At 37.2% G+C, this 109,199-nt stretch overlaps 1 protein-coding gene across 2 annotated transcripts; it reads right to left on the bottom strand.

Moving 5' to 3' along the window:
* Positions 1 to 5,214: 5,214 nt before the first annotated feature.
* LOC114052418 (zinc finger protein 474-like) lies at positions 5,215 to 76,728 on the bottom strand. 2 transcript variants are annotated; one of them, XM_027875010.1, is made up of 5 exons: positions 76,646 to 76,728; positions 42,445 to 42,570; positions 34,362 to 35,547; positions 8,138 to 8,318; positions 5,215 to 5,381 (listed from the first exon to the last, which is right to left on the bottom strand). In XM_027875010.1, the coding sequence occupies exons 3-5, from the start codon at positions 35,355 to 35,357 to the stop codon at positions 5,230 to 5,232; spliced, it is 1,329 nt and encodes a 442-aa protein (XP_027730811.1). In that variant the 5' UTR covers positions 35,358 to 35,547; positions 42,445 to 42,570; positions 76,646 to 76,728; the 3' UTR covers positions 5,215 to 5,229. The 2 variants fall into 2 exon arrangements, with proteins under 2 accessions (XP_027730811.1, XP_027730812.1); XM_027875011.1 differs by lacking the exon at positions 42,445 to 42,570 and having other exon boundaries at positions 76,646 to 76,726.
* Positions 76,729 to 109,199: the final 32,471 nt, after the last annotated feature.

The following is a 109,199-nucleotide window of genomic DNA, read 5'->3' as shown; positions in this document are numbered from 1 at the left end:
CCTTCCTTCCTTCCTTCCTTCCTTCCTTCCTTCCTTCCTTCCTTCCTTCCTTCCTTCCTTCCTTCCTTCCTTTCTTCCTTCCTTCCAGTGCTGGTTCTTCCTGGAACTTCCATTTTAAGGAAAATGTCCAGACCAAGTCTTCATTCCTTTCCAGATTCCACTTCCAACTCTCTAGACTTTCTCTACCATGCCCCATTGTAAGTACTTTTTCCTCTCTCTCTACCCCATGACCATCTTTTCAGTTCCCCCTTTTTCTTTAAAAAAAAAAAGATGTTTTCTTCTCCCATTATAATGTAAATTCCTTGAGGGCAAGAACTCTTTCTTTCTGCTTGTATTTCCTCAGCATGGTGCCTGGCAAATTATAAGAGCTTAAAAGTTTATAAACTTGTTAACTTGAATTTCAATGAGATTTTAAAATGGGAGCTTAACATGGGTACATTCTAGGGTACGCATCCTTGTACATAAAATAACAGAATCTGGAAGGTCAGAGCTGATTTTACAGATGATCCTGAGGCCCAAAGAATGCCCTGCCCAAGATCCTAGCAGAGGATTTTGAATTGAAAGGGATCTTAAATGACTTAATAAAATTAGTTGTAGAGGTAGGACTAGAACTCAGGTCTCCTGACACTAGTCTGAAGTTTTTCTTGGTGATATAGCTTCATTTCCCTCTCATGACCTCCCCAGATAGCTCCTTTCCTTGAGTAATTGTCAACAATTAAAACATCATGTGGTAGGATGAGAACTGAATTGGGTGGAAAGTGACCTGTTTCTAGTTCCATCTCTGCTATTACTTACTATTTGACATTGGGCAGGTATTATCACTTCTCTGGGCCTCAATATCCTCATCTGTAAAATGAATTGGTTCTCTCTCCTAGCTCTAAAATGCTACAAATCTGTAAGCATACCAGTGGATTTTGTTTTTTCCAAATGCAGGAAAACATTTTTCAATTCTCTCCACAGTAGTAACAGGGAATGTACTGTGCCAGCAGAAACAGGTAAAGCCATTTATGTGGTCTGGGCAATGAGTCATTATGATAAGGGAAAGTGAATAGTTGCCTAGGGAAAGCATACACCCTTAAGTACAGGTGAAAGAATAAGTTAAGATCCTCTCCCTTCCCTTGCCTCCTGTCTGGCCAAAGCAGGGAAAAATAAAGCAGGGTGAATAAAAGGGCACGAAATGGTTCCACACCAGAATGAGTGAAGCTTAGCGACCCGCAAGGTCTGATTTCATTCCCAGAGCCCCTAGGGCTCTTTCTTCCTTCTTCTGTCTCAAAAAGCTAGGAGTGTGCTAGGAGTAGCCAGATCAACAGCTTCTCTCAGGAGGAGAGGGTCTCAGGCCTGAGATATTCCTGACATTATATTCCTGAGATAGGAGCAGCCTCCTACCCTCCAATCTCCCACCCCTACCCTGTCACTTCTAAAAGCTCGGAGGCTTTGTATTTGCACTGCCTTCTATATCCTTCGTTCCTATTCAGCTCCCTCCAGCCCATAGCCAACTCATATCCATTTGCAAGTCTGAGGTTCCTGTGGTTGCTACTAAGTTGCCAGATGAGCTCACATGACCTATTTCTAACAGAAATGCATGTAAAATCAGAGGGTGAATTGTCTCTTCCTAAGCAGAAAGAAATCTCTCTCTCCTTTAACACTAAGAACCTTATACAGTACTGACTACATTCAGTCCCCATCATTCCCTGTCTGTGAGGGACACTCTGTCCTGCCTTGATAGTGACTTTAATGACAACTCAAGTTAATATTATCAGAGAAATTCTGGAATATGTCCCAACTCAACAACTATATACACTAGGGAGGGAAAGTAAAGTTTGCTCAGCAGAAGTTAATAGGGATAACAGAGTCATGGCATTTTTAGCTGTGTAAAATACTATTGAGAGGTAGCAGGGCACAATGGCTAGAGTGTGGGGGGGGAGGTAGGAGGATCTGGGTTCAAGTACCACCTCTGACACATATTAACCACAAGATCATGGATAAATACTTTAACCTCTCAGTGCCCCAGGTGACTCTACAGCTGTTTCCACAACAAGAATCCCCTGAAACAGATGAAATCACAGGCCTGGACTAACAAGGACAATAATGATAATATGCTCAGTGCCAATAACAGCTTAGCTCATTCCCAAAATTCCAAGTACTTTAACCTCTGTTTTGTATCATCTACAGGAAGTAATCTTCAGAACAGTTACTTTGCTTCTCTCAATTTGATTTGAATTCCTAACTCCTAGAGGTACAATCCACTATATAAGAAATTCTTTTATTCAGATGAGACTCCTCTCCTCTCTCCTTCCCTCCCTCCTTTCCTCTGTCTCTGTCTGTCTCTCTCCCTTCCTCCTTCTCTCTCTCTCTTTCTCTCTCTCTCTCCCCCCCTTCCTCCCTCCCTCCCTCATCTTTTGTCTCCGTCTCTCTCTCTTTCGTCACCCCTTTCTCTGCCTTCTCCCTTTTCTTTTTTCTCTCCTTCTTTCTCTTCTCCTCTCTCATTCTCTCTCTCCTCCTTTCCCTTCCCCTCTTCAATTAATTGGGGGAGGCGCAGGCAAACTGTTTCCTCTTAGTGAAATGCTGTTGTATTGTTTTGATACCCTGCCAACAATTGTACATTGATGTCATTAAAATTGGTTGCTTGATTCCAGATTTCAATACATAATATATTTTGAGACTCCCTCCCTTAAAACCACTGGCAAGGCAGAAATTTCAGGATGGGCTGTGCCATAGTGCGCATTAATTCAGCCAGGCTGAGGGTTCTCCTTCTGGAAAGATTCACATAAAACTCACCCCTTTCAGCTGTTTCAAGGACTCTCACACTTTAGAATCAAGAATTGTGTTTGAATATATGTTGGGAGTAAAATGCCTTAGATTCTTTCCATTATACCAAGTGCAATAAAAGGACTGAGCCAGAGCAGATGTTTTGGCTTCTTTGCCCTAGTAGGATGCAGCATAAACCTTTGAAATACCAACAAATAGTCTAGTCCTATTTACATTCACTTCATTCTAAGTGTATCTTTGAAAATGGCCAGCAACACATATACAGTCAATTCTGTAGAAGTATTACTGAGGTATAAGGGATCTTCAACATCGTCTAATCCTTTTCCCTCATTTTACAAATGAGGAAACTAAGATCTAGAGAGGTGAAGTGACTTGCCCAAGATCACAGCTAATTAGTGGCAGGTTCAGGGACCACACACTCACAGAGCTAGAAGAGAACTTAGAAGCTATCTAGGCTAACATCTTCATTTTATGGATGAGGAAACTGAGGCCCAGAATTAAGTGATATGCCCAAGGTCACAAAATTATTAAATGGCAGAGTCAGGATTTGAAGGTTAGAATCCCTATTTGATATAATTACTAAATATCATATATAGACTTTTAACATTTGTCATAGGTTTTAACTATTCTATTTGTCAAATTCTACTGATGCTGTGCTTTAGGCACACAAGTGATTAACATAAATCAAAGCTACTTACTACTCCTCCCTCTTCCCCTAAAATACAAATGAAGATGTTATTTACAACCAATTTTGTGACCTTACAAAGACATCATGTTAAGTTAGGTCCCAGACTGCCAATAGAGTTCCATAATGCCAAAAAAAAAAGGGTAAGAACCCAGAGCTAAGGGATATGGCCTGGACCTGTGATTTTCATGCTATAGGGAACTCTCAGGTTCAGGAACTCCCTCTATCAATGCAGGTTAGTAGGGTCTCTGCAACATACAGACTTACAGAGTTGCCTAGAATACTGAGAGATTGAGTTGTTCAGAGTCAGATACCTCTGCCTAGGTGTCAGAGGCAAGTACTAAACCCCATTTCTCCCTGTCCAGATCTCTAACCATTCTTTCTGTAAGGGATGTCTCTTGCTAGGGTATAGTAAGAAATAAAAAATAGCTCCTTTGTCCTGCTTCTTGTTAGTGAATCTAGCTAGAATGTTTGGCCTCATTCTCCTGGCTTGCTTCATCATAGAAGGAAGAAATGTGGATGAAATTGGCAGAACAGCTCAAGTTGTCTCTATTCTGGAATTGTATATACTATGGAAGATCACAAATGTAGGGTCTGCTGGACATCAGTTGATCTAGTGTGGCCCTGGAAGGGAGACATACAATGAACAAAGGCACAGAGTAATAAGCCTGATGCTGGAGAGAAGTGGAGCTGCCTAGGGGAGCAGGGTTTTCTATGCTAGGCTCCTGGCAGGACCTGGACCCTTCCCAAGTTAACTCTGCCTCTATGTGCCTGTGTATGTATATGTATGTGAGTGTGCTCACACATGACTCCAGGAGTTATGATAGTTTCACAATTTGCAGTCTGTGTAAGAACCATGGGAGGGGAGGCCCTTCCTGGAAGGGCCATTGGAGCTCAATAATGAAATACCTATGAACCTTAATGAGGGAGTTGGGAGCTCTGACCAGGTTGATTTCTGTTAGAAGGAAGGGGGTAATCTCCACCCTTTTCTGACACAACAGTGTTGGATGATCTCTTAAACCTTGAGGGAGGTACTTATTCTATGATTTCTTTGTGACTTTCCTTGGTGGAAGAGGCCATAAGTGTTCTCCCCAGCTGACTATTGGACAGGGGCTGAGTGAAAACTGGACACAATATTTCAAATTCACAACCCCATCTGAATACCTCTTCTGTTCAATTAACATTTGTTTTTTGGACCCAGAAAGGGGAAAGTAGCAGAATAATTCAGGAGAACAGAGAGGTTAGGAAGGGAAGGGGATCCAAGTTTCACTGGGACTGAGAAATAGCCTCTAGGAGCACTGGAACCCTACCACTGCCCACATAGCTCTTTTCAGCTACATAATGACTTTCACTCATGAGGTAAAGTCTTGTTCGTGAAAAAGTCAATGAAGGAAATGACAGGTATCGATTCCCATGTTTCCTGTGGAAGCTAAAGTCAGTATTATGCTGAATAACAACACCTTTGTAATGTTAAATGACAAAGTGGGGAAATATATCCCCAAACATGCCTGTGCCAAGAATTATCACTGAAGTCTACACAATCAATTAAGAGCAAAAAAGAGAGTATTCATGGTAGCTTGGTTAAAAACATTAATGAATGGGGACCATGCCTTGATGGACTTCAGCCATGCCTCTGTATCTACCACTCCCAATTCCCTCTTATTTTATCAGCCTCTGAACCTGTTATCCCACTTTATCTCCCATTTACCTCCCCTTCCCACCATGATTTTCAAATGGGATTAAATTCTGTAACACTTTGGTTGTGAGAGAAGGCTTTACTTGGCTGTTTTAGGTTTACAGGACCGCTGGTGGACGACTAGTCTGTCTGGCAGGAAGGTACGCCCACAGTTATCACATGGAACCAACTGGTTCTGGGCACTTGTCCAGGCAGCTTCATTTATAGCATCTAGATCATAGTAGCCTTTGGCTGAAAAGTCAAAAAGGGGCAGGGGAGAAAAAAAGATCAGTTTTCATTCTGGAGAATCATATTCAACTCTTTATGGAAAATATTTTCAGGAAATACCTGTTCACTGAGCCTTTTTAACCAAATCATATTGCTTTTGCAAAATGTCCCAAGGGCTAAATAAAGCTAACTATGGACCAGGGCACTTACCCAGATGCCTTAAAGAAAGGGGAAAAGCCTGTGGTAAGTGTTCTTGGTTTTAATTATTAACATCTCTCTTTTTTTTAAACATAATCATCATGCAAATATTACTTTTTGTACTGCTTTCAGGAGATACTTAATAAATTCTTATGAGCTTACCAAAGGAGAGGAGCATAAGTCTTCAGATTACTCTCCTGTCATATTACTTCAGAGCATTTTGAGGAAACCAGCATTTCCAGCTAAGAGTGAGTTTCAAGCTGGTTTTCATCCTAAAACCTTAGCTCTTTTTATCTTGAAAGTAATGTGGAAGCATTCCAAGCAGAATAGCTAAGCTACTAAACAGAAGATTTCCTTAAATGTACATCCACACATAGTATTTAGATCATATAACCTTCATTGATGGAACATAAAAAAAATACACATAGCTTATTTTAGAGAAACAATGTGAGATTCCGTGTCAGCAAAAGGACCTTAAAAAGAAGAGCTTAAATGCAATATGACTGACTACCTTGTAACTGTAAGCAAATGGACCACTTTTAAATAAATTTTTAATGTGGAATTTTATATACATTATATATGTTAGATAGCTTCTGTCTCAGATATAGCATATATCTCTTCATTAAGGCTTCAGATTATTTAAAAATGATTCATATCTAATAGTTCATGTGAACACAGAAAACTTTAGATCTCATAATATCTTTGTTCCCAATAAGCAGGTAACTTTCAGCACAACAGTTTTTTCTCTCATGGCTCAGGCAACTGCCTTGTTCTGTGAAGAAAATGAATGTGTTTTTTGAGTACCTTGAAAAGCCACTTTTAAAAAATGGGATTAACTTTCTCTTTACCCAGATCAGTTTTAATCCAAACACAAAACATCCTGTAAGCAGTATAATCATTTTTGTTCAGTGATACTATATGGAAGCATCACTGAAAAGGGTTTACATAATTTTGGAGAAGGCTTTGCATAGACCTAACAGATTGGGACCATGTGTCTGGTTGCGGCTGGGTGAGCGGACTATGTCACCTTTGAGACTGAAGTCTTAAGTGGTGGGAATTCATAGCATGAAGGTTCTTTGATTAAGAAAAAGGGATGTCAGCAATGATAGAAATGGGGCAGCACAAATCGAGAGGGAAACTTAAGAGAAATGCAGTCACAATGATCTTCCTGTCTAACCAGCATGCAAATGATTTCACAGTGATCCATCCTAGGTTTTAGAGTAAATTATTTCCATCCCAACTCCCAGAAACATGAAAGTTTTGCTCATGCAGAGAAGGGGATGTAGAGTGGTGAGCAGAGAGGAAGAAACAAATTTAGGAAAAGAAGACTGCTAAATGTGATGGTGGTTAGCAGTCTAAATAGGCTCCATGTGTACACAAATGCTGTCATCTTTTGTTCTTTTTACCTCCTTTTATGCTCACACCTGGGCAGCTAAGTGGTGCAATGGTTAGACCTCTGGGCTCAGAATCAGGAAGTCTCATCTTGAGTTCCAATTTGGCCTCAGACACTTATTAGATGTGTGGCCCTGGACAAGTAACTTAACCCTGTTTGCCTAAGTTTCCTTATCTGTAAAATGAGCTGGAGAAGGAAATGGCAAACCACTCTATCTTTGCCAAGAAAATCCCAAATAGTGTCATAAAGAGTCGAACAAGACTTAAAAGACTCAGCAAAAGCAACATAATACACATGTACACACATACATATACACACTCACACACATATGTATTGCACATATATATACACACATGTATACATATTTGTGAGTGTATGTATATGTGTTTGTCTTCAAGGAAGAGACTATGTATAATTTTTGCCTGGAAATGTCTACAATTCTATCATGAGAGTCAATACTTGGCACCACAGGGGACTACGAAACTCTCTGCACCATTCCTGGAAGGAGTTTGAAGAATTAGTCCAGCCCCTGCATCAAACTAAGAACCAGACAGTGTGATCTCGTTAGAGAAGTGCCGTGAGACAATTTCTGTGCTTGTGCTAGGGGAATGTGTTCTTAACCACGTTAGATAAACATGAGGGTCTCTGTGAGCACTAAGGTATATCCCCATTCTTGAAGACGTTGCCTTATGGTAACATAATAAAAATAATACCTCCTCTTTGTATAATACTTCAAGGTTTATAAAGTACTTTTCTCATAATAATTGTATAGGGGGCATAGTATAAGTTTTATTTTCTCCATTTTTCGATGAGGAAATAGGTTTAGAGGGGTTGCACAGCTAGGTCTGAGCTGGAGATATTTTACATTTCAGATGCCACTTTTAAAAGCTATATAAAATGATCCTTAAGTAAGGTCATGTAAAACAGGTGATATATATATATCCCATTCCTCTCTCCTCAAGTTTAGCCTTGAGCAGAAAATGTCTGTTCTTTTTGAAGGCAAGTTTTTTTGAAATTGCACTTTGACAAGTTTTTTCCCTTTAACAGTGTCCAAGATTAAAAATGTTGATTTTAGAATTATGAACAAATAAGAAAAAAGTATGAATAAAGAGTATTCTCACATTTTAGGAAAGATGGAAAGAACTCTTTTGTCTATATAACTCCACCCTTGTCTTCCCCAGTAGCTTACCTCCAATGGTTCTGACTTCTGTTTTTTTCGGTTCTGGTCTCCGTAACTCTTTAGGCAACAAATTGTTTTCATTATGCCATTTTTTCAGACACTGTGGCTCATGGATACTGATGGACTTAGTTCCAAATTCACGACCACAAATGTAACAAATAATTGTTGGTGGTTGTCTTTTCACTGGGGGCTGCAAGAATAGAAAACTTGTTATGATGCAATTCAGGTTTTGAAATACATTTACCAGGTGTAATTTAGTTTGTGTAGCACCTTTCTTTAAGTTACACTACATTAAATTCTGTGGTCCATTTGGATTTCTCACAGAAGACATTCAGACTGTGAGATTTCAATTTATTGTAAGGTTAAGGACAAAAAGCATTGCTCCAAAAGGGTTTAGAGGGTGTTTTCTTTCATGTCAATGACCAATTTAGTTTGAAGTACCCTGGTTTTGATTTGCTTGAAAAACTGAATAGTTGTGACGACATTCAATCAATTGCACTTGAGCAAAGATTTGTGAAATTCAGGACACAAATTCCACAGTGTGAGAGGGCATGATTGTGATTGCACAATTTAAAAAAATAATATTTCATTTTTTCCTAATTACATGTAAAAACAATTTTTGACATTCAATTTTTTTTTAAAAAAATTGAGTTCCAAATTTTCTCTTTATCTTTCTCACCTCCCCCCACCCTAAGATGGTAAGTAATTTGATATAGGTAATAAATAAATTAAATAAATACAAATATACACTAAACATAGCTAGTAACACATTTTAAAAACTAAGTCAATATATTGCCTGCAAGAATCTTTACATACAGATTAGTGACTCCCATTTCAATTTGAGATTGATACTACTGCTGTACAAGGTTTGGATCCATAGTTAACTAGCAGTTTGTAACCTCTGCTCACCTAAGCAGAATCACTACAGGCTTTTGACTTCTTGGCATGCCCCATGTCAAGACAGTCCAAGTCAAATGGAGAGTAAAGTTAATAGTCACATAATGCAGGCAAAAAATTATTTGAGGGAAAAAGTCCCTACTTAATTAAGCTGATACATAGGCCAAATTGGAAAACTGATCCACTCTCCACTTTCCTTTCCTTCTGCAATCACATTATAGATCTTCCAAAAGATGAATTTGAAGAACTTTTTTAAAAATCCAGTGATAAAAAACGTGAAAACAAGAGGGGCAAAAGAAAAAGAATTGTAAACTAAAGTGATTAGAAGCCAAAGTGAGAGAACACTAAAAGTCTTTCTTCTTAAAAAAAATTTTGTAACAATAATTTTACAATTTTTACATGTCAATTTGTTTGCAAGATTATTGAGATACAGATAGATCAGTTAGACATAAAGAAGCAACTTTCCTTTTGGAGAACAATTATTTTTATTAAATTTCTTTATCAAAAAGAATGAGCCAAATGCAAGGAAAGAATAGTGTGTTCATGAATAATGACATTCATGCCATATTGTCAAAGATTTCTTTGTTAGGAAAAGTTAAAAAGAGTATAAGCAGACACAGAGCCCAGGAAGTTTATACAGAAAAATAAAAGCGGATGTGAAAGAAAATACCATAAAAGGCTAATGTGATCTATGTTATATTTTCCAAGGCTAGATCCATGCATTATATTAGGTGAACTGCAGCTGAACTTGGAACCTGTTTCATATTTTTGAGTTCTGAACATCCTAACTCCTAAGTCATGCTCTAGGGAACTATATGCAATTCAGTCCCAACTGCTGTAGAGAACATAACCCATCCAGTCTGGACTAAGATAAGAACACATTGTATTTCTCATCAATTTCATGACTGTCAGTCAGAAGCTCAGTCATTTTCAACTTGGGGCTATTGTGACTTTGCCAGCTGCCAAGGTTTTAGTCCCCAGCCTCTCCCTCCAGTACTTTCAAAAACACATGGGCATGTGTGAACAGGGAACACAGCAAAAGTGGGAGGGATTGTAACTCTAGCCAGAAGCCACATCAAGCCTTTTTCTCCTAGTGTGCAGTCTCTTGATTCTTTGGGATATGTCATTACAGACAGGGCCAAGGGAAATGAAAGTTTGGGGTGTGGGGGAAGTTGATAAGAGCAGGGAAATTAGATCTTTACTGTGCTTTGCTCATAGCTTGCCAAGGCATAGAAAGTGCAATCCAAAGAAGGCAGAGGGAAAGTCTCTAAAATTTAACTAATGTAAAGTTACTGCAGAACAAAGGATTATATTGAAAGTGTCAAAATTTCATATTATATTTAAGAAGTTCTATGAAGCTTTCATGACAGGGGTGAGAATGCCTAAAAATATCATTATTCCAGAATCTGCATAAGCTTGATTTCCTAGGTCACAGGTGTGAATCAAACCAACAGATGAAATATGATACCCTTACACACAGAAACCTATTATTTCTGCTCACAGGTTTTTTCTTTTGTTCTGTCAACTACTGGGCATGTTCTGGTTAGCCAGAATAAGAAAAGAGGGACCTGAAAACTCTAGGGAGAGCATATACATATAAACACACACATATGTACATATATACTCACATATATACATATATGTGTATATGTATGTACATATATACTTCTATAAACTTGGGCCCACTTGTTCTTCATATGTTTTTAATTCTTTCAGTAGCCGCTGCTGCTAATTACCATTTATATTATTTAAACAACGTTTTTCTTATTAATTGTCCTGCTTTATACTGCTAAGAAATGCTAGAATTCATTCTCTTAGGTAAGATTTGTGCAATATAAAATAAAGGAGATATTCAGCAATTTTCTGGTGAATATAGTGGATGGTAAACCTAGTTTGTCCTGAATTACCCAATTTGGCTGTCTATGCTACCCCAAAAACCCCACTAATTGTCAACTCCCTACAATGTTTTGGATTGTATAAACTCAATCACAATGCAGTAATACTAATAATGACTAATATTTATATAGCTTGTTAAATTTTGCAAAACACTGGAACATATCATTTGAGCTACAAAACAACATTGGAAAACAGGTGCCTTTATTATCTTAATTTGTATACAGATGAGGCAACTAAAGTTGAAAAAACATTAAATGACCTGTTAACAGTCACATAGCTAATATCTCAGGTCTAGCACTCTATCCACTTTACCACATTGTCTACTAGTAATTACTATGGAAACAGGCCATTACCTAAATACTAAACATAGTTCAATGGTGGGGCCCTAGGAAATACCACTCCTATTCTACCAACAAGCCTCAGGACTTGCTTTGATGACATTTCTTAAGTATGTTTTGTGCCACCACTTCCTCTTGGCTTCCTGGGTTCCCTACCACCCAAGAGATGGTACAGTCACTTCTATTCACTCCAAGTCATTGTTCCCTGAAAATAGTATGTAACCCTTCTATAGGAGTCTTTAGTTTTACCACATACTACAAAGAATTATATGCTTGCTGGTGGGAGATGTATTTAACAAATTAAAGGGAAAATTTTAGAACATAATAAGAGCTTATAAAACTCATGCCTCTAAGAGAATCAGGGAAACATAATCTGCATCACATTTTTGTCTCAAGTGTGTGTTTGTACTTGTGCACATCACTTCTGAGCCTAGCTATTAAATGGTGAGCCAGGATTGTGAATAATCAAGTCCCATAATGGAATTGGCCTTACCAGCACTGAAAAATGCTTGTCCCAAACATAATTTCCTTGGGTGGGACACATGTAGGGAATAGATGACAGCAGTATACTCAAGCAGCTGCTGCATGAGGAGTAAGTGAGGCAACCACAACAAGGAGGGAATGGGAAAAGCACATCTTCAGACAATGAACTACAGCTGTGGCCTATTGCAAAGGAGCAAAGGGAGACCAAACAGTCTTGGATATAGCTCTCAGTCATGCTGTGATGTCAGGGTCGCTTCAGGATGATTTTGAGGCTAGGAAGAGATTAACAAAGAGTAAGAGAATGGTAAATAGTATCTGTAGCCAAGGACCCAAGAAAACTCCTTCATGTGTAGATATTCAGTGAATCATGGATCAGCCATCTCAGACACACCCACACAACCAAGTAGCAGTCACTCTTAGTAAACAGTTTAACTTTCAAAACTTCCAAATATGAAAGATGCCAATGTCATTTGCACACGTGTTATACATTAGCCATTCATGGTCAGTCCTATGCATAGGTAAAGTAGGCCTCTCATCTATTGTGATTTGAAGGTTATTACAAAGATCTGTCTGCCCTGAAATACCATACTAGTCTGATTATCGTTTGTACTTCCTGCTCTACTCCTCTACATCTCCACCAGCCCCCGCCAAAGCTCAGTCATTCCTGAGTATGGCTTATAATTGGTTTTGTTTCTGTATATTTTTATATATTTGCATATTCTATATATTTGTATATTCTGTATATTTTGTATTCTACATATTTTATTTCTGTATATATATATATATATCCACATATCCATATTGCATATATGAATATGGTTTTAAAAATTTTTTGTAATCCCCCATGCCTGCCTCAGCTTGGACTACTAGCCTCCTTGGCTTCCTTTAAGTTCCAACTAAAATCCAAACTTCTGTAAAAGTCTTCTCTAATCCCTCAATTCCAGAACATTCCCTGATATTAATTATTTACTGTTTATCCTGTATATAACTTGTTTTGTACATATTTCTTTGCGTGTTATCTCTCCCATTGAATTGTATGCTCCTACAAGGCAGGGACCATCTTTTGCCTTTTTTTATATCCCCATTGCTTTGCATAGTCTCTGGCTTATAAGAGGTACTTAATAAATGTTTATTGATGGATTAATTTAAGCCAGGGGTGGGTAATCTGTGGCCTCGAGGCCACATGTGGCTCTCAAGGTCCTCAAGTGGGGCCCTTTGACTGAATCCAAAGCAAATCTGTTATGTGAAGTTTGGATTTAGTCAAAGGACCACATCTTTAGGGTTTTTTTTTAAATTTATTTTTAGTTTTCAACATTTACTTCCACAAGATTTTGAGTTCCAAGTTTTCTCCCCATCTCATCTCTCCCCCCACCCTGAGATGGCATGTACTCAGTATACCCCTTCCCCTAATCTGCCCTCCTTTCAATCTCTACCCCCCCTTCTCTTATACCCTTCCCCTTCTATTTTCCTGTAAGGCAGGGTAGATTTCTATACCCCATTTCCTGTATTTCTTATTTCCCAGTTGCATGTGAAAACAATTTTTTTTAACATGTGTTTTTAAAACTTTGGGTTTCAAATTCTCTCCCTTCCTCCCTCCCCACACACCCTCATTGAAAAGGCAAGCAACTTGATACAGGTTATACATGTGTAGTCATGCAAAACACTTTCATAGTAGTCATGTTGTGAAAAACTAACTATATTTCCTTTCATCCTATCCCACTCCCATTTATTCTATTCTCTCTTTTGACCCTGTCCCTCCTTAGAAGTGTTTGCTTACCCCCTCCCCCAATCTGCTCTCCTCTCTCTCAAATCCCTGCTCTTTTGTCCCCTTCCCCCCCTATTTTCCTGTAGAGTAAGATAGATTTCCATACCCAATTGAGTGTGTATGTTATTCCCTCCTTAAGTCAAATACTATGAGAATAAGAGTCACTCATTCCCTCTCACCTTCCCCCATTTCCCCTCCACTGTAAAAGTCTTTTCTTGTCTGTTTTATGTGAGATAATTTACTCCCTTCTACCTCTCCCTTTCTCCTTCTCCCAGTATAATCCTCTCTCACCCCTTAATTTTATTCTCCAGATATCACCCCTTCATCTTCAATTCACCCTGTGCCCTCTATCTTTCTATCTATATAGATACATACATACATATAATTTTTACCCTCCAACTACCCTAATACTGACAAAGGTCTCATGAGTTACAGATATCATCTTTCCATGCAGGAATGTAAACAGTTCAACTTTAATAAGTCTCCTATGATTTCTCTTTCCTGTTTACCTCTTCATGTTTCACTTGAGTCTTTTATTTGAAAATCAAATTTTCTATTCAGCTCTAGTCTTTTCATCAAGAATGCTTAAAAGTCCTGTATTTCATTTCTCCCTCTGAAGTATTACACTTAGTTTTATTGGGTAGGCATTCTTGGTTGCAATCCTAGCTTCTTTGCCTTCTGGAATATCATATCTTAAGCCCTTTACTCCTTAGATGTAGAAGCTGCTAAATATTTTGTGATCTTGACAGTGGCTTCATGGTATTTGAATGGTTTCCTTCCAGTTGTTTGCAATATTTTCTCCTTGACCTTGAAGCTCTGGAATTTGGCTATAATATTCCTTAGAGTTTTCATTCTGGGATATCTTTCAGGAGGTGATCAGTGGATTATTTCAATGTCTATTTTACCTTCTTGTTCTAAAATATCAGCAGTTTTCCTTGATAATTTCTTGAAATATGATGTATAGCCTCCCTCTTTTTTTAATCATGGCTTTCAGGTAGTCCAATAATTCTTAAATTCTCTCTTCTGGATCTATTTTCCAGATCAATTGTTTTCCAGCAAGATATTTCATATTCTATTCTATTTTTTCATTCTGTTGACTTTGTTTTTATTGTTTCTTGATGTCTCTTGATGTCTCTCTTAGATTCCACTTGCCTGAATATAATTTTTAAGGAATTGTTTTTAGTGAATTTTTGTACCTTTTTTTCTTCATTAGGCTAATTCTTCTTTTTAAGGAATTCTTTTCTTCAGTTGATTTTTATGCCTTTTTTTTTTTTTTACTATTTGGCCAATTCTATTTTTAAGGTATTATTTTCTTCCATGCCTCCTTTTTTGTGCCTCTTTTACCAAGTTATTAACTCTCTTTTTATAATTTTCTTGCATCATTTCTCATTTCTTTTTCCAACTTTTCCTCTACCTCTTTTACTTGGTTTTAAAAATTCTTTTTGACCTTTTCCTGGAATTCTTGTTGGACTTGTGTTTGATTCACATTTTTCTTTGAGGCTTTGCTTAAAGGTGTTTTGACATAATTATCTTTTTTTTGAGTTTTTGTCTTGATCTTTTTTGTTACCATAGTAGCTTTTTATAGTTAGGTTTTTCTGCTGTTGTTTACTCATTTTTCCAGCCTATTTTACTTTTTATTTCATGTTAAAGTTGGGCTCTTCTCCTGCTGTGCAGGGGGCACTGACCCAAGCTTCAGGTTTTTCATGTTGCTGTTTTCAGAACTGGTTCTGTGGATCTGTAAGATTTCAGTACTTTTAATGTGTATAATCCAAGGAAAGGTGTGGTCACTTTTCTCCTGGTCTGTGCTCTGGTCTTTAGCCAGGAAGGGACCTTATTCCTCTGCAGCTACAAGTACTAGTGCCCCTCTTAGCTCTGGAACTGTGACTAGGTCCCCTGTTTCCCTTTAGTCACAAGTGCTATCACTCCTTTTGACCCTGGAACTGTGACTCAGACCCCAACTCTCCTGTGGCTGCAAGCACTAGTGTTCCTTTCTACTTTGGAACTGAGATCAGTTCCCTCCCTTGTGAGGGACCATAAGCATTCTTCTCTGCCCTGGAACTATGGCTAGGGTCCTGTAGCTACAAACATTAGTGCTTCTCTTCATCCTAGAACTACTATCTAGAATTGTATATAGGCAATTCTGTGAGGGTCCTACACCCAGTGCTAACAAAAGGTCTCTGTAATTTGTTCTGACCACTTGCTTGACACCTTGCTGTCTCTGGGCCAAGAGCTCCAGAAGTTGCTGTTGCTGTTGCTTCTAAAACCTGCTGCTGGTGTTGCCATGGTATAAACTGCCCTCCAGGCCAACCACCGCTCTGGTATTACAAACTTGTCTTGACAACCTCCTAAGTTGTCATAGACTGGAAAAAAATGTCTTATTCTGATCTTCTGTTGGCTCTGCCACTCCAGAATTCAGCTTGAGGTGTTATTTTAAAGTTGTTTGAGGGGAATATTGGGAGAGTTCAGATGAGGTGCTGCCTATATTCTACCATCTTGGCTCTGCCCTGCTTCATTTTTTAAAGCTTCTTCAGTGGACCATTGAATAGGATTGTCATATATCTGTTTGGCTTACATGAGACTGATATTCCTTGACCAGGGAAAGGGGAAATGAAGATGGATGGAGAATTCAAACTAAGTTTGTGGAATTGAGAAGTTAAAGGGGAATAGAGAGAGAGGACCTGCTGCCAATGGAGAGGTGAGCTATGGCTGGAGGTGAAATCTTTGGAATCCTCTAGAACCTAGGGCCATTCCCTCATCTCCTCTAGTGCTTCAAAATGCCTAAATGGCATAACTCCCAGGTATCTAGTGCATCCATCTACTATTCACATATTTCCCCCAAAGGTGAGGGAATGGACCCGGAGTCTAAGTGTGCATATGAGTCACCATCGGTGTCATGATTTTTAAAATATCAGAGAATAATAATGTGCTGCATATGGATCAGACCATGACAAAATTATGACGTAGGTTATGTTTGTCTCTAGTGCCCTGTTATTCACCTTTTCAAGGTCTTCAAGTTTCCTCAGGTGCCCTGGGCCTTTTATTCCACTGGGCTTGACTTGACAAGAGACTAGACTCCTTTGCTCCTAAGCAGTCTTACTATTTGGACCTCCTCTTCTCAGTCCCATCATCTACTTGTCTGTGTCCCATTTTGAGGTCAGTGGACTAATCTGATAAACTAACATCAAAACTGATAATATGCAACATGGTATGGTGCATAGAGATCTGACCTTAGAGTCAAGAAGACTTTAGTACTTTCAAGTCTCTACCTCTAACACATACTGATTGTATGACGTATTGCAATCCTTTTTACTTTTTTATACCCTGGCAGCTCTCTCCCATTATAATTTACAGAGAAGTCGCTGATCTGCTTTGGTGAAAGTTCTACTCTGGGAGCTTCCTATTTCAATAAAATCATGGGTGAACTAAAAAAAAAATCACATTTAGAAGAGGCAGAATAGTATTGTGAAGAAAGCACTAGGCCTGGAGTCAGGAAAAATGAATTCCAGCTCTGATACTTAATAGCTATATATTTAATAATTTAAGTGAGTGACCTCACCCACCCTTCTTTTTCAGATTCCTCACTTGTATGATGATGATAGTAATAATAATATTTAGAGTATATTTCCTCACAGGGTCCTTATGAGAATTAAATGAGACAATGCTTGTAAAATTGCCATATAAAGGTCAGCTATTATTAGTCCACTAGGAGTATTTGAATTTTAATAAGAATTCTAGTAGTAAAAACATATTCATTTATTCATTCATTTAACAAATATTTATTAAACACTTAATATGAAATAATATTTGTAAAATGCTTACCACATATAAATGTTTATTCCCTTCCCTTCCCTTTGCACTGTTAGGTTCAGTTGACAATAAAAAAATATGACATAGTCCCTTAAAGAACTTACACGTATGGATATAGTGGTCAGCTCTCTGTGCTCTCCAGTCTCTTGCCTGTCCTTATAAGCAGAGGGGTTGAAAAAAATACCCTATATCTTTCTCTTTGGTTTTCAGGGGACAGTCTTTCTCCTCTAATCCACTTCCTTCACTCTCTCTCCTCCCCTCTCTAGAGACTGAAGAGGAACTGCCTAGCCTTAAGGCCTACCAGGCAGCCAGACCAGGAGCCAGTCCAGGCTCATAGTCTCAGAACCTAGAAATTCCTAGGTTCTGTTCTGCTTCTGCCTTTGAGAGTTCTCTATAAAAGTTATAGGATAAAGGAGCTTATAAAACATGCACTCAGGTGCTCTCTTTGACCAACAAACCAAGAGTAGTCTTAGCTTACATAATTTAGGGAGATAACCTTTTGGAAAAAAATTAATGCTACATTTTTACTCTATCAAGTAAAATACTATTTTATAATGAACAAAGGTAAATATGACAAGATAATGTATTTTTTACACCTTTCCTTCAATTTTGTGACTATGACTATGTAGTCTCCTATTTTTCTTAAAAAAGCATTTTCAAAAGTCTTTTTTATCTTTTACTCAGATATCCTTTATGTGTATAGAGCATTCCTGTGAATATTTTATAGAGATGTGGGCATGTGGGTTTTAGCCAATGTCATCTTGACCACATCTCTTCAGTAACAATACCATCTATGCGTTTTTCAAATTGTTTAATATTTTCCACTCTCACTTATCTAGAAAACCAATCTCTCAATCCTTTTAAGATTATATTACTTCCAGCATGAATTTCTTCTTTGTGTACTTGATTTCTTCCTCACAATTTAGTCTACTTAAGTGCCATTTGCATTGCCTCAATGGCAGATCAGGGACCAAAGACAAATGTGGTAGTTCCACCATTTTAATTGATGAAAATTGTGCCTATAAAAACGCTTGTATATTTATTCCATTTTTTTAAAAAAAATCTATGTGTTATCCCCTTTTGTTTCACTCATAAACATGATTGGTAGTGATAATGTGTGTGTTGCATCAAGTTTTCTGCAGAATTGTTTTCTTTGCTGTTTTGTGTGTTAATAGTGCTTGTAACTTTCAAACAATCCTATCTTTAACATTTTGCAGATAAGTTCTAAGCCATTGTTACTCTTGGTTTCTGTGTCTCTCCCTTTGCTTTGTCTCTCCCAACTCCTCAACTGAGAACCTTGCGTCATATTTTACTGAAAAAAAATTGAGGCCATTCACGGAGAGCTCTTTCTTCTCTTCTCTTTCTCATCTCCTATCACTCAGATGCCTTTGGCCATTATCTTCTCCTTCACCCCTGTCTCACATGAAGAAATAGCCCTTCTCCTTGCCAAGGTAAATGCCTTTACCTTCATAAGTGATCCCATTCCATCCCATCCATCTCCCTCAAGAGATTGGCACTTCTATCATCCCTGATCTCTCACTCACTTCCAACTTCTCCCTGTCTACTGGCTGCTTCTTTGTGTGCTACAGACATGCCCATGTCTCCCTATCCTCCAAAAATCCTCACTTGATCCATCCATCCTCTATATCTTTCTTGCCTTTTGTAGGTAAACTGATTGAGAAGACTGTCTGCAATATGTGACTCCATTTCCTCTCCTCTTCCTCTCTTTTGAAACTCTATAATCTGGCTTCTGAACTAATCATTTAACCAAAACCATTCTCTTTAAAGTAACCACTTATCTCTTAATTGACAAATCCAATTGCTTTTTCTCAATCCTCATCCTTTTTGACTTGTCTCTAGCCTTTGACACTACTGATTACCCTCTTCTTGATACTCTCTTCTTTCTAGTTTTTTGGGACACTGTTATCTTGATCTACCTATCTGACTGAATCTTCATTCAGGTCATTCCTGTTAGCCATTGAGTGTACCACAGGGGTCAGTACTGGGTCTCTTCCTTTCTCCCTCTTTACTACTTCACTTAGTGATTCCATCAGTTCCCATAGATTCAATTATGTCTATACTGATGATTCTCAAATTTACTTCTCCAGACCTACTCTCTACACTGACCTCAGTCTCATATCTCCAACCACTTACTGGCATTTTGAACTAGATGCCTTGCAGACAACTTAAGCTCAACATGTCCAAAGCATGTCCAAAATTATCTTTCCCCAAAACCCTCCCTCCTTCCAAACTACCCTATTACTGTCAGGGTATGACCATCCTCCCAGTCTTCTAGGCTTGCAACCTAGGTGTTATCCTCTACTTTTTGCTATATCTCACCCCCTATATCCAATCTATTGCCAAGGCCTGTCAATTTCACCTTTGAAACATATCTCAAATGCACCCTCTGCTTTCTTTTGATAATATCACCACCTAGTACATATCTTCATATTCTTATCCCTGGATTATTGGAATGGCATGCTGGTTGGTCCACCTGCCACACTCCAGTCCTTCTCCCCACTCTAGTTCTTCCACCATTCAGCCAACAAAGTGATTTTCCTAAAGTGCAAGTTTGACCATGTCATTCTTCCTACTCAATAAATTCCAATGGCTCCCTATCCTCTCCAGGATCAAATAAGAAATTCTCTTTTTGATGTTCAAAGCCTTTTATAGCCTACTTTTCTCCCCACTCTTTTCCAGTCTTCTTCCCTTTTACATCCCCTCCCTCTACCATGTACTTTTCAATCTGATAATAGCTTTCTTGCTGTTCTACAAACAAGATAGATCTTTCAGCTCCAGACATTTTTACTGGCTTGCCCCCATGCTTGGAATGCTTTCTCTTCTCATTTATGCCTCTTGCCTTCTCTGGTTTCCTTAAAATCTCATCTTGTATAGGAAGATTTTCCCAATCCCTTTTAATTCTAGTGCCTTCCCTCAGTTTATTATTTCCTATTTATCTTGTATTTAGATTGTTTGTACATAGTTGTTTGTATGTTGTCTCCCTTATTAGATTTTGAGCTCCTTGAGATCAGGGACTATCTTTTGTGTTTAGTGTTTAGCAGATAGTAGACTTAACAAATGCTTATTGACTGACTACTTATCAACCAAATGGATCATCATGGCATAAAGATGGCTTTGGATTTTTGAAGGCTATGCCAGAAGGATGCAAGCTCTGGTAGTTCTACTATAATGGAAGGTTTCTATAATATACTCCAATCAAGAGATTTTATATTACATGTAGTCTGAGAAACACCCTAGTTAATTTAAAGGCTTGTCTACATTGGCCACTACGTAATCAATTCCTTGGCCATGGCAATCAGTGAAACAAAAAAAAATACAAAATGGCTTCAACTTTGCATAGTCTCTTTCTGTTTCAGTAGTGGTGATAGAAAGGGGAGGGGTGGCAAAGAGTATTAGGAATTATTGTTTTTAGATTGTCTATAAACATTAATTGAACTGCTGGTACTCTTAAGTGTGAGATCTTTATGTGAGTGGCCAGGGATCTCTTACAAAGACAAAATTCACTTTCACAATTGTAGGTTGTGTGACACTCTTTGTAGCTTATCACATAGTAGATACTTAATAAATGCTTGTTGATTGAGCAATTAATAAAGTGTGCTTTTAGATTTAGATAGGACATACAATCTATCTCCAAATATTTAAAGGATTCTCAAACATTAGAGAAATTAGGCTGTGGTTCTAGGTACCAAACTAGGACTTGAGAATGGAACCACCAACATTATCACTACCCTTGTTTACAACTCATTTTAAGGTTTATAAAGTGTTCTACCTAAGAGGTAGGAAGGTAAAACAAGTGTTATTATCTTGTTACAGGTCATTAGCACTTAGGCAGGTAGAGGGTAAGTGACTTGTCTAAGGATACAATGCTGGTAAATGTGTAAGAGTTTGAACTAGGAAGTAAACAATTCAGGACTCAAATTTGGGCCCCCTGAATCCAGATCCAATGCCTTTTCCACTGCTCAGTTCTACAGGTAGCCTGAAAGTTTCAAGGAATCAGGTCTGTGCTCACTATGTGGGAAAACTTCCTCACCTTAGATTTCCCAAAAAGAACTGTAATGAACAGCTTTGTGAGGTGGTGGGTTCTTTATTGCTGGAAATGGAATGATTACTTGTTAAGAAGATGGTAGAAAGGACACCTTCACTGGACAGGAGTTGAGATAGATAAGTTAATAAGATCCCTTCCATCTCTCAAGTTATATAATTTTAAATCTGGGGTAATATGAAAGTCTGAATTCCAGATCAATGAACCCTCAAAAGCATAGGATGTATAGATAGGTGGTAAAGAAAGAATAAAATCATAGATGTAGACCTGGAAGGCACCTCAGAGACCATCTAATGTAATCCTTTTATTTTATGCATGAGGAAACTGAGGCACAGTACAATTAAATGATTTGGCCAAAATCACAGAGATAGTAAACATCAGAGGTGGCATTTTAACCTAGACCTCTGACTCCAGATCCAATGCCCTGGAGATGATGCTCTTCATTTTGGTTATTGTATTACAGACTTAAAGCTATAAGGACTTTAATAATAATCTAGCCCAGCCTTCTTATTTTATAGTTGAAGCCCAGTGAAGTTAAATGACTTCTCCAAGGACACAGATGTAGAAAATGGTAGAGCTAAGATTTGAACCTTAGTCTTCTGACTGTAAATCCAAAGCTTTTCTCTCTACATGTTACACCAAGGCTGGCCTTATGACTTTTCAAAATAGGCAGATATTTACCTGATGGAACTTCAGAAATATCCTTGCCTTTAAATATCTCACTTTAATGTTGTTTGGTTTTTCCAAATTCCAGCATTAGCCAACTATTGTTGGTTAAACTTTACCATCTCCAGGAATCATTACAACCTGGATGGCACCATAACTAGGAATTGGTGTACATGGAACACTTCAGTTGGGGAATTGGAATAGCGTAGAGGATAGCCAACCTATGTCCAGTGTAGTCACACTGGAAAAGAAGGCAGTGTGTCCCCCCCAAGAAAATCCTACTTATATCTATAATCTTTGAATTCCTACCAGGAAGAAGGAGGAGGGAAGTCTCTGTCAGACAGGACAAGATGGTAAGGAAAAGAGGGCCCCAAAAAGGTTGCCATAGAGGTTGTATCCTATGGTGAATGTAGTTGTGTCACGTAATGTGGACCAGTAAAGGGTCACAAGGCATAGAGATAATAGGTCAAGAGGACCACTCTGGGGAGTGAGTGTGGTCTCCCAGATGTCAGCACCTAGTCATCTGAACCTAATTATAACTCTACTTGTGAATGTATTCATAGGATCATAAGATCAGAGATTTTGATTAATTTGTTCCATCCACCCACCCATGTTCCTAGTCATCAGGATGGGGAAACCATGGATTTCTCAGGGAGGAAGGGAGAGAAAAAGAGAAAGTTATAGGTTTATTTTGTGTGACACAATTGAAACAAAATATATAGTTTGAAAATACACTAGCAATTCTGTCCTCCCCTCCTATCTTTCCATGCCCTTATACATGTTCACACAATGAATAAATAATTTTTTTCAAGTAAAGAGTAAGATGAATCAGATTCTTAAATTTGAAAATCTCAGTAATAGCAGAGATTGCTCAGGATTCTAGACACTGCTAGCATTTAACATTCATTTCTGGCATTCTCCAACTATTCTACCCAAATGTCACATCTGGAAGGATCATTGTTTGAAATTAAATTATTTTTGGAAATCACTGGATTCCATGTGAAGGAATTTTCCAATCCAGACTGCTTATTGGACAGTAACTAGACTGTCTGTTACTGGTTGGTGTCTTGTGTGGCCCCTTTTAAGAGAGATTTAACAACAAGAAAGACTTTTGCCCATTAATTTGGAAATGTCATTCACTTGAAAACATCTCTCTGTATCTGAAAATAAGGTCTACTGAAATTTAAGTGCACGTGACAATGACTTTAATCATTTTAACAGTTCATCCTGAGAGACAAGCTTAAAAAAATGCATGTGCAAGTACAATTTCTAAATTAAAAATCCATGTTGCTGAAAGGAACACAGTTTCTAAGATGTTCTAAAGTTTCCACCTTTTTTTTTCCTTTTAAATTTATGAAAATCAGAATTACTCAGTTGATTCATTCTGTAGCAGGATATTGGTTGGCTGTGGAAAAGAGGAGGAGGGGTCAAGGAACGGTTTTGATTAAACTTTTTCTCAACCTTCCTTTTGGCCCCAGTAACCTTTCCTTGCAGAGACTGAGCCTGGAGACATTTCTTATTGTTTGATATTAGTATATGAATGTCGGTGGTTCAGACTGCTCTAGGTCAAGTTGCTGCCTTCTGTAGGATCATATACAGACATAAAAGCTCATAGAACAATAAATGAGGCAGGACAGGTGGACTAAAAGTACTAAGGCAGACATTTCAAAGACTGTCTGACTGCTAAGAGGTTTCCGTTCCTACTTAGACACATCACTATGCCAGAATATGAGAAAAGACAGGAAATCTTATTTTTCAGACAATAACTGCATCATCCTTTAAAGGTGGTAGGTTATAAACACCCATAAACATGTATAAAGCACTTAAATGGGTATCCCTAAGAGTTCCAGCTCTATACATGCCTTATGAGCAGCTGACAGAAATTTTTTAAGAAGAGTGAAAGTTGGGAGGCCATGAATTAAATATGAGGGCAGTAGAAAAGCAGAAAGAGTAATGGTCTTGGTGTCTGATGATGTGAGTTTGAATAATGGTTCTACCGATATTTACTGTATGATATCAGAAGGTCACCTCAGCTCTCAAAACTTTAATTTTCTCATCTGCAAATGGATGTAGTTTTATTTATACTATATATCTCATAGGAGGTATTTTGAAGGAAGTGTTGTATAAGCCTTAAAGTGCATTATAAATGTACCCAGTGTGCTAGCCCTTTATCTCAGAGCAAAGCAGGCTAAATCTCCTTTTCATGGATTCAGGATACCCCAAGGAGGTTGTTTCTCTTCCTTCCCTGTCATTGCCTCAAGTCCTTACCAGCTGCTATGTTCTCTCATTCATTAGGGGACTGTAACTAGTTCCCTGGTTCCATTAATCTTTTAACAAGGTAGCTTTTACAAAGGAATATTTACTTCAAAGACATAGAGAGGACAAAGTACAAACATTTCCCCTAGCAATAACTCAGGGTCATATTATTCTCCACATCACCTTGGTGTCTGGAGAGAGTAGGCTAAACTTAGCTCAGTTCCTACAAAGTATTGGTTTCACCAAATTCATGTGCAGAGGTGGCATCAAGACCCAGTGGGTCTTTGTCACAGCTACCACTAGGCTAGAGTCCAAAAGATCATTCCTTATCACTTGTGGTATCAATGTGCACTGGCTGAAAAACCTGACTGGAATTATGGGAGGTCAAGGAGCCCTCTGGACCTCTTGAACTAAAAAAGTTGTAAGCTACATTCTCTTCATTGGCCATATAGCTCGCTGAGAGCATCAAGGCAAAGAAATGGTAGCTGAAACTGATAGACCTTTTTGGATGCCTCATAAGCCAATCAAAATGCCTCCTCTTCAATATGTGGTTAGCCTCCTGGAGTACAGAATTATCTTCACATCCTCCACAGTCTGTCTCTCGAAGCCACCTCTCTTGTGTGCATTAGGGATCTCCTAGAAATAGCCTTTCCAGGTTCTTGAGGTGAAGAGATCTTATTCCAGGTGTCCATGCACCAGACCCCAATTACAGTAGACATAGACATACATTAGACCCCCATTACATAGACTTAAATTTTTTTTGCTCAGTCTTGCTCAATAACTCCTTGCTAAATGAATGGTTAATTTCTATTAAGGAATTCTTAGATTTAATGTCTAGAAACACACACTCAGATATGTTTGGCAGGGGGATATCCAGATGCTTTATCTTGAGAAAACTGTCTAAGAACAGTTACCACCTAGGTGCTTAAAATGATTCTGGTCCTGTCTGTCCTGGACCTAGGAAAATGGACTCAAGGACTTCTAGACATCTTTTATAACTTCTTATTGCTTCTGCTAACATGACTCTCAGGTCATTGATTTATTCAACAATCATTTATTAAACATCTGTTATATATAAGGCACTGTGCTTTGGGCTAGAGATACAAATATGAAAAATAGCAATCTACCATTAGGGAATTTATAATCTCTCTCTGTCTCTCTGTCTCTCTCTCTCTCTGTGTGTCTCTCTCTCTGTATGTGTGTGTGCATGGGGATGAGACAGGTACACAAATAACTAAAATCCATGTTCAAATATGGATTTAAATGCACAAGAGATTTGAGGAGGAATGAATTACTTCTAGCTAAGGAAATCAGGGAGATACTTTCCAGAAAAACTAGCATTGAAACTGAGCCTTAAAGGAAAGAAAGCATTTCTGAGGGTCCATTCCAGATGTGAAAGTTCTCCACAAGTGCATCAAGCAGGGAAAGGGAAGGGAATAATGAATAGTCCAGTTTGGCTATGTTATTCAGTGGGTGAAGAGGTTTTCTATACTCACCATTAGCTCGTATCTTTCCATCTTTTCCACAAGAATATTATGTTAACATCATTCAAATGCTTTGATAATATCTAGGTAAGCTATGTCTATAAGCTTCTTTTGATCTAGACAAATTTATTTGAAAATTTGGGGATTCACAAAAAGGGAGCCTTTAATGAAAATTATAGTTCAAGATACTAATGAGAAAGGGTTAAAAAAAATCTGTAAAAGAAAGTTACACTAGGAGAAAAACACCAGATGGCAGCACCAGATGCTGAAAATATGTCTGACAAGGTTTTAGAGTTAAATGCATTACATCTTCCAAAATCAATCACAAAATTGTATTCACAGGATCTAATATAAAAATGTAAAACAGATAGATATTTTTCTTAAAGGGTTTTGGAGAGAATATTTCACATTATATCATATCATACAGGCAATATAATTAGCACAGTCTAACACAAATAGCATATAATTATTGAAAGTTAATTAAGCAAAGGCTTTCTACTTAAATGTTGTTAACTCTATCTTTGCTCCAAATTGGTCTAAAAGAACATAAAGCCAGCAGAATTAAAAAAAAAGCCTCTTTTAGGAAAGGACAAAGACTTTGCCAAATATTAAATTACCAGCACTAAAAAATGGATTTCCATCTGGATCATCTACATAAGAATTTGACAGACAATTCAGAGGGTAAAAGAGAAATAAATTATTTAAAGTATTTGAACAGCTTTTTTCATTTTATTTTTCTAAAATAGTTTTTGTTGTTCTAAAATACATGCTAAAGATAGAACATTTATACTTAAGAAGATAATCTGGCTTCCATATCATGCTCTTCCTATGTCTTTTTTTTTTTTGAGGAGGGGGTATAAAACTAACTTCAAAGATTAATTCTTAGATAGTCAGAAGGCATTGACTTAAGGGCTTCTCCTCTCCCCCCACCCTAAATAAAAATTAATAGTATTTCTATGAGATATTTCAGATATATCTTACAAATGAAGAAATGAAAGTCCAGTGTGACTTTCTCCAACCCAATAAATTGATTCATGGCCAAAATCAGGCTACAATATGACTCCTAAAGTTTTCAAGGAGTCCTTTTGACTTAGGTAAAGGTAACAGAAGCTTCTGTATTACAAAGGAAACTAAGAGAACTCCATGAATCAATGAAAGAGAAAAGAATTGATGCAGTAGTAAGGGAACATATTCTTTCAGGGGAGCAATCATTGTCACCCATTCAGATATGATTCACTTTAAAGGAATGATTGGATTAGAGTTCTGGAAAATATGTTCCTCAGTATGATTTATTATGGGATGAGGATGTCTGGCAAATCTGATCTTGTGTTATTAGGTTGCAGTTTGGTCCCAAATTGAGGAATCTGGTGTAAGAAGGTGAGATTCCACTTCCCTGTTTACCCCCTCCCCAATATACCTTAATTAACAGAAACACAGAAGGGCTAGGCACCTCATCTGAACCAGTTAACCCCAGAATATAATCACAAAGTAGTAGGTGTTAAGGAATTTTCCTTCAATCTCACAATAATATAATAACACAGGACCAGGTTTTGTTATATAAACAAGATCTATCTAAACCTTAATTCTTCTATCAAATGCAAAATTCTCTCTCCTGAGGTCAAGAAAGCAATGTGATTGGCTGAGACAATCTCTTAAAACCTTGGGCCTATGTATAAAAATTATTCCAGCAGTTCAACCAGTCCAGTGATGAGAGATCCCAGGCTCAGGAACACTTTATTGAGGCAGATCCTTGTAAATGTCCCAGAGTTCAGCAAGGTGGGGGACATGGAAAATGAATGACCCCATAAGACATGTTTCCCACTTCCCCAGCCAACATTAACCTTGCCACTGGAGAGACTGAAACAGTAGGAGATAACACAACCATCTGGGAGCAGAGAGACACACTGAGGTCAGATGCTAAGAGTCATCTGGAAAGGGAGTCAGCTTCAGGAGTGTTATCCATTATGTTATGGAGAGAGTTATGGAGGCAATTATATAAATACAATGCTAGCTATGGATCCAAGAAAATAGCAACTCCTGGTAACCAGTTCAGCCTAGCATCTGGGCAGCCTGTCTAGTACAAACATGAGGACCAGAAGTAAGCTGCATAAGCATGCTATAAAGAGAGAAAATACTTTCAGTACCAGGAATTTTTAATTGCCTTTTTGGTACATATTAGCCTACTTTCCCCAAGGACACTTTATGTATTTGTGGGAAAGTGTTTTCCAGACTTTGGAAGAAATGGTTTTGTATCAATTATCATATCATCAAAGCAAATGCTTTTGTTAAATGCTAATTGTCTGGTGGCTGATTGTTAATAGGAAGCACATAGGTGGGGGCTTGAGAAATATAATGTTAAGAGTGAAGCCTCACAGAGTTATCCTAAGTTAGCAGTTGACCTTCTAGGGACCCCAAAACATTTGTGCAAATTGAAGAAATATTACAGAGGAGGCTTATTCAGGAAATATGAATTTGGATATGAGTGCCATAAAAACTGACATTGGGCCCAGGGGGATAGAACACTTATCTTCTCTCTGAGTAATCACCCTTAAGTCCTCTCCCTCTCTGTTTAAGGGGTCCCCTGCTTTCCACAGTATAGCCTGAGTTTAATCCTATGAAATTCATATATGAAATTCAGATATAAATCTTCCCCTTCCTCTCCCCATTGCTGCGATTGAAGAGAACTACTGGAGAGATTCTCTATCCAGTACTCTTGTTCTTATGTACCAAAATTTGCAGTGATCCAATGAAGAAAAAATAATTTATTTTTTATTTTGCTTTAGATGTAATTGGGCAGTAACTTTTCCATGTATTTCCTTTACAAGTAAAACCAATTCCTTTAAGATAACTTTTGTTTGTTTTAATGTTTATGTACTGATGTCTATTGTATTACTGTACCCATTAAAAGCATTGCAGTTAATATGAGCAGTATGGATTTTGTGTCCCTAAAATACTGGTACCAAGTCTTTCACATAGACCAGGTTATGATAGATCATAAATATTCATTTTTTTTACTTTTTAGCATTCCTAGACTGTTTTTATCTTGTCACTGAGAGAAATGATTATTTCTCTCTCATATTAATAGCCAATTATTAAAATTGGGGAGACCTAAGTTTTTTCCCCCTGTCCAATTTCCTTGACCAATTTCTCAAGGAGAAGGCTGATGGAAGATAGGATTAACATTCTCCTCATTCTGGGTATTGCTACTCCACCAACTAGCTCAGGCTTGGGTAGGTAGTTTGGGTATAGGGATAATATACTCTCTGGCCAAGAGTGACATGATGTCACTCCCAGCCTCTTAATGTAATGAGGTCACTTATCTTTGTAATATTCATTCTGTCACTAATTGTTAACCAATCAGAGTTGATTGCCACTCACCAGAACACCCCTCTCCCAAGGGCACAAAAGTTGTGAGCCCACCACCATGTTGTTCTTTGGCATTTGAGAGCATCACTGACCTTTATTAAAAATGCTGGCATTATTAAGAAAATGATTAAATTACCCAGAAATTATGTCTCTCAAACTTTTTAAATGTCATATTGTTATGGACTACTAGGAATAAAGTTTGCTTTTTGGAATAGAAATCCTCAATAATCATCCCTTTGAGGACCTTCATACCCCTTCAGAAATTTTTTGAGTTTGCTTTCTTTTTCTTCAATTTAGTCTACTTGTCCTAGTAAGGAGTGAATTTGGATCCCTATAAGTTTCAGGGATTTCTGGAGAAATTTTAGATGATGTATGGTGCAGGAACTCAGAGATAATTTCTGTCTGAAACTTCCAATTGGATTGCCTTATGTATGAAAAAATCCCTAGAAATTTTGGTGTGCTTTATGTATGATGAGATACCTGGAAATGTTTTGTCTAGACCTCCACTTAGATTCCCCATATGCTTCAGGGATCTCTAAAGAAATTTTGGATGCCTTATGTTGGGACTCAGATGAATTTCATAAGATTAAAACCAAGCTTTATGTGGGGCCCTGAACAAAGGGGCCTCTTAAACAGAGAGGGAGAGGACTTAGGGGTAATTACTCAGAGAAAGGACAAGCATTGCAGCCCCCTTCTCCTCTCACCTCAGGTCCTATGCCAGTTTGTTATGGCACTTAGTATCTGAGTGAACCCAATGCAGAGAGGGACATCAGTGGGAGAGAGAAAGGGTAAATGTCTCAGGCCCAGTGCTGTTACCCAAGCATCAAAGCAAAGTGGTTTAAGTTCTCATCTGAAGGATGAGAAGTTGACTTTCATTGAATCAGACGTTTTTACTTCTTATGGAGAGGGTCCAACATGTTTTGGGACCTCTTCAGGGAGGAAGATTTTTCCTCTGAGATGAAACATTTGACTTTCTTTCCCTTTTTCTTTATTGTCTTTGGGTTGGGGAAGAACTTTGCAAACACTAAGATAAGTGGAGAACTTTATAAGATAGTATTTGTTTGTAAAATTGTATCTGCATATATTTGGAAGTATGGCAAAATGATAATTTCTACATTTGTTTGTGAACCATGCCACATGTACATTTCAGGCACTCTTTGGCATAAAGCACTAGGGAAGGACAATGTCTGAATGTCCCCAAGTCATTAGTAAATGGAGAATGAATTCCCCAAGTCCAGAATGTGTGAACATGTATAATTAAGGGACAAGAAAGAAAGCAATTTGATTGGCTGAGAGAATCATTAGCTTCTTTTGGCCAATATTTAAAAAGAGGAAGTGAATTTAGGAGTTTAGCCAGTCCAGCGGTAAAAGATCCTAGGATTAGAAGTGCTTTATGAAGTCAGATCCTTATTTTTACCTATTGAAGAGATCAACAAGGAGGGAGGAAAAGTGACTATGTCACTAGTCCCATTGACTATGCCACCAGAAAAACTGAGCCAATAAGAGACAATCCATCCATCTGGGAGCAGAAATCATATTGAGGACAGACAGACGGAGAGAGGGAGAAGATAGCTTCAAGGAATGTGACCTCTAATAACAGAGAGAAGTATTGACTAGAAACTCAAGAAAGTTACATATTTTGGGAGCCATTTGAAATTAGTAGCTAAGCAAGCTGTCTGGCATTGATGTTACACCCAAAAGAGCTATATATGGATTCCACAAAGGGAGAAAGAACTTCCAATACTAGGAGTTGTGACATCTTTGACATGATATTCCTTACATGTGCCTCATTTCCATTATATTCTAAATTTGAACCAACTCTTCCCATCAATCGCATGCATAATTTTTGGAGAATGTGCCTGAAGCTTTTGTAAGTGTGTATTTATATGTGTGTGGGGGTAGGGGGAGGGATTTTGGAAGGGATTGTAATTATTGCTTTTATAATGCCAGCTTAGTAAATGACTTTGCTAAAAGCTGAGTGTACTGATTGTTTACTAATGGGATACACACCAGTGGGGGCTCTTGAGTTACATTGTCAAAGTATAGCACCTCAGTGTTAACTATATATCTCAAGAGTAGTCACCACTGTGATGACCCAAACCATGAATTGGGGGAGTATCTTGGACAAGGTGCTATAATAGAATGATGTTGAGAAATTAAAGAGTATTAAAAGGAAGGATAAGTGATGGTCTCAATGTCCAGAAGAAAGAAGTCTGGGCAGAGACTTTAAGAGTTAGTAAGTAACAGAGTGGTAAAAAAAAGGAAAAAGATTCGGTAGACTGCACCAGAGAAGAAACGAATGGAAAAAGGTCTCTTGCTGAAGAATTTTATTGGAATGAGAAATAGTGTAGCTAAGGGAAAGACTGAATGCCCGATTGTTTTAGAAGTAATTTTTCCTTTCAGAAAACCAAGAATTCTCTCCTAACTGAAGATTTTTTAAATCATGCATCTAAAGGTATCATCGGAGGCCTTTCTGTACTCTCTCTGAAAGTATGAGTGGTCCTAGGAATAGTAAGCACATGCCTGACGGCAGTGGGTAACAGTTTCCTGTTGACATACTTACTCCAGGTAGGGAGTTGTGACATGTGTACCCTAACATACACAAGTTATAGCATCTTCTGAAGAGCTCTGGCTTGGTTCTTGGGACTCCCCTTAGCCTCGTAGAGGTGTGTGTGCCACCAATGGACCTTTATTAGGGCTTTTTTTTTTTTGCCTTCAGCTCAAATCAACAGAGTATTATAAGACATCCACCCAAGATACTTTGTTTCAGCAGTTATGACTGCATAGTAGTACATGCTGTGCTTTGCCTGTTGGCTCCATTTTGGGGAGCATAGAAGCAAGTAAAAGAATCCTGACCAAAGTGTTCCATATCCATGATCTGTAATAAGAACATCTGAAATAAATGAATCCAATTAAGAAACAAAGTTTTAAGTCAGAATACAAAGGAATCTGATTTGTAGTACAAACATACACACTGACACAGACACACACACACATTCAATCAATGAAAAAACATTCCAAATGTGCCTAGTATGTGCCAGGCATTGTTCTAGGTGCTTGGGGATACAAGTACAAAGAACGAAATAATCCTTACTCACAAGGAATTTACACTCTACTCTCTCTTGTCTCTCTCTGTCTCTGTCTCTGTCTCTCTGTCTCTCTGTCTCTCTGTCTCTCTCTCTCTGTCTCTCTCTCTCTCTCTCTCCTTCTCTACCTTTCTCTTCTCTGCCTCTATCTTTTTTGTCTGTCTCTTGGTCTGTCTCTTCCTTTCCCTCCTCTCTGTCTCTGTCTCTCTCAATGAAGTCAGATTATATATCTTGGATGAATACAGACATTTTTAAAGTCAGGGGGAAAAAAGAAACAAACCTTTTAGAGTAGTATAGTACTTTTGTGTGCCACATTTAAAATTTGAGATTTTCACTATGTAAGAAAATTAATAATAATAATAATAGCAATAATTAATATTTATATAGCATTTAATATGTACCAGACACTGTGCTAATTATTATCCCATTTGATCCTTACAACAGCCTTGAAAAATAGGTGCTATTATTATCCTTATTTTACAGATGAAGAGACTGAGGCAAACAGAGGGGAAGTAACTTGCCCAGGGTCACACAGCTGGTTTTTGAGGCTAGATTTGAACTTGGATCTTCTTGATGCCAGGCCCAACACTCTATCCACTGTACCACCTAGTTGCCCCTTGAGTTCTTTCTTAAGTGTTTACTGCAAAACTACACAATATTGTAACTTTTTCTGGTGTTTCAATGTAATTCCTTTGGGGATTTTAAAAATTCAAATATCTATAGCTTTAATTATTAAACATGAAAAAATGGAAGAAAAGGAATATATTCATCCCAAAGAAACAGAAAACTAGTAAAGAAGAACAGAAACCATGTAAATGAGAAAATCATAAACTATTCCTATTTTGTCCTGAAAAAGAACTTGTACATTGCAGGATTCCACAATCAGTCAAACCAGCCCAATGTGTTTGATAAATCAGCATTTCAGAAAGCAAGGCCTAGAAGGTGGGCACATATTGCCATCACATCAAAGGAGGGCAGAGCCCTTCCAGCATTCACTCCACTGCTCTCACAATCTAATTCCATATCCCTAGTCAATCATAAAGCTTTAGGTTAAAAAAGTATAGTAGTTCTTCACTCCCAAAAGATAGGGAAGCAATATAATAACCACTGGGCATGGTCCAGGGGAGCAGTAGGCCTAGAGTTATTCCTGGAGTATGGGGTTCAGCAGAGGTGGGGGGCATTGACTGCCTCTTGTAGCAATGAATAGCCAGCACATTTAGCCAGCACATAGAATGTGCTTAAGAAATGCTTATTTATTAGCCTGGCAGCTAGGTGGCATAGTGGATAGAGTACTAGGAAAACTTGAGTTCAAATCCAACCTCAGAATCTTGTTGGCTATGAGACTCTGGGTAAGTCACTTAACCTCTGTCTGCCTCAATTTCTTCTGTAAAAGGGGGATAGTAATACCTATGTCAAAAGAATTATCATGAGGATTGAATGAGGTAATATTTGTAAAACGCTTAGCAAAGAGTGCCTGATACATAGTAAGATTATATAAATATTCATTCACTTCGCCTTCCTTTCCTCTTGATTATGGGATAACAGTTGTGTCGGGGCATATCCTTTATTTTATTAACTATCCATTGACTAGTTTTTTAAGAAAAAGAGGTCACAATTGCAGGTCTGTGAGTTACCAAAAGTGCTCTAGTGTGTACTGCTTTAGTCAGCCGGGATTTTTGACACAGATTCTATTTTAGTCAAATAAACTCAACATAACTCAGTGTTGCCAAAAGCAAATTCCTAATGCAGATGACTGAAATAAACCACAATGAATCCTGGCTATTGAAATGGGAGTTATAACTTTGTAACACAGGCACAGCATTAATGACTCATTTGCAAATAACAGCCTCTCCCAGAGATAAAGCATAATGAGGAACCAAGGAATAGGGTGTCCGTCTTTCTTTTTCTTCCCCCTGGACAGCAAAGATTCAGAGAATAAAGAAAACAATAGGGCAAGTCATGATTTTTTTGATATAGAAAAGGTTACACTTCTCCTACAGATTCACCAAGGGTTCCCCAAGAGAGAAATTAGACACTTAAAGAAGTTGTCCAGGAGAAAAGTTTCTTTTAGTGCCATGGAAAGTATCACCTGGCCCCTTTAGTATGCATTTTGTGCAAGGGATTACCTTGTCAGAACTGGAGGATCCTGCCTTGTTCTTTTGTTGCTGAATTTTTATTGACTCCTTCCCACTGCTTGTACCTTTAAAAGTGCTGGAATTAGAGATTTGAACTTGGCAGATTTTTTGGTGTATGTGAAGACGATCTGGTATAAAGTTCTTGTTACACTTGGAGCACACCATTTGTGTATCCTTATGACTCTCAGAAGTCTCAGGCTTAGCTGGCTCGGCTGAATAACACTTTGGCTTCTGAGGAGGTATCTGTCGGAGCTCTTTGGGGAGTCGCTCATTTTCTGCTTTCCATTTCTCCAGGCACTCTGACTCGTGGGCAGAAAGAGCCTGGCTGTCAAACTCTCTGCCACAGACGTAACAGAGGAGAGTCTTTGGTGGGGACATGAATCCACCAAGGGTTTTCTTCTTGCCAGGGGGATTCTCAGAGAAATTAGCTTTTGGCTTACAACTTCTTAGGTGAACAAGAAGACGGTCAGGCAAGAAAGTTCGACCACAGTGTTCACAAGGCAATAGCTGAGCCTGAGCACTCCCAAAGGCAGCCTTGTTGATAGACTGCAAATCATAAGAAGGAGTACCACTGAGAGGTTTTGGTTTTGGGGGCTCTGGTTTTCTGAGATTTCTGGGTAACTTGTTGTTTTCAATGTGCCACTTTTTCAGGCACTGGGGTTCATGAATGGAAATTGACTGAGAACCAAATTCTTTTCCACAAATGTAGCACAGTCTAAATCTTGGTCTTCGGGGTGGAATTATAGGGGGTTGAGTCAGACCATCAGACATGCTTCCCCTTTTGGATCGTTTCAATAGGGTGACAGTACTTGGTCTCTTTATCTGAGTATTTTTTTTGATGATTTTAGAAGGATTAAGCCTTTCTGTTCTTGGTGAATGTCTATGAAGGTTGGAATCACTAGTAAGGATTACTTGGTTGGGCCCTGATGAGCTATTTACAGTGTGTTGTAAGCTGCTGGTATTCTTTTTCTTCTTTGATTTTTCCATTCAGGATGATCTCTCTTCCTTTAAGGCAAGGCATAAGATGAGTTTCTTCTTAGTATGATGTTGGCTGTCCTGAAGCCCCATGTTGTTGCAAGTACTGTGGTTCCAAAGATCTAGTACCCAAAGCTTCATTGCAAGGCAATGGTTTGGAGTGTTGTAAAGTCTCCATCAAACCCTCAGAAGTCTTTGAGACCTGAAAGAAAATGTAGATCAAATGATTATAATTATATCAAAAGTAACAAACCCTTAGCCTTAGGGCAAGATAGGGCTTTTCAGAGCTTTGAGAACTCTTAAAGAAAACTCCAAAACTAAAACATTACCACTATTGTGATAGGAGCAACATCTCCTCCATGTAGGTAAAGTTAGTTCTTCCTTGAAAAAAATGAAATCATTCTCAAAATTTAATTGGCCCAGAGAATTAAGACTTCAATTCATTGTCATAATTTCCTGGCCTCCTAAGAATAAAAGCCCAGCACATGAGGATTTTGGGGCTGCTCAAGCTAGGTATATCCAAATGACTTGTTGTAGTGTAAATTTAGAGGCTGGAAAACTGTGCCCTCCTGAAATGCTGTATTTTTGCTGACTATTGTTTTCATGATGTTGTTCAGCAAACTTTCCCTTTTGTTAAATGCTGTATGGTCTATATCCTCCTGGATCAGTGCCTTATTGTGGTGGAGGGGCTTACATAGTTCAAAGAAACCATGAGCTATGACATGCAGGATTACCCAAGACAGACAGGTCACAGAAGAGAGTTCAGACAAAAGGTAATTCACTGGAGAAGGAAATGGCAAATGACTCCAGTATCTTTGCCAAGAAAACTCCATGGATAGTATTAAAAAGATAAAGATATGACATTAGAAGCTGAAGCCCTCAGATTGGAAGGTGTCCAACCCAAAAGCAGGGGACAACTACAAGTAGCTCCAGAAAAAATGAGGAGGTTGGACCAAAGCTGAAAGAAAGTTCAGCTGTGGGTGTATCTGGTGATGAAAGGAAGGTCCAGTGCTATAAAAATCAATAATGCACGGGAACCTGGAATGTAAGATCTATGAACCAAGGTAAGTTAGATGTGGTCAAACAGGAGATGGAAAGATTAAACTACAATATCTTGGGTGTAAGCTAACTTAAATGGATGGGAATTGAGTGAATTTAATTCAGGTGATCATTACATATACTGCTGTAGTCAAGAATCTCTTAGAAGAAATAAGAGTAGCCCTCATAGTCAATAAAAGGGTAAGAAATGCAGTACTGGGGTATAATTTCAAAAATGACAGAATGATATCTGTTTGAATCCAAGGAAAACTATTTAGCATCACAGTAAAACAAGTCTGTGCTCCAACCACTAATGCTAAAGATTCCAAAGTTGCTTAATTCTATGAAGATTAATAGCATCTTCTAGATATAACACCAAAAAAAAAAAGATATCACATTCATCATAGGGGATTGGAATGCTGAAGTAGGAAATCAAAAGATAATTGGAATAACAGGTAATTTTTGGCCTTGGAGTACAAAATGAAGCAGGGCAGAGACTAATAAAGTTTTATCAAGATAACTCGCCAGTCATAGAGAACACTCTTTTTCAATAACCCAAAAGACAGATGGACACATGGACATCACCAAATGTTCAATATCAAAATTGAATTGATTATATACTTTGCAACCAAAGGAGAAGAAGCTCTATCCAGTCAGTTAAAACAAGACCTGGATCAGATCATGAGCTTCTTATTACAATTTCTAAAGATTTTAATTGAAGAAAATAGGGAAAACCATCAGATTGTATAGGTATCACCTGAATAACATCTGTTATGAAAATAAAGTGGAAATGATAAATAAATTTAAAGGATTAGATCTGGTAGATGGAGTGCCTAAATTACTATGGACAGAAGTTTGCAATACTGTACAGGAGGTGGCAACAAAAAACATCCTAAAGAAAAAGAAAAGCAAGAAAGCAAAATGACTGTCTGATGGGGCTTTACAAACAGCTGAGGAAAGAAGGAGAAAGGGAAAGGTATATATACAATTGAATGCAGAATTCCAGAGAATATTAAGGAGAGATAAGGTTTTCTTAAATGAGCAATGCAAATAAATAGAAGAAAACAATAGAATGGTAAAGACAAGAGATCTCTTCAAGAAAATTAGATATATCAAGGGAATAAATATATAATTGATATCCATTAAAAATGGGATAAAAGTAAAAAATGGTAGGGAGTTAAGAGAAATAGAGATTAAGAAGAGGTGGCAAGAATGTATAGAACTAGACAAGAAAGATCTTAACATCACTGATAACCATGATGCTATGGTTACTTGATCTTGAGCGAGACATCCTGGAGAATGAAATCAAGTGGGCCTTAGGAAACATTGCTAACCATAAGACTAATGGATATGATGGAATTCCAACTGAGCTATTTGAAACACTAATGGATGATGTTGTTAAAGTGCTGCACTCAGTATGCTAGCAAATTTGGAAAACTCAACAGTGGTCACTGGATTGGAAAAGATCAGTTTACATCCCAATCTTGAAGAAGGGCAATGCCAAAATGTTCAAATAACTGAATAATTGTGCTTACTTCACCTGCCAGCAAGGTTATGCTGAAGATTCTGCAAGCTAAGCTTCAGCAATATATGAACTAAGAATTATCAGAAGTGCAGGCTTGTTCTTGAGGAGGCAGAGGATTTAGCGACCAAATTGCCACCATTCCACACACAAAAACATTTACTTCTGCTTTACTGACTACATTAAGCTTTTGACTGTGTGAATCACAACAAAATGTGACAAGTCCTCAAAGAGATGAGAGTACCAGATCATCTTACTCGTCTCCTAAGGAACCTGTATGTGGGTCAGGAAACAATAATTAGAACTGAACATGGAACAACTGATTGGTTTAAGATTGGAAAAGGAGTACAAGGCTGTATATTGTCATCTTATTTATTTTAATTTATATACAAAGTACATCATGTGTAAGTCCAGGCTGGACAAATCAAAAGCCAGAATTAAAGTTGTCAGGAGAAATATCAACAATTTCAGATAGGCAGTCCCTATGGTGCTAGAGAAGACTTTTGATAGTCCCTTGGACAGCAAGGAGGTCAAATCAGTCAATATCCAAGGAAATTAATTCAGGTCATTCACTGGAAGGTTAAATACTTCAGTATTTAACCTTCCACTTTGGCCATATAATGAGCAGATGTGACTCATTGGGAAAGCCCCTGATGTTGGGAAAGATTGAAGGCAAAAGGAAAAGGAGATGGCAGAGAATGAAATGGATAGATAGTGTCATGGAAACAATGAACATAAGCTTGGACAGACTTCAGTGGAAGATAGAAGGGCCTAGTATGCTATGTTCCATTGGGTCATGAAGAGTCAGATATTACTGAACAACTGAACAACAAAACATAGTCTATAAGTGTCTTGTTTCATTCCAGTTCCTAGACTGGGCCATTAGCCTGACATGAGTCAGGTCTGGCCTAGAACTTCCATGAACTGTATCTAGGTTGTAACTTTAAACAATGTCCTATAAAATACTTGGAATAATGTTATGCTATAGAGACATGAGCATACTCTAACCAATCAGAAATATGGGAAAACATTTTAATGTAAAAAATAAAATAAGTATTAACATTTTGGAAAATAATTATGATTGTCATTGACAGCAGCAAATTTTGGCTCCTAAGAATATTAACAAATTAAACAATGAACAACAGCTTGGTAGATCCTGATATGAGGATAAGTTGAAGAAAAGTGAGCATTTTGAGCCAGGAGAAAAGAATATTGTGGGGAGAGGAAGGACATGTGCACAATCTTCAATTATTTGAAGGATTATTGTGTGGCAAAGAATTGGACAATAGGGTACAATTGAAAGCAGTGAGTAAAAGCTGAGGACAGGCAAATTTAGGCTTGTGTGAGGAAAAGCCTCCTAACAATTAGAAATATCCAAATCAGAATAGGCTGTCATGAAAGATAATGGTCCCCTTCCACTCAATCCACCCAGAGGTTTTCAAGCAAAAGTTGCCTGACCTGTTGTTGGGCATATCATGGAGGGAACCACCATTAAATATGGGTTAGACTTAATGACCTGTAACTGAGACTCTGATTCTGCGATATAATTTGATTGATTTATAGACTTCAAAAAGTGGAGTAGAATTAGATAGATTGTAGAAAGATTTCCTTGCATTAGAGTCATCCCTTTCACATTGTGGGAGTTAGGGGTGTGGTACCCCCATGATCTGGAAAATCCACATAAAAAATTTTGGCTGTCTCTTTATACTAGAGAAGCCTGAATTTTATGGTATTAAAAGATAAGATATGTAGGTATTATACAATATTTTGTGTATATTTTGCATTTCTGATTTTCTAAACTTTTTCTGTGTCATCTGCTGGCTTTGCATGTCATCTGCAACTTCTGCAAAACTCCCCCAAAATTTCCATTTAATTTCTTATGTCCACCTGTGATATATCAAAATCGCGATGGGGAAAGATGCAATGTGGAAGAGATAACTGTCTATTCCAGTGGGTCAAGATGTCCTCCTGGTTCGGGCTCCACCCCTCCTTGGGTTTTCACAAAAGCTGTGTCCCTTCTTTCTCCTCTCATTGATCTGTCGCCTTCTTTCTGCCTCCCTCCCCTGCTCCTGAGTAAGAACACATCTTTGGGGGTCTGAAGCTCTTAATCCAATTCTCCCTCCCATTCACATTTTCTCCTGCCAGCCAAGCTCCTGTTGTGAGTAGGCACAACATACCTGTACCTTTCTTTTCAGTGCCGTCTCCTCTCTGTTCTGCATTGAAATCAAGCGTGTTCTTTTCAAAATCCTCTTCCCTTAACATTCAACTGAGACAGTCCCAGATCTTGGGCTAACACTAATAATTTATTTTGAACCCTTCATTCTACCATGGACAATTAAGAAACTCAGACTTTCAATAGAAAGAAAAAGGGTTGGAGGCACTATAATAAAGAGTAAAAACATTTTGACCCAACAGTTAAAAGGGCTTCCAGTCAAACTTAAATGTCCTGGGCATCTTTTTTATTTTATTTTTTCTTGATGGTAGAGGTAAGATCCTGAGCTATGATGTTATCAGTGTGGGAAACTCCTAGAGTTGTAACTCTCCTTACCAAAGAAGATTTGCACCTCGTAGACACGGAGTATCCTAGGACACTGGAAAGTTAAATGATTTATCCATGGTCATACAGCTTCTAAATATCACAGTTAAGGCATAAACTCAGGTCTCCTTGACTCCAAGGCTAACTTTCTATTCACGTTCTCACACTGGGTGGATGTCCTCCACTGCCAGTTTGGAGCATGGCTCTCAGTAGCTAAAGATGAAGAGGGGCTGGAGAAATTATGCAAACCCTTTTTTCAGTCTGGTCCTGTGTGGCACAAAGCAGTAGGCCTTAGCTCTGGTGTTGCACTCCTTTGCTCCTTTTAATCCTAGTATGTATCAAGGGCGGTGGTGAATGGGAGAAGAGAAAAATTAGGTCTTGGCAGAAGGGTACTGGTTTATGTGGTAATCCCTACTGTTTCTCTTTGTTTGCCTTGTCTGCCTTTGGAGGGAAGCAGAGCTGGCATTTGTAGCATGCATTTTTATATAGGGCTTCAAGGTTTGAAACCACTTTACAAATTCTATCTTATTTTAGCCTCAGAACCACAATGGAAATTATTATTCCCATTTTATAGATGAGGAAAATGAGGAATACAGAGATTAAGCAACTTATCCTGGGGCCCCACAGCTAGTAAGTGTCTGAGGCTGGATTTGAACTCAGGTCTTCCTGACTCCAGGGCCTGTGCTCTATCCGCTGCACCACCTAGCTGCCTTTCACCAAGAATGCTATGTAAGTTTCATGGTGTCAAAAACCTACAGAATAACATAGAATGTCAGAGTTGGAAGGGACGTCTGAGGTCTTCTACTTCTTCTGAGGTCTTCAACTGCTACCTAATATTGCAAACAAGTGGTCATCCAGCCCTTGTGTGAAGCCCTCCAGCGACAGGAAATCTACTCCCGCCTTAGGTAGGTACTCCTCTTCGGCCTCCCTCACCTTGAACTGAAATCTGCTCCTGAAACCTCGACCCATTGTTTTGGGTTCTGCTCTTGGGGCCACACAGAACAAGTCTGATGTCCCACATGATAAACCTTCAAATACTTGCAAACAACTGTCATGTCTCTCTACCCTCCTCCTCCCCTTTCTCTTCACCTTTCCCAAATCTTCTCTTTTTCAGTCTAAGTATCCCAAATTCCTTCAATGGATCCTTATTTAACTCAGTCCCTTTTTCTAGAGAATCACCCTCCTTTAGACAACCTCTACTTTTTCAATGTTCTTTCTAAAATGTGACATGTAGAAATAAAATCACTTTTTTAATAAATATTAACTTATAGCATGACATATGGCATATCTATACCTAGAAATATATCACAAATTCATTTACCCAGAGGATATGTATTATAACAACACTAGAGTTCCCTCCTCCTTGCTATAGCGTGGGTTAGGCTAGTTTTTCTCTGAAAGATGAAAAAGCTGCCTCCAGAACAAATTCCTCTGGGATTTTATCTTGGGATTCCCTCTACTATTTCTTTATTTTCAAGTTTATTTGTTTGCTCATATATTCAGTTTCTGTTCTTGAATCAGAACTCATGCCAGAGCCAGGATCAGCCCCTTTTTGTCCTTTTGTATGAGGTGGACTGGACATCTTTTTGTAATAGTGACAAACAACTACTACATGTTACTTATCAATGATATATGATATAGTTGTGACAGAGGAAGTTAAAAAGTATGTAGGTAACAAAAGATAATCTATTCGGTGCTTAGTATGCTATTGGAGCTTAATGTTAGAAAGCAGAATAAAGTTTGATAAAGAAAAAGTAGAGACCATTTAATTTAAAAATTAAGTGACTATATTAGAAAGTATCAACATATGCACTTAAAATTTCACCATGGCCTGTTACCCAAACACATTATAAAAATAATTAGGCTAGCATTTAAAGAAAAGTTTTATAAATATACCCATATTCTAATCAAGGATAGAGACACAAACTCGTTTTGGCTAAAGTGTTTCATTTTGGCTATTTCTACAAGTAGGACCTTTCAAAAATGCCTTTTAAATACCTTACTTCTCAATCCATGTGACACCATTTTCCCAAGTTCTCCTGTTCCTGGGACTGGGAAGAAATATTCATATATCCACAGATGGAAGGGATGTGGAAATCTAGACTGCATGTTGGCAACAGATAATAGTTCTGTAAAGGTGAAGTGGGATTGGGGAAAGGAGAGGAGAAACAAAATATTGATTTAATATTTTTAAAAAGTTGTTTTGTACCAGGAGATTAAAAGAAATACTAATTATACAAGGTCATGGATAGAGGATCAATGTGCCTAAAAATGACAATACAAATAAGAGGAAGGATGGGTCAGGATTAGCCATAATCAAAATGAATAGAGCATGCTTGACTTTACTCCTCTCACTTTCTAGCAGTCTTACGTTAAAAACTTGCCCGCTTTTAACCAATTTTATCATTGCACCTTAGCTGTTTAATGAGGCCCTTAAGAGCCAACTTCTGTCAGAATGTAATTCCTAAGGAAAGGGTGTACTTAGTTAGGGCTGTGTATAGGGATCAAAAAGTCACTATTCTCAGTTGGCCCTTTCCCTAAGTAACAGCACACCATAAAGATTGATCACCAGGTCTGTTTTCTAAAACAGAAAGTGCAGGTTTACTCTGAGACTTCTAGAAGCTAGAGGAAAAACACAGGCAAGTAAAATTATTGACTCAAAATATGGTGTGGACTCCTCTAGAAGGGCTGGTGATATTTGAGGGCTGTTGGGACTGGGAGAGATTGAGAGTTGTGACCTTTGATGGATTCTTTTGAATATGGTATCTGACTGACCCAGAAGAGGTGTTAAAGCATAAGGAGGGGGAAATAGGCATTCTTCTTGGATCACTGAGGTCTATAAATTTTCTCTTTCTTTATCTCTTTCCTAAGAAGAGTCTAGAAGTTAGAGTAAGAAGCCCATGGTGGCTGTTGAGCTAGCTATAATTAACAGGCTTCACACTCATAAGTGGAAAGAGGCTTTTAGGAACTAGGGTGAGCTATTACTCTGCAAACTGAATTCAATACATTCTCACTCCAACAAAATCCTTAATGTAAGTACCTGTGAAGGACTACAATTTTAGGCTTTATTATTTAAAAAAGTAGATTTCCATTCCATAAAAACCTCTTTGGAAGAGTTTCATATCTAGCTATTTCGCTAGCTAACACTTCTATAAAATAATTAGCATAAATTTTGGCTCTGGATAGTTTAAAAGTTCTCCACAAAATCATACTTGATGTCTCATTGTGGTACAGAAGTTACTTTGGGTTCTCAAAGGCTATGTATGCCAGCTTAGTATAAACTCTGGCAGATTCTACTACACTGGAAAGTCTTCAAGGAAGGCCCTGAGAACAGACTGAGTCTATTTTCCAAAGACCAGCCCAGCTAAGTATGGAAAGGCTCATCACCACTAGGCTGACTATTTGGTGATGAATTTGTTGGCCATGGCAACCCATGACACAAAGAAAAATACAAAATTATGTTCGACCCTACATGCTCCCCTTCCACTTCTATAGTGATTGTGACAAAGTGGTAGTAAAGAGGACAAACAGGTCCAAAAATCATGTGCAATTTTAATTTGACTATTGGTGCTCTAAATGTAAGCTCTTTTCCCAATAACTAAAGAATACTGGATGAGCTAAATCATGTCACTCTTGACATCTTTGCTATCAAGTAAATTAAAAGAAAGAAGAAAGTTGAAGTGAAATGGAAGGAAGAATCTCAGGTACTCCTAAAGGAGGAGGAAGAGTAGGAGGAGAAAAAGAAGAAGTTGGAGAATTTGTTTTTATTGTATGACAAGAGGCAACAAGGAACATTTTATGAGATATCTGGTCATCTTATACTGCATAACTGGTGATAAGTAATTGCAAAAAGACAACCATGAAAATAACTGTAGCTTATGAACCAATATCAGTTCCTGAGGATGAAGAGATAGAAAAATTCTATGAAGAATTCTGTAAGATGTTCCAAATTAAATCAATGTACTCTCTGATACTTGTTGACTTCAAATGAAAAGGTAGGGAAAGATGAGGATGAAAAAATATTATGGGAAAGTATGTTAAAACCAGCTTAAAGAAAATTTGGTAAGAATTAAGCAAAATCATCCCAAAAAAACATTTAAAGACAAAATTGAAAGAGATAACAAATAGAAGAAAAATGGAAAGTATTTGAAAAGATGACTCTAACAAATATTTTTCTCCATTATAAATGAAAAAAACCACTATACTTGGTCCTTTGCTAACATTATAGTCTCAGGTAAGTTTATCAAGGAGCTAGAAATGGTACTAACAAGAACAAGAATGAGAAAAGCAGTCCAGACTGGAGCAAGAGGAGCTCTATACTGGAGGAGACACAATTGTACAATCACCATGGTATCTTTATGTAAGATATCTAAAGGAACATTTAAAAAAAATGGAAAAATCCCAGATCATATTAAATATTCCCTGGCCCAAAAGGCAAATAAAATATCAACATGTGCCATTGTATGTCCCTCCTATCCCACTTACACAAAACATATTAGAGGACCTGTTTGTCACATTTACTACCACTTTGCCACAATCACTATAGAAGTGGAAGGGGAGCATGTAGGGTCAAACATAATTTTGTATTTTTCTTTGTGTCGTAGGTTGCCATGGCCAACAAATTCATCATCAAATAGTCATCATACAAAAATGGAGGCATCTTCAATAAAGATATCAGTAGACAACTAGCAGACTTTCAAAAGTGATATTCATCAATAGTCTACCTCTTTCATCTTACACAATTCACAGAAAGATGTAAAGAAAATCAGATCCCATCATGCTTTTTGTTTGTTGGTTACCAAAAAAATAGAAACACATTGTAACTGCTGGTAAGGTCATCCTTAGATTGCATATGGTGAGATTTAGATGTTGCCCCTACCATTGGCTTTCCTTAAGTATCTTTCTATGAAAGTTTCTCTAATTAATAAAGCATCCATTAGCACAGAATGGGAAATCTTAGAAATATAGATTTGTTCTGCAAATAAGAAATTATGTAGAGCAATTTGGAATTATGCCCAAATATTTATAGCAACTCTTTTCTGTTTGCAAAGAATTGGAAAATGAAAGGATGCTCATCAATTGGGGAATGGCTGAACAAGTTTGTGGCATATGATTGTGATAGAATACTATTTTACTAAAGGAAATGATGAACTGGATGCTCTCAGAAAAACCTGGAAAGACTTACATGAACTGAGGCAAGGTGAAATGAGTAGGACTAGGAGAATATTGTTCATAGTAACACCAACATTATAAGATGATCAACTGTGAATGACTTAGCTATTCTCAACAATACAATGATCTAAGTAAACTCTGAAGGATTTATGATAAAAAATGCTATCCATCGGGGAAGAGCTAAGATGACTGAGTAAAAGAGTGACTGCTTGAGCTCTCCCCCAAACCCCTCCAAATACCTGTAAAGATTACTCTAAACAAATTCTAGAGCAGAAGAACCCACAAAAAAGAGAGAATGAAACAAATTTCCAGCCCAAGACAACCTGGATGGTGGACAGGAAAGGTCTGTTGCACTAGGCTGGGAGAGGAGCACCATTCAGCTTGGGTTGCCACAGGCAAAGACAGGGCCCCAGCAAATCCACAGCGAGCCTCTGGGGACTGAATTACAAGCAGCTGTGGTGGTTTCCAGATTTCATAACCCACAAACACTAAAGACAACTTAGAGGGTAGGTAGGAAAGGTCTATCAGATTTGGGTGAGAGAGGAGCGCGGTCTGGCCCCAGCCCTGGTGCACAAGCAACTGATCAGAGGGGTATTGCAGGGATCTCTTTGCTGGCACTGAGGCAGGATTCTCTTGCTTTGCCCGTGCTTGGTTCTGGTTAGCAGTACTGGGTGGCAGTCCTGGGGCAAGAAGGAGTGCTGGTGTGGTGGAGCTGGTGGTGGTGGTGGAGAGGGAATCCTCCTCACAGTTCCAAGGCAGAAAAGAGTGCTTGTGGTTACTTATAGACCACAGTACAGGCCAAGAAAGAAGGAAATACCTCTCCTTTGATCCAAGAAAGAAGGAAACACCTTGGAAGAACTGAAAATGTACAGGTCCGCAGAAGTATCTCTGAAAACAGACACACAAAACCCCTGAAGTTTTGAACAGTACACCCTCCACACTGGAAGCAGAGCCTTATCTTAACAAAGAGTTAAAAAGTCAAGAAACTAGTTGGGAAGATGAGCAAACAGAGGAAAAAACCCAGACTATAGAATCTTACTTTGGTGACAAAGAAGATCAAAACATACAACCAGAGGAAGATAACAAAGGCAAAGGTCCTACATCCAAAGCCTCCAAAAAAATATGAATTAGTCTCAGGCCATGGAAGAGTTCAAAGGATTTTGAAAAGAAAGTAAGAGAAGTAGAGGAAAAATTGGGAAGAGAAATGAGAGTGATGCAAGAAATTCATGAAAAATGAGTCAACAGCTTGCTAAAAGAGACCCCAAAAAACACTAAAGAAAAAGAACACCTTAAAAAATAGCCTAATCCAAGGTAAAAATGTCCAAAAAGCCAAAGAGGAGAAGAATGCCCTAAAAAGTAAAATTGGCTGAATGGAAAAAGAGGTCCAAAAGCTCTCTGAAGAAAATGCAAATGGAAGCTAATGACTTTATGAGAAATCAAGAAATTGTAAAACCAAAAGAATGAAAAAAAAATAGAAGACAATGTGAAATACCTCACTGGGAAAACAACTGACCTGGAAAATAGATCCAGGAGAGATAATTTAAAAATTATTGGACTACCTGAAAGTCATGATTAAAAAAAAAGAGCTTAGACATCATCTTCAAGAAATTATCAAGGAAAAGTACCCTGATATTCTACATTAAGAGGGTAAAATAGAAATTGATAGAATATGCTGATCCCTTATGGAAAGAGATCTCCAAAGGAAAACTCCTAGGAATATTATAACCAAATTCCAGAGTTCCCAGGTCCAGGAGAAAATATTGCAAGCAGCCAGAAAGAAACAATTTAAGTATTGTGGAAACAAAATCAGGATAACACAAGATTCAGCATCTTCTACATTAAGGGACTTTGAGGGCTTGGAATATGATATTCTGGAGGTAAAGGAGCTAGGATTAAAACCAAGAATTCACCTACCCAGCAAAACTGAGTGTAATCCTTTAGGGGAAAAATTAACATTCAATGAAACAGAGACTTTCAAACATTCTTGATGAAAAGACCAGAGCTGAATAGAAAATTTGACTTTCAAATACAAGACTCAAGAGAAGCATGATAAGGTAAACAGGAAAGAGAAATCATAAGGGGCTTATTAAAGTTGAACTGTTTACATTCCTACACAGATATATGATATTTGTAACTCATGAGACCTTTCTCAGTATTGGGATAGTTGGAGGGAATACATATATAGACAGAGGGCACAGGGAGAGTTGAATATGAAAGGAATGATATCTAAAAAATAAAATTAAGGGCTGAGAAAGGATTATACTGGGAGGAGAAAGATAGAAGTAGAATGGGGTAAATTATCTCACATAAAAGAGGGAAGAAAAAGCTTTTACAATGGAGGGGAAGAGAGGGAAGTGAGAGAAAATGAATGAATCTTATTCTCATTGGATTTGGCTTAAGGAGAAAATAACATACACACTCAATTGGGTATGGAAATCTATCTTACTCTACAGGAAAGTGGGGGGAAAGGGATAAGGTAAGCAGGAAAGAAAAAAAAAACCAAAGGATTAGATAAGATTAAAATGTTTACATTCCGACATGGGAAGATGATACTTCTAACTCTTAAAAAGTTCATAACTATTAGGGCAGTTAGAAGGAGGATGAATAGACAAAGACCATGAGTATGAATTGACTAAGTTTGGATAATTTAAAAAAAATTAAGAGGTGAGAAACAGGAATGCATTGGGATAAGAGGGAAGGGAGAGGCAGAATGAGGTAAATTATTTCACATGAAGAGGAGCAAAAAAAACCTGTTACTGTGGAGAAAAAAAAATGGGGGTGGTGGTGTCAGCAATAAGGATAAATAGGGGGGAAAAGAATGGAGGGAAATATCTAGTAATCATAACTATAAATATGAATGGGATGAACTCTCTGTTATCCTAGTGCATTCCTCATTCTCACCCCTTAATTTTATTTTTTTTAATTCTATGGAACCATGAATTTAGGACCATGTTTTCTTTTTTCCATCAATGTTACTAGCTGCCTGATCTGTTAATCATCCAGTTATCAGCAGTTTTTGGAGGGTGATTGATGGCTATGCTAGCCAATGGCAGAGATCACAGAAATACTGCATGTACCTCTTCTTTTATCTCCCTCCAGTGCTGATCACCACTAATGAAGATCCATTATTGGGACACATTAGTCCAACTAAAATGTCAGAAACCAATATATAATCCTCATAATCTTTGGATGGTGACTTAGGGCTTTCCTTGACACCATGGGTTGGGACCAAAGAGGTGATGGGAAAACAACCTTCAACTGGGACCCATGTGTTTCTAAATTAGGCAGTGTCCTACAAATACCCCCAACATGGTTTAGGTCTTGATCTTCATCACTGATACTCATAATCAGTCATTTTTTACACCTGAGACAAGCTCTAAGCGCTATAACCTCTTTCCTCTATCCACTAACAGAACCAAATCATGGAGGGAACCCTGTAATTTTATGTTATTTATAAACTCAGTAAGTCTCATATGCTATTTCCCCCCTACATATAACCAAGCCAGAGTGTTGTTATTTTCAGAAATGAAATCAAAGGAAAGGAATTACAATTACAGGTCAAATCTTAAAAAAGGAAGTAGTGGTACATCCTAGGAGTTTTCCTAACTCTAGTAGTCTTACTCCTCCCACCCTCATTGTACTATAATGGCCTAGGGTTGTGAAGACTTTGTATATGGGTGGAAAAGGAGGCGTAAGAGAGAGTTTATTGACCCTTAGTAATCTTGGTTCTCATTGCTTTTCTGTCCCCAAAAAATAAACCTGTGCCATGATGGAGTAAACTATTTTCTCTACATTAGACCTAGAAAACTAGAAAGCTAATGACTGAAAGCTTAACTCTTATTCTTCCTAAGGTAGAATGGAAGAGAAGATGACATTTCAAGCAAGGCAATGATGTCAGAGTAAAAGTGTAGGCACACTGTGGGATGGTTGTGTGAGGCCCTAGGGAAAATTGCCAATGCAGAGGAAAGTGATCTTAGCCACAATGTTGTGAGCAGTCAGGGGGCTGCCATGTGCTTAAGCCACCAACCAGGGAATGCACAGCGTGAGAGGACATTTGTTGTCATTATATTCAGTCATTTTCAGTCATGCCTGATTCTTTGTGACCCCATTTGGGGTTTTCTTGGCAAAGATACTGGAGTGGTTTGCCATTTTTCTTTTCCAGTTCATTTTACAGGTGAATAAACTGAGGCAAACAGAGTTAAGTGACTTGCCCAGGGTCACACAGTTAGTATGTATCTGAGGCCGGATTTGAATTCTCGAAGATGAGTCTTCCTAACTCCAGGTCCAGCACTCTATTACTGCTCCTCCTAGCTGCCTATAGCTAGTGAGAGAACACGGCTACCAGAACAACAGAGACTGTAGAACTGAGCTGAATAGAGATGATGCAAGAAGATAAACCATTTGCATTACTGACAGAGATGGTAATACCCTTCTAGCTTTCTGTCTTTCATGTTCTCTCAAGGAAGAATATCTGCATTTCTTCCCCAAATATGGTTTCTACTAATTATCTGTTAATTTTCTGTTTTTGGCATGCGTTTTCAAAATAAGCTAGTTTTTCTAAGATTGTTTACATTGTATATGTGTGTATATGTGTCCTTGGGGAAAAAATAACAAAAAACGCAAAAGAACTATGTCTCTTTGGGAAACAGGGGTCAGGATAGGGAAGAGAGAATGGCCCCATTCTAAATAACCAGTTTCATTGGGTGGGGGCTTGAAAGGAACTAAAGAGATCTCTGTTGAAAGCATATTATTAAGCTCCCCCAAAGTAAAGAAGTTCAAATGAATCTAGTGCTTAATACTAAATCAATGGAGTTATGTAGAAAGGAAGTGTGACAGAGAGAAACTTTCTCTTTTAGTCCCATTGAGAAAGTTGATCTTGGGTAACTCCTTTCTCTGTTGTTCCATTTCCTGGGCAGGTTCAAGGAAACACCTCTTCTGAGGGATAGAGTGAAGGTGCTGACTAAGACGAGGTCATGTCCAAGGGAATACCTGAAGAGAAGAGTTAGGAAAGAGTGGCTCAGTCTACAAGAGGGTGGCAGCCATCAAGGAGGAAGTATTAGCTTTCTTACTAAACTTAACAACTCTAAGCCCCAGACAATAGAGGTAAAGTAGTTTGGGAAGGGGTTGTTGCTACCTATTATACGGTAGATCAGAGTGACAGGATATGGAAACAAGGCAGAAGCACTTAAAAAAGTCATTTATTCTTTTGTCAGAGTTCAGAGACTATACGCAAATACCTATTTATAGTGAATTTAGAGTAACTAAGATCTTGTCAACTGGTCTCATCACTTCCTGGCAAATAGAGGGAGAAAAAAATGGAAGCAACATCAGATTTTATATTCTTGGACTCAAAGATCACTACAGATAGTGACTGCACCTTGATCTTTGAAAAGAAAGCTATGGCAAATCTGGACAGTATACCAAAAAGCAGAAATATTGCCTTGTCAACAAAGGTCCATAAAGTCAAAACTATGGTTTGTTTTTTTTCAGAAGCAATGTATGACTGAGAGTTGGACTTTAAGGAGAGCTGAGAGCGTAGAATCAATGCTTTCAAATTGTGACACTAGAGAAGACTTTTGAGAGGCTCTTGGACATCAAGGAGGTCAAATCAGTCAATTTTGAAGAAATTAATTGAGGCCATTCCCTGGAGGGTTAAATACTAGAGCCAAACCTTAAATACTTTGGCCACATGATGAGAAAAGGGGACTGACTCATTGGGAAAGACCTGATGTTGAGAAAGATTGGAGGCAAAAGGAGAAGTGGATGGCAGAGGGTGAGATGGATAGATAGTATCATAGAAACAGTATATGCAAACTTGAACACACTTTAAGAGAAGGAGGATAGAAGTCTGGTGCGCTATAGTCTATGGGGTCACAAAGAGTCAAATGTGACTGAACTGACTGACCAACAACAATGGGAATATTCTTCCAAGCCACACCTTCTCTCATTTCTTTTTCAGGTCCTCCTCCTCCCTAAAAGTGACCTGTAACTGTTGACTGGTTGATAAGGACCTTTCTCATCAACCTTCTGTTGGTGTGCTACTGAAACAAGTAGAAAGAGGCCAAGATACATCAACTAGCCTGGTTCTAGAGTGGGCAGAAACAAAAGAAAAAAGATAAAATAGACTCATGGGGAAGAATCTTCATGAACCATTAAGGCAGCCATTATGATTCTAAACCTTTTTTATTTCCCTTTGGGCAAATGGATATCTGTCAGAATAATATTTTTAAAAAGACAAAATAAAATAAAACCAATTATGTTGAAAAACAACTATCAGCATTATAGAGTTGTGGGACTTCAAAGCATGCTCAGATCACAGAACATGGAGGCATCTAGTTTCTTTGTGTTCCAAAGGGGTACCACATGAGTGGGAGTACCACCTTTGGAACAGAATGAAAATAATGAGAGGGAAAGAACTTCTTTCCCCTGCTCTCCTTTTTATTGCTTGGTTCTAAGAAATGGGCCTGGGCCTCTGTTTATTTTCTGTTATTTGTCCTTCCCTGTCAGGCTTACTGACTGAAATATCTCTCTTGGAATCCTGGCTCCAAGTTCATCACAAGTCAAACTCCCTGGTCCAGTGGGAATTGCTACCAGTACCTGAAACTGAAGAAAACAATACAGAACAGAAATAGAAAGTCTAGACCCATTTCTCAGAGTCAATCGATAAAAGGGAGATCAGAGAAAGGAAATCCTTCCTCTCTCAATGCTTTGGTTTATGATACCTATGCTGTGGGTAAATGTTAATTTTCCCTCTCTGGACATAGCAGGAAAGAGTGCGTAGGAAGACACAGAGTGTCCAAATCTGGCAGTTTTTACAAACACAGCTTGCTATAGCTATGCAACCAATCGAAGGAGGCTATACCTACCCATGTGATAAGGGTCCCTCTGTGTTAGGTGATCTGAGAGTGCTCTAAGGCCTTACTACATTCAAATCTACATCTATATCTATACTTAAACATATACATATACATACATTCAAGGCCCCACCACATCAACATATGTATGTGCATATATATACATATATACGATATATGTATGTGTATATACCTCTCTATATAACTATATAACCATATGTATATGTGTATATATATATATTTAACAGCAGATCCCAGGTTAAGCACCCTTACATTGGAGAATATAGGAGATGGGACATTTCATTAGAAGCAGACAGGCATTCCAGTAGCCAGTGTTTTATGATGAAGCATAAAAAGATGATTGGACAAGGATGGGGTGGGGGGAGGGTAAGAAACAGCTCAGAAAACCTTTTGAAGGTATTCCTGTTATAAATTAGTTGCTAATTTATCTAGTGAGTGCTATCCTTCCCTTCTGCTGAATGGACCATGATTTTGCCTTAAGCAGTCACTGATTCTCCACATGTAGAATGTTGGGTGACTCAAGCTATTAGTTGAAAGAATGAATCAGTCAATAAAAGAACCCTTAAGCAAGCCATTAACAATATAGTCTATTGTTAGATTTCCAAGATTGTGGCTGGAAATACTTCATAACAGAATTATCTTTCCTTTTGGGAATTACACTACTTGGTTGGCTTTTCTTCTTGCCAAGTTGAATGTTTTGTTGGACAATGCCTATAAATCAGTAAGAAATAAAAATATATAGGAATGGTTCAGCAACCTTCTTTCAACCTTGGATAAAATATTGAATATTAATTGAGTTCCTAGAATTCATTTATTATGATGAAAGACACTTTAAAAAATAGGCCCATAGCAATCCTACCAACGTTTTTTTTTCCTTGAACTGGAAAAAATTCGAATGAAGTTGTTTTTTTTAACCTAGGTCCAGTTACATGATACGTATACTCTAACCTCTCACTGTCTAGAATTCTAGCTGTTACTCCTTATCATACCATAATAGTGGTATATAACAGCACTAATTTCCAAACCACAGATTGGCAGTCAGAAATCTAAAGTCAGAGGGTGTGGGGAGGCCAGGTTATAGCAAATGGAACATAGTGGTTAACAAACATGGCTAAGAAGGATTGTGTTGGCAAGGCTAGACGGGCACAGAAGAGAAGGAGCCTCTGTATGCTGAGAGTGCATTTTGAACTGCTGCCAACTCCATAGTGTGCTGGTCCCAAAGTCTTCTTGAGCTTTTTATATTCCTGCTCCCACCCCTAGGTCAGGGCCACCTGGAGCCTGGCAATGGTATTAATTGATCTTCATTACAAATTATTGCAATGATATCAACACTCTTTATTAATAACATCTTCTACCCTAAGCTGTTTCATCAGCGTAATGCTAAGAGAGAGGTCAAATAGTGCAGAGCCCATAGGTGTGGTATGGATATTTGTGTTTTAGACTTTCCTTTGATTGATGCTAATCTGTTTAGCATGTTCATCATGACTTCTTTGGTGGTGCATTGGAAACATACGTTCCCCATTAGTCTAAAACTTTTTCCTGAACAAAGAGTCTTTATATCCTTCCATCTTTCTGGGTCCTCCTAAGTAAATAATTCCTCAAAAAGCTATTGTCACTGCATCTGATACTTTGGAATCTTGAAAAAGGGATTATTTTTTCATTGGCTAAAAATTGGAATTGGCTGACAGTTCTGAAGCCTCCATCCTACAATCTTTTCATTTTTTCACAAAATCCCTTGTAGAAAATCCCATGATGCAAAATTAATCTAAGTGTTTATCTTGTAGAGTCATAAATGAATAGTGTTGGTTTCCTGCTGACTAGAAGGAACATGCTGGTCCTTGGTGTCCCCCAGACAAAATGTGAACCATGGTGACAGCTCTTTGTTTGTAATCTCTTAACCCTGACTACTTTCAGCCAAAGTTTTATGGTTGTTAAATGTTTATTGAAAATTCTTGGTATGTCACTAGCTATCAAAAAAAGGAACATCCGTGAACTTGAGGCTACAAATAAGAGAGTATTATCAGCTACGTTTTTCATTTTTACTTTTGGTAAACAAGAAAGCGGTTCAATATTTTTATTTTAAAACATTCATAAGATTTGAAGACTGTGACCTTCCACTGAAAGCATTCAATTTGAAGGCAATTCTGTGAGTAGAAAATAAATCATGATTTCTCTTATCACTTAAAAAATATCTTCAATATCTCATTTTTCTACTAACTGTATTCTAATCAATTTTTTTCTTATGATGTCTTCTTGCTGAACTCTATTTGCAGTCTAAAAAAATGCAGGCAGTTCTGCTCTAAGAGACATATTCATTCCCCCCAAAATACCTACTACAGAGAACTGCACAACAAATATAGGTTAGTGGTACAACACTCAAAAACTTTGTCAGTGACACATAAAAAAAGATTAGAACCTGGTTAGATCAGTAACAGTTTTATACATGCTAAATGGTTAAGAAATACATAAATACCACAATACCACAATACTACTACCACAATAAATAGTGACCTCCAGTGCTGCCAGGCATGTGCCCCTGGCATCTTAAGCAAGTTGGGCAGCCTGCTGCAACTCAGGGCTTTGAGACGATGAAATGGAGGAAAGGGTTGGAGGTACCAGTCCATCTCTGCTCACAGATCCTACTGTACCAGAAGACATACAATACATATAACATTTTATCTTGACAAAGATCTGAAGATTGCTTGTGGAAATGGGTGTCTGAAAGGTTGCAGTTTGTGAGTTATTTTGGAGTGGTGCAGTTTTCTGAATGCTTTTGTTTTTTGAGAAAGAAATTGAGCAGAAGTAAACTTGAAATATGATCAAATTGTTCCCTAATATATTAATCATGTTGCAATTAATTCACATTTTTGAAACACATGTTATAACAGAACTGACTGTACCTTGGAATCCTGTCCTCTCCATCACCCCAAATGAAATAGAAAAACACACTCAAATGGAAAAAACAACAATTATTAGAAGAGACAAAGTGAAAGAACCTACCACTAAACAACATAGAATTGGAAACAAAGTAGATAGCCATTGCACAAAGAAAAGCTTAAAAGAATAGTGGTACATATATAAAAGTAAGGTTTCACCCCTATGCCACAAATAAAGACAACAGAGGCAAGGAGAAGATAATAATAAATATACACCCACTAAATCATATAATATCATACTGAAAAGAAAAACATAATATCATACTGAAAAGAAAAACTGGGTGAATTATAAAAACGACATTAATAGTAGCACATTAATAAAAGAAGATGTTAACATTCCCTTCTTAGGGCTGGAGAGATCTAAGAGAAAGATGAGGAAAAAAAGTATAGAGCTAAAGAGAATGTCAGAAAATAGATTTAACTGATTAGAGACTTTTGAGTGGGAAAATGAAAGAAGATTCATATTTCTCAACACACTATGGTACCTTTAAAAATCATCTTATAAGACATAAAAAATCATGAAAAATTTTAAAAGGTAGAAATAATAAATGTATTATTTGTAGATTATTATGCAAAAAATACAATTAATAGGTGAACTATTTGCAAAAGATATAGACCTAAAGGGAAACAAAATAATGGCATCATGAATGAGTCAAAGAACAAAGTAGAAAAAATAATAACTGTTAGAGGATGCAATTAAAAAGATAGAAATAAAAAATTAGCAATCTTAAAACAAGTACAGAAGTCTCTAGAACTAGAGTAGAAATAAACTTGAAAATATAGACTATAAGACTGATGAGCAAAACTAAGATATTTTAAAAAACTAATAAAAAATAAATAAACTATTAGGTACCCAGATAAAGAAAAAGAGAGGAAAACCAAATTTTAACAATAATAAAATGAAAGTGAGTTCCCAGCAATTGGAAAAGAAAATGATCTGAAACTACTTTATTCTTTCTTACCTTACATATGTGCAAAAGTGAGAATTCTAAGGAAGTAGTTCAAGTGTCTACAAAAATATAAAACATTCAAACTAACAAAAAATAAGCATCTTAACTCAATCTTAGGAAAAAAAATCATTAAGCCATAAATAAATTGCTAAAGGGGAGGGAACCACAAAACACTCTAGCAGATGGATTTACAAATGAAATCTATTAAAAATATAAAACATGATTAATACTTATGCTATAAAATTTTTCCTAAAAATTATACTTAAAAAGCACTCATCAATCTCTTTCCGATTGAGAGGTGACTCAAGAGTGCAGAATAAGACGTGATTGATGTGGAAATATGTTTTGATTGACTACACATGTTTGAAACAGGAGTTTTGTTTTTCTTTCCTTCTCGACTGTGGGGGCGGGATGGTGGGCAAGAGAAGAGGCAGATTTTTGCTGATCAAAAATTAATTTTAAAATGAAATTTCATTAACTTTTAGGAAAAAATGCAAACCCTTTGAGAAAGGGTTGAATCTTTGGGGAGCTACATGGCCCAGTGGATGGAGTGTTAGCCTTAGAGTCAAGATCTAAATTCAAATCCTGCCTCAGACACTTCCTAGCTGTAGATCACTGGGCAAGTCATTCAATCCCTCGGCCTCAGTTTCCTCATCTCTAAAATAGGGAAAATAATAATATAGTTTTCAAATCAAACTCAATTTGGGATTAAACTTGGTGGTGTATATAAAGTGCTTTTGCAAAGCTTAAAGCAGTATATTTGTTGTTCAGTCATTTTTCAGTCGTGTCCAACCCTTTGTGACACCATTTGGGGTTTTCTTGGCAAAGATACTGCAGTAGTGTGCCATTTCCTTCTCTAGCTCATTTTACAGATGAGGAAACTGAAGGAAATAGGATTAAGTGACTTGCCCAAAGTCACATAGCTAGGAAGCGTCTGAGGCCAGATCTGAACTCAGGAAGATGAGTCTTCCCGACTTCAGACACAGCACTCCATTTACTACACTACATAGCTGCCCTAAAGCAATATATAAATGCTGGTTATTATTATTACCTAAATTATTATTTAATAACTTATCAGAGATTCACAAGACTGTGTTACAAGCCTGGAGTTGGGGAATTTAGTGTTGAACAGAGGGAAACAGAGGAATGAAATGGATGACAATAGGGTAACTAGGAGAGTGCCACAGAAAACAGACAATTTTGCAAGACATAATATTGGCATTTCTATGAGCCTAAAAGTGTCACACTCTGAAATTGGGTTGACCAGATTGAATTCTTTGGTTGAAGTAAGAATTCATAAAAAATGTCTAGGCACATTTGGTTGTTGCATGTAGCTAACTATATATCATAGAGTCTAAGGGACAGAAAGTACCTTAGAGAACATCCAGTCCCTATAAGGTAAGACTAACACAGTCAATAGACATTTAGAAGACTTCAAATATTTATAATTTTGTCAATTTCTGTATCTTTTCCACTAACAGATGACAACCTCTCTATAATTTAGTAGATGGTCTTCAAGCATAGCTAGGCCTGAAATATTTGTCACCCTGCAATTAGCCAGGTGATCAATCTCTTGGACACAGTTAGATTGATTCTTATACAATAGACACACAATTCACACCTACACCCACACTCTAAGCCTTTATGGCTTGGAAGTATTTGCCAGAGCTTATGCCTCTGGCATAGACTTTTAAGAACCTGGAGCTGGAAGTTACACTATAATGAAACTTTGGAGTAGAGCTTTAGTGAACTGAAAAGACCCCCAGATCCATCCAAATCTAATATGACCAGTGGACACTTAAAAGACCCATGGGCAAAATGAGGGTAAATGAAGAACTATGCCATAGTTTGGTGAAAAAAAAAGTATGGAATCCATGTCATCGAAGGTTACTTCTCCTGATGCTTCTATTAACAATAACCACCTCAGCCACGCCCTATGCTCTACTCTGTTGGCTCTTCTATAAACTCATGCCCCCAGTCCCAACTACTTTTAAGGTTGACCTTCACCCCAATCTCTAATGTTGTATAATCAGGCTCTGTCCAAAGATCTGCCCAGAAGCTCCTCTTCCTATCCTGGTCTTTGAATAAAAGGGGTTCTTAGACTTTTTTCCCGTGGAGTTCCACAAAACCTGAGGTATGGGAGACTCCAGCAATACACATTCCTTTTACTCCTTCCCATTTCTCAATTTATCTAGACCTAGCAGTTCTCCTGACAAAGAAAGCAATCTTACCTTTAGATGAATACTATTTCAAGTCATATCAGTATAAGAGACAGCTATGTGGCATAGTGGACAGGGTTTTAGACCTGGGGTCAGGGTGACAGGAATTTTAATCTCACCTCAAATATTTAGTGGCTAGGTAACCCTGGGCAAGTGACTTAACCTCTTTCAGTCTCAGTTTTCTTATCTGTAAAGTGGGGATAATAATATCTACCTCACAGGGGTGTGAGAATTAAATAAGAAAATATATGCAAAGCATTTTGCAAACCTTAAGACACTATATAAATGCTAGGTATTATTATTATTTTCTCCAGCTTTCAATCTCTCCTCTGAAAAACTCACTTACCTATGAGATCAAGATTCACAACATTCCACCATATGGGAAGCCACAAATGAGATATAAGGAATGAAGTTCTTATTTGCTCTCTTTGTACTTTGGTGATTTCACAGTTTGTTACTTTCCTTCAGTCGTTGTTCTTCCTTCCAACTTTCTTCCTTTAACTTCCTTTTAAGTATTGGGAACTGGTTTTCATTTATTTGTTTACACCATCTCGTTCCCAGTCTTATAATTCTTCAAATACCAGGACTTTATTAAATTCTATGATTGTATGGAAAAAGTATATTGGACGGGAAGAAATCTCTCCAGACACTGTGGAATCAATATGTTTTTAAAACACATATATCTAAGATCAATCCATTCTGTACACATAAAATAGTCAAGGTTTTGCCCGGATAGATAAATCAAAAGATTTATGAATCTCAAATGTCATAATAAATTAAAGGTGCCAGTTTAAATAAAAAAAAAACAAATGATGCAATATAGCCAATTTCATTAACTATTATTTCATCATTAGTGAATCACTAGCAAATTAATTTTATGTAGGAAAACAAGGGTTGGGGTCATTCCAAGAACTTTTAAATAGAGTGGGATCCATTTCCCATTAGTCAGTATGGCAAATCATCCCAGAAACCTCTGTAGGAAACTTTTATCTGGAATCTCCCTATCACCTTGCAATTATATCTGATAGTTATAATAATTAAATTCCTGTAACAACTGCACTTTATAAAGAAAACAACTTATTGCCAAGGTGAAATGTGCTTTTAGTTTGGGCTGAATGAAATTTCATTTTGTTCACATGTATGATGGCCCACTAAGGACTGAACACTTAAATCATCCTAATATTTATTTATTCAGTTGTGCTGTTACATTTTGTTTTTTGTCTTTTGAGAAGCCATGAACTTATTTGAGACAAATATTATTAACTTTTTTGTGTACCACTTAAGGCTAAATGAACCATAGTTTAGAATGTTCTCAAAAGAGAGGTGTATGTTTCCATTGTATTATTGAATAACCATTCTTGCCTAACAAAGACAGAGTATTCTTTGTTCAGTTGTGCTATTTCTTGTTATCGGGCCACTGATATTCAAAACCTTAACCACTACCTCTGTTCAGACAGACTCTGCTAGAGATAGCCCAGGACCTTGAGCCCAAGAGTATTTTTTTGTTGTTGTTGTTTTGAGGCAATTGGGGTTAAGTGACTTGCCTAGGGTCACACAGCCAGTAAGTGTCAAGTGTTTGTTCTGAGGCTGAATTTGAACTCAGGTCCTCTTGACTTCAGAACCAAGGCTCTATCTACTGCACCACCTAGCTGCCCCAAGCCCAAGAGTCTTGAGAAGAGCAATCAATCAATCAATCAAAATTATTAAACACCTATTATGTGCCAGGAACTGTGCTAAGCACCAGGGATACAAAAAGAGACAAAAGACAGTTTCTGCCCTCAAGGAGCATATAATCTAATGGGGAAGACAACATCCAAAATAATATATACAAAAGAAGCTATATATAGGATAACTAGGAAACAATTTAAAAAGGATAACACTAGAATTAAGAGGAGTTGGGGAAGGCTTCCTGTAGAAGTTGGGCCAGTCCTTTCTTCAGTCAAGACCCTGCAGATATCACTGAAGGGAGCAGCAACTACCACCCAAAGGCTGGACAAACCAGTGTAGCTGGCACATTGAAGGGAGGCAGGAGGTAGTACATGCCAGGCAAATCAAAACAATAACGCTATCTCAATTACTGTGTCCTCAGAATCCAATGGAGATAGTCTAGGACTCCGATCTTAGGAGTCTTTAGGAATAGAAGCCCCACCACCACTTCTCACCTCCCACATAAACACCATCAGCCACGCTTCCATCTTGCCACCTCAGACATAATTGATAAACACAAGCACCATGAAGAAAGAGTTCGCTTTCTTCAACATAAACCAACGAAAGCTAACGACCAACTGCAACAGCCTGGCAGGTAACCCCAAGAGCACTGAGAGTGTCTCCACCTTCCAGACTCCTCTTATTTCCACTATATCCCCAGCAGCTAGTGTACTGGGAAGCAATTCCCATGGAGTTATGGAAACCTGAGAAACACAGCGGTTAAATGACTTGCAAGCCAAGATAGGAGGCAGTATCAAGAAGAAGGGGGTGGTTTTTAGTACCAAATATAATAAAGAGATCAAAAATGATGAGGACCAGGATCAGGCCATGTTGTTATTGTTGTTCAGTTGTTTACAATTCTTTGTGACCCCATTTGGGGTTTTCTTGGCAGAGATACTGGAGTGGTTTGCCATTTCCTTCTCCAGCTTATTTTACAGATGAAGAAACAGGCAAACAGGCAGACTTGCCCAGGGTCACACAGCTAGTAAGTGTTCGAGGCCCAATTTGAAGTCCCGTCTTCCTAGCTCCAGGCCTAGCCCTCTATCCACTACACTACCTAGCTGCCCCAGGATCAGGTCAGAGTACAAGTAATTAGGTGTGTGTCAGTTGTATTCTGGTAAATGTTTAACAATTGGCTCTCTGAAAAAAAGTACTATCCTGAATCACTTTTAAGTTTTATCTATGCTACTAAAACTGTATTTATGTTTTCTTAGGTCTACACAACCATCAAAATAAGTGAAGACTTGATTTGCACTGTTTGTTGAATTCTGAGGTATAAATTCTCACAGTGAAAATCCAACAATTAGTTCGAGCTAATTGGTACCAGTACACTCCTGAATTGATAATCATAAAAAAAGAGTAGTTTCCAAAGAAGGGTAGAGGATTATAACTAGACTCCTCCCATTCCTCAAAATTCAATTCAATAAACACAGGCATAACAAAAAGCATGACATGTATATGGGTTTTTTTGGTAACATATTCTTGATTTTCACGAAACAATGTGAAAAGGAGACTGGATTTGGAATTAGACAAGAGAGGTCCAAGTCCCAGGTTTAGCACGTCATCCTAGCTACATAAACCACATACTGTTCACTATACCTTTCTCGACTTCAATTTCCTTCTCTGTGTGAGAGGTGCTTCTTCCTTATTTGGACATTTTGTTTATTGAAAGGGAGAGAAAAATGGACATTTGTGGGAGAAACAATCAGAAAAGCAGCCCCGTGTTACAATGGGTAGAGACACAAAGTTCTGAGGACCTGAAAGGAAGTAGTAACTCAGAGAAATGCATTGAGAGGACCTCATAGCTCCTCAGAGGGAAAAACATTTACTTTTCAGCACAGATGGCCAAGGTTGCTTGCTTCTGAGCAGCTCATTTACATAAAACTATAAAGAACTTTGAGACTGCTAACTAGGAAAAACCATAGGACCTTTGTATTCATTGTAAAAATTACAAATGGCCTATTTTGTGGTTTCTGACAGAAATGTGTTTTTTTTTTTCTTTCTCACCTCAAGAGAGAAGTGAGTCACTTCATACCAAGGGGTTCTTCTTGAGAGGAAGCTGGTTTAACCCAAGCCTAGCTGAGATCTGTTGAGTTGAGGAAGACAAGTTTTGAAGCTCCTGATGGGAACTGATCTCAGACATTTAAGAGCCTTATGATCCTGGGCAAGTCACTTAATCACTCTAAGTTTCTGTTTCCTCATCTGTAAAATGGGTATAATAATAGCACCTAGGGATTGTTGTGAAGAAAAAAATGAGATCATATTCATAAAGCAATTTGCAAACTTTAAAATGCAATATAAATGCTAGCTATTACTGTTATTATAAGATTTAAAGAGGATAGGATTTCTGGATGCTTCTGGGAGTTAATGTGATTGGACAAAAGCTCTGCTATTTGAAAGAGCTGATTGGAGGAAAGGAGAATCCTCTGATGTGTGAAGAGCTGATTGGAGAAAGGAAAGATTGGACTTCTTTACCCTTTACTGCCACCTACAGCTTGAAAAGTGGAAACTCCTCAGAAGTTTGTTTACGTTCTTTATTGCCTTCTGCAGCTTAAGATGGGGAAACCCCTCAGATTCCAATGAGCTAACCTAATTAATTCTCCAAATTCCAGATTTAGGAAAACTATTTCTGTTCTCCAAGCAAGGGAGCAAACCTTAGCAGTTGTGTTTTGGATGTTGGCTTACCCTAAAAGAATAAAAGCAGAATGATTCTGTGTCCAATATTAGCATCTGGCAGAGAAATTGTTTTGCCCAGCAAGAGAGGAAAGAAGCCTAGAAAAGGATCAGTCCCACCCAACAGGTGACACATAGTACAGACTATTCCCTAAGGAGATTAAGACATTAAGGCCTACAGTCCAGAGTTAGGAGTTACCCCAGACACATGGGTTTTTCTATTCATGTACCTACCTGTAAGATTTCTGCATATTTGTGTTTCTTCTCCCCCATAAACATTCCATACATCAATGGAAAAGTAGGACCCAAGTTTATGATTTGACATGTTACGATTAATATTTTTGCTTTCTGGTTTTGTAAATAATTCCTGGTTAAGAGTTAGTGGTATCATATTGACTGCTTTGTTTAAATGTGAAATACACTGGTTGGGGCTTAGGATCTATAGTTATAAGTTAGAAATATACAGCCTCGCCTACAATACAGTTACCCCTAAAACCTTAAAAGTGAGTTGTAGCGGTATGCTATACTCCTTCAGAAAAACTACCTTTTTCAGAGTGAGCACAAGTGAAATAAATGGGCCAGGCTCCAGAGAGAAAGAACCAGGGAAAAGGAAAACAGCACCATCCCCTGTGCTACATATAAAATGAGGTAGTTGGACTAAATGACCTCTAAGGCCTCTTCCACATCTAAATATCTGATCCTACCTATGAAATAGGTACTATAATCCTCATTTTACAAAGGAAGATACTGAGAGATGTGAAGTATACTCAGAGATGGAAGTGATTTGCTTGGGGGTCACAAGGCCAATTAAGTGTCAGAAGAAAAATTTGAACACAGGGTTCTGAGAATAAAAATCCAGCTCTCTAGATGATGTTGCTTCTAAAGGGCAAAATATAAGATTCTTAAGGGTGAGAGGATTCTGGGAAGATGGCAAAGTAGGTCAAAAAATTTCAGACTTTCCAAATTTCTCCAACAGGAAAAAACAAAACATGGCTTCAAATTGAATGTAGAGTGGCAGAAAAAAAAAGTTGAGGTAAAGCAGTTGTCCTCCTAAGACAATTTGAGAGGACCTTGAGAAAGATCTATTTCCAGAAGTAGAGGTTCTGCCTGAGTGAAGTGAAAACATATTCTGGCCTATTCTGCAGAATCAACAAACAGCAAACCCTGGGGGCCGCTGGGGGGAGAAGAAGCCTTGACCTCAGGTACTTTCCCCTCCCAGACAATGTGGGGGTCAGACAACTGAGCAGGGGAAGATTGAAGGATGCTCCACTGTCACAGGACACCAGCCTCAGCTGCATTGACCAGACAGGGTCCCTGGACTGCAGCTGTGGGTAATAAGGAGAGAGCACATGTCTAGTGAGTTCTGTAGAAGAGGGTTAGGGACCTTGCTGGGAACTTGTAGGAGAGATGAGTCCTGGCTTTCAGTTCCAGGAGTGAGGTGAAGTTTGCAGCCACAGGAGGGAGAGGGGTGATGGTGGAGCAAGAGCTTTTGCTAAACAGCATGGCTGGGGGCTCTAGCTGTTCCTTGGGAGTGGAGAGGCAAGGTTGGGCCCCTTGGATAGGGCTCAGAAAATAACAGTAAGAAGGCCCTGAGGCCTGGGGTACCATTCACCACACCTCAGGACTGGAGCTGATTGCAATAATAAGTTGCTAAAGACAAAACAAAACAAAACAAAACAAAAATAAAAATGAGTGAGCAAAGGAGAATGAATCTGACCATAGTCAGCTACTATGAGGATAGAAAAGATCTGGGTTCATATTTAGAGGAAGATAGTGAAGTTAACAAAAGCCACTCCTAATCCAAAATGAGAAATATCAAATGGTCACAAGCCTGAAAAGGGCTTGGAGGAATTTAACTTGGAGGAACTTAAAAAGGACTTCAAAAATCAAAAAAGAGAGACTAAGGAAAAATTAGGGAAAAAATAAGAGCAATACAAGAAAACCAAGAAAATTATGAAAAGAAAGTTAAGCAACTGGAAAAAGAGATCCAAAAACTTAAAGAAGAAAACAACTCCTTGAAAACTAGAATTGGGCAAGGTGGAAGATAATGATATTATAAGACATCAAGAAATAATACAAAATCAAAATAATGAAAAAATAGAAGAGAATGTGAAAGCAAATGATCTGGAGAATAACAGATTGAGGGGAGACAATATAAGAATGGTTGTGGGCTACCTGAAAGTTATGACCAAAAAAAAAAGATTCTTGATACAATATTGCAAGAAATTATGAAGGAAAAATTGATCTAAAGTTTTAGAAAGAGAGGGTAGAGTAGAAAGAGAAAAAATCCCCCAGTCATCACCTGAAAGATATCGCAGGATGAAATTATAGCCAAGTTTCAAAGCTCCCAGGTTAAGGAGAAAAATACTACAAACAACAAGATAAAAAATTTTAATACTGCGGTGCTACAATAAGGACCACACAAGACCCAGCACCATGTACATTAAAAGACTATAGGTCTTGGAACATGATATTTCAAAAAGCAAAAGAGTTCTTACCCAGAAAAGTTGAGTATAATCCTAAATGAAAAAAAGAACACTCAATGAACTGAAAGACTTTCAAGTGTTTGTGACAAAAATATCAGAACTCAATGGAAAATTTGACATATAAGATTCAGGAGAAACATATGGTAAACATTAGAGACTAAATATAAAGCACTTAATAAGATCAAACTATTTATGTCTTATATGTGAAAATATTATCAATACTCTTAGGACTGTCATTATTAACTGGGTAGTTTGAAAGAAGGGTTTGGACTGAGCTGAATAAGATGGGTTGCTTAAAAAAAACCAAGAGAAATACTGTGTAGGGAGAAATTATACAAATGAGGTGTGGAAGGAAGAACTGATATAGAAGAAGTAAGAGGGGTTGGAGGGTTGGTAGTACTGGAACCTTATCTTCATCAGTACTGGGTTAAAGAGGGAACAACATATACATTTAGAAAGGTATTAAATCTTCTAAATTTATAGGGAGGGACTTATAGAAAGTGTATAGATTAAGAATGAAGAGCATGAGAGGAGAGGATAAGGGAGGGAGTACAGGGGTGGGTATAATAAGGAATCAGAGGGCAAGGTAGTGGTAGGAAGTAAATTAGATATATGAGGAGGGACAGGGTAAACAGGGTGGGAAGGATAAAAAATGAAGAAAAATAAGACAGAGAGAAATATACAATTAATAACTATAACTTTGAATGTGAATGGAATGAATTTAACCATACAATGGAAATGGACAGCAGAATAGATTAAAAATTAGAATCTGATATGTTGTTTAGAAGAAACACAAATAAAAATGAAAGATACACACAGAATTAAAATAAAGGGCAGGAGTAGAATGTATTATACTTCAGCTAACATTAAAGAAAACAGGGGTAGCAATCATGATCTCAAAATTAAAGCTAAAATATATTTAATTTAAAAGATAAACAGGTAAACAACACTAAGTGTCATCAGTATTATTCAATATTGTTTTAGAATAGCAATAAAAGAAGCAATATAGCTTTATAGCAATAGCAATAAAAGAAGAAAAAAATTGAAGGAATCAGAATGCGAAATAAGAAAGTAAACTATCTTTTTGCAGATGATTTGATGATATGTTGGGAAAATCCTAAATATTCTTCTAAAAAATTAATGAAACAGTGAGCAATTTTAGCAAATTAGTAGTATGTAAAATAAATCGACATAAATTATCAGCATTTTTATATATCACCAACAAAACCCTGCAAGAAGAGATAGCAAAAGATAACCTATTTAAAATAACTGTAGGTGGTATAACATACCTGAGGGTATATCTGCCAAAACAGACCCAGGAACTACATGAACATAATTATAAAATAGTCTTTATACAAATAAAATCAGATTTAAATAATTGGAGAAATATTAATTGTTCATAGTTGGCAAAGCCAATATAATAAAAGTGACAATTTTACCTATTTATTCAATGCCAACCCAATTGAATTACTAAAAAAAAAATTTTACTGAGTTAGATAAAATAGTAACAAAATTCATTTGGAAGAACAAAGGTCAAGAATTTCAAAGAAACTAATGAAAAAATGTAAAGGAAGGAAGTTCAGCAGTACCAGACCTCAAACTATTATAAGGCAACAAATATCAAAACTATCTGGTACTGGCTAAGAAATAGAAAGGTGTATCAGTGGAACAGAGTAGATATACAATACACAGCAATAAAGGATTATAATAACCTTGGGTTTGACAAATGTAAAGACTTGAGTTTTGGGGATAAGAATTCACTATTTGGTAAAAAAAAAATTGTTGGGAAAACTAGAAAGCAGTCTGACAGAAATTGGACATAGACCAATATCTTGATATTGGTCTAATACCAAGATAAGGTCAAAATGGATACATGACCTAGATATAAACAAAGATATAACAAGGAAATCAGAAGAACATGGAACACATTACCTATCAGACTCATGGACAAGAGGACAATTTATGAATAAACAAGAGATAGAGAGCATTGAGGTATAAAGTAGATAAATTTGATTATATTAAATTTTAAAGTTCTTGTATAAACAAAATCAATGTAGTCAAGATTAGAACAAAAGCAGAAAACTGGGAGGGGGGAAATTTTCATAGGCAATCTCTCAGATAAAAGTCTCATTTCTCAAACATACAAAGAACTTTGTTAAATTTATAAGAATATGAGTCATTCCCCAATTGGTAAATGATCAAGGATATGAACAGGCAGTTTTTTGATAAAGAAATCAAAACCATATATGGTTATATGAAAAAATGCTCTAAATCATTATTGATGAGAAAAATACAAATTAAAACAACTTTGAGATATCATCTTACACCTATCAGATCGGTTAAAATGATAGATGCCCTTCAATTGGGGAATGGATAAACAAGTTATGTTATATGATTGTGATGGAATACTACTGCCCTAAAAGAAATGATTAGCTAATTGATTTTAGAAAAATACGGAAAGACTTGGACCTAAGAAAGAAGATGCTATGCACCTCCAGAGAAAGAACTCATAAATAGAAGTATATATAGTATGGTCTTGTATATATGTATATGTGTGTCTATATTTATGTGTGTATGTGTATGAATGTATATATGCATATATGTGTGCACATTTATACAAATATATTTGTGTTTATGTAGCCTTCTCTAGGGTGGGGAAAGGGGAGAAAGAAAAAAATAAAAAGTGCACAATAGAGAAAAAAAGAAAACATAGAAGGAAGCGCAGAAAAGCTGGGTAAGTTTGAAAACAATGTGTAGCATTTATTACATAGTTTTTGAAAAAAGTCAACAGTCTTAAATGGAAATTCATGGTTTCATATTGAATCCTCACTTTATATTCTGCTGTGTACATGGAAGTGTTCTTTTTTTCTTTTCTTATTTTGTATTTAAGTTTAAAATCAATAAAAATTTTAAAAAAGATTCTTAAGGGCATTGAATGTCTCACTTTTCTATTTATATACCAAGCACCTAGCACAGTTTCTGGCATGTATTTAATTGCTGCTTGACTCATTTGATTTATTGAATGTGTAGTAAACCAATTACTTTAGACTAACCTTACTAGTAGTTTGGTGGTAAATGGAAGGACTTGAGATAAAACAATAGCTAGAGTCAGATAGAGGGAAGATTTGAGATTAGAGTAGAGTAGAGCGTATTTGTAGATGGAGGAGAAAGAGTCAGTGGAGAGCAAGTGATTCAAGATGTGTGAGAGAGAACAATCTATGGAGCCAAGTCTCAGGGGATAGGATAAAATCAAGGGTAAAATGGTAGAAGAATTAACCTTGGAAAGGAAGAGAACCATTTCTTCTGCTCTGACAGGAGAGAAGCAGAAAGATTGGTAAAGACAAGAAGGTTTTGATGTATAGAGAAAAGATGATGAAGACATTCATGATAGATGTCCTACATCATCTCAGTAAAGTAGGAGATCACCTGGCTTTATCTAATCAGGACCAAGAGTAACAGAAAATTGTTAGATTGAATTGTTGGATTATCCACAACCTGTGCCACTGTCTTACTTTACACATAGCAGCAGAAAAGGAAACTGATTATATGTATTATTTTGTAGCTGTTTTCTTATTATTTCTGTATTCCTTGTTACTCATACCTTGTACATTTGACATTTGATACCATTAGTTTTATCACTGGTCCCTTTCTTGGATTTTGTCTTATGTGGATTTATGAGTTAGTTGCTTTTTTTCTTAACTTCTAGGCAGTTTTCTCCTTTGCCCTTTTCTGTTGAAATCCTTCTGATTAGACTTGCAAGACTCCAGGAAAATATATTCTTATCAGCCATGGTTAGATGCACTTCATCCATATTCAGAAGCCATTCATTCCAACACTGTGGTCTAGAAATCCAAATCCCATTTTTTAAATTCATCTTAATGATTTGAACACTTACCAAATCAACCTTTCTCTTTTAAGTCTTTTTAATATCTGATAGGCATTAGTGATGAAAATACCACCTGTGCCCCTAAGATCTTTAGTTATTTGCCTCAGACTTTGTAATCTTTAGGAATGCTTTCTTGTTTCTTTCAGTCTCAAGAGATTGCTCCTGAACTGACCCTTTAAGGAAACAAAGGATTCCAAGAGGTGGATATATTCCAAACATGGAAGAATGGTCAGTGTTATTGTAATTCTGAAATCTTCTGTGATTTCCCCTTCATACTTTTATATCTTCTCCTCACTTCTTTATGTTTTTGTACTTCTTAATGAAATCTATTTTTACCTATTTACTATATTTCCCCTCCTGCTTTCATTTTATTCTCTTAATTTAGAACAGTTTCTCTGTAACACTGCTATCACTTTGTAAAATTAGGTTTTACAATCCAGCACTTGAGATGATCATCATTTCTTTGAATTTTCTGTTAAAGGATAGGTTGCTATGATACCAAGAAAACTGTGATGTCATGTTTATAGTTAAACAGAATAAAAAGTCACTTGGCATGATTAATTGAGAGAGATATTAACCTACTTTTCTACTTTACTTTTTAAAATGATTATTAAAATTCACAAGTATTGCTGAAATCTCTTATGAAAAGATGGTACTATTTAGAGAAATAGTTAAAGAACCAAACACTTAGTTATCACTTGGTATCTTTCCCACACATTCTTAACTGCTAGTGTTCATTTTAATCTATTCCTTATATACACCCCATTGTTGAGCAGAATCCTTCTTTCAACTCACCCAGAAACTTTAGATATAGTCAGACAACTCTTCCAAAGTGTTTGTGAGCAATAGCTATACCTCCTTTTAAAATTTGTAATAATATTCTTCTCTTAATGTTGGACTATTTAATATAAACAGTACTCCAGAATTTGTCAAGAAAAAAATACCAGCATCTTAATTTCCATTAATATCCTTATTTTATAGTATCATATGGTACCTATAAAAACAGATTTTGTGATAGGACAGAGAAATTATAAGTAATTTAAAATATTCGACAGTTTAAATTGCAATAAAATGGTAATTAATTCAGGAATCTCACTCAAAAAATACATACCTAATGGACATATCCCTTCATCCAAGGATTAGGCTTCTAAGGCATATCCTCCAGGGAGATCAAAGATATTGTACAACTAAAGATCCATATACACCCAAATGTTTATAGTAGCAATTTTTGGTATGACGAAGCATTAGAAACAAGGTATAATCCCATTAACGGGGAGTTGGTTAAACTTCGGTAAATGAAAGTAATAGAAATTATAAGAAAAGATGAATATCAAGAATACAGAGAAGCATGAGAAAACTCATATGAACTGATACAAAGCAAAGGAAGCAGAACCAAAAAAAAACAACATATACATAACAATTACAACAATGTCGATGAAAAAAACAATGAATAGAAATCAGTTTTGGGAAGTAGCTCCAAAGAAGAGATACAAGTATGCATCTCTTCTTTTTTTGAAGAAGCAGGCATCTGTGAGTATGAAACTCACACATAATGTCACATTTTGTTGATATATTGATAAGTTTTGTCAAACTGTTTCTCTGTCTGTTTCTATCTCTGTTTCTGTCTCTCTGTCTTCATCTCTGTCTCTGTGTGTCTATGTGTCTCTTTCTTTCTCTCTCTCTCTTTTAATTATTTTTAATGAGAATGTTGTTTCGGGAGAGAGAGAGGAAGAGATATATTGAAAAAAGAAGACATAAAAACAAAATATATCAATTAATTTTTTGAAATGTGATGTTTCCATTACAATGAGACAGCTATGGTTCATGAGCAATGAACTATGAATACTGAATGCATGTGAATAAATTTAATTAGTGGCTTGAGTAAATAATCAGCTATGTTGGCAGATCAAGAAAATAACTGCAAAGGACCAGGCCAATGACAAAGAAAACCAAGAGAAGTAGAAGTAAGCTTTGTCATCTAGTCCAGAACTGCAGAAAAGCACATCCAAAAGTCAACAGAGGCTAGGAAAGTGGTCATACCAGGGAAGCCAACCCAATCTCCAGTAAGCAAATAGAAAGTTGGCATGTTACAGGAGAGGGGATGTGCTAGGGAAGCTAGTAAGAGCCACAGTAAATGGTCCTAAAATCAGCAGGTTCTCTGAACAAGGACACTCCCAAGGTCAGGGGTGGAAGGGGTCATGAGGCAGCCAGAGCTACACTAATAAATACCTGAAACCAGATTCCAGCATACTGATTGTCCCCACAGGTCACTGTGCAGGGAGACAGGGCCTACCCATGAACTATGGAGATAGGACCAACTCAGTCTTTGATCACCTAAATGTTATTGGGGGAAGGAGGGTGGTGCTCACAGGTCAGGGATCAGTGCCATGTTCAACATCTAACTGGGACTTTTTAGGGAAAGAGCAATGGGTAGAACAGCTAATTATTTGGGGATTGTGAAAGGAAGAGAAAGAGATAGGCTAAGATCAGCACCTGTATAGTACCATCAAGACACTGAATCAGAAGACGGGTATCAAGGCAGATCTAGTAGTGTCTAGTAACAGCCACACAGTCCAGAATGACAGTGGCAACAAGAGTGCATGGGAGAGGGCAGCTAGGTGGTATAGTGGATAGAGTACTGGCCCTGGAGTCAGGAGGACCTGAGTTCAAATCCGGCCTCAGACACATAACACTTCCTAGCTATGTGACTCTGGGCAAGTCACTTTACCCCAATTGCCTCACAAAAAAAAAAAAGAGTGCATGGGAGCAGTACCAACCAAGATCAAATACCAAAGTACCAGAGACTAGACCTATCATGAAGTCAAAATCCAAGAACTAAAGTTGAAAACATGAATAAACAAGAATTTCCATGTGTTGAGAGAAGCCAAGGAGATAAACCCAGACAGAATAACTTAAGAATATATAAAGCAGAGCCTCAAAGGAAAAATGGCTTTACTGTACAATCTCTGAGAGTAGCTAAGTAAAATGAAGCAAACACTTGAAAAAATAAAGTTAGAAATGAGATATATGCAGGGAAAAATAGAAAAGAAGGTAAAACTTGTTCAGATAGTGGACTCTGAAAGAGAGAACAGAGCAACTCAAACTTGGTGATTCCATGAGACAATAGGATTAGAACAAAGTCAAAAAACTAAAAATAAATAAATAAATAAATAAAGATGTAAGACACATACAATGAAAAAAAAAACAGAACTGGGAAACAGATTAAAGAGAGGTAGTTTAGGAATAATTGGACTCCATGAAACTATGACACAATAAAAACCTAGAGACCGTATTTCAAGAAATCATAAGACAAAACTTCCTGCACCTTTTAACAAGTTTCATGTGAGGAACAGCAAGCAGGACAGTGTAGCAGGATTGTAAAGTGCTTGGAGGAGAGTAAAGTATAAAAACGACTGGAAAAGTAGAAAGGAGTCAGACTGTGAAGGTCTTTAAATGTCAAATAAAGCATTTTAAACTTTATCCCTACAATAGAGAGCCACTGAGGTTTATTAAATAGGAAAGTGATACGGTCAAATGTATGCCTTAGAATGTTCATTCTTGCAGGTGGATGGAAGATGGATAGGAGTGAGAGGAGACTTCAGGCAGAGAGACCAGTTAGAAGGATATTGTAGGTAAGAGGTGGTGAGGTCCTGAAAGAGGGGTATAGCTATATGAAAGAAGAGGATATTTATGAAAGACGTTATAAAAGCAGAAATGACAAGATTTGACAATTAATTAGATATGTGGAGTGAATGTGAATGAGCAGTGAAGGATGACATCAAGGCTGTAGACCTGAGTGACCAAGATGATGATGACACTATCAATAGCAGCTGGAAAGTTTGGAAGACTGGAGAATTTAAAGGAAAGACAATCTGGTCAGTTTTGTACCTATTGAGTTAAATGCCTACTGGACACTCAATTCAAGATATCCAAGAGGCAGCTGGTGATCTGGGAATCATCTACATAAAGTTAATAATTAAACCAACACATGAGAATTGATGAAATAACTGAGTGAGATAGTATAGTGGTGGAGGAGGAGAAGGCCCAGTACAATCTTAGGGGAAAACTGACAATAAGTGAATAATGTATGGATGAAGACCCAGCAAAGAATGCTGAGAATGAATAGTTAAACAGATAGAATAAATACACAATTGAAACAGGAGAAAGCAGAGTCATAGAAATCTAGAGAGGAAAGGATGATTGACAGTGTTGAAGGCCACTGAGAGGTCAAGAAGGATGAGAACTGAGAAAAGACCATTAGATTAGGGAAATAAGAGATTCATGATAAATTTGGAGAGAGCAGTATCAGTTGAGTAAGGCTGGAACCTAACTTGTAGAGAGTTTAGAAATGATGGAGGGGGTAAAAAGTCTCCAGATGTAGGTAGCTTTCTCAGGTAATTTTTGCTAAGAGTGAGGAAGAGAGATAGAAAATGGTAGTTAGTGGTGATTAAGGGAAAGTTCTGTAAGGATAGGAAAGATATGGGTGTGATTGTAGGCAGGAGAGAAGAAGACAGCAGAGAGGGAAGTACTGAAGGTTAGAGAGTGGGAATAATGGTGGGGGCAATCTGCTGAATATTAGAGAATGGGATAAAGAGTGAATGCAAAGAGGTTTGCCTTAATAAGGAAAAGGACTACCTGTTCATTCAAGACAGGAATGGAGGAAGAGCTAGTGAGAGAAAATGTGAGAAGTAATGTAAGAAGGGAAGGAGGGGAGAAGATAGTGCTTTCAGAGCATGGCCTCATTTTTTGGGGTTAAATACAATAAATCTGGGTGGAATGGTGATAGCTTCTGGTAACTATACCAAGTACAGAGGTATATATATTGCCTTTCACTGGGCAATCATGGACTTTCTCTTCCCGCTATAACCTGAAGACCATCACACTCAAAGCTCTGGCAATATACCTGCTGCCCTCTTTACTCTTCTCTTCTCTGTCATGGTTCATAGGTTTTGGCTACTACCCTGGTTTTATTGGGTGATACTTTTCAAATTTTGAAGGTCTTGGCTGATGCCCTAGTTTGAAGTCACTGTCCTGGTATTCTTCCCTTGATGACCCTGCCTGCCATGATTAAGCCAAGGAGCCTTTTCTCATGCATGAAAATGGTGGGGAAAATTACTTCATATTAAATGGCCCAAATCTTATTAAGCCCCAAACATTGCATTCCCAAACATCAAAACTGTGCATCAAACAATTTTTGGGTCTTCTCCCTGCACCACCCTTAAACTTCCTTCACCATTTGTAAGGTAACCTTCCATTGAAGTTGGGTCCTATGGCTTGACTGTTTTGGTCACATTTAATGCAAAAATAGTTAGTTGTTATTATCCCTTCCCTCGTGAAGAAGCAACTCCTTCTAAACAGCTTGGATAATTGACTGAAATTTTAGAGATTGATAAGAAAGTGGAGTTACAGAGCTTATGAAAGGAATTGTACCCAGTCAGGTAGGATATTTATTTGAGTCTGTACGGCTGCTCTCTCTGATGTTGCTTTTTAATGTACTTTGAGATGGAAAGTCCACTGGAAAAAAACAAATTTGGTTTGTATTTCATTAAAAGTCAACTTAAGGCATATGTATATAGATATATATGTATAATAAAATTTATGTATATATATATATATAAATTGAATTTCTATTTGCATATGGTTGAGAAAATGCTTTTATATGTATTTTCATGACTGTGTAGTTTTTAACCTTCAGAGAGGTGATTGCAGCAGTCAGTCCCTCAGAAATGCCAAATCCCTTGGCATTCTGGAAGGGTTATACTTTCTATAAAGAAGCTAGAAAATACGATGCATAGAAACAATACTGTGAAACAGTACAGTGAAAAGAATAGCTGCTAGGAGTCAAAGGACCTAGATTCTAGTCCTGACTTTTTACTAATCGTTTGATCTTGAGCAAGTCATATAACTTCTATGATCCTTAATTTCCTCATGTTGAAATGGTTATAACAAATCTATTTGCCTACCTCATAGGTTTGTTGTGGGATAAAATGAAATAATATGAGCATTTTAGCTGTAGAATACTATAGGAATATAAGAATTTATTTTTCTTTAAACCATGAAAAACACTGAAATCTGCTACTTCATTATAATGACAGGCTAGCAAAAATTTCAAAGTACTGATTTTTTGTTTGTTTATGAATTACATCTAGGGTTATAAGAATGGGAAGATATTTTATTTTGCTCCAAATTTTTATAAAGGATTTATTTATTTGTTCTTATTTAGAGAAACTAACTTGTTGATATGCAACACTCTACATACATGCTTATTCATAAAATGTGTATTTACATGTATACTGCACATGAAACATCTCTTGTCTAACAGAAATTTGAGGTCTTATCAACCTCAAGTCATATACAGCATATTTGAAAATACTTCTCTATTACTAAGGTTATCTTGCTTGAGAAGAAATTTTAAACTTTTTGTCTCTTTGGCTCTGGCCAACTCCAAAATCTTTCTGGCATCAGAGTACTGGAGAAGTGAGTATATGCATACAATAAGTGGTGAAAGCATGTATTTCCTGACTTAGTCCATCATAACCCCAAAAGAATAGAGTTAAAGGAGGTATCAATCTGCACATTTGTTTTTTATGATTGCTCCAGGTGCAAATACTAAAAACATAATGATGTAGAACAAGAAATTCATAAATAAGACTATCAAATCATTTAAAAAATTATCAGTGAGTACATTTGGTCCTGATAGTACCTTTTCTTTCACAGATAAAATAGTTTATAAACATCTGTCAAAAACATTCTCCTATATCAGATTGAGCACCATTCTTGGGGAGGGAGCAGGGGAGGGAGAGGGAGAAAAATTTAAAACTCAAAAGCTTATGAAAGTGATTGTTGATAAATCAAAATTAATTAATAAAAAATTAAAAACAAAAAAATCTCAATTTATAGTCTTCCCCCCATCCAAGGAATATGATAAAAGTTTATCTCTCAGCATAAAAATTGTTTCTCCATTTTATGCATTAGTATTTAATTTTTTAATTAAATTAATTAAATTTAAGAATGGCTCACATTACCAGCATCAAACAATGAAGTGACTGGATTTTTTTTTACATAATTTTATTTAAGATTTTGGCTTACTGGCTAATTACTTTACTTTGCTTTTCTTGTCTATCTCAAAGAAATATTAAGGATTAAATGGTTATCAAATGACAAGATCAGGTGCTAGAATTTACTAGGAACAAAACTAATCTCTTTTTAGTTCAAAGAAAAATTTAAAACTGAAGGAGACAAAGACAACACAAAAATAACTCATTCTGATAATTTTGGCTTGTGCCGTTGTCTCTCTTACCTTTCAGCCTCAGCCCTTTGCCATAACATACCAGGTCCTGGTACAGTTGGTGAGAGATAGGAACAAAACTACCCAGTTCAAAGACAGAAATCTCCTCTCTCTTAAGACTTTAGAATATTAGCATTTGATACTGCCTGGGTAACAGGAATCTAAGCTCTTTGTCCTCTGGATGTAACCTGGCAACCTGTCAACAAAAAGAATGTGACTGGGTTTTGCAGCCGCTGATTGGACAAGTTTAAAACAAAAATGAAGGAACTAAGCAACAAATAATGAAAATAGGTAGAGGCTGCAACTTTCTCACAAACTAACCTGTAAGACTAACTCCTATATTCTGCCCAAAGGAATAGATGGAAAACAAAATACCAAAGGCTCTTTAGTAGGGAAAGCAAAAGGGAATAGAACGTGCTTCTTTAATAAACAGATTTTTCTTTTGTGTTATTTGCATTAAGATGTTTACTTAATCTCTTTTTCTCTAGAAAAGATCCTTAAAGATCCTCCTTTGTCTAGAAGAACTTAGGTCTAGTTGAGGTGTATGCTACTGGGTCACAAAGCATTAGTTTTGAATAAGTCCAAAATGCAAGTCACACCAAAATATAGGGTTTTTGAAAATGTATATTTTCATTATAAATCTGAATCCATGTTAAAATAAGCAAAAGAAACATGTGTAAAAATATCCACAAAACGATGATTTACTTGATGCAAAAGTTTACTGTTCTTTTTTCCTGTTATGCCAATCAAAAATGGATGACAGAAGTCACCTATAGGGCTGTTAATTCTGTTTAAGTAACTCATGGAACATAAAGTTTAACTGAACTAGGTGACCTCTGAAGGATTTTCTAACTTTAAAGTTTTGTTATTATATTAAATACTCCACAGTATAATTATCTGTAGGTGGAGGTAATCTGGGATAGTGAGTTCACTGATAGAGGAAACTTCTTCTATCAATGTAGGTCAGTACACTCTCTGAATATTAAGGTCTTAAAGAGTTGCCAAGAGCACTGAGAGATTAATTGATTTGTCCAACTATCACACATACAGGTGGGACATGAACCCAGATCTTCCTGACTTCAAAGCCAGCGCCATCCACAACACTACATTGCTTCTCCAGTGAGTAGAAATGATAAGATATCTTACTAAAACTCTTTGCATTCATGTACTTCCTATTCATCTCTTGCTTTCAAAATCCTTCTATTTCTTTAAGGCTTAGTGAAATCCTTCCTGATCTCTTCAACTGAAAACATTGACTTCCCTCTCAATTTTTCCTAGAACATTTTGTCTGGATCTCTCCTTTATCCTCATCATTCCCTAACTTGTCTTACACTTATTGGTACATTACATATCCTTTAGTAGAATGCAAGTTCTTTGAAGGCCGGGCTTGTGTCTTGTCATCCTTCTGTCCCTAGAACTTTCCTTATCTCCCTATATGTTCTTCCCACAAAAGGGTTCAATGTTCAATATGGGTATCACATATGGAATAACTTTTTACTTCCTCCAACACACACACACAGCATCAAAAGACATAACACACAAAGACTTATTGAAACAGACCATTATATCCTTTATACTCCCCCAGAAAAGTAAAATTATTTTTGTCAAACTACTAAAAAAAAATTCCTATTCATATTGGGTTTGTGCCATTTAAGCACCTCACAGAAATATCTTGGAAGATTGGCAAAGGTCTAACATTCTAGGGTTCTCATGGCATGGCTTTCATCCATTAACTGAGAGGTGCTTGCTTCTCTGTAGAGGTTCCTTTCTTCCTTCTCTGGGAAAACATTCTTAGTCTGGGAGGTTTGTGCCCAACTCTTTACTCAGGTACTTTTAAACTCAGTATTACCCAGGGGACAACCCTTAAGTCTAAAAACATCCGTTCTTAGAATCTCTAATCTTTGATTTGGGTTCAGAAAAGGAAATAGAAAAAAAATTCAGCCAGGATTAGGAGGTCCAGTCTCACCTGGGCATTCACAGGCCACTCAAGTCTAGTCTCCTCTCCTATCAGGGCAAGGATTGGTAGAGATCTTCATTAAACCCCTTTTGCCCTCTGGTCTTAAAGTCTACAGGATAAAATAAAGTAGGTAAAACAGCCAACATATTCCCAGATCACTCTTATAGATGACAAAGGAGGTGGACTCTCTGACCAAACTACCTCAATCAACCAATCATAAGGAGGCAGCCTCAACTACTGGCAACCAATCAAAGGAGCTCACTGTATATTTTCTGAACTATATGTTTTGCCTTCTCAGTAATCTCTTCAAGGTGATTGGTGGTGTTATCAAATTGAACAAGTGCCTTTCTGATTACTCTCAATACATAAATTTATAACATGTTTTACATTGATTACATTTTAGCTATAGCTGTGAACATAACACATACCCCCTCCCAACCTGGTAATATGTAGCCTAGTATTTTCGACATAGTACATTTTAAAATGTTTTTTAATTGAATTTAACTCAAGCCCTCTAAATGAAAAGACTTGTTTGTTCGTTGTTAGTTTATCAAAGCACTCTACTCCTCTATTAAAACTAGCTGTCTTTAACAAACTTGTGAGATGAAAGATTTCCTTAGAATCAATTGTCTAATGAGTTTTAAAAAGAACTTCTGCACACTTTCACACAGACACAATCTACTCAGGTATTGAAAATGGGACTGATAAACAGCATGCAGAGGAAAAAAAGTAGGTCCTGGACCCAAAGACTATCCCCAGAAAAACATCATTCAATCATTAAGTTCCACACAAAGGCAGGTAGTCGTATTTAAAGCTTTACCCACATGAGGCTCCTGCCAAGAGCTCTTAACCCTGACCTGGAGTGACTGCTTTCAGGAGTTTAGAAAATAACACAGGCTTAGAGCAACCTGAGCATTTGTTAGCTTGGTAACAAGGGATGCTTCAGGGCTCTTGCTGTCCCTTCAGAGTAGCTGCCAAGCATTCCCTCAAGTGTGTCTCAGTAACTAGCTTTGGGAAAATGGCCTCTGTGTTAGTTTCTGAGTTGAGAACCCAGTTGAAATTAATAGGTTTGGAGTTTCAGCATAAGTTGAACCTTTTGGTTCAAGTTTATTTGGTCTTGACAAACATGCCTTCCTGTTTTCAAAGGAGAAAAGGCTTTAAAGATTTCTTCTTTTTTTTTTAAAGAAAAGCTCAAAAGGCATCTTAGACATCAAATAGCTCTTACAACACAACCTTTTGATGATTTCAGTGTAAATGAAGCAGAAACATATGGATTCCATTTCCAGAAATTACACATGGTCCCCAAAATTAAGGGAAAATGTGCTCAGCACAATATCTTCTGGGCGTTGTGGAGCCCCAAACATCAGAAGAAGAGTTGGAAGCTGATGAATCCAGTATATTTACCCATCTCTATTTATAACACTGGCAAAATGCTCTTGATTCATGAAGGCTCCTAAGCAGCTCACATCTGTTGGTTGGGCAACAAGCAGCAACAACTTCCAAGATAACTATGCTCAGGTCCTTCTGAGCTCAATCTGAGAACAAGGACCCCATAGCCTTTGTTCAATTAGTTCTCCAATAGAACTGGTTTTATTTACTGCTATTGATAAAACCCTGGGTTATTATAGCTGGGAGGGATGTTAGAGATTTCTTACCAGGGATTCTTAATCTGAGGTCTGGGAACTTGCTTTAAAAATATTTTGATAACTGTATTTTAATATAATTGACTTCCTTTGTAATCCTGTGTGTTTTATTTTATTCATTTAAAAACATTTTTTTTCCTGAGAAAAGGTCCATAGGATTCACAGACTTCAAAAAGAGTACACAACACCGAAAACATTTAGGAACTCCTCACTAGTCCAACTCCCTCATTTTATAGATGAGGAAGTAGAAATGATTTTAAGCAGCAATTCACCACTTAATCCTATTTGTATCATTTGTGAGACAATTCCTGAATTTCTTCTACTTCCCAAGATATCATGAAGAATCTTTTGACTTAATACAATACTTTAAAGAGCCCAACACAGTAGGATGTTTCATCAGCAGATCAGAACCCACATTCTGACTCACAAATATACCTCTGTTCTCACTGAGAAATTCCAGGCTATTTTTACCTTTCACAAAACTGTGGCTGTTGTATCTGTGTTCCACACTAAACTTTTTGTTAAAGGAATAAATCAGATTGGTTTTATGGAATAAAAGACATGTTGTTGTCGTTTTTCCCTATGGTCTGTCTCATTGATGCAGTGTTACTGGTATTATTCCATGAATCTGTTCTAAGCCTACACAAAGCCATGTGAGATTTTTTCCCCCAGTGAGCAGAAGTACAAAGTTGACATTATTGAAGTTTAATAAAAACAAATTGACAGGATAATTGACTCTCTTCAAAATAATTACAGAGAATTATACCATTTTAAAGTTGAAAGGGACTGTGTAATTTCTCCTTTCTGTCTATCTAAAATGAGGTTCAATATTTTCAACCTTCATGAGAAGTTTCCTCTTCAGCAAGGCAATTAGTTTTCCAAGAGGTGATCTTTGGGTCAATTCTGAAATGTCTACAATATGACTTGAAAAAAAATTTATTGCTTTTAAACTCCAAGGTACTCAAAAGTCTGTATCATTGTACAGAACATCTTTCAGTAAACTAAAAGACAATAAATCCACTTAGAAATCCTCACTTTAGAAAATAACAACTCTACCCAACCCTCTCCCTCCATAGCACCACACCATCCGTCCCTTTTGTCTCCTTTTCAGATTCCTTTTGTCTTTCCCACACCATAAATATAAGTGTTATTTTAGGTAGTTTTAAACTTTCTTCTTTACTCTGTATACTATCTATTTAGATAATCTCGTCCATTTCTATGATCTCATTTGTCATTCTATATGAGTGACTCCCAAATTTATACTCAGTTTTTTCTCTCAAGCTCAGTCCTACATTTACCAGGTGCTGGACATCTCTACCTGGATATTCTGCCAAATATTTGAAACTCAATATGTCAAAAATTAACCTCGTCATCTATTCCCCCCAAAACTCTGTTATTCCTTCCTTCTTTTAATGGCACATGTTCTTAGTCACTCCTGCTTAAAACCTCAGAGTTTTCTTTAATACTTCCCACTTCCTCACCTCCCCACACCCAAATTCAATCAATTGCCACATCCTGTGAGTAATAATTTCTTACTATCTCTCAAATCTGGCTCTTTCATTCTACTTAGACTGCACCCAACTCTTTTAAGGTTGTGTTACTTCTTGTCTGGATTATTACAATAATCAATAAATCAAGCATTTATTAAAAACCTAGTATGTGTGAGGCAATATGATTGTTACTGGGGATTCAGAAACAAAAATGAAATAGTCCCTTCAAGGAACATAAATGATGTTGAAGAAAATATTCAAAATAAATATAAATGGAGGGAGGAGGGCACTAGAAACTGGAAGGATAAGGAAGGGTTCATGCAGAAGGTGCCCTTTAAATAGAATTTTAAAATAAACAATAGATTCTAAGAGGTGGGGATGAGGCGGAAATTAATTCTAAGCGTAGGAGGCATCCATCTAGTATAAAGGCACAAAGATGAGAGATAGAGTGTCATGTGTGAAGAACAATAAGATGGCCAGTTTTACTGGACCATGGATGTAGGAAGGAAAGTAATAAACAATAAAGTTGAGCTCAAAAAGTGAAGGGATCTGAAAGCTTACATAGGAATTTATATTTGATCCTAGAAGCACCAGGAAGCCACTACAGTTTATTGAGAAGGGTGCAGAAAGAAAATTGCTTTGGTATCTGTGGGGAGGACAGATTTTTAAGGGGAAAGATTACAATCAAGGAGACCAATTAGGAGGTTACTGCAATGGTACAATCAGAACCTGAAGTAGGGTGGTGACTATGTGAATAGAGAAGAGAGGATGGATTTGAGATATATTGTTAAGGTAGAAACAACAGAACAACAAACAACAGAACAACAAATTTCTTTTCTGCATAAAATTAACACATTAAAGATCTTGGACAAGCCAGGCCTCCTTATATAAACTATCCAATCCCTCTAGCAACTATGTGGAAGGGATCACAGAAATACAAATTATAAATAAAACTGAAAATTAAATGTAATTAAACTCCTCTATCCAAAAGAAAACTGTATCAAAAGATAGCCAGAAACTTGCAGAGGTTGATAGAAAGGTCACACCAAGGAAACCAGTTGTACAGCTCAGGAAAAAAAAAAGACCATAAGCAGTTAGGGGTGAGGAGAGAAGCCACACTAGGTTAAACTGGTGTGAACTCATGCAAATAAATGTAAAGTCATAAATCAGTCTGAGAAGGGGGACCAAAAACCAGCACAAGGTTCAATAATAAGGAACCAGAAGCTATGTCCAGGTGGAAACACCCTGGAATATCAAAACCAAAATCCAGAGTAGTCAAGAACAAAAAGATTACGTAGGTAGCCAGTAAGAAAGAGTTCAAATACGGAGGAACCACAATCAGGATCATAAAAAGACACAACAGTCACAACTTTAAAGCAAAGGACATCTTAGAATATATTCCAAAAGGCAAAAGATAAAGAATTCACTCAATAATAACTTACTCTAGGCAGCTAGGTGGCACAGTGGATAGAGCACCGGCCCTGAAGTCAGGAGTACCTGAGTTCAAATCCGGCCTCAGACCGAACACTTGACACTTACTAGCTGTGTGACCCTGGGCAAGTCACTTAATCCCAATTGCCTAACCAAAAAAAAAAAAAAAAAGAATAACTTACTCTGCAAAGCTGGGTATAATAATAAAAGGGGAAGATGAACCATTAATATAAATGAATCCTATCCAGCATTTAGATGAAAAGAACAGATGAGAAGAAAATTAAATGATTATAATTATTTACATTCAAATGGATGGGGAGAAGAGACAAGTGTCACTTTAGAATCATATTATTTTTCAAAGGTGACAGAGGGACTTCAGTAAGATAAACACAGGGTCTAAATGTGATTTCCTCCTGTCTTTTTGGTTTTAAGAGAAGAAATAAATTGGAGGAATAAAGGAATACACTAGGGAAGGAATAAAAGAAGTAAAGGAACATTATTTCACATAAAGGATATGGAGGAGGGAGATGTAAACAAGAGGAAAGGGTAGGAGGAATGGATATGTCATGGCTTTATAGTAATGATAGCAGCTAGCATTTATACAGCACTTTGACATTTAAAAAGTGCTTTGTGTATGTTATTACATTTGATCTTAACAATATCTCATGGAGGTGGGTGACAGTATTATTCCCACTTTACAGAAGAAGAAACTAAGGCCAAGAGAGATTAAGTGATTTGCCCAGGATCACATGACTAGTAAGTGTCTGAGGCAGGTTTCAAACTTGAGTCTTCCCAGTTCAGCACTTTTTATTCTTATCTGAAAAAGACAAGGGAAGAATGAACACAGAGAGAATATAATATAGAAAAACATTAAACTCAATAAGGAAAGATTTGGGGAAAGGGAAGGAAGAGGCAGGCATGTGATGGTAAATGTTTGACAAACAGCTCTCTAGAGGGAAAAAAAAATATGCCTGACACACTTCGAAGTGTAATCTGCAATATCAACATTTTCTCCAACATTTTCTTAAGTCTAATCAACCAACAAATCAACAAATCAAGGCTCAATTTGTAAAATTTGCTGATTTCTGAGGTATACAATTTCTGAAAATTTATCATTAGGCTCTCCTCAGCTCCAGCACAACCCTGGCGGGGAAGAAAGAGGAAGAATAGTGTTAAGGAAAGAAAAGTCATAAGCAAAACAAACTTCAAATTCAGCAGATTGCTTATAAAATCAAGATTAAGAGGAAAGAAAGTATGAAAATTAGAGATCTGACTTGGGTTGGTGAAGACAGGAATAAATAATAAAAATCATTAGATAATTTTGTTAAAGGGAAGGACAACAATGAGACAAGATGATAAACTTTGGGATGCAAAGAAGAAATTTTATATCCTTAGGAAAAAATTATATCTCTAAATTATTCTAAAAAGCATAAGAGACATGAATCAAACATGCAACTAGAAAAAAAAACAAGTAAAATAAAAAACCACACTAAATGCCAAAGTAGAAATTTTTAAAAAATCAAAGAAGTAAAGAAAATTGAAAACAAAAAAACACCATTGAATTGACAAATATAATTTGGACCTGGTTTCCAAAAACAAAACAACAAAAACAAAACAAAAACCTAATAAAATAGAAAAAAAGGTAAGCTAATCTGATGAAAAGAGAGGAAGACCAAATTGTTAATATTGAAAATGAAAAATGAGAATTCGCAATGGAAAAAGAAATAGAAATTTTAAGAAACTATTATGTTTAATTAGAAGCCTAATATGGCAACAAAACTGGCAAGCAAAATAAAATGAAATAATATTTGCAAAAATATATAATAGCCATGTTAACAGAATAAGAAATAGGCAATTTAAATCACATAATCTGAGAAAGATCAGTTGAATAAGACATAAAGGTACTCACAAATAAAAACAACCCTGAACCATCTCAGCAAGCAGGGTGTTCCCCTGATAGGCTAGGTCACACTTCTAACACACACACACACACACACACACACAGTTACCCCTCAGAGTTGTGCTCCTCACCAGGCTTGCTCACTGGACTACTGGTGGCTCTTCCGCAAAGGCCCTGTATCAAAGTAAACAAACATAAAGTAGTAATGTAGGGGCAGATAGGTGGAATAATGGATAGAGCACAGGCCCTGGAGTCAGGATGACCTGAGTTCAAATCCGGCCTCAGACCCATAATAACACTTACTAGCTACATGACTCTGGGCAAGTCACTTAACCTCATTGCCTAGCAAAAAAGGGGAAAAAAAAGAGAAAGTAGTACTGTGCCAAAAATAGACTTGCCTAGAAGGCTATGTATTCATGAATTGGTTTGTTGGGTGAAGAAGGGCACTGACTGACCCTCCAGGTCTCAGAGTCCTTACACCCCATGATCAGCAGGAAGGAAAAAAGATATTTGTCCTGTTGACAACTTTTTGTATGTACACTCATTTCTGACTCAGCAGCCAATTAGAAGGATTTCCATTCTCACCTGGTAAGTCTACAGAAAAGTCACAAAATATCTCTGTACACTCTAAAATGGGAGGCTGAGCCCCCATTCTGCTTTTCTAGAAGCAACCTAGAAGCAGGGTCCCTAAGCATCCACATGGGTTGTCACCAGGCTGGGTAGACTACATATACTAAGGAGCTCAAATCAGGAATATATACACATGCATATATGTGTATAAAAATACATATTAACATTTTCTCCAACACATATATGCATACATATCTGATCTCTCTCTTGATTTACAAGTCCATGTCTTCAACCGTCTGCCATATGTTTACACTTAGATGTCCCATCATAACTTCAGATTCAATAGATTTAAAGTTGAAGCTTCCTCCACCCTCTTCAAACTAGCTCTCCCTCTAACTTCTCTATTTCTGTCAACAGAACCATTGTTCTCCCTGAAACCTTGAATTTCTCTAATTCATCACTCTACCTAACTCATCTCAATATCAAATATTACCTGAAGGTCTGTGAAATCTCCCTTCATAATGTTTCTTGTATCAATGCCTTTTTTTTTTCTATTCCTGTTGCTACCATGCTTGCTCAAGCATTATTGCCATGGGGTCTCAGACATGGATAACTGAAACAGCCTCCAATGTTTTCAAGTATAAGTCAAACAACCATAAATGTTGAAGAGTTGTCTCATGCTTAAGAAGCAATTGAATTAGATTACTATCATGTCTTTTCTGACTTGAAGATCCTTTAATTCTGTTCTCACATTGTTCTCCTTATTCAAAAGTTACTCATTGATCTTTCCCTCAGGATAAAGTCTGAACTCCTTAGATTAAAACTTTTTTTAAAAAAATGCTTTATTGAAAATTGTACTTTTTATCTTGTGATTTTTCAAGGACTTCCTTCACCCTATCATAAAACTCTCCCTTATAACAAAAAAATATAGTTAAGTAAAATAAATCAGCACAGTAGCCATATGTTCATCATGCTATACTTATTTGTCCATTCCCTAAACTGAAAGGTGTGAAGTCTGCTTCCCTAACAGTCCTTTGGAATCATAACTGATCACTGCCAGACTGTATTTCAAGGCACCCCACAATCTTATCTTCCATTATTCCCAGGACAAAACCTCTGTATGTGAGTGGTCTAGCTATTGTTTCCTTAACATGTCATGCTCAGTACTGCCTTCTTGTCTTTGTTCATACCTAGAACAAACAATGTATGGTACATTAGAAGTAATATTAGAGCAGAGGTAGAGCCAAGATGGCAGAGTAAAAGCAGTGACTTGCTTGAGCTCTCCCCAAACCCCTCCAAATACCAGTAAAAATGAATCTAAACAAATTCTAGAACAGCAGAACCCTAAAAAAGATAGAGTGAAACAAATGTCGAGCCCAAGACAACCTGGAAGGCCGGCAGGAAAGATGTGTTCTGCCAGGCTGGGAGAGGAGCACAATTCAATGTGGGCCCTGCAGGCAAAGACCAGGCCTTAGTGAACCTGGAGCAGGCCTCAGGGGACTGAATAACAGGCAGCTGTGGTGGTTTCCTGACTTATGAACCCACTAATGCCAAAGACAAATTAGAAGGTCACTAAGAAAGGTCTGTCAGACATGAGTGACAGAGGAGCTCGGTCCAGCCCCATTTCCAGCACAGCCCCAGGGCAGCGACTGCTTCTGGAGCTCTCAGTCAACAGACTGAGGGGGGATTAAGTGGCTGATCAGAGGGGGATTTCAGGGGTCTCTTTGTTGTCTCTGAGGCAGGATTCTGTTGTTTTGCCCATGCTTGGATCTGGGTCACAGTTCTGGGTAGCAGTCCTGGGACGAGAAACAGTGTTGGCATGGTAGAGCTTGTGGCAGCAGTGGAGAGGGAATCCTCCTCACAATTCAAAGGCAGAAAAGAGTGCTTACGATCACTCATAGACCAGAGCACAGGCAAGGAAAGGAATAAACACCTCAACCTTGATTGTACCACCTTGGAAGAAATGAAAATTTTCAGGTCCCTAGAAGTATCTCTGAAAACAGCTCCACAAAACCCCTGAAGCTTGGGACAATACATTCTCCACACTGAAAGCAGACCACTACCTTAACAAAGAGTTTAAAAGTAAAATAATTGTCTAGGAACATGAGCAAACTATGCAAAAAAAATAGAAGCCAGACCATAGAATCTTACTTCAGTGACAAAGAAGATCAAAATATACAACCAGAAGAAGACAACTAAGTCAAAGCTCCTACATCCAAAGCCTCCAAGAAAAATATGAATCAGTCTCAGGCCTTGGAAGAGCTCAAAAGGGATTTTGAGAAACAAGTAAGAGAAGCAGAGGACTGGGAAAAGAAATGAGAGTGATACAAGAAAATAATGAAAAACAAGTCAACAGCTTGCTAAAGGAGACCCAAAAAAATACTGAAGAAAATAATACCTTAAAAAATAGACTAACCCAAAAGGCGAAAGAGGTTCAAAAAGTCGATGAGGAGAAGAATACCTTAAAAAGAAGAATTGGCCAAATGGAAAAGGAAGTCCAAAAGCTTAGTGAAGAAAATACTTCCTTAAAAATTAGAATGGAGCAAATGAAAGTTAATGACTTTATGAAAAATCAAGAAATTATAAAACAAAACCAATGAAAAATAGAAGACAATGTGAAACATTTCATTGGAAAAACAACTGACCTGGAAAATAGATCCAGAAGAGATAATTTAAAAATTATTGGACTACCTGAAAGCCATGATCAAAAAAAAAAGATACCCTCTTTCAAGAAATTATCAAGGAAAACTGCCCTGATATTCTAGAACCAAAGGGTAAAATAGAAATTGGAAGAATCCACCAATCACCTCCTGAAAGACATCCCCAAAGGAAAGCTCTTAGGAATATTATAGCCAAATTCCAGAGTTCCCAGATCAAGGAGAAAATGTTGCAAGCAGCTAGAAAGAAACAATTCAAGTATTGAGGAAATACAATCAGGATAACACAAGATTTAGCAGCTTCTACATTAAGGGATCACAGGACTTGGAATATGATAGTCTGAAGGGCAAAGGAGATGGGATTACAACCAAGAATCACCTACCCAGCAAAATTGAGTATAATCCTTCAGGGAAAAAATGGACATTCAGTGAAATAGAAGACTCTCAAGCATTCTTGATGAAAAGACCAGAGCTGAATAGAATATTTGACTTTCAAATACAAGAATCAAAAGAAAGCATAAAAAGGTAAACAGGAAAAAGAAATCATAAGGAACTTATTAAAGTTGAACTGTTTACATTCCTACACAGAAAGATATTTGTAACTCATGAGACCTTTCTCAGTATCAGGGTAGTTGGAGGGAAAAAATATGTGTATATGAAATAGATAGATAGATAGATAGATAGAGGGAACAGGGTGAGTTGAAGATGAAGGGGAGATATCTAAAAATAAAATTAAGGGATGGATTAAAATTAAGAGAGGATTATACTGTGAGAAGGAGAAAGGAAGATGTAGGATGGGGTAAATTATCTCACATAAAAGAGGCAAGAAAAAGTTTTTACAGTAGAGGGTAAGTGGGGGAAGGGAAGAGGGAATGAGTGAATCTTATTCTCATAGAATTTGGGTTAAGGAGGGAATACCATACACACTCAATTGGGTATGGAAATCTGTCTTACTCTACAGGAAAATAGGGAAGAAGAGGATAAGAGGGGAGATGATAGAAGGGAGGGCAGATTGGGGAAAGGGGTAATCAGAAGCAAACACTTCAGAGGAGGGACAGGCTCAAAGGAGAGAATAGAATAAATGGGGTGTAGGATAGGACGAAGGGAAATGTAGTTTTTCACAACATGGCTATTATGGAAGTGTTCTGCATGAGTACACATGTATAACCTGTATCAAGTTGGTTGCCTTCTCAATGAGGGTGGGTGGGGAGGGAGGAAGGGAGAGAATTTGGAACCCAAAGTTTTAAAAACAGATGTTAAAAATTGTTTTTACATGCAACTGGGAAATAAGATATACAGGCAATGGGGTATAGGCATCTATCCTGCCTTACAGGAAAATAGAAGGGGAAGGAGATAAGAGAGGGGGGGATAATAGAATTGAGGGCAAATTAGGGGAAGGGGTATTCAGAATGCACACCATCTTGGTGTGGGGGGAGGGGCAAGATGGGGAGAAAATTTGGAACTCAAAATCTTGTGGAAGTGAATGTTGAAAACTAAAAATAAATTAATTAATTTTAAAAGAAAAAGTTAAAAGTTAAAAAAAATTTTTAAATGTGTGACAACAAAAAAAGTATTATTAGTTACAGATGGAGAAGATCTAGGGTCAACTTTTGGCTCTGCCACTTGCTACTTGTGTGACCTTCGGCGAGTATTTTAATTTTGCTGTATTTTAGCTTCTTCAGCTGTCAAAGGAGGAGTGGGGAGTTGGTTAGATGGCCTCTATGGTTCCTATTTTATCTTGTGATCTTATATGTCTTCACCTACCCAAATCTTACCTGTTATTCAATGTGTATTTCAAATCCTACCTTCTTTAAGGAATCTTTCCAATCATTTCACTCCAAATTGATCTCGCCCTTTTTTTTAATGCAAAGGACTGACAGTTGTACCACCCATTTTGGTATTTAGTTAATAATTCAAGGCATCATATGATTAACTGTTTCTTGAAGCTTTGTTCAGTTTATGCAACTATATAATAAGTACTTTTGAGGGCAGGTTTCCTATTCTATGCCTCTTACACCTTTTGTAATGGAGAGAGAGCAGCTGCAGCATCAGGCAGACCTTGACTCAATGCTGCCTCTGACACAAACTAGCAACATGACCCTGAGTAATTCCCTTAACTTCTCAGTGTTCCAGGTAAGTCTCTGACACTATAAATTGCACAGCAGGTGTCAATCTGAATTAGTAAAAGAAATTTAGGTGTGTTTATACACATACATGCATGGGACATAAATGCATGCATATACATGCACACACACATATATAATATGCAATATGTGTGTATATGTATACACAAATACAGACACACATAGATATGTATATGTGTTTGTGATTATATACATGTATGTAATATTGTATTATATCATGTTATAGTTATTCATAGCAGAGTCAGGATTAGGACCCAAATCTCCTATTTCTTAAGGAAGTACTTATTTCCCTACAACACACTGACTCCTCCCATGACAGGTAGTAAAAAAAAAAAGTTTGTTTCATTGAATTGGGAATAAACATTTTCCAAATCATATTGTTCATAATCTACTTAGGACTAAATTTAGAAGGGCAAGTAGACTTTTGCTTGAGCAATAGCTCAAGAAAAATAATGACAAAACATATGACACATTCTTGCTGTTGAAGGAAAACTGGGTTACTCACTTATGATATAAATTGTTCCATGTACCTTTCATCCTTGCTACCAGGTGATATTGCCAAGGTCAGTGGTGACATTTTGATTTACCATTAAGGTACCCTATTAAAACTCACGGGCAAGGGCATTCCTAAACTGAAGTAGCAAAAAAGAAAATGAAACCCAAAAAATTATTTCACAAAATAAAAAATATTATTTTAATAATCTAATTTGTTTTCTACAATTGCTGGAATACATGACACTCACTGAACATTATGTATGTTTTGGTTTTTTTGTTTTTTGTTTGTTTGTTTGTTTGTTTTAACAAAAGCACCACCCAAAGAAGCCCCTACAAATGACCAAGGATTAGCTTCTCATACTCTGGTAATCATCATTTATTCTTTTCTCAGAAAAAAACAAGCCAGGGAGACTTTGTTGTTTTCATTGGCTCCTACTAGTCCTGGTTCCAGATATGAAATGCAAATTTGGCTCTGAGTTAGAAGAATCTCCATTTAAATGAGTCAAAAACACAGTTCTCTTGGCACTTAGGGAAATCCTTTTAAATGGTGATTTCAGCACTCTATAAGACTTTTCTGGGGTTGCATAAAAGTGAACAATTTTCACAAGTTTGCTTTGGCCTGCAGCATGGATTTTATTGAAAGTCACAGTTGTTTTAATGGGTACCATAGTTTGCCAGCTGAGAAGAGTAGGGACCTTTTGGCCAAATCAGTGAGAACTCTTTACATGTAAAACAGTCCAGAGGATGTCAGGAGTGCCTATAAGGTGTGATTTCCCCCCATCTGCCTTTAATCCTTTCCACATACACACCTTGCCAGATGTAATGTTGGCTGCACACAACTGTTAAGACATCTACACACTCAATGTAAGCCTGCTGGTAATGTCTGTCATCTGGTGAGCAAACACACTGCTGCACTTTTGGGGTTCAACTTTCTTCCCCTCTTAGAACTTTTAAATTGCTCTGAGGTTACACCCATGCCTATTTTATCAAATCAAAACAGGGCAATAGTAGGGAGATAGGCTGGGATAAGCTGATATGCTTCTTGTAAGGAGGTCAAATAAGGATTTTTTTGTGTGACCCAACCCTCTTTTGGACTTGCCATTTGGAAAGTGTGGTATAACACAAAGAAAGCTGGTATAAGAGTGAAGAATCTTGGGTTAGAGTGCCAGATCTGTCACTAAAATGACCTTGACCTTCTGGGTCTCAGTTTCCTCATCTATAAAACGAGAAGTTGGCCTAAATAGTATCTAAGGTCTCCTCTATTTCTAAGATTCTATTAATCTATGAGATCTCCCATTTAAAAAGATTCTGAATCATAATAACTGACATTTATAAAGTGCTTTATATACATTCTCTCATTTGATCCTTACACCAACCCTGTGGGGTAGGTGCTATCCATATTACAAATTTAAAAAAAAAAGAAATTCCAACTTAATTCAATTCAATGAGTATTTATTGGGTGCCTGCTAAGATTTATGTCACATACTATGCTAGGAGCTGGGGATACAAAGATGAGCATTGTTCTCAATGAGTTCACATTCTAACCTCCAAAAGTTCACCATGTTGCCACTATGAGAATAGAATTCTTAATTATATCTTAGGACTAGGAGAAGGAAAAGTTGGTCAGGTCTAAAACAATGACAAAGGATTAATTTTATCATCACTAAGTTATACTTCTCCCAAGTTAAGGTGGAATTATATCAACACATAGTATATTCTTAAAATGAAACAAGAAGGAAGACTACTGAACTGACATTCTACGATGTATCTTGTTTTTCCTTCAGTGTGATATAATTATTCACTAACAAACTGCTCTCCTTGATGGTCTTACTTCATATATTTGCCCATTTGATAAATCCTAGAGATTTATCACCATGCGCAAATGCAAAAAGTATATTAAAGTTTTGGTTTAAACGAGGGGTCCTTGCTTTTTATTGTCTCAAACTTAAAAGAGAAAACAATTCCCATTTTGAAAAATGTGCCCAAAACTCTTCAAAAAAAGTATTTTTATTTACAAAGAGCTCTTATAGTAAAGTTTCACTAAGCAGGAAAAGTAATGCATAACAGAGAAAAACTGCCCATGAAAATGGACTTTTATTAGCTGCTCCAGTAAAAGGAATGTTTCGTACCAACCAGAACTGAGTCAGAAACTTGCTATTTTACAACCTGCACCTTCCCTTCAATTATATTGGTTTTTATGTTTTTCCTTTGAATTCCCCTGAGTCAGACAATCCTTAAACCTCAAGATTATTATAAACAGGAAACTCTACCAAAATTACAAGCAGAAAGTCTCAACCTAGCATTAAGTATACCATTGATGAAGTCTATGCTTCAAGTTCTGGAAAAATTCCAAGGACTGTTTAATTCTCAGAGAGTTCAACGGCCCACTGTGTAAAAAGGAACATGACTTCTCTGGCTGTAAAAGGGAAGAGGGTGTCTTCTGCAACCATTGTATTATACTCCCTTGGAGTCATGCTAAGTTTAAATAGAACTGCATCCCTTGGGCAGAAGCACTGATCAGTAGTCAATGACCTGCATGGGTCCACTGACTCTGAGTTGTCTTCCCTGCCAAGGCTCATAGTTACTGCTAAAATTCCACAGATTATGTACAATCTCTTGAACAACCCACAGAATGAAAGAGCAGAGCTGCTATAGAGTCATCCACTTCTAAGCAGCAGAGAGAATACCCTCCATGGGCTCTCTTCCATCCAGTGATGTGCTGGCTTCAGCTCAAACTGGCTTGGGAGAGTCAATTATTAAATTTTCAGGGTGAGCATTTTACACCTTGAAAATCAACAAAACTACAATTTGGGACTTGATTTACTGTTTTGTTGAATGTCCAGATTTAAGTGTGATAGAGAAAATATTAATAATGCAGATTAAAAAGTATGTGATGTATACTTCCCACCCTCACCCCACCTAAAGTTAGTTGTTCAATATCAGCATAGCTCTGCTTCTCACTCTACGCAAAGCACCAGACAGAATATTATTTCAAAGTCAGTTTTCTGGCTAATTATTCTTTTAAATAAACAGTCCTAAGTGAGCAAAGAGAAATGAGTAGACTAGGGCACCAATATTTAGGGGATGCTTTGTGCCCCATAGTATCAGACTGAGCTGAAGGCTAGATCTGTCAAACTGCTGAAATCACTGCAAGTCCTTGCAATGGCTGGGTCTGGAGCCAGGAAGACCTAAGTTTGAATCTGGCCTTAGCACCAACTAGTTCTGTATGATGCTTGGCATGTTACTTAACTTCTGTCTGCCTCAGTTTCTTCAACTGTCAAATAGGGATAACAATAGCACTGCACCTCCCAAAATTGTTGTGAGGATCAAACAAGATAGTATTTGTAAAATGCTTAGCACAGTGCTTGGTACACGGTAGGTGCTTATAATTTATTGTTATTCTTTCCTTCTTTCCTCACCCATATAATGTAATAGGATAATAGGATTAGGATAGATAAGACCATTTGGTCACATCCTCTTATATTACAGATGAGAAAACTGAGGCCTTGAGAAAATAGGTGATTTGTTCAAAATCAAATACATACTAAGTGGTGGAAGCCTGGTCTTCTGATTCCAAGTCCAGTGCTCTTTTCACTATACCATACATAGAATTACATATAGCAAATGGGTACTGAAACTACTAAAATAAAGTATATTGTTGAAAAACTTAACACTAAAAACTGCCCTTTGGTATTGAAGTTTTAGGGCAAAGGGTAAACAATTAAGATTAAATTGGTTGAAGTTTAATTGACTGACGACATCATCTTTATTGCACATGAAATAAATTGAGAGTTCTGCCAGCAAGAAACTGCTAATATACAGGGTGTCCAGGAAGTCTGGTGCAGTGGATGGACTCCAGGCCAGGAGTCAGGGAGACCTGAGTTCAAATCCAACCTCAGACACTTTGCAAGTCACTTAACCCTGTTTGCCTCAGTTTCCTCATCTATAAAATGAGCTAGAGAAGGAAATTCCAAAGCCCTGCAGTATCTTTGCCAAGAAAACCCCAAATGGGGTCATGAAGAGTCTAACGTGACAGAAATGAATGAACCAGGAAGTCCTCATACAGTTTTGAGCTTAAATAGCTTAGAGAATGAGCTTTAGGGATTTGTTGTGTATAGTGCTTTAAAGTTTACTAGTCTTTTCCATGTATTATTTCATTTGATCTTCACAACAACTGCATTAAGTTTGGCTACAGATATGATTATCCCCATTTTACAGATAAAGAACTTGAGACTTAGAGGTTAGGTGACTTGCTCACCATGGCAACATAGAGATAAAGATATATAATCTAGCTCTCTCTCTCTCTCTCTCTCTCTCTCTCTCTCCATATATATATATATACACACACACACACATATATGTATATATACATATATATATATACACATATATTTATAAAATGTTTGAGGCAGGAATTGAATCCAAGTGTTTACTGACTCCAGTGCTAGCACTCTTCCATTATTCCATGTTTTAGTTTCTTTTGTTGAGCTATCTGGAAATTTTGTGTGATGTGGAATACTTGATCTTTTCTGTTTTGCTGAAATCTGTGGTATCTCTCCCTCTGCTGATGATTAAGTCAGATACTATAAGTGGATTGTGTTAGTACAGTAAGAAAAGCAGTGCAGCTGGACATTCGTTGGACTGGTGCAGTTGGATTTTTAGCTATAGCTGTTCCCTGTAGGAAAAAGAACAGCTATAGCTAATAGACATAGGGAGTATACCAGGTTATCTTTCATGGTACAACTGCCTTCAACCAAGCATATTTGAGTAGTTTGTAAATTAGCCCCTTACTATTCTGTCCTCAACATACAAGGAAGGAGGTCAGCAGGATTCAGGTGGAGAAACAGTTTAACTGCTATCAAATCACGCCCCTAGATGTCTATCCTTCTCTGTGTGCATTAATGTGTTTTGCTTGTATGCTTAAATCTCATGGAGAGGCAGCCAGATGAGTAGGCAGTGTGTGTATTTCCCCTACGATGTACCTTGTCTGTTTGTGGTTGGGTTGGGATGCTTCTGCAAAACCCACAGAAAATGCCATTTGTGAGTAGTCAGTGATGGTGTTATGGATTCAAGTTCAACAGACATTGGGTACTTACTAATTTTTGTCTGAAAATATTTCTGCTATTAGGGCATGGCTGGACAGGACCTACAGTGTAATTGCCTCTGACTGTTCTTGCTCATATAAATTGACAATGATTTTTCAAACAAAATAAAACTCACTGGCAAGAGTTTCTCAGGATGAGAAAGCAATCTGGGTCCCTGGAGAGAATGCCCACATCAATGAGATCATAGATTCATTGAATTATCATTGAATTATAGAGCTCTTTTTGAATCTCCAGCACTTAGCACCATGCCTGCCACCTTTCTTTTTTGTTTGTTTTGTTTTTCTCTTCCATCTAGCATTTTATTTCATTTTATTTTTCTTTAGTATTTTATTTTACCCAGTAATATGTAAAAACAATTTTTAATATTTGTTTTTAAAACTCTGAGCTCCAAACTCTCTCCCTTCTTTCCTCCTCCCTCCCACTGAGAAGGCAAGCAATTTGTTATAAGCTGTACATGTGTCATCATGCAAAACATATCCACAATAGACATACTGTGGAAGAAAATATAGACCAAAAAACCCCAAAACAAAACAAAACAAAAACTCAAGAAAAATAAAGTAAAAAAAGGATGTTTCAATCAGTATTCAGACACCATCAGTTTTTTTCTCAGGGGACAGATTTTTCATCATAAGTTCTTCAGAGTTGTCTTGGTCATTGTATTACTGAGAATAGCCGAGTCATTAACAGCTGATCATCTTCCAATATTGCTGTTACTTTGCACATAGTATGTTTCACCCTGCATTAGCTCTCATCAGTCTTTCCAGGTTTTCCTGAGAGCTTCCTGCTTAACATTTCTTGTAGCACAATAGCATGCCATCATAATCACATGCAACAATTAGTACAGCCATTTCCCAATTGATGGGTATCCCCTCAATTTCAAATTCTTTGCCCTCAGAAAAGAGCTGCTATAAATATTTTTGTATATATAGTTCCTTTCCCTTTTTTAAATCTTTTTTGGGATACAGATCTAGTAGTGGTATTGTTAGGTCAAAGGGTACGCATGGTTTTATAGCCCTTTGGGCATAGTTCCAAATTATTCTACAGAATGGTTGAATCAGTTCATAACTCCACCAACAGTGCATTAATGTCTCATTTATCCTACATCCCCTCCTCCATTCGTCATTTTCCTTTTCTGTCCTATGAGCCAATTTTATAGGTATGACGTAGAACATCAGAATTGTTTTAATTCTCATTTCTCCAATCAATAGTGAGTTAGAGCATTTTTCCATATGGATAGTTTTGATTACTTCATTTGAAAACTGTTCATAACTTTTGATCATTTATCAATTGGGGAATGGCTCTAATTTTTATAAATTTGACTCAGTTCTCTATATATTTGAGAAATGAGGCCTTTGTCAGAGAAACTTGCTTTAATAATTTTTTTTCACAGTTACTACGGCTAACTGTGTTTCCCTCCATCTTATTTCCCCTGTTGATTCTATTCTCTCTCTCCTTTTACCTGTCCCTCCTCAAAAGTGTTTTGCTTCTGACTACCCCCTCCTCCAATCTGCCCTCCCTTCTATCACCACCCCTTCTCTTATCCCCTTCCTCTCCTACTTTCCTGTAGACTAAGATAGATTTCTATAATCAATTGAGTGTGTATGTTATTTCCTCTTTGAGCCAATTCTGATGAGAGTAAGGTTTACTCACTCCCCCTCACCTCTCCTTCTTTCCCTCCATTGTAAAAACTTTTTCTTGCCTCTTTTATGTGAGATTATTTACCCCATTCTACCTCTTCCTTCCCCTTTCTCCCAGTAAATTCCTCTCTTACCCCTTACTTTTATTTTTTTAGATATCATCCCTTACTATCCAACTCACACAGGCCCTCTATCTATATATATTCTTACCATCTGCCCTAATAATGAGAAAGTTCTTATGAGTTACAAGTATCATCTTCCTATGTATGAATGTAAACAGTTTAACCTTATTAAGTTCTTTGTGATTTCTCCTTCCTGTTTACCTTTTGATGTTTCTCTTGATCCTTATACATGAAAGTCAAATTTTCTATTCAGCTCTGGTCTTTTCATCAAGATTTCTTGAAAGTCCTCTGTTTCATTGAATGACCATTTTTCCTCCTGAAGTTTTGCTACATAGGTGATTCTTGGTTGTAATCCTAGCTCCTTTTCCCTTCAGAATAGCATATCCCAAGCCTTTTGATCCTTTCATGTAGAAACTGCTAAATCTTGTGTTATCCTAACTATGACTTCACCATACTTGAATTGTTTCTTTCTGCTTGCAACATTTTCTCCTTGACCTGGGAACTCTGGAATTTGGCTACAATATTCCTAATTTTCCTTTGGGGATCTCTTTCAGGAAGTGATCAGTGGATTCTTTCAATTTCTATTTTACCCTCTGGTTCTCGAATATCAGGGCAGTTTTCCTTGATAATTTCTTGAAAGATGATGTCTAGGTTCTTTTTTTGATCATGGCTTTCAGATAGTTCAATAATTTTTAAATTCTCTTTCCTGAATCTATTTTCCAGGCCAGTTGTTTTTCCAATGAGATATTTCACATTGTCTTCTATTTTTTCATTCTTTTGGTTTTGTTTTATTGTTTATTGATTTCTCACAAAGTCATCAGCTTCCATTTATTCAATCTAAATTTTTAAGAAATTATTTTCTTCAGTGAGCTTTTGGACCTCCTTTTCCATTTGGCCAATTCTGCTTTTTAAGGCATTCTTCTCAATGATTTTTATACCTCTTTTATTATTTGGCCTACTCTGTTTTTTAAGGTGTCATTTCTTCAATATTTTTTGTGCCTCCTTTACCAATCTGTTGACTCTTTTTTCCCCATTATTTTCTTGCATCACTCTCTTTTCTTCTCAATTTTTCCTCTACCTCTCTCACTTGATTTTTGAGCTCTTCCATGACCTGAGACCAATTCATATTTTTCTTGGAGGCTTTGGATGTTTTTGACTTTGTTGTCTTCTTTTAAGTGTGTGTTTTGAACTTCCTTGTCACCATAGTAACTTTCTTTGGTCAGAATTTTTTTCTGTTGTTTGCTCATTTCCCCCAGCCTATTACTTGACTTTTAACTCTTTGTTAAAGTAGGGCTCTGCTTCCAGGATGGAGGGTGCACTTGTCCCAAGCTTCAGGCATTTCATGCTGCTGTTTTTAGAGATACTTTTAGGGACCTGTAAATTTTCAGTTCTTTTAAGGTAGTATGATCTAAAGAGAGGTGTTTATTATTCTCCTGACCTGTGCTCTGGTCTATGAGTGACCATAAGCAATTTTTTTCTGCCCTGAAACTGTAGGAGGGTCCCTGCTCCACTGTGGCTGCAAGCTCTGGTGTGCTAGTGCTCCTCCTTGCCCTGGGTCTGTCACCCAGGACTGTGGCCCAGATCTGAGTATGAGCAAAGCAACAGAGTCCTGCCTCAGTGCTAGCAAAGAGACCCCTGTAATCTCCTTCTGACCAGTTGTTCAACCTCCTTACCATCTTTGGGCAGAGAGCTCCAGAAGCAGCTGCTACCAGTGCTAATTCAGTCACTCCCAAAACCTGCTCCTGGTTTGCTGGGGCTGGGTCTATGCTGGTGCAGCCTGTGCTGGACTATGCTCCACTCTCACCCAGGTACAACAGATATTTCCTGATGAACTTCTAAATTGTCTTTGGTGTCTTGGGCTGAGAGGTCTGGAAACCACCACTGCTGCCAGTGATTCATTCACTCCAATGCCTCTTCCGGGTTTGCTGGGGCCCAGCCGGGGCTGGATTGCATTCCTCTCTCACCCTGATGCAACAGACCATTCCTGCTGACCTTCTAAGTTGTCTTGGGCTGGAAATTTGTTTCATTCTGTCTTTTTGTGGGTGCTGCTGCTCTAGAAGTTTTTTTAGAGTCATTATTTAAAGGTATTTTGAGGGGTTTGTGGAAGAGCTCAGACAAATCCCTGCCTTTACTCCACCATTTTGGCTCCACCTTTGAATATTATTCTAAAAAGATGATTAAAGATCATCTAGTCAGCTTTAATTTTAGAGGTAAGGAAACTAAGGTCTGAGAGGATGTATAATTTATCTAAGAAGAGTTAGCAGCAGAGCCAGGAATAGAGCCCATGTTTCTTGATTCAAAATTCTTATGCCACATTGCCTTTTGCTTCCTTTTACCCTAATGTACCCTTCTTTGTACCCTAATGTTCAATACATCATATTATTAAATCCTCAACCAAAAAAAATTCTGAATATATATGTGAGTATATACATATATGTGTGTGTATTTCATCCATTCATTCATTTATCACAGAGGTATTGCAGTCATACAGGTTCTGTGAACCTTGTTGCTCTTTTGTAAAGCTATATGTCATCATAATTATTATCATTCAGATCAACAGCAAATAATAATTGTTAATTGTCTATTGATTCATGGCACCATAATGTATGCTGTGCTAAATCAAACAGGTGTGGTCCATATTTTCTAGAGACTCATTTTTTTCTTTCTGTAAAATGAGTTTAGAGTAGATTCAAGTAGGCAGAGTATCTTTGATCTGTGTGAGATAGAAAGGCAACAGTTCCTGTCAATAACCCTAAAGAAAGCATCAGCCTCTCTTCTATTCTGAGACTGCAAATAAGTTAAATAAAAAATAATAAATTTTATTTCTTTAATTAATAATGATTTGGAACATTTGTTCTCATGACTATAAATAGCTTTCATTTCTTCCTTTGTGAACTGTTGGTTCATATCTTTAGATCAGTTATCAATTGGGAGATAGTTCTTTTTCTTATAAATTTCAATCATTTCCTTCCATATCTTGGAAATAAGACCTTAATCAGAAAAACTTGCTACAAAGATTTTTCACAGCCATTTGTTTCCCTTTTAATTTCAGCTGTGTTAGATTTGTTTGTGCAAAACCTTTTAATGTTATGTAACAAAATTATCCACTTTATCTTATCCCAGTAGCTGAACTCTTTGTATTTATCAAATACTCAAGCATTAGAAACATTTATGTCTATCTGTTGTGTACCTAATTTGTTCCACTGACCAGTCTTTCTAATAACCAGTACTAAGGTGTAGTATAGTTTGAGATCTGGAGCTATGAGGACCAGGATTGTTTGGTGTTTGGTGGTCTTTGTTTCCTTGGCACTTAGTACAATGGCTGTCCCATAGCATTATATAAAAGCTTGTTAATTGGTTGTTGCAAACTGCCTGAAGTTTTGAAAGCAGATTATGACAATTCAATTCAACCAATATTTATTAAGTCCTTACTACATCATAAGTACTATGGAGACAAAGAACAAAATTGTCCCAGCCCTGGAGGACCTTGCTTTCTACTGGACTTAGCCAAAGAATGACTCTATGTATCAAGATGAGCAGTAGGTATTTTCTTGACAACATTTTCTGATCCCTTTCCTATTATTTTGATTATGCCTATGTAGACGGCTGTAAGAACCTGGCAGTCAGCAGATTCAGGAACCTGATAGATATGATTTATAAGGTGTCTTCTGAAGCTAACATTCTATATTTTAAAATACATAAGCATAAACATAGGCAAGCATATTTTTAAAAATGGAAATGATGGCAGAGATACAATTATACTTAATGTTAAAAAAGATAAATACCCTTGAACTATGGATCATTCCATTCCCCCTCTGAATAACTCACAATTATGAGTTTTTGAAGATATTGATATTCCATGATTTGTAATAATATAACATCATCAAAAGGATATGTCATCAAAAAGTTGGATTTCTGTTTCATGGAGAAGCTTTGAATCATTAAAATACTTTGTGATGACCTAAATTTAGAAGAGAGTTTCCAGAGGATAAGCAGGATGGTGGAGGGCTTTGAGTCCAAGTGATAAGAGAATTGGTTGAAGAAACTGGGAATGATTAGCCTGGAGAAGACTGAGGTTGAGGTGAGTGGTCTTCAAGTATTTGAAGGTCAGCAAGTATTTGGAGACAGGATATGAACTGGGACCTTCGTCACTTCAGGCCCAGCACTCTATCCACTGCATCACCTAGCTGCCCCATAGTCATACTCCAATACTCCTATTTGGGTGAAATAATCTCTAATTGGGGAACCTGGGTAAAGTAGAAGGATTGTAGAAGAACATACTGTTGTTTATTTAGGGCTGAAAGGGACTTTAAAGTTCATCTGGTCTGGCTCAGTAAGATGATCTGAGTTTGAATCCTGGGTCTACTACCTCTTTGACCTTGGGCAATGCACTTGCTTTGCTCTGAGTTTTGCCTTGAAAAACTCTGAGTTTCCACATCTGTAAATTGAGAGTAATAATACTATGTATCACATAAAGTCATTGTAAGGATCAAATTTTTGTAATGTATCTAAGGGGCCATATATATTTACATACATATATTATTATTACTACTATATTTGTATGAGATAAATAGTAAATGTCACATGACAATAGAATTAATAGTTGTGATGACAACACAAAAATGAATTTTCACATTATACCTTCTATAGGGGGAAATGTGTCAACTACTGAGTAAAAAAAAGCATCTACACACCATACTATTCTTATTAAAATAGCTAAGTAGAACAGTGGATAGATCACTGTACTTGTGGTTAAGTAGACCTGTATTCAAATCCTGCCTCAGTCACTTACTAGCTGTGTGACTCTGGACAAGTCATTCAACCTCTTTTGGTCTCAATTCTCTATGAAATAGAGATGATAACAACAGCACCCGCTTTACAGACTTGGTGTGAGGATCAAATGAAATAAGTAAAGTATTTTGACAGCCTTAAAGCATTATATACATGCTAACTATTAATTATATCATGAAGCTCTTTATCCTTCACTATTTTAAGATTCACAAGGTATGTATCTTATATACATATATAGCTCATACAGAGCTATGAAGCAGTATGGCATACTATATGAGTACTGTGAGTTACAAAAGAACAAGGTTTGAATCCCATCTACAACACTTTGCTGCATCGCCATTGGCAAGTCTCAACCTCTCTGAGCCTCAGTCTCTACATCTAGAGAAGAGGAGAGCTCCTAATTTCCCAGAAGGGAAGAACGGGGAGGAATGGTTAGTAGTCACAAAGAAGCAAACTGAGGCTTAATATCAAGAAAAAACTTCCTAATGATTAGAGTTGTCGATAGTATAATGGGCTGCTTCAAGAAAGAGGAGATTCACTAAGATATGTTATGTTGAATATTTCTTTCAGTTTTGGTTTGGACTAGATGCCTGCTAGGGTCCTCTGTAAAAATGGTGATAATCAAATGAGATGGTGAATGTAAAGCTTTGCAAACCTTAAAATAATACTCTAAAAATATCACCTCTTATTATTTTAGCCAAATGTATTACAAGAAATCTTGGTTTCATATGGTTATACTGCATGCGTAAATCAGTTACATTGCCAAGATTGTTCTTTAAATTCTGTAGCAGAACGAATCTCTTGTAAACCCAGGGATCTTAAAATGCTGGCAATAGTATGTCTTGGCAGATGGTACTTAATAAGTCACATGCACATTTTCCTCCTTAAAAACAGGGACAAGTATTTTATCAAACACACAGGCTTGAAATATACAATGATTACTTTGAGGAAATTTTAGTCCCCAAACAGACATATCAATCTACCAAAAAGCTAATTTGTTTCTAATAAGGATCCAAACATTCATTTATACACACAGGTATATACACACACACACACAAACAAAAAACACAAACCTTCCAGAGACGCTAGAAGTTTGTTCTTAAAGTTTGGAGAGAGGAGGCAGGGAATGATTTAGTAGCCATTAGCCAGAGGTGTGCTGGTAAATGTTTAACAAGTGGTTCTCCCCGCCCCCCAAATGTATACACTTTTAAGTTGAATCTGCATTATTAACATTTTCTCCATCACTTTAAAAATTCTAGATTATCAACAATACAATAAATCAATCCCTGATGTGTAGCAATTGATGATTTCTGAAGAGTAAATCCTCACACTGAAAATTTAGCAATTAGCTTTTGTAAGCCCAGATGAGCTAGCTCTGCAAAACTCCTGCCATAAGCTCACCACAAGGGCTGAGAATTCTCCAAATATGAACTAGCAAAAATAGTTCCCAAGAAAAATGGACAAGGGACAAAAAATAATTACCAAGAACTGATGTCAGGTTTGGAGGTACTATTTTCTCTTTAGTCATGAAGAGAATACATTTTAAATATATACTGTCCTATTTTCACAGAAAGTAATTTTTTTTCCCAATCTGGTTACACTGCCTCCTGAAAGCCCATCGTTCCCACTCACCTCCAACCTACCTCCAGTCTTTTGCTTCTGGCTTTAGTCTATACCCCCTATAGGTACCCCATTAACCACCTGGGAAGCAGGTGCTTAAAACATTAACTAGTTTATTTTGCAGCCATACTGGGTACTTCACAAGGGAGCTTCAAAGCCAAAGTTTAGAAAAAAACATTTTTAATATGTAAATTCTATTTTTTTTCTAGGAGCTTTACTTTGGCCAGGGCTAGCATGAAGGAAAATTAAATGCTTTTTGGAATGAACTTATAATTCTATTGGATCATTTCTCTTTCTTTTTGCTCTTCCCCTTACATGGTTTCTGCCCTCTACCTGCTCATCTCACTTGTACTTCATCTAGGCAGGCTCTCCCTGGATAGGCCACATTGCTCCTAAACAACCCTCTCCTAAAGTTTTCCATTTGACTTTACATAATCCATTGTCCAATATCTTTGAGACCTTCGTTTCTGCTAACTAATCTGATAAACTAATTTATGCTAATGTATTCATGGTTGAGAGTGTATTAGAAGCACTTCTATAGAGGAAAAAAAAACTCATGGAGTTCAACAGGCAACAAGGAAGCCAAGTAAAGTCAGAGAAAGTCATGGAAAGTCATGCCTTTAATGTAATACCAGGAAAGAGGAAGGAAAAGGGAAAAAAGATGGCAAATACAAGTATAACACCTTAGGCTTTGAATGCTGCTATGAAGCAAAAACACTCAAACAAATGTTATCCCAGAATCTACTACTTTTGTAATATCTCTTTGAACTTGGCTTTGGAAAATTCAGGGAAAAGGAATCTGGGAGAGAAAAGTTCTCTCCACTTTCACAAAGAAGCACAAAACAGCTTTGGGATGTTAAGAACTGGATTAACTGCACAAACATAGGCAGTCACAGGTTCCACATAAGCAGGAGAGCAGATAGCCATTATGTGTATGTAAATGTGTGTGTGTGTGTGTGTGTGTGTGTGTGTGTGTGTGTGTGGTAGTACTCCATAGAATTGAGGCTGTCCTCACTACCCTTACAGGTCAAACATCCTCATGCTTTCCTACAATATGGTTATGTTACACATGAGACACCCACTTTTATTACACTATACTACACAGGAGTGCAGTGATTACTTATCTGAGTCATTTTCATTCACTGCTTCCCTCCTGGTCAACCAACAAACAATATTAAGCCTCCCTTTGTGTTGCCAGAGGAAGCACTTAAATATAGGTTCATGTCTATACAGTTATTCCAATACCTGAAAATGCTTGTTAGTACTTTTTGTCATCCTCAGAAATAAATGAGTAAATTTATTGTAGGATAAAATGAGTATGAATACTGAGCATGTACCTCTTGCAGATGTCTATTCTAACTCAGGGTTAAATCCAAACTTCATTCCAACTATATTTCCTATAATGTTTGTGCTGCAGACGTAGGAAAGGACACTGGTTTCCAGGTTAGTCAATTCATCTCCTTTTGCCAGTAGTGGTGCTGGATTGACTGTGCATATAGGTTTACTTCCTCTTTTTCTCTCCCAGATCCATGGTATTAAAGAAAAATTTAGTGTTTATTTGTGCCTGTGACATGGGCTATTTTGGTATACACTGCAAATAGTAAAGGTTTCCAAAATTAAAGGAATACCAAAACAGCTAAGGTATTTCCATAGCTGAGCATAATGGTTTCTTCAGAGTGAGTCTACTAAGTAAATAGGATAAAGTTTTTTTTTCCTTCAATAACATCTGTGAACAAGTTTACCCCTCAGGAAAATGAAGGACTAATAACCATGTCTCGACACTGTGGGTACAGGTGCTTCAACACAGAGTTCTACAAATACACTGACATGTTTGCTATTTCTGGCATGGACCCCTTCAGAGTTTCCAGAACTTTGAATTGTACCTTGCATAGAGTCAACTCTACATGAAATGGTTTGTTTTTTCACAATAACCACACACAGAATGACAGCTACTAGGGGAAGATCATCTTTTCTAACAAAGCCTTGCTTATTATTGGCAGGATTCCTTCCCAAGGCACTTTGGATCTCAACACAGGGTTTGCCTAACTATTAAAAGTAATAAGGTCTCCAGTAGACCTAGTCACTTGATGATTGTGACTGGTAAATGTTTAACAACCAGACTCTCCCAAAAAGATAATGTACTTGAGACCCCACTTTTTAAGTTTAATCTCCATTATTAGGATTTTCTTTATCACTTTCTTAAGTCTAGACAATTAACAAGACAATAAATCAATCCCCAGCCTGGATCTGTGGCATTTGCAAATTTCTGAGGTGTAAATGCTCACACCAAAAATTTAATAATCAGCTCTCCTAATCCAGTTTGAGTTGGCTCCAGCACACTTTTGACAGCTATACCCAGCTCAAATCCTACAATCCTACAGCATTTGTGAAAACTTTCCCTTATCACTCCAACAAAAAGTGATCTCTCCTTTCTTGAAACTCCTGTAATGATAATTAGCAATAGTGATTCACTGGACAATTAACCATTAACCAGGACAATCATACGCCATCTTTTCTGCTGTTCTGTCTTGAACTATTTAAATTTTCTTTCTTGTTATTTATCTTTTTATTTAGTTTGCACCTATCATATTCCTAACTACACGGTAAGCACTGTGAGGGCAGAGAACTAGTTATAAACTAATTTGAAAAACAAAGAAACACATTGATTTTGTAACTTTGAAGTAAGCATTCAAAGATAGCCTCTTATGCAAACCTTACTTTGTTAGCAAAATAGAATTAACTTGTCATTGTGTTGGTAAAAGGAGAAAATTAGATTATAATTCATCAGTTTGGGGATGAAGGCAGGTAGGTATGAGAGAATATCACTCTCCATTATTACATTGTTGATTATGTTTAAATATAGAATTTTCTAGAGAAATCACCCAATGTTTTATCTAAAGCAGAAGTTCTTAAATTGGAGTTTTTGAATTTAAAAAATTAAATACATACACACATACATATATAAATGTATTTTAATATGACTTCTTTCCTTTGTGATCCTATGTATTTTATGTATGTCTTTAGAAACATTTTGAGAAGGTCTCCATAGGCTTCACCAGACTATGAAAGGGGACTATGACACAAAAAAGGTTAAGACTCTGATCTCAAGGATTCACACTGAATTGAAGGAATTGAGTATTAGAATAAGACTCCTGACTACACCTTTTTCAAGCCAAATTAGTCCCTCTTCTATCTTTTCAACACCCTCAAAAACATTTGGAAACTTATCTTCTTTGATAATAGTGATATTGTAACAGTTAGGACAATCAGTATTGTGTACATGAGAGATATTTCAAAAACAGTAACAGTAGCAAAACAAAAAGTTTTCCACTAAAAGAAGTTGGGAGGTTGGGTGGCAAAACTCTCAAAGGTAGGTAATTTTATGAGGTAGCTAGTATTTTTGGAGCTGTGATTGGCAACTAACATGGTAGTTAGTTTAAGTGATGGGAGGCTAAGGTCATTTGGCATAGAAAAGTATAAAGTAGTAATTTGAATTCACTCACCATGTTCTGTATAGCTTACAAGTGTGAAGACACTTTTTAAATCCTTTCCATTAGGAATTATGGAGATTTTGTCTGAGAATGAGAGAAATAAAAGAGAGAAATGAGAGAATGAGAGAAATTAAATGAGAGAATGAGAGAATATGAGAGAAATAATGAGAGAATGAGAGAAATAAAAACATTACTATTAGAAAATTGAATCAATGAAAATAAGTTAGAACAGTAGTTACTTAGCCATAAGTGATTTCCTAACGGTATGAAGTTTAGTGAAAGCACTGCATTCATCTCCTGTTGTTGTTGATTGTCCTTCATTCTCAAAGATGAACATAACATCAGGAAGGTGATGCCATGACAAGCAAGTGAATTGGATTTAAGTGAGAGAGGGCTACGCAAAGTCACCAGCCTCACTTTCTCCTCCAGAGCCTTCTGGGTCCAGTGTTGAGATCAGGATGACTGGAGATAGCCTTGGATGCAGTGAGAGACTAAGAGAAGATACAGCAGGAAAGATTTGGGAACTAGAGAGCGAAATGAATCAGGGAAGAAAGGATTTTTTTTTCATTTTTTGTTGGTTTTTTTTATAGTCAACTTAAGTTAACTTTTATTTATTTATTTTGTATTTTTTTTTTTAGTTTTCAACATTTACTTGTGCAAGATTTTGAGTTCCAAATTTTTACCCCATCTCGCCCCACCCCCACCCCAAGATGGCATGGATTCTGAATACCCCTTCCCCTAGTGTGCCTTCCCTTCTATCTCTCACCCACCTTCTCTTATCACCTTCCCTTTCTATTTTCCTGTGGGGCAGGATAGATTTCTGTACCCCATTTCCTGTATTTCTTATTTCCCAGTTGCATGTGAAAACATTTCTTTTTAAACATGTGTTTTTAAAACTTTGGGTACCAAATTTTCTCCCTTCCTCTTTCCCCACCCACCCTCATTAAAAAGGCAAGCTACTCAATATAGGTTATACTTGTGCAGTTATGCAAAACACTTCCATAGTAGACATGCTGTGAAAAACTAACTCTATTTCCCTTAATCCTATCCTGCCCCCCCATTTATTCTATTCTTTCTTTTGACCCTGTCCCTCCTCAGAAGTATTTGCTTCTGATTACTCCCTTTCCCAATCTGCCCTCCTCTCTATCACCCCCCTACTCTCTTGTCCCCTTCCCTCCCTATTTTCCTGTAGGGTAAGACAGATTTCCATACCCAATTGAGTGTGTATGTTATTCCCTCCTTAAGTCAAATCCTATGAGAATAAGATTCACTCATTCCCTCTCATCTTCCCCCTTTTTCTCTCCACTGTAAGAGTCTTTTCTTTTTTGTTTTTTTGTGAGATAATTTACCCTGTTCTACCTTTCTCTTTCTCCTTCTCCTAGTATAATCCTCTCTTACCCCTTAATTTTATTCTACAGATATGACCCCTTCATCTTCAACTCACCCTGTGCCCTCTATCTAACTATCTATCTATCTATCTATCTATCTATCTATCTATCTATCTATCTATCTA

The sequence above is a fragment of the Vombatus ursinus genome, unplaced genomic scaffold, assembly GCF_900497805.2.
Source record: "Vombatus ursinus unplaced genomic scaffold, bare-nosed wombat genome assembly UNPS02014807.1, whole genome shotgun sequence".
Classification (NCBI taxonomy): domain Eukaryota; kingdom Metazoa; phylum Chordata; class Mammalia; order Diprotodontia; family Vombatidae; genus Vombatus; species Vombatus ursinus.
The sequence above is the reverse complement of the archived record's forward strand: the minus strand, read 5'-3'. Positions and strand labels throughout refer to the sequence as shown.

What these genes read in the sequence shown, in the direction of transcription:
- LOC114052418 (XM_027875010.1), bottom strand. Translation starts at nt 35,357, where the DNA reads ATGGAAAAATCAAAGAAGAAAAAGAATACCAGCAGCTTACAACACACT. An exon ending in GATCCTCCAGTTCTGACAAG is followed by an intron (nt 8,319 to 34,361) that starts GTAATCCCTTGC and finishes CTATTCTTGCAG; the next exon opens with CCCCCAGTGAAAAGACAACC. An exon ending in AGAAGTCAGAACCATTGGAG is followed by an intron (nt 5,382 to 8,137) that starts GTAAGCTACTGG and finishes TTGACTTTTCAG; the next exon opens with CCAAAGGCTACTATGATCTA.